This window comes from Aythya marila, assembly GCF_965140915.1.
Source record: "Aythya marila genome assembly, chromosome: 18".
Classification (NCBI taxonomy): domain Eukaryota; kingdom Metazoa; phylum Chordata; class Aves; order Anseriformes; family Anatidae; genus Aythya; species Aythya marila.
In genome coordinates this window covers 9,976,682-10,120,860 of record NC_139059.1, presented here as the reverse complement: position 1 = coordinate 10,120,860, position 144,179 = coordinate 9,976,682, and the positions used below count along the sequence as shown (strand labels likewise).

The window sequence follows — 144,179 nt, the reverse complement described above, 5'->3', positions numbered from 1 at the left end:
TTCCCAGTCACACCACACCTGGAGAAGGGCAAAATGGGCCCGGGCAGAGCGCTGCAGCTCCGGCACAACGCGCACACTGCAGGCAGTGCTGGGAGTAGGAGCAGGAGCAGGCTCCAGCCCACAACGTGTCTGCTCCTGAGGCTGCCAGACACCAGGGGCAGCGCCAAAGGGAGGGGAACACGGAGCTGTAAGGGCTGGAGGAGCTGCAGCCACGGAGAGAGGGGCAGGATCAGCAAGATCCCAGCACGGTGCAGGACCCCCAGGGCAGCTCCTGAGCGCTGCGGGGCCCCTGCTTTCCACCCTGCTTTCCACGGAGGTTTCACAGACACGTCACAGACTCGGCGGCTTCGTGGTGCAAAGCAGGGGTGCCGAGACGCAGCCGCTGTCTGTATGGGAGAGGAAAGGGAGGCGAGGAGGGAGTCGGGCTGTGGGAAGCGGCCACCTGAGCGCAGACAAAGCTGCGGCACCAGCCGGGACGGCGCTGGATGGAGACGAGCTGCAGCAGATAGCAGGGTGGAAAATGAAGGCGGCATGAGAAGCTTGGCACGCCGTCCCTCCTGCCTTGTTATCCTCCTGCCTTCTGGCAATCTGGGATTCAAAAACCTCTGGAGCCAGCGCGTGCACCCGAATCATCCTGTTTCATATTGACTGGGAACTGTCTGAGCCTTTTAAGCCCTTTCAGCCTTGAGAACATCCCAGAGCAGAGAGTCCCAGAGCCCTGCCTTTGAACCCTCTCCCTGCGTCCCCGCTTGGGAAGGGACGAGCTGCTGCTCTGTGGGCACAGGAGAGGAATGCCAGGGTGCCAGGCACCAAACCCCCACACCCCTGAGCACCACACACAGCACCCGAGGTCCCAGGGAAGGACGGAGAGGCGGGGGGATCACGGCCATGAACTCCCCCCAGGCAGGGAGCAGAGCCCCTCACTCCGAACACACGGAGACACAGAGGAAAAGCTTTTCCCCTAATGAGTATCTCCCCCGCGAAGCCTGCACCCTTCGTAGGCGCAGTGATAGGCTTAGCCTAAAGATGGATTGGCCTACTTTACCTATTAACCACTTAGGGTAACCCAATAAAGGCTCTCCCCATTCATACACCCCTAATCCCCAGCCCTGCGCAGCTCTGAAGCCCGCAGTAGGACGGGATGCTAAAATAAACCTGCTGGCTCGGAGGGGCTCGGGGCGGGGGGGTAGGATTTGTAATTTTTTAAGTGCAAACTTCTCTAATGTGAAAACCGGACCCAGAGCAAGCTGAATTTACAGCGTGGGGATGACAGGTGGCCCCGGGGTAATCCAATCCTGCAGCCTAATGCCCTCGGTGGCAGCTTTGGTCTGCACAGAGGGGCTGCGGGCTAATCTGCGGCCGCCTCGCCGCCGGCGGCAGGTAGGACAGACGGGCAGGAAGGACAGACGGACGTACGGGACAGACCGCAGCCTCCCGGGGAGGGGAGCAGCACCCCAGGGGATGCACTGGAGCCCAGCAGGACCGGCAGCATCACCCAACTGGGAATCCCACCGCGGGGAGGGATGGCCGCTCCCCTACACCCGCCCGCATGGCAGTGAGCCACCTCCGCTACCTGTGGGCATGGCTATGGCTGCTTGTGCCCCCAGGGATGTCTGCCACCTCCTGCCACCCAAAAAAAAACGCTGTGGGGGCTGTTGGAGCCCCAGGCCCCAAGGTGTGGCTGTGCTGGCCCAGCCTGGGGGCAGAGGTGGCGCCCCAGCCACCTGCCCATATGGAGGTCACCGTCAGGCCGCCCAGCAGGGACCCGGTGAGCCCAGGTGCTCCTGCCCCCAGCCACAAGTCCCGGAGCCAAGCGGATTATGATTTCTCCTCCCTGGGGAGGGCTTGGGGCTGAGTCTGTCCTTTGTGCTACCCAGGAACCGGAGGTGCCCTCGCAGCATCGCTCTGGGAGCCGTGTGGATGCTGTGCTTGGCGAGGAAGCAAGCGCTGCCCCAAACCTCCCCGGCACAGGAGCCACCCTCCCCCAAAACAGTGCTCACAGCACCCCAGCGAAACAAAGCAGGGGGCAGAAGGGAGGTGCAAGGCTCCCTGTGCACCGGTGGGGTTCAAATGGGGGTGCCCCAAGCTGCAGTGAAGGCTCGCTCTGGTCTCAAACCACCCCCAGACCCCTGAGCTGCCTCAGTTTCCCTCTGCAAGGACAACAAAACCTCACTCCAGAGGGCGAGGGCTAGCTGTGCGCAGGGAATTCTAAACCCACAAGAAGCATCGTAAAATTTAGGACAGATCACCAACATTTCGGGATGCCAAAAAGCTCCCTGCAGGCTCCAGGGCAGATCAGGCAGCCTCTGCACAAGCCCTGTGGCAGATACAGCGGGAACAGCTTTTTGTGCAGGATTTTTAGGCTTTCCCCCACAACTGTGCCTTAGAAGCAAGGAAAATAGAGGAAAGGTGGGGAAGAGAAGTCAAGCTATTTTGGACACCAGCCACGTTTACACCGAGCTCAGCCCTGTAATCCAGGAGCGTTTGCTTGGCCGCACAGCGGTGCGCAGGCAGAGCAGCCAGCCTATTTCTGGCCACGCTCTACCCAAATTCCTGACTGGTGTTTCGAGAAAAGAAAAAGTCATTTCTTCCCAGAAAACCAAAATTTGGAAAGCTGACAGTTTCTGGGGAAAGTGCCCCCAGATCCTCGCAACAGGCAGTCTGAAAAACCACACGGATTAGTCCGAAAGCGTATGGCAAGAAAGGTGAGCAGAAATGGAAAAAGCGAGCACAAAAACTCTTCTCTCAGCCTGGAGGGAGATTTTTAGCCCCCAGGTGAGGTGAGCAGCCGAGGCAGCCCAGCACACACGGAGGGACAATTTGGAGCAACTGATGAACCTGGCGTGGCTTTTGTCGCTTTTCTAACTTGTGGGTTGCCTGGGACGCTGAAAGCAAATGAGCCTGATGGTACCAGATCAGAAAATCTTTACAGAAACGAATACAGAAGATGAGGCAGGACAAAGCCTCCCACGCTGATGCTCTGCAGCCCATGCACGCTGTCCCATCCCATCCCCATTCCTCAGGGCTGTTCGGGTCCCTGGCCCTGCTCAGCTCGGGGTCCCCCGAAGCCCCATCCCGTCTGTCCCATCCCATCCTGCTGCCTTGAATCAAACACGCTTTTGAGAAGGGTTTCATTGCCATTCCCCTTGCAATTCCTATTTTCTATCCCCCTGCTTCTCCGCTCCCTATAAATAAATTTAGGCCAAGTGAGATCGGTCAGAGCTGCAGACGGGCAGGAAGGGACGGGCTGGCAGCGAGCAGCTCTGCCTGCCACCGCTTTGCCAGGGCGACACTCACTTGGTGCACGTCTCTGAGGCAGCACGAGGCTGTCGGACAGCAGGACAAACACAAAAAAACATGAGCGGGGCAAGGATTGCACTAACACTGCCGGCTTCATTCCCTGTCAGCACCCGATAGCAAGCGAAGGTCTGGGAAGCAAAAAGCCAGAGCATCACCAGCATCTGGTCCCAGGATCACCACACTGGACCTGTCCCGGTCCCATTCTGCCCCTCTCAGCAGCAGCAGAACCGCTCCCGTCCCAGTCCCATGGGGATGTAGCACGGGAGGGCTCCGAAGGCTCCGTCCCCAGCTCCCTCCGTGGGTACCGCAGCACCCAGACACCATCGGCTGGTATTTACCCCCGGCTTTCAACCGGCTTTGTGGAGCTTAAACTATGCGCCGCTATCTTCGTTATCGCTGGACAGCAAACCCCCTCGTACTGGTTACGAGAAAGCAAACGCCGAAAGGAGCAGGATTATCGTGAGGCTCCTTAAAGCCCAGGCTGAGCTTTGCAGCAGATAGGAACAGCGCCGAGATAAGAGCCCAGTCCCGAGCACACCGGGGCGAACAGCAGGGCTGAGCCTCCCCACAAGTCTGAGCCTTTATGGCTGCTTCTCCCTAAAGCTGGACCATAAAACCATCAAGCCCCAGAAATACTGCTCTAAAGCAAGGACCTGACAAGCCCGGGGAAAGAACGGAGGAGTAATAAAGCCTTTTAATGGCATCACGGAGCCTGCCACCGGCAGCGAGGCGCGCTGGCTTCGACACCCGGCTTGCTGGTGCCAGCAGATCCATCCGGGAAAGGAGGAAGATGATGGGGAGGAAGAAACCAAGAGAGGTTGAACAGCAAATGCCTGTTCAAGGCCAGGAGCACTTGCTGCTTTCTTATTTGACACATCTGATTCTTCTTAGCCCGATTTCCCCATCTCGGGCTGCCCTCTCCTCCCACCAAGCACCAGTACGGTAGCACGCGGCCTCTCCTCTTTTTATTAGCAGCAGTGAGAGCAACATGTGCACCTTTGTCTCGAGCGGGGAGCCCGATGTTTGGGTTGGCAAATTATACAACAATAAAAGGGAACGGCTGTGGAGCAGCCCCGGCCTTTTTGAAAGGGGTGTAACTCTATCCAGCTCCCTCAAACAGTCGCCACGACGCTTACACAAACCAGATGATGGGAATTAATGAACTTCGGGGGTGAGGAAGGGGGAGATGAAGGAGAAGGGAAAGGGGAAAATAATACGTGGGCATGAAAGCTGTGGTTTTTCTCACCCTCCTCGCTCCCTGCCCCCAGATCTCTCAGGTCCCCGTCACCTGTTGCAGACTTTGGGCAGTAGGGGAGCAGAGGAAGGCAGCAGCACGTGAAGGCTCCCCAGCGAGGAGCTCCTTCCATGGGCTCTGACGGGATGGAAAGGTGGCATCCTCACGTCCTGGTGTCCACCACCACCTGGGAACAGACTCCAGCCACGGAGTCTGACCTCAATTCCTTCGATGAGGATGAAAAACCCCATCAAATGCTGGGGAGAAGGGGGAAGAGGGGCACCAGCAGCTGGTCCTTCCCACTGCGTGCAGGCAGAGCCCCAAGGAGGGGACAGGGCAACGCGGCCACACCGTACAGCTGAAGACTACAGGGGAAGGAATAACCTACAGCAGCACTGCTCCTGGGCTGGGCAAAGCCACCGTTGGCTCTAACCATGGCCACGGGAGGGCTCGGGCAGCCCCCAAGCAGTGCTCCTGCCTCCACCAAGTTCAGCTCAGGACCCTCCTGGCCCTGGAGCGGTTTGTCTGTGCTTTGGCAGCTCCCTCACCCCTCTCACAGACTTGCAGGGAGCACAGCCCGCCCCAGCTCCTTGCTCACTCGTGGTGCACCAGCACCTGGCCTCGTGCCCCAGCCCTGCATCCCGGTGACAAACGCTCCCCAAGAACTTTCCCTCCGCCTTTGCTGGAGCCAGGCGAGATATTCATCAAGTCCACCAGTTCATTATACAGGTTCTGCTCTTTATGTAAACAGCAAAGCCTCTTTCTGTCCCCCCCATCGTACTTAAAAGCTCTGGACTTCCACTAAATAATGATCTTCGCTGAGGGGAGAGGGGCAGCGCTTTACATATCAAAGGGCTGCTTTGGAGGGATTTACAATAATTTAAGATGAAGTGGTAAATATTCCATTCACTTCACTTTATCTCCAGTAATAATTATAATCCTATTAGCCAAGTCCCAAGAAAGTGATTGCATTATCAGCTAGCGAGCATCTATGTGGGTTTCTTGGAGGGGGAAGGCCATAGGCAGGGAGAGGAGTAAAAGCAACAAAAGATGCGATTGCCAGCACCTCCCTCCCCCCAGCAGGATTTGGTCTCCATTGTCCCGATGCTTCAATGGTGCTTTGCTCTGAAAATAAGAGCTTTTGAGTGCAGAAAGGGGGTGGGGCTGCAATGAGCATCTTACTCCTCCCGGTCAAGCCCGGTCCCTTTCAGGGCCACCAGGTCCCCCCGCTGCCGCCCCGGGCACAAAGGGCTCTGGTTCCTCTTCCTGGCGGGCACGGCGCCCCCATTAAAAGCTAATTGCTGTTTCTGGGTGAGTTCTTCAGAATATCGCACAGCAGCACCGGACTTCGCTGCCCACTGCTCGAGTCATGTGAGATTAGAGTAATCTGTCTCCATTTCAAAAAAAAAAAGAAAAAGAAAACCACTGTTTTTGTTTAAAAGAAGAGCAGGGAGGGGGCAGCTCTGTGAAACATGTGATTTAAGGGGGGAAAACAACCCCAAACCCAGCAGGAAACACGACTGAGCTAACTGGCAAACTGGGACTGGGGCTTTATTCGCGCAGAATATTCCAGCTGCCCCCAGCCAAGCATTTTACTCCTGCGTGACGTTCCCTCCAGGTACACCCCACCGAAAGGTTTAACTGCGATTTATCCCAGCTCAAGTACTCCAGCTGCACCCCCGCAGCCTCCTTCCCTCTCCTCGGGCACCACGAGGCCTCCCTGCCTCCACCAGCAGCTCCTGCACCCAGCGCACGGGGGGCTCAGGTCCGCAGCCCAACAGAGCCGTGCAGGCACAGGTCTGGAACAAGCCAAGGTTACTTTCATGGTGTCCAGGAGCCCAGGGCAAAGCAGCAGTTACATTTCCTTCTATAAATTAGGCAAAAAGGGAGGAAAAGGAGGCAGGGTTTGAGGCATCTGCAGAGTTTCAGCACTCCCAATGCGCTCCCTGGGTAAGGTAAATTCTCCCAGCTGCCTGGCTTCTGGCTCTTACACTGCGTGAACCTAGAGGACCAGCCATTTCCCTTCCCTCAGAGATTCACAGCCCTGAGTTGCGTTATGTTTACTGAGCTTATGCGACCTAAAGGTTCAGTAGATCCACTCATATATTCACAGCAACACAGCGATGCTCCTGGAGCACCTCGCAGGGACCGCTGGTTTAGCACAGCCTGGTGCCACGACGCTGCCGTGAGCTCAACATTTGGGCAGCATAGACTCCCCCCGTCCGTGGGACACCCTCTCCTCATTCCTGGAGAAGCACGTCCCTGCAGCAAAGGGATCAACCTCCATAGGGTTAAGCCCCATGCACATGAGGATTTTGGGGAACACGGTTTGTTGGCTTTCAGCTGGTGTCCCTGAAACCCCAGGTCTTTCAAGAATTTGATGTTCAACCCAAGCAGCACGGTGGCTAACAGCAGCTGAACATCCCAGAACCAGCAGCAGAGTAGAGCATCCTCCTGGACGCCCCAAAGGGACACGCTGAAGGGCCAGATCCCGAGACTTGCCCCCAGCATGGGGCCTCCCATCCCCTGCTAGGACACCTGGAGGAATTTCCTATCCCCACCACATCCCTGTAACCCCGTAAGCCCATGGGAGGTCATCCACCAGCCTCATCCCTAAAGGCTTTCTCCAGGGGCCTGTCATGCTGGTGGTGGGGAGCCCAGCGAGCAGAGCACGTCTTGTTTTGGACCCAAGAGGTGCGGTTTGTGTATTTAATGCAGGAGAAAAGGGTCACATGTAAACTCCCATCACTTGTAGGGCCGCTACACACCATGGCAGCATTTCTGCAGGCACACTGCAACAGGGAGAGCTCCCCCAGAACAGAAGAGCTCAGTTCAAGGGAAGCAACGCCTGCGTGGGTCCATCTTAGGGCGGCACTCTGTAGGGTTTATGTGGAGATGGATTTTTATGCTTGTAAATCCACAGGGGAAGCTAACACTTCTGCACCCCTTCCCTCTCCCTGGAACAGCCAGGGCACCACGTTTCACCTGCTCTGATTTCGCTACGGAGAGGAAAAAAACTAAAGGCCACAAAGCGCAGAGCCACCCCCTAACTAAACGCAGCACAAGTCAACAGCCCCCAACAAAACCAACTCAGCGAGATATGGGCAGGACCCGCGCTCCCCTCTTGCCACGTTCATAAATCACAGCCCCGCTGAGAGGTCTTTTGTGTTTCTCCCCCAAGACCTAAATTAATGCCCTAATGTGCGTGCCTGCACAGGCAGGTAACAAGTCACACCGATAATGCTGCCTTTTGTTCGGCGCCCGTGCGAGCGGCCTCCCATTTGCACAGGGAGGGCTCTCCTCGCCTCCTCCACACACACGGCCCCCGTGAAGCCCAGCCCTCCTGTGATTAGGAGCAAAGCCCCCGATAAAGCCCCTTGCTGCCCGGGAGGCACCCTCAGTGATCCGTCCCTCTGTGGGGTGGGCAAAAAGCCCCGAAAGGGACGGGTGATGGTGGCAGCTGTGTGAGCTCTGCTCCTCTTCCTCACCATGGGGGCAGCAGAGCAGAGAAAGGAGAGGAGAAACTGCTCTGTTCATCCAGAGCTCTCCTCCAGGCACAGGGAGTCCTTGGAGCATCCTCCACGGAGCAGCTCGGCCCCTGTGCAGCCTGCAGGAGTGTAGCTCTTGGGGTGGCAAGGCCAGGACAGGCTTCAGAGCAGCCTGAGGACAGATATACATCTGCCTAAAGGGCTGCAGGTCTTTAAAAAGCCACACGACATCTCCAGGAATCCACCTTCTGTGCCTAATGGGATACTGTGGGCAAAAAGTAAGTGAGCAGCACTTGGAAACAACAGCTCACAAAGCAGCCAACTTTCCATTTGCACCATCAACCCTTGAAAGAGTTATTTTTTCTGTCCTTTTTGCTATGAGCCATGTACGTATGCATGCTCATAACATGATCCGAGTGATGCTGGGAAGCTGCTGCCAGCCCCCAGCTGTGTGCCTCTGATGGTTCTTCAGCAGCACCTGAACCACATGCGGGTGGCACTGGGGATCACCCACAATTGCTTCAAGGGAACGGGACTGCTTCAAAGGTAACAGGACCCCCTGTGACCGTCAGAGGACAGGTTACCATCCCCGTGGTACTGCAGCGATGAACAAACTCAGACAAAGAGCAGTTACACAGGACGGTGCCAACCAACCAAGCACACCCCACACTCACAGGGCCCAGCTCTCCTGCTCCCTGCTGTCCAGCAGCAGCTCACATTTCTAACACGTTTTGACATCCTCACAGGATGGCTTAGACCTGCTCCAAACCATTTCTACCTTACAGCAGATGGGGACAGGGCAGTGCGGGCCCCCCAGCTCCAGCTGGCCCTGTCGAGTCCTTCAAGAACCCTAAATTGGTTTAGGCTTACTCCACACCGAGCCACCCGAGCCATTTCCCGGGGTCTCCAGCCTCCATCCCAGCCCGAGCAGCTGTTCTGTTCCTCACTAAAGGAGGTGAGGCTTGCAGCGGGCACAGGGCAGGTGGCACCGACGTGACCGCAGCCGGCGGCCATCTGGCCACGGGCCTGGTCTGTGCAGCCCGCCTTGGGGCAAGCTGTGTGTGCCACCCGCCGAACAGCAGGCCTGGATCACACCGGTGATCCTCTCAGCACTGATCCCTAAACGCATCTGAACACAAATGGGATTGCCACCTCACCTCGTTCCTTAATGGATTTGCCATGACAGCCATTAAGGTGTAGCCGGGGCCTGGGAGATGAAGCAGTTGTAAACAGAGCAGGCTGTGAGGGACAACACGTGTCCAAAATGGGATCCTCCTCCCACAGTGTCTCCAGTCAGGCCAGTGCGGCCCTCCTCAGTGCCTCCCCACCCCTCTCACCCCTCACAGCAAACACCGGAGACAGACAATGAAATTAAATTCCAGGCTGAAAGAGGAACGTGCCCACGGAGGCAATGGAGGCGGCGGTGCCGCCGTGCCACGAGGTGGGTCCCGGCGGCGCTGCGGAGCCCAGGGCAGAGCAGAAGGAAACACAAACAGCCCTGGGAAGGAGCGAGATTCCCAGCGGAGCAGGGAGACAGGCTCCAATTAGGGGAACAAGAAGGAGCAGGTCTGGCTGCAGCCGCCCCTCCTGCCCCAGTCATTACGTGGGATGGAGATTGGTCACCAGCAGGCAGCCAAGCGCAGTCGAGGGCTCCTTAAAGAGCAGACTCAGCTGGTGGAGATGCTCTGCTGCAAGTACAGCAGATGCAAAGCACTACTTCTAATTAAAAAGGTATTCCCATAATTAGAGACTGTGCGTTGCCATACCGATAATTTGATCTCGTCCAACACACTCGCTCGGGCTGGGTTTGGGAGGGTTCTCCCTGCTGAGAGCTTGGTCCTTGCCTCATAACCCTGCCCGCTTCACACCCTGCTGGCTCCGAGGGCAGGTTTGCAGCTACGGTGGCAACCAGAGAGGACCTCGTGGGGCAGAATCACCACGCCAAAACCCAACATCTGCCTCCAGCATTCCTGAAAGGAGCAGGTCCACCCCAGCAGCAAGGTCCTGGAGAAATGCATGCACAAACCAACCCTGCTATGAGCTGCTACAAGCCCATCTCCTTCCAAAGCCGGCTGCAGGGCCGAATTATCCCCTGGTCCGCCAGCCCCTCGGCACAAAGAGCCCAGTGGGCTGGTATGCTGAGGCCTTGGAGCACAACCCAAGTGAAATGACTTTTCCCTGAACACCGAGGAGTCTGAATGAGCGCCATTGTCATTCAGATGAAACCGAGTGTCAGATTAACAAATCAATGGGCATAAGAGATATAAAATGGGTTACCATTGAAGTCTTTCAAATACCCAAACATATGGATGAACCAAATGTGAATTGTAATTGACTCACCCGCACCTTTGATCTCTACACCCTTGGGTTCCCAAAGAGACAGCCGGGCCCCTCGGACCAGGACTGAAGTAATTCGGGACTCCATTGTGAGCCCTCACAAAGCCCCTTCTCGCTGCCTCCAGCTCCTGGAGGTAGACACAGCCCGGTGCCTGCAAACGGAGACAAGCCACTTCTGGCCCAGAGAGCCACGGAGCTGGGGAAGGGCAACCTCAGCACCCAAATGCAACCTCTCACGTGGAGCCCGTCACCTCGGGCACCTCTTCCCACCAGCCCTGGTGGTGGCCACCAGCACAGGGGTCCACGTAGTCGTGCACTAGTAGGTGCCGTGGTGCAGCAGCAGAAGGGAAGCAAGGTGTGCAGTGATGCTGCTGCCCCACTCCTGGAGCCGGCTGTGGGGCCTGGTGGGGTTTTTTGAGGATTCCCCTATACAAAGCCAAGGATCAGACTCGGTGGACGTGTGTGGTGTACTCATGTTCTTCAAAACCCAGCCTGATCTGCACGTGCTGAAAGCTGCTCTGCCCTTCTCCAACTGTCTCGGCACCTGACAGCACAGACGGCCTCAGCCTGATGAAGAGATACAGCTTTTAGTTTTCCTGGGATGTTTCTGCAGCTCCATCAAAAGTAACCCGCGGTATGAACTCAGCCTTACCCCTAAATGTTTACTTTTGGGGTATTCGATGAGTTTTGCCCCTTTTTGGATAGATGTAAGGGTTTACAAATAAAAAGAACATCGGTTTTGATACTGTCCGAATTTCAGCCCTGCTGGAGTCACCCAGCAAGCACTTGTTTGGCTCCAATCTCATGCCTCGTTACAAACTTCAGGTTGCTGTAGCTTTTCCAGGAAACCCAGCCTGGCTCACACCTCCACACTCCAAACCCCACGGAAACCAGCTTTCCACGGAGCACTTCTCCCATCACCACAGGGAGAAATAAAAACTTATGCAAGTGGGTTATTGCTGCACTGAGCCTCGCAGCAACAGGAGTCCTGCAATGCCTGTTGCTGAAGGCGAATCCCCAAATCCCTGCATCCTTCCCAGTACAGGCATGGATGGGGAAGGCAGAGATGCCGCACACATCCCTTCCTCCAGCACCACAAGAAGACAGGGATCGATGGGGGAACTGGGCGAGGCGGGGAGCCCAGGAGCAGGCAGGCTTGGCTCTGCCCCCATGGTTTTTCGGCTCAGCCCCAGGCCTGCAGCTGCTCACCACAACTGGTGACCCGTGCTGGGACGGCCGAGCGTGACAACTGCAGGGCTCGCCGCGGAGAAACCAAGCGAGGCAACAGCCATGGCGAGGAAGGCGGGCGAGAGGAAACTCCCGCGCTCCTAATCTGCTTTAGGACCGCGTGAGCTCGCTGTTTATATATAGCTTAATTAATTATTACACTGCATTTAGCAGCCTGACCTTGAAACCGTCTCTGGGGGGAGCCACGGTGCAGCGAGGGCGGGTGGCCGAGGCGTCGGGGTGCGCCGAGACACCGGGCCGGGCCGCTCCTCCCCGCGCCGAGCTGGCCGGGCAGCGCCGCGCCAGCCTGTAATTAAGAGGCTTCGGAGCAGACAGCAGCTCCCGGCCCCTCTCGGCTCGCAGCAAACCCAGCGTGAAACACTAACCTGCTATTCCACTTCTGCTTTGGCACGGCCCGTATCTTCTCCCGAGGTTTCGCTCGCTGCTCAGCACCCCCTGGCAGCTACTCCCTCCGCTTTACAGAACCCCATGCAGACAGCCCAGGGCTTGTTAGATAGCAGAGCTGCTGAGGAGGGAATTTAAAGAACAGGAACAACTCCACGCTTTGCATTAAGCTGCAGCAAGCTTGTGCATGGCCCTGGGGAAGGTGGCAGGAGGTGGGATCTGCTGATTCCCCTCCCATCCTCATCCATCTCCTCGAGCAGGGGTGATGCTCCGGCTGCTTGGTTGTTGTGTGGCTCAGCTCGCAGTGATGCCACCCAGAGCCACGACGATGCCAGGGCAAACGCTCGGGGATGTTCAGATGCTCACAAACCCATTTGGGCTCCAATCTGTGGGCACTCAGGGGTTGGAGCCCAGAGGCACTGTGTTGAGCATCCTTTGCACAAGGACTCGGGGCAGGGGGAGCTGCTGGGGCCCCTGCAGCTCCTCCAGCCTCATGAACGAGCCAGCTCAGGACACCGCTGGCACTGACGGGCTGTGACACACCTGCTGTTTACTCCAACACCTCCCGTGCTCCTTCCAAGCCTAATACATCTTTAAAATATAAGCTGTGTGAGTGCCAGAGCTGCAGGCAGTGCCAGTTTTTAAACAAACATTTAATAGCCCGATGAAGAGGCAGGGAACTTGATGAACACAGTGCCGGGGTTTTGTCCTCCCCCTAGTGACGGGAAGGTCTCGGCAGCGCCGGGCTCAGCCCCCTGCACACCAACACGAGGAACCCCAAATCCTGCTGCGATCCCAACCTCAGTGCCGTGCCAACACGCTCTGCTTTTCCTGCCTTCAGCCGTCCTCCCACCACCTCTCAGCACTTCTCCAATGACTTCCTCCGCCTCCACCAGCGCGCCGCCGGCTGTCCCGTTTTCCAACACGTTTGGGTTCGGTGCCTCGGAGGGGCTGGAACACAGAGCTGCTTTCTGGGGGCTTTAGCAACGTTAATCACTGGGATGGATTTTGCCCAAGAGGACGTGCGTGCTGCTGGAGAAACGTTTTCTGAATTCACCATCGCATGGATGCACGCCGGGGGCCTGATCCTGTTTGGACAGCATCGAACACAGGGAAATTTCAAAGCCCAGCTCCTGCAGAGCAGCAGCTCCTGCCCAGGCCAGCAGCACGGGGCTGAGGTCCCATCCCCTCCCCAGAGTCAGATCCAGGCAGGAGAAGCACACTTTGTACCAGGATCAGCATTCCCACACCAGCTGTACTCGGTGCCACAGGACCACTGCTGCAGCAGCGCAGGATTTGCCCTCACATTCACACTCAGCAAGGGATGTATAAAATATGTACGTCCTCCTACAACGCTGTGCACAGGCACAGAAAATAAAATCCCATGCACGATCCTTGCTCTCTGCTCACACAGGCAGGAACAGCCTGCCAGCCCCCAGGAGAGGCTCCTGTGCACCACAGGGCACTGCGGTGGGTTTTCAGAAGCCCCCGCAGCACCCCCCGAGCTGGCTGGGTTACAGCCCTGACCTTGCGAATTTTAGCAGCAAGGTGGCTGCAGGGTGGCCCCAGGCTGGCCTTACGAGTGGGAACCACTGCCCCAAGCTGTAGGAAGTCACCTGGAGAACAGGGGTAACCATCTGGCACAAAATCATTTTGGGGTCAGATGCCCCACTGCCGTGATGCCCTTAAAGGCAGTGCTCAGTGTCCCTCAGCAGGGACGTTCCCATCTCCATCCCTTTTCTGTAGGAGAGGAGAAAACCAAACAGAGTCTGAACAAGACTGGTTCCAGGGCACTTCTGAGGAGGATTTAGCAGAACACATCATTTTTCTCTAAGTCACGTTCTCCCCTTCCCTGCTGCCCACCACGTGACGGGGCACCACCACGCTCACGTACAACAGCAGAAATACCAAGTGCAACATTCAGTTACTTGAAGTCAGCGTGAGGTCTTCTTGCCAGCACTTTCACATCTATTTTCCTCAAACTCTCCGACCAGCAGCACCAAAATCCCCTGCCACCCAAACCTCCGAGCCTCTCCACACAACTCCTGAAGGAGCCCGGGCGCCGGCAGGGCCAGGACACCAGATTTGGGACGCCAGCCATCGAGGAGGCCGGTTCACAGCGCCCCGCATAAGCACAGCGCACACAACCCCGCAGCACCCCACGTTCTCCTCCTTGGTCCTCAGCTGTTACAAAGCACAGAAGCCACCCCGGGGAACGTTTGAAGCCAACGTGGCACCAGCAGCCGTCGTCTCCCTCCTGTGACCTTTTCGGACCGAGCTCCACAGCACATCGCACCCCGCAGGCAGGAGGAGCTCAGAGGGACCCTTTGGTGCCCCACGGCAGCAACCCCAACGGCGACCAGCATCACCCCCAGCCCCACACCGACCCCACGGATGAAATTCCCCACCGGAGCCCTCCTCCCCTTCATGTTAGCCCGGACGAGGGCCGCATTGACTCAGCCGCCTCCCGGCCGCCGCTGGTGACAGCCGCCGGGCCGCGCTCCTCTCCACCACGCTCGGCGTTGCTCACGAGCTAATTAAGAAACTCCCCACCAGCTGCTGAAAGCCCTGAAATTGCACCGGCGTGGGCAAGCCCGGCACACTCATCGGCAGCAAGCCCCAACCCGGCGCGGCACTTAGTCACTCGCAGCCGAGGCAGAGGCGTCCCCTCCGGTCACTGCCCACGTGGTGACAACAGGTAGCACCGATAGCCCCTGACCCCCTAATTACAGCGCTGCACTAACGAGCCCTGCTGTTTGTTGTTGGAGCCCACGTGTGAAGTGTCCCCGCACCGCCCCGGCCCATTCATTATCCCCGTGACCCATTGATCACCCACGGTCACACCGGCAGAAGAGGTGAACGCTGGCGCTGAAAGATCACTTAATTAGGCTTCTTGCCACTCGGGATGGATTAATAGCACCGAATCCAGGCTCGGGCAGACGGAGCAGTTTAGCAAGCAAGGCCTGACGGGGAGACAAGTTCAGGACCTGGGCAGGTCTGAGATGCAGCTCGGAAGAACAGCAGTTTAGGTTGAGTTTTTACAGCCACCACATCTGGGGCTTGCTGGATGCTTTTAAAAGCACAGCCTCGACTGGAAGCGCCCAGAGGTATCCAAAGCACAGCACGTTACAGAGATCTGCCCACTTGAACGAGAAAAAAAATAACCTAAAACTCCCCAAGCCGGAGCCCAGCCCGCGGGTTTTTCTTCCCACCATTCTCATGCCAAGAAGGAGCCGAGCGCTCCCCGGCACGGCGCTGCGCTAACACGATTAGCCAAGCAGATCCACCAGCCAAATAAGTCGCCCCCAACGCATGGCCAACGTTGAAAAGTTCAGCAGCTCAACAGGTGAGGCCATGAAACCCGATCGCGGCAGACAATGTCGTCCCCCCCAGCGTCGTGCTGGGAAGAACTTGTCACGTGCGTCATATCGGGCAACATGCTTGAAACGGAGCGGCGCGCTGAAACCCCAGCAACACGAATAATCTTTGCCATCTGTTTGAACAACTCAACCCTCCTCAGATCTGGAGGAATGAGCCCGTGCAAACACAAGGGCCTCGCTGACTGATTATAGCAGCCCAGCCCTTCTTTTTTGGGGCCGTTTGCTTCCAAACTTGGCCCAGGGACCAAAGGCGACGGCGGTGGGAGCGGCCGAGGGGGCACAGCCAGCCCCGCTCCTGAGCACGAGGCAAGGGGGACCACGAAAAGTCAGCAGGGCACAACGCACGGCCAACAGTTGTTTTTTTTCTATGATATATTTTTACCTCAAGTAGATAAAATCTCAACGGGACGCTGCTTGGCAAAGCCACCCTGGAGAACACGACTGTCCCTTGGGACGCGCTGGTTCCAACCCCGTGTGGCTCCTGGGAGTGTGCTGGAGGAACCGCTCCTCGCTCAGCCACGGGGGCTTTACGTGGAGCTCCCCCGGGAGAAGCGGGCCCGTTCCCGAGCTTCCTGGGGCCAAGGAGCTGCGGGACACCCCGCAGAAACAACGCGGGGAGCTTACAAATACCGGGCTGTGGTGGGACAGCGGGGTGGCTGCAAAGCGTGGTGGCAAGCAGGATGCGGGTGTTTGACTTGCTGCCACTGTAAATTTGGGATTTTTACAGCCAAACACAGGGGGTAAAATTCTGCCTCGCTCAAGATTTACCCTCAGTTTAGCAGAGCTTTCACCCCTTCGAGCCATCCGCTGCCTTATCCTTGCTCCGCTCCCAGCAACACCCTGCTCAGCCCCACCCTGGGGCTAAAAGGAGGCTCCTGGGGGGAAAAAACAAATACAAAAACAAATACAAAAACAAAACCCCCAAAATACAACAAATAAGGACATTTTCCCTTTCTTCAACAATTGCCACGAAGCAGCAATTTGCACTTTAAGGTCCCCTCTGCTTATTTAGCTGGTTGGGGAGTGTAAGAAACGCACGCCTGAAGCTGCTCACTGCTCGCAGCCGGGCCTGATCCTGCTGACCCTACCCAGCTGGGCGTTTCGGCACAGAGGAAGAAGGAAAAAAAAAGGAAAAAGAAAAAAAAAAAAAAAAAGAGAAAGCAGCCTGTGCCCTGCAGCCGGCGTGCCCGGGGGTCCTGGCGGAGGGCGCAGACTGGTCGATAAATCAGCGAGGGGGAGCGGGGCTGGGAACGCTCAGCCGCGGCAGGACCGGGTGCCACAGCCCACCGGGCCCGAAGTGAGAAATAAAGGAGAAAAAAAAAGCCTAAACACGTAACCCTAATGACACCGTGGCTTTTTTTTTCCGTACATTAATTACAGGACAAAAGGCTTTCATGTCCCGACTGTATTAAAAGCGCATCGTTATTGCGCGAAACGGGAGGAGATGCAAAGGAAAGCCAAACGAGCGACTTCCCAGGCTGGGGAGAAGCAAATCCCCCCCCCAGCCCCTCCAGCAGCTTCCAGGGGCTGTCGGGAGCCGCTCGCCCGCCCGGACGGGCACACACACGGCTGAGCTGCCGCAGCCCCGCTGCTGCGCAGGGAAACTTCGTGAGTGCCCCAGATCCCGGGCGCTACTTACAATTAGTTTGCAGTAGGGGCTGGATCCCTTTCTCCTCTGTCATGGTAAATATTTTCCCTGCAAGCAGTTAACATGCTGCATTCATTACCGGGGGGCAACCCCGCAACGTGCGGACCGAAGTTGTTTCCATTGGATTCGCAGCTAACTCGCTATCGAAAATCTATTTCATTTTTACTTCTTCTCCCTCTGCTTTTTAGGAACAGCGGTCAGCACCCCCTGATACCGTTTTACCTTCCAAACAAATGGGAAAAAAACAAATTCTGCTTTAAACTCCTCCACTTAACGGCAAATGGAGCAAGGAAAAAAAGTTTGCAGTCCCTCATTTGAAAGTTACTGTACGTGAAAGCTTTAGCACGGCACAGCACTTACAGCGCTGTGGGTAGTCACAAATACTCCCGAAAACAAGTTTTCATCAAGCCCCACGAGCAAATTTGAGATGATTCTGTCTCTCATAAATCTGCAGAAACTTTCCTTTGGGATACTTCGTTGCAGGGCAGCAACAACTTTTTAAAGAGAAAAAAAAAATGGAAAAAAAAAAAAAAAAAAAAAAAAAAAAACAAGAAAACTGCCCAGCAAATCTGACCAGATTTAACTAAATGCCTGTGGAATAAAATCTCCTTTCCATAAGGTGTGGGTCAAAACTTGCATCTTCATCTTTTCAAAGCCAGGCAATGGGGTTAAACTGCAACAACCGGGCACTCACACTGCCCCAGGTCCAAAGTTCAGCCCAGCCAATTTGTGCAAAAGCATCTGAAAAACGGGGACAAGGCTCGCCCAACGCGGTGCACGGCTACTGGCACGGCAGATATTTTACAGCATTTTTTTTTATCGAATTTTATTGGGCCATTAACAAGCAAACACAAACGCTTCTCCTTATTGCCATTAAGATAATAAATAAAAGCCTCACTGGGGCTCGTGGAAATCGGCGTGCTCTCGAGGAGCGCGGAGGAGCCGATTCACTGGAGGCAGGAGGAGTTTGGGGCTGGGCAGCGCCCGATTTCTAACGCTGAAATTCAGAGAAATAAACTCCTGTGCTTAATTCAAAGCAAAGCTAGAAATAACGCGAGCACTCGTCCGTTGATTTGAGCCAATTCCTCTCCCCGTGTGTCGGGCACCGAGACATTTATTGAGCCTCCCTCGCTCCCCGACCCCGGTGCCGGCTGAGCGCCGGGGGCTCGGACCCGAGGAGCGGCCAGGTTTTGGGGTGAGCAGCCCTCCACACAGCCTCTGCTCAGCCCTGGGGCTGGGGAAATTGGGCCCGTGCTGCTCCAGTCGGGGCAGCTGAGCCCGAGAAGGGGTTTAGGAAGTTAAGGGCAACTTCGATGGCAGCTCCTCCGAATGTAAGCGCGAGGGGTGCCCTCCGCACGGGGACTGGCGGCCGCTGCGCCTGGGCCAACAGATTGGTGCCATCGTGAGCGTTATTCCCTCCTTCTCCCCTTCCACCTCCTTCTTGTAAAAGATTAATCAACCATTTTACGGTCTAATTTAGGTGCCTAATTAAAAACAGAGTTCAACACCTACAACACCATTTCGCTAATAAACCCTGACAGCTCCTCAGCTCTGCAGCACACAAGCCCTCCTTTCAAAACCATTTTTGCAGGGAAATATTTTTTTCCCAAACGCACCGAGATTTTCCCTGCGGCTGGTCCGGGACGACCCGCCGCATCCTCCACCCAAATCCTCCAATTTCCTAAAACGAAAGCGCTCCCAGGAACGCCTCCTGCCCGGCCAGACCCCAACCCGCACCCCCTGACCACCAGCCGAGGGCTGGCACCGTCCGAAACCCGCAGCGATCCCCGGAGGGTGGCAGCTCCTGGGGCTCAGCACCGCTCGGCTGCCACCCGGCCACAAGATTTGGGTCGCTGCTCCCTGCACGCAGCCAGCGGAGACCGAATTAAAGCTGAATTAAAGCCGAATTAAAGCCGAATTAAAACACGGAGGCGCCGGGGGGGGACGCGAAGGCGCTGCCGTCGGGGCTGCGCATCCCCCCCGCACCCTGCGGGCTCCCGCACGGGGGCATCTGCGGGAAGCGGTGCCGCGATTTTTGAGCTTTTTAAAAAAGCTTTTTTATGCTTTTTAATGCTTTCAATACCGCTTTTAACGCCTCGCCCGCCGCCGGCCGCTTCCCCGGCCCCTTCTCCCGTCCCCTCTATGAAATTCCCCCCCCCGGGGGTCCCGCCCCGGCCGCGCTCCGAGGGTGCGGGAAACGGAGGCGCCGGCAAATATATAATAAAGATAATTAAAATAATAAAAAATAAAGCCCCGGGAGCGCAGCGAGACGAGCGGCAGGGAAGGAAAAAAAAAAATAATAATTAAAAAAAGCGTTTCTGTGTGATTCCAGGACTGAGCGCGCTGCCAGCGCGAACCGCGCACCGAGGGTAACGGGGCCAGCGGGCTCAGGGCTTTTTTGGGGGGGATTTTGGGGTTTTTCCTGGAGGCGGGGGAGCGATCCCGTGCCGTGCCGTGCCCTACCTGTACCAGGCGAGGCCCCGCTCGTAGTTGCGGTCGAAGAAATGGGGCTCGGCGCCGACGGCGCGCACGTCGGGGTGCACCCGCAGGAACTCCAGCAGCGCCCGCGTCCCCCCCTTCTTCACGCCGATGATGACGGCCTGCGGCAGCCGCTTGCTGCCGGTGCCGTCGGTGAGGCTGGAGATGGGGCGGGCGGCCTCGGGCAGCCCCGGGGGAGGAGGAGGAGGGGGGGGGGGGGCCGGGCCGCCCCCCGACGGACCCCTCGGCTCCGGGGAGCCCCCGGGGGCCGCCAGCCCGGCGCAGGAGCCGCCGCAGGAGTAGAAGAGGCAGAGCCAGAGGCCGAGCATGGCGCCCAGCAGCAGCAGCCGCCGCCGCAGCACCGAGGGCACCGCGCCGGGCACGTCGAGGCGCCGCTTCAGGGGCTGCCCCATGTGCCCGCGGCCGCGCGCGGCTGCATGGCTGGGGCGGCTCGGCTCGGCTCGGGGCCGCCCGGCTCGGCTCGGATCTGCCCGGCCCGGCCCGGCCTCAGCGCGGCCCCGCGGCCGCCGCCCGCCCGCCCCCTCGGCGCCCCCCGCCCGGCCCCGGCCCCGGCCCCGCTCTCGGCGGCGCCGCCGCGGGCAGCGCGGAGCCAAGGCGGAGGGGCGGGGGACGGGGTAGGGGAGGCGGGTGACGGGCAGAGGGAGCGGCCAATGGGAGCCGCGCTCCGCCGCTTGTCCGGCCCGGCCGCTGGGAGGGAGCGACCAATGAGAGGGGAGGGGCGGGGAGAGGGGAGGGAGAGGGGGGGAGGACAGGCGCTGATTGGCTGCGGCGCGCTGAGGGGAGCCGCGCCCGGGGCTGCCTCAGGAGCGGCCGCGGTACGGAGCGGGCGGCAGGGCGGTAGGCGACACGGCCACGCGCTGTCGCGACAGGCGACGCCCCGCCGGCCCACGCCCGTGCTGCTCGGGTGCTGCCCCCAGCTCCCAAGTCCCCAAACCACCCCCCCTTTGGGTGCTGGGGTCTGCGCCGTGCCTCCGCCCCATCTCCAGCCCTGCAGCCGGGGGTCCTCCGCCTGCTGAGCGCTGTTCCCCCCGCTGTGACCCCGCAGACCCCAAATTTCGGAGCCCCCCGAGCCCTGCTGTGGGGTGGGGAAACGGCACCCGCCCTGCCCCGGGCTGCTGGCACCCAGCCCTGAAACAGCACCGCGGGCGGGTTCCTCAGGGGCTGTGTGCAAGGAGCTGGGGTCTGCGCCTCGCCTCGTGCTGTAAAACTACAAAAAATGGGAGATTTAAGGAGATTTCAGGCCCGACCCCACAGCTGGGCTCCCAGGGCGTGGGACTTCTCCCCGTCCCGGTGCGCCCCCGACCCCTGTGGGGAGCAGCCTGGCCCCAGCAGCCTGGCCGAGACACCCCCAGCCTGGGCTGCCCCCCGGGGCCTTCACACAAGAATGTTAACCAGCCGCCTTTATCCCTGAACAAGATTTAATGACAAAATAGTAAGTTGAATTGCTAGACTAAAGACACGGGTTCAGAGGTCTCTCTACTGTACAGACACAAAGGAGAGCCGTAAGACAGGATGATGCAGTTTGGGATTATGCCTGTCAATCCGCACTGCCCTCGGTTCGGCGCGGCCCCGAGCGCTCGCAGCTGCACAGCTCCGGCTGCTGCGGCCCTCCTGGGGCTCTGCTTCTCCTGCAGGCCCTCGGCCAGGCTGGGATTCACAGGGACCCAGGGCCATCCAGGCTGGGAAAGACCTTCAGGATCACGTCCAACCACCTACCGAGTCCCTCACTAATCACGTCCCCATGTCCCTCACTCCCCTGCGCTCACTGCTGCAGGGACTTCCCAGCTGGGGCTTGGGCACTGATGGCACAGGGTGACACTGGGGACAACTCTGCCATCGCCTCCTCCTCCTCCTCCCCAAAGCATTCGGATGTGTGAGAAACAAAGTGGTGTTTCTGCAGAAGGATGTGTTTTTGCAGTGATCATTTCCCACAGATATGTCTCTTCTGTGGCTTTTTGATGAGCCACCCTTCCGTGGCTCTGTGTTTGACGAAGTCCCTGCCTCTCCACAACCCCCCTGTGAGATTGCTCACCGCCCGTGTGCCGGGAGCAGCAGAGGCCAGGCAGCAGCCTGCAAAAGCAGAATTTGTGCATCTGGCAGAGCTGACTGCGGCAGCACTGGGAGCCTCCACTCCAGGACCAGGTCACACCGGTGTTTTCCAAAAAGCCTGCAGGAGCTTTGCACACACCACGGATGTGCCCAGTGTGACGCTCATCCAACACACACGCAGCCTGGCAGCTTCAGTGCATGTTCAGTGCAGCTTTTTCTACCACTGAAGACGCACAAAATACTGTACTGAATGAGCCTGATTTCAGAGCTCTGTTGTTTTGAGGGAACAGCGAAGCTTTGCTGAAACCTCTGCCTTTTTTAATGTTTGGCACCAAACTGTTGCAGAACAACAGGCAAATCTTTTACCCACCACAGGCCTTGATCTTGTGTGACAGTGTTATGCCGATTCCTTCATGTATCAGCTTTACTCCTTCATGTTTCAGCTTTCCACCAGCTCATGATAAGCCCCGTGCAAGAGCTGGTGGTTCTGATCACACTGGGTGTTGTGCTATATCATCTAGTAAAATCACCCCCGCTACAAAGAGATACGGACTAATTAAACCAGACAGATCGAAGAGGGGAAATAAGGCCCTGAGAAGTGTGTGACTTCTCCAGGAGCTACCCAGAGGGCTACCAGCAGAGCTAGGAGTGCTCGGGCCACCCAAAGCCCACCAGGAGCAGTGCCGGGGAACCGTCCTGCCCAGGACCAGGTGTGTGCGAAGCAGGCGTTGGGAGCACACGGGGAGATCTGTGCTGCAGCTCCGGAGCCAAACTGTGAGGCATCTCAAAGCACTCCTCTGCTCTGAGCTAAAATAGACGGTGTTGCTGGGCTGGCTGGGGTATGGAGGGTGCCGTGAAGCAAGCAGTGATGAGAGGCAGGCGCAGGAGGAATTGTTTTCTAGTTCCTCTGCATGCTGGCAAAGCTCTGCCAGCCGGGTAATTGGGAACAGAATTAAACAGGAGATGTCCAGGGCTGAGCCCCAGCTGCGGACAGCAATGTGCCGGCAGGTGGCACAGGCTGGCTCTGCTGGACCCGGCCGCTCTCCTCTCTGCCCAGTGCTTCCCACAGACCCAGAGCCTGCTGCTTCCACGCACAGGTTGCTCCCTACAGCCAAGGGAAAGAGGAAAACCCTTCGGATGGAGCAATTCTTCCTGTTCCTTACGTCTACCAGCACCAGCCAGGCTAACATCAACAAATGTCACAGAAAGTTTGGTTTAAGCTCTTAATATATGTCAGCTGTAGGTTGTAAAAGCTGGATTGGCTTTTTAAGCAAAATAGCCCCAAGATAGGTTTTACTGTAATTGTATCTTCTACAGTTGGCCTTCAGTTTTCTTCCTAGGACTGCCAAACAGGTAAGGTATCAGAAAGAGCAGCCGAGCTGAGGCTGCTGGGCTGCCCATGGAGCAGGGGCAGGCGGGGAACCAGTGGGGGCTCTGGCCAGACCCACCCGGAGCTGGGCTCCAGCAGGACTCCAGTGCCTGCCCCTGGCTCCTGCAGTTTGTCAGTGTGCCACCTGCAGCAGCTGGGCTGGAGCACAGGGCGTTGGGAAGGAATGGGCACAAGGAGAAATGCCAGGCTGGGTTTGCTCCGTGCTGCTGCCCTTGGATCACGGCAGTAGCAGATCACTGCTCAGCCCCTAATGCCGAGCTTCTTCTTGCTTTGCCTTTCCCCAGATAGAAAATCTGTGCGTCCTTTTGGCAAGAGATACTTTCCTGCCACTGAAAAGGCCAGTCCTGCAATGCTAAGTGTCCTCTTTCTTTTTTTCTGAAGTAGGAAGACTTTTATGTTCACGGCAGGGCGCGCACAGCCCTTCAAAGCTCTGCAGGAGCAGCTGGTCCTGCTGGGGGAGAGAAATGGGAGCAGGGACCCAAAATCAAGGCAGGGTGCTCCTGGTCCCACTCCAGACAGGGCGCAGCTTTCCTGATGTGGTCTGAAGCACCTCTCTGTTTCGTCTGAGAACAGTCATTGCCATTTGGTGACAGTAATCAGGTGCGTGTTCGTGGGGAAGTGAGTATTTGGAGCAAGCAACCCAGGATTGCTGTGACATGCAGTGACCTGGCCAGAGAGGAGGTGGCCAGCCCAAAGCACCTCCTTCTGGGGACTGTACAGAAATAGGAGAGGTAGGGCTTTGGTCTGCAGCTTCTGCTCGCTACCACTGCCCTTTTACATTCACACGTATCCGTCTATGATGGTTTTTCTTTGATGGCCTTTCACAGCACGCTGAGATGTCCCTAAGACACCAGGCCATTTCCCCAGCCCTTGCCCCTCTGCGGGGTCCCAGGGAAGAGAGCTCCTGCAGGCATTTACCCCATTTCTTCCTCGCTGAGCACCCCTCGGTGCTGTCCTCTCTTCCTCCCTGCCACGTGTGCCCTCTGCAGGGTGTGCTGTGGTCTGGTGCACCGCCGTGATTTTGGGGCCAGAGGAGGGAAACTGGGACACCCGGCGTGTGTCCTCTGTACCCCGGCAGCTCCCTCACTGCCCACATCTGCTGCGCTCATTCTGATGTCACAGCAGTGAGGTGACAGCCAGGGGAGAGAGCTGAGGGCATTTTTCTCCTGAAAAACACGTGCTTTAGTACCAACCCAGGGGGCACAGCTTGCCCTGAGCACTACCTGGGCCAGGACTGCTGGCAGAGCAGCCAGTGCCCACCCCAGGGGGGTGCCAGGGCTTTTACCCCAGTGCCACAGGCTGCCTCCGAGCTCCCAGATGTGGCTTCAGAGCCATGTCAGTGCCCGGGGACACCCCGAGGACGTCGCCGCCTCTCGCAGCAGCTCGTCACAGAGGCCCGGGCGTGCTCCAGCCGGGCAGCGGGCAGCACCACTGTACAGATGTAAGAGGAGATCTTGTTTCTCTCAACCTGAAACCATTTCCTTTCCCCCGCTGCCCTCCCTCCCCTCCCTCCCTAATTTGTCCCCGAGGGTTTAATATCTATTTCTCCAAGTGCCATGGGCCAAATTTACTGCTCGCATAACTCCACCGACTTCAATGGAGAAGAGCGTTTAGGGTGCTCCAAGGAGGCGTAAGTAGGAGTGATGTGATGGAATTGAGTAAAGGAAAATATAGCCTGATTGTCAAGAAGAGTTTCCTACCAGCGAAATCTATAGACTGTGTAAGTTTCCCATGGGAACAGGCAGAAACCAAGTTGCTGAAGTCATTTTAAAACAGCACAAGAGAATAGGAAATCAGCCCAGCGACCGGCCAAAAGGAAAGGCGAGATGACATAATGCTACTTCTCCTCCTCTCGTTTCTGCGGCTGCACTGCTTTGTCCGTGCAATTATTTTCATGCAACTGGATTTCTCCTTGTTTCTGAGCGATGTGACAGCCCTTGCTGCTCCTGCAGATGTTTGGATTCCTGTGCTAAATTCTGTCCTGGCTTACAGAAACACCCGCTGCAGCCCCCGCTGCTCCTCCTGTTTGCCCTGCTGAGCGCAGACCTCCTCTGGGCTCTCTCCAGGTTTCTTCCCTGCCTTACCTAACTCTTGGGCTCCTGTATTTATGAGGCTGTACCAAATCAGTCAGCCTAATTTGGGAATAATGGCAGGGCTCCTTCAGGTTGACACAGGCTACGGATGCTACTGATGCGTATCTGCAACCTACTGGCAAGCAGAGGAGAGACCAGGGCTGGAAATCTTCCTATCTGCATGGGTCCTTCAGGCAGATTCCTGGTAGATCATCTGCTGGAAAATCATAAAGGCAATTAGCACATCAGGAACACTCCTTTCCCTGGTGACTATTGGGTCCGGCAGCTACCGCCTGCCTATTTCAGGCTGGGTATAGGAAACCAGGTCTGCACACGCTGTGGGCATGCCCAGCTACGACCCGGTGGCTTTTGCAATCTCTTGCACATGGCACTTTCTGATGTATTTATTAATGACTTAACATTCGCTCATCGTCTCAACATTAGCAACTTAAAGCTTTGCTGCTCGCAGCCTCCTACCTCGCACAGATAATTACAGATTAGAACCGGCTAATTTTTATTTTTGTAAAGCTGTCAGAGATCTATGTTTGTTATTATTGTCTCCTAGGTTGCCAGTTGCATAAATACATATGTAAAAACCCCTTTGATCTCTAAGTATAATGACACAGATTTATCAAATGTTTGCCTTTTTCTGTCTCTTTGAAAAGGCTGATTTATGGAGTGCAGTCCCTACCTCCCTTCCTCTCTTGAAATATGAAGTGTTTGTGAGCAGCCAAGGTAATATTTAATATCCTGCCAAGAATCCTTTGCACTTCCTAACAAATGAACTACAACCTAACCAAATGGTTCACATCTGTTTAGCCTCTTCTCCTTTTTAACTAAACAAATTAGCATTAGAATACCTGGGAGGCACACAAAGTCCCTTTCTAGATGACAGAACACAGACAATTATTAGCAAGGGGAGTAACTGTACTGAAAGGAGCAGGCATGGACCCAGCAGATGTTTTCACATCTCCTGTAGTGTCCATGAATGACCCGCACCGCGGCTGACATGCCGCCGTGGCCTTTTGAAGGGGGTGAGGAGTCCATTCACTGCCCCCTCTGAATGCAATTAACGGCAGCGGCCCCTGCTAGTGAAATCACGCTGCATTTCATCGCAGCAAAGGTAAAATTTGGTGGTTTTTTTCCCCCGAATGGCTGAAAAAAAGAGCATCGCCCCGTTCCTGCCACCTTGCAGCCAGCTGTCCTGCTCAGAGGGAGAGCATTCCCCGTGCTTCAGACAGGGAACGGGCAATTCTGGGGTTATTTCTGGTTTTGCTCATGGCTTCTCATCCCAGGTGCCTCAGACCAGCCAGCTTCATTGCCAGTCCCCGCTGGGAAAGAAGGAATCAGGAGAACGGCAAGGTGCAACTGCACATCTGCAAGGTAAGGTTGGGATTAGCACGGGCTTCTCCTGCTGGCACACTGGCACAAATCCACACTCCTCCAGCCATGTGGGGCCTGTCAAGCACCCCTGTTCCTGCCGGAGTCTCCAACACCTTTTAATCGGGCATTTATGGCTGGATTTTGGGGCTGCGGCAGGACAGGATGCAGTGGGATGAACTCTGCCGAGCGCTCACTTAATTGGACTCTTCGCTGACGAAGGGAGCCAAGTGAAACACACGTTTTATTAGGGCTAACGCTCAGCTTTTGTTGTAAATGTTTTGAAAAAGAAAACACTTTAAAGCCTCGCAGAGATACTGCTATTAATATATCATCCAAATAACAAGTGATTAAAACCAACAACAGCTACTACGAAAATGTGGCTTTGTAGCGCCGGACCGCATGGGATGCAGCAGGGAAAATCATTATGAGCACACCAGCAGGGTGCAATTATAAATAAACCCAGCTCTGTGCAGGCTACAAAAGCAGCAATAATCGGTCCAGTCTGTGGTTTAGTAAGGGCTAAAGCCATTAACCGACGGCGCTATTTATTACCAGAGACAGGGACACGACTGGATTGCGGGGTGCAACTTCAGGATAAGTCAACAGAGGGAGTTCAGTGCCACTGCGGCCAGGCAAGGCGCAGCCTGTGCATCCCAGCGAGCCGCTGATCATTGCCTGTCCCTCTGCCTGTCTGTCCATCTGTCCATCTGTCCATCCGTCCAGCGTGGCCTTTGTGCAGCCCCCGTTACAGCACGTGAAGGGCTGCTGGCGTTGGAGCAGCCTCCTTGGCTCGGGGCTGTGGGCTCGGCTGGAGTCCCTTTGGTGCCGCACTAAGGACAGACCCAGCAAGGCTGAGCTCTGCCGGGCTTTGGCAGGGGTTTAGCAGCGGGGTGAGCCGGGCTTTCCCCAGTGGGTGCCTCCCCAGCTCACCCAGCAGTCTGCAAGCGGCCTCATGGAGCAGCCCATGCAGCAAGCACAGCCAGGCGGCTCCCGTGGCACAAATGACCCTGCAGATGCTCGGTGGCTGCTGAGGACCAGACCTAGCGGGCAGCACGCAGCCAGAGCCCTTCCCATCCCCAGACAGAAGCATTTCCTGCAAGCACTTCTACCTGCAAGCACTTCTCTTCCCACCGCTCGTTTTTAAAGCCAGGAGGGCTGATCACGATCAATCCCAATGTGCAAACCAAGTGCACGCAGCAAGCTGCAGACAGGGGAGAAGACATCTCAGTTCCTCCCCCTGCCACATGGTGACCGTGTGGCCATGGGCAGCTCGCCACCCCCAGCTTGCCTCAGTTTCCCCCTGCGCTGGCTGGGAGTCGCTGCTGACGGGCGGCGCGTCCACCAGCGAGCCCTTGGCTGCTCCGGTAGGCACCTCGGAGTGAAGCTGATAAACTCAGCCTGTTCCTTCCCCCGTCTGGATGCCGTCCAGCAGCTCCCCTGGAAGCACAGCGGAAATGCCTTAATCACCTCGTTTGCATCTCCGTTTCAAGTTTAATTTGATACAGCGCCTTCTCTCCGCAGCCAAAAAAATCCCAACCATCTCCCAGCCTTTGTTAGCACCGCAAATCTTGATCTTTTTCACTGCTCGGAAAACAAAAGCCGAGTCCCCGTGCCAGCCACGTCTTGCTGAATGAGCTCTCACTGCCGTGTGCTGGGCTCCGTCCCGGCAGCCAAGTTCCCCCCTGGCAGAGGACAACCCATGGCAGAGCCCCCCCTGCCCAGCTCCTGCAGGGTCCAACCCCACCAGGCACCACGCTCTGGTCTCTATCTCTTCCCTGACCCAGGGGCTCCCATTTTCCCCATTCCCTTTTTGGAGGAGGACGATGGGCAGCTCAGTAGGGTCCCAGTTCAGGCAGGCTGGAAGAGGCTTTGTTTTCAGCCTCTCAGGGCAATTCCCTCAGGTCTGTGTTTGTGTTTAAAGAAAAGACCGTCTGGCTACAGCTGCAGTTTGTACTGGTACGAACGGTGTGTTTTGTAGTACATAATTCATGAAAAATAGATATCCAAGGAGAGCCAGTTACAGCAGAAGGTGGTGAAGAGGTGAGTGGTGCCCAGGACAGACCTTGCCATGCGCCTTGGGCAGCACCGCGTGAAGGGCAGCAAAACCAGGGGGACAAAACGATTCCCCGGGCTGCCCTGGTGCTCTCCGGGGCTGCACGCTCCTGAGACCCACCGAGACACCCCCTGGGTGTTGCACTGCCTCACTTAATCATGGGATCATGGAAAGGTTTGGGCTGGAAGAGATTGCCAGGGATGGGGCACCCCCAGCTCCTCGGGCAGCCTGTGCCAGGGTCTCACCGCCCTCTGAGCACAGAATTTCCTTTGAACATCTGATCTAAATCTCCCCTTTTTTTACTTTTAAACCACCCCCCCATGTCCTATTGCTATCTGCCTGCTGCTCTCCAGCTTTTCTATAAGCTCAAGTACTGAAAAGCTGCTACAAGGTCTCCCCGGTGCCTTCTCTTCTCCCTCTCTGGGCACCCCTTTTTAGCCCCTGGGCTTCATAAAGCAGAGGGACTGTGGCAGCAGGTCCCCACCAGCTCCCCGGCCGGTTCCATGCCTGACACGCTCTGAGCACCAGCTGCATCCCTTTGGAGCCATCAGCAGCAGTGCTCAAACAAGCGTTTGCAAACAAAATCCTCGCAGAGGCTCTGGGAACACGCAGGATCGTCACAGAGAGGTCGGACGCACCGACCTGAGCCCGCAGAGCCCGCTGCCAAGGCATCAGTTCTTGTTCCAAGGCCTGGAGGTGCCCGAGCTGGGTAGGAGCAGAAGGAAAAACATCTCCGCATTGTGGGAAACCAGCTCCTTTTGCCAGCCCCATCCTGTGAAACAGTCAGATTTTGCCTTTTGAAACACTGGAAACTCAAAACCAGCCCAAGGCACTGACCTCGGCTGGAAAATCTGCAGCACAGTTAATGCTGGCGGCAGAACACCAGAGGTGGTGGAAAGCGAACGAGGCAAAGCCGAGGGGAGATGCCCCAGCCAGCCCCGGTACACACACACACGTCTGAGGGCAACCTACGTGGTCTGGGGCGCTGCACACACCGAGCTCCCACCACCTCCTGCTGTTCGGGCCGGGGCAAGCCCGACCAAAGCGAGCCCCAGCAGGGCACAGCGATCGTCTCGCTTCCAAAAAATCCTTCCCATCGGGCTGACAAGGTTTGGAGGGCAGCTCCCGAGCTTGCTGAACTGTCACAGCCCTAAAAGCCGTTCTCTTTGGCACGATGGGGATGCAGCTGTGGGGCAGCAGCCCTGCCCTGCAGACGGACGCTCCCCACAGGCAGTGACCAGAAGGGGAAGCAGCTCCGCGAGGCTGAGCCACGGCCACGCGGGCAGCACGGGTGACACACCGAGCCCTGAGCCCCCGCCGGGGCTGGCTCTTCCCATGGTTAAGAAATACCAGGACCAGAAACGCCTGCCACGGGGCTGCTAGTGTTACCACCACCAACCGGGCTGCCTGGTAGGAAAACAGCGCTGCTATTTCTGTTCTAAAAGCAAAGCCTCCCGTAGACAGCATTTCTAAGGGGGGATATCTAACCACCTCTGGAGAGCAACCTGGATAACATGCTTTCTATCTGTAACCATAATGATTTCTAATAGTATCCCTCTGTTTCCATCCCATCCTCACGGGACCGCCGGAGCTGAAAAGACCGTGTGTGTTTTGTGTAAGCCCTGAAACGCCGCGGCCGGGCCGAGCGAGAAACGCTGCTGGAGCCAGGGGAGTGTGAATGTGCTGCTCTGCTGGGGCAGATTATATCAGAGACTGATACAGGAAGCGAGAGAAAAACGTGGGGAGAGCAGAAGGGAGGGAGCTGTGTGCACAGGGGTTGGGTTTCCTCCCTCGCGCTGGAACAAAGCGGGGACCCCCACCGACCGCTCGCTTTCGGGGCCGCCTGTCACACCAAGGTGCCGCAGGCGCTGCCTGGATTCCTGCAGCAGCCCTGGCTCCTGGCGAGCGCTGGAGCTCGGGGCAGTCTGAGATCACAGAGCTGGGTTTCCCAAGTCCTCCTGCCTGGCGAGCATTGTACCGAGGTTAAGCGATCTGCTGAAGGTCAGAGCAAGGAGCAGGAGCGCAGGGGGACGCACGAGGCAGCTCTCCGCAGTGCCGCTCAGATGCCAGCACTCTCCTCCAAGGCCCGTGAAGAACAATGGGCAAGGGGCTGACAAAACTTGGGCTATCGAGCTGTTCCCTTGTCCAGCCAGGCTAAATATTATCATCCCTACTCTACAGATGGACTGCATTTCCTCGGCAGAAATCTGGAAAGAATGAAGATCCCCGGAGCCTTAGGGCTACTGTTTTATCCACAAAACCAGACTTGGAGGCACACAAAAGGTTTAAAGTTCACATGGACTAAAACAAGCTTCGTCTTCTCCACTCACTGGCCCAGATTCCTCCGTCAGCCTCAGCACAGGCTTCAGGAGTTGCAATGCTGCCAGCGAAGGATTTCCTTTGCAGAACGCCGTAACAGCAAGCCCTAGAAGGGACCACCTCGGCACCAGCAGAGCCCGGGGCTGGAGGGAAATGGCACAGGGCTGCTGCTTTCTTCCTTCCACACAAAGCAGTCTGCCCCAGGAGGGCCAAACCACACGGAGACCCCGAGTAACCAGGATAACGGGATGCCAAAGAACCCATACTCAAGCCCCCTACACAGGATAACAAAACAGCATTGCAGTTCTGTTAGAAACCATCGCTTTGGACCTGTGGAGCTGTGCAAAGCAACCCAGTGCTTGCAGGGTCCGGGACAGAGATGCAGGAAGCCCAACTTTAACCCCCGGCACTTACAATCACAGCAAGTCACCAGCATGCCCCTCACCTGCTCTTTCCTTGCAGCATTTAGGCACTAACATCAGCAGTGCTGGAGCAGGGAGAGCTGTGTTAATCCTGGATGCAGGGTCACAGCGATCACAAACACCTTGGGATGTGGGCAGGCAGTTTCAGAACCTGTATCATTCACACAGCGGCACCCCGAATGCTGAAATGGATACCTCACACACCTACCACGCTGTCTGTACGTACCCGAGGTTTCCATTTGGCAGTTTTCATTTTCACAGTACGAACAACAGCAAAAATTCCTGTAGGTGGTTAAATGTCTTCATCCATACCTGATACGTGGCCATTTTACGGCATGGCACAGAACACCTCCTGGCTGAAAAAAAGACAGTTTTTTTCTCCTACCAATAAATAAGTAAATAAATGGTATTTCTTACCTGTAAATTCCGGATCCACGCATCCCAGAAAGATGCTCTCCCTTCAGGCCAGACTGACCAGGCGCAGAGGTGGTGGTGCAATTTCGTGACCTGCATTTTGCAGACACCCAGCAATGATTACAAAGCTCCCGTCTAGCCTGAAAACCCGTGAATGTTACACATTCTGGCCCAAGAAATGAAGATGTCCACTCTTCAAAACTGAACCACAGGCATGTCCTCAGGTCCTTTAATCAAAATTGACTGTCAGGACAGCACTCCGTACTTGCAGGCCATCCTGAGGCTGAGCTCAATCATGACTTAGGAGAAAACCACAACCCTCCTGTTTCAGCACTGCTTTCTGCCTCTGGAAGCCAATCCTGCGGTTTTTGTGAGCCATCTGCTATTTTCAGGTTCCTCTCCCAGCTAAAGGTTCACCAAATTCTTTGGTTTTGCTCAAACTCTTTCCATTCACATGCAACCTATTGCAGTGTGCTTTTTGCACAATAACCCAGTATTTTGCAAGCCATCCTCGCTCTTGCAAAGATCAAGAAGAATACTGGTGCTGGGAGAAATGCCACAAAACTATCATCAAATAACTTCGCAATTAACCGAACAGTACCAGAGTTTCAATTATACATCAGTTGTTTAAAAACAGCTTCCGAGCACTCCCCTCTTTTTGTACAGTATGCACTTTATTGCCAAGAAGACTGAATGCACTTTTAAAACAAATTAAGAAGTTGTACAGTTGTACAGTTTCCAGATACTTGCACGAAGCGTTCCCCCCGGTAACTTGAGAATGATGGAGATGCCCAGAAACTGGGAACTCAATCCTGTCATCTGCAATCACTTGAGAGAGCCGGGAAATCTTGCAACCGATTATTTAAGAGCCATGTAAAACAGGTGGCTCTGCTCCTGCGGAGCACCTCCGCCAGCAGCACAGAGGTTACCGGTGTCACTCCTGATTTACACCGGCGTAACTGAGACCAGAAGTTGGGCTTGGAGCATTAAAGCCGCCAGGGAAGATTTTATGGCAGCTTGATACACACAGGGTGGCAGATTTGTGACGTCTCTTGAAGGGCTTTCTTCGGGATCGGGTTAGGGAACTGTCTCCCGTTTCAGATATTGCTGCATCTCTGGGTCGATGTACAACTGTGCTGCCCAGTTCTCCCCACATGGGAAAGAAATCTTGGCATGGAAACGCATCAAGTCATAACAGGCATTAACTACCACAATAAACTGGAGCACGGCCTTTGTCTACACGGGATGCCGGCGTGTTTGGAAGCATCCCAGCTGCTCGCAGCCAGCCCCAGGTATGCTGAGGGTGAGCCACAGCCCCGGACTGGCATCACAGCCACGTTGCACCGTGCCTAGGGACACATTCCATCGCATCATTTAACAAAGACAATGCATCTTCCTAACAGGACTATCCCCAACCGTTCCTTTGAGAGACACTGGCTGCATCAGCAATTTGAACGGTACAATATTAGAAAAAAATCCTAAACATTTTTTTTTCCTATAAAATGTGTTTCCTTACTGATGACAAACCCCAAGTGAGACCTTCTCTCTGAGCCACAGTCGTAGGCCACCAGATACCGTTCAAATTCTTGATGCAAGTCCAGAGCTCTTTCAAGGACACTGGGACCGAACGGGCTGGCACAGGACACATCAGCACAGAAACGTCTTACAGCTACCAGACTGAGATCTGCTCCCCTCCTCCTACACCTTTTCAAAGCTTGCAATGGCAGTTTTTACCAGCCAAAGATCTGGCACACAGGGCTCAAACCTTAATGATGTAAAACCACATGGGAGCTGGAAATTCACTGTGATGGATGTAGTAGGAAAATGGCTAAGAGTGTGTTCAAGTATATGCTACGGAATAGCTGCTCATCTGGAGGTTGTTTAAATGCTGATGTGTAGTGTGCTGAAAGACAGTTTTCTTAACTCGTTTAGCATTGTGAAAGCATTGTGAAAGCTAGGTGAAAGCTACAAATATCCTAGGGTGCATGGAAAATCTTGGGAGAAGTAACTGATAGGAAAAAGGCTCAGAAACGGAAGGTTTCTGTGTAATAACAGAGCAGGGACGGCATAGACCGAGACAATACAAGCTCACCCAGCCCATCATGAGCCTTAAAGCTTAATTTGGAAAGGATGCTTGGGGCAGGGGTGATAAATCATTCATTTGTCGCTTCCTGACTTCTTCGCCAAGGCTGCCAGTGCTGGCGGTCAGTGAGTGTGCGCTTGTGACTTGCTAAGCGAAGACCCATCCACGAGGTGAGAGATCAAGACTCACAAAGGCCGTGGAAGGGCATCCGGAAGTGTGTGCTTCTGACACAGGCAAAATTTTAATCTGTGGTGAGTGAATGAATGGGCCTGCGGCCCGTGAATGCTCAAAGCTCTCCTGTCTATTCCCTTTGAGAAGAAAATAGAAAATCATCGCATGAAGTGGTCACCAGGCACAAATGATTCTTCTTCAAACAAATCCCACAGGTTTCCCCCTTGTAACTACTAAAATACACTACCTGATGTGTCATGAGGATGACAAATCATTGACATTTAAGGCAATCTCATTTCCATAGCCCTCCCGTGACTTCCACCGTGCAGATCGCCTTTTTCTTCCTTCTCCAGCAAAGACTTCTTGCAGGAGAACATGACGAGCAGCAGCATTGGCAAATGCCACAGACTGCAGAAGAAGAGCTTCCTGGAGCTGCTGCGGTCTGCATCCCTGTAGAACCGAAAGCCGAGGTAGGAGATGTAGAGGTTAATGGGGAGTGAAATGATGGGGAAAGTCCACGTGGTGATGTCGAGGACGGGAGCCACCGTGGAGAGTCCGATTAAGGCCACGCAGTGCCGCAGAGCCACCCGCCTGCACAGCCCCGGGTGGGTCACGGACATCATACAGTAACCTCCTCGGGAGTAATCTTCCCGCAGCCCCCAGCTCAGGGCGTTGAAATGAGGGAACTGCCAGGAGTAGAGGATTCCTCCCAGCAGTAACGCACCTGCAGTGGGACAGAGAGAAGGAAAACGGGCGTTAGAAGGCCCAGCTGGGCCACCACAAGTGCTTCAGGAAGACCTCAGCAGATACAGGGCTTGTTTTTGCAAGAAGTCAGTGCTACAAACCTGCTCCATGCTCCCTGCAGAACGAGGCATGCTCTGCTTTTAACAGCACTTACACAGAGTCAAGCTTGGTGGTTCTTCTGCTTTTGCCACTCTTAATTTGCAGATCAGTTCAACAAGCTGCTTCTTCCCAATGCACCACTGCTGCATCTCTCCCACTCATGTCCCCAAGTTGGTGCATCCAGAGGAAGCCCAGGGGCCGAGCGCTGCCTCATGGCTGTGCTGCTGCCCAGAAACGGGGGCCCTGCTCGGTGGGAGCAGAGGAGGAGAAGCTCATCTCCTCCAGAGAGCTGGGCCAGCACCCTCAGAGCCTGTTTGTCTGCTGCACAACAGGAGGAGAGTGCACACAGCAGGGCCGTGCTTCGACCACGGACCCCAGGGGCAGCAGAACTGGCACAAGTGGCTAACGAGGTGACAGCAGGTGGAGGACCGGGCTCCAGAGCAGCTCTGGTAACATGCAAATAACCTCAGCGAGTAGCAGCTCATACCGACCAGCCACTTTTACGTTGCAAAAGCAGCTATGAGCACACAGCATTTTCAGCACTGTTCCAGCTATCCCCAGGACACGATACAGGTCTTATCAAGGCAGAAGGAGCTTATGCTGATTTCAGTGAGCTTCAAGGAGGCCCTCAGACTAAACTCTGATCACAAGTTTTGACTGAAGACACCAAAATCCCCCAAGGCTGTTGCACATTATGAGCATTCCTGGATTTTCCTCCCATTTCCCCAGCTCCCAAGCACTCCGCTCCAGCATTAACACTTTCTTTGCATCTTCCTGCTTCCACAAGTTCATCCTCTATGGAAACTACTTCTCACTTGGAGCTGCAAATCTATCATTTGCTTAATGAGTCGACAGAAATGGCACTGCTCTGAGGTTTGTCCTCTCTCTGACTGTTTTGGCTGCATGTTCCTTGGGGCTGGGCACATCCAGCTCCTGTCTTACGCAGCATGCTGTGCAGTGGTGTTGCCGTGCAAATAATGATTAGAGTAATTTGATTTGGAAGTTTTGTTTTTGTTTTGTTTGTTTTTTTGCCCTACTTTATCAACAAGTGAAGGAATGGAATCCTAGAATCAGTAAGGTCGGAAAAGACCTTCAAGATCACCCGGTCCAACCATCACCCAATTACCAACATCACCGTTAGACCTCGTGCAGGTTTCCAGTTGCCTACAAGACACAGCAGTGGTGTAGAAGACCTGGCTCATCCCTTTTTAAACTGAGTAACCAACACCTCCGCTAGGTTAGTGCAAGCCTCTAAAAGTTGATTACCTTAAGCACGGAGATAGAGATGTAGTGAGCATGCAGCTTTCAGAACAATGCTGCCTGATACGAATTCAGGTGATTTCCTGGCCTATGGCCAAAAACATTTGCAGATCCTGCCATCTGACCCTCCCAAAACCTTACTCCCAGGGGACAAATGCTTAGTGCCTCCTCTAAATCAGAACTTCATAAGATGGTTCAAATGGTGCACCCCAAAGTCACCATTAATTTCATGGCCAGTGCCAGCAACAGCGATGTTGACCCTAACAAGACAGGATTTGGTTCAGTTCTGCTGAAACCGAACAGAGTAGGCTTCACTCAAATAAATTGAAATAAAACTTCCTCAAGGAGCTCCTCAGTTTCACCCTACTCCAGGAGAAATCACGGGGAAAACATTCCTGCAATATATCATTCTTTAGCTTTTTCCTGCTCTTGTAAAACATATCACCAGAGGCAAGATCCTGAACGTGATAAAACTGGGATGGGAATACCCGTCAAGTCTCGCATCCGAGGTGCTTCGGGGACATCAGGCTGTCGGTTTGTGCAGTGCTGGGAACGGCAAGCTGCAGTTCCCCACCGGCAGAGGAAACGTGCGGGGCTGGAGCCAGGGCCAGGATTCGCACAGAGGCTGCCCCCGCTTCCCACGGACCCGGCACGGGCTGCAAGGCCGCCTTCCCTGCTCGGTTCTTCAAACGCCGTCTGCAGCCAAGCTCCAAACACGCCCTAAACCTCAAGCACACAGAACGCTTTTACGGTTCTCAAACTGTAACACCATTAAAAAAATAGTCATCTGGAGAAACTCTGAAACACAAACAGGGCAACCCGACTACTTGGGGCTGGGCTCCCATTTACAAAGCTCTGGTTTTTACATGCAAGCCTTTGGAATTTAATTGCTTTGATTACATTACAACCATTGAGATAATTGATATTTTACAGAGAAGCTGAACAGTAAAACAATTTAATAGCCCATTATGAAGATTTTAACTGGCCCAGTCTTTTTGTTAGTTTCCCATGTGCCCTGGACATCCTGCAATTTCCTTTGGAGATTGCCAGGCTGTTGGAGATTTCCAAGTGTCACACAAGACCGACGACTTGCAAAGCACAGCACACGGTGAAGGACGATTCAGCAACAAATAAGCCCCAAGCAGGAGTCCTGTCAAGCCCAGAGCAGACACAGTAATACTCAGTAATTACTAGATGCATGTTAACTGTGTCATAATTAGGTCAGTCCTGTTTTTAAGCAATACTGTAGTGAGACTGACTGGAGAATTACCTGGTTCAAAACCCTGCAGTCTGCTGTTTCTTCCGAGTAGTTCCCAACAATTTGGGAACTCGGTTTAATCAAAGCAAATCTCCTTTTTCTCCACAGAGCTTATAATTAAGTGAAGACCAGGCAAGGTTGTTCACAGCAGATACATGTGGAGCTCTGGATTTTTATCCAGACTTTCCATCCCCAAGCTCCCCTGGCTCCTCTGTGGCATATGAAAGTCCTGAGCACACACCAGCCAGCACGAAACACCCCTAAGATCTCTAGCTCTCCCTAAGTGGTTATGCATGGCAAGACCTCAGGGATATCCCAAACTCTTTTGCCTCTTTGGCCGAATTTTGAATAACTGCAAGTTGAGCCCGTTTATCACCACCTCCAAACTCTTTGCTTCCCCAGTGTGAGAGCTGCAAGCAGCCCCGTATAAACCCCATAACTTGGCAGAGGAGTCCTGTTTGATCTCCGAAACCAAATGGAGTCTGTTTAGGGAGACAGGACCCAGTATTCTTTCACTGTTAGGTGCAAAATAGCCATAAAGTGTTTTCACTTCAGTTCCCATTGTTTAATTGGCTTGTATTAGCTTAAATCATCTGGAAAGCCAGCCTTGCAAAGGACCAGGTATGTCCCTATAGCATGCGCAGAGTTAAAGAACAGATTTTACCACTCATCATGAATTTTAAGGTTAAGCTATTATTTTTTTTTCTTAAATTCTTTTAAAAGTACTTAAATAGTAATAATAGATCTTCTTTTTAATAAACAAGAACAAGCTGAGATTTTTATTTTATTTTAATATCTAAGATAAAGCCAAAATGTCAACGGGAGCTGAAGAAGGTGGAAAATGGTTATTTCTTTCTGTAAATATATTTTTATCTAGTAAAATACTGAAGCTCTATAAATTGCACCTTTCCTAAAACAAACAAGAGACTAAATTCCACAGACATTGGGAAACTGCTTGGCAAGACATTTTAAGGTTCAACAAATTTGAGTAAGAGTTGGAAATAACAGTGAGGTGACTTCCAAGAGCAACTAGTGATGCCGGGCTTTCAAGCTGCAGTAGCTGACAGTCTAATTCTCAAAATACAAGAACAAGAAGCGTCCACCTCTGAAGTTTTGCTCTTCGTGGTGTCAAGAAGGCCTTGCGGTACCTCAAAATGTTGATTAAAATTTCGTGCTTTATTCCTTTTAAAGTGGTTTATGGTGACACCTCATCTGCAGGACATCCCAAAACCCAAGCTAGGGAGCGCCTAAGCCTGCTCTGTCCCTGACTCTCTGCTAAGAGAAATAAATAGGAGATGGCTCCTGGGGTGTGAGCCCTGGCCAAGAGATGGTTCTTGGGGTGTGAGCCCTGGCCACCGGCTGACACAGGGACAGAAGAGCAAGCACACAGCAACAGCTTCTTGTCCTGCCTGCCCTGGCATTGCCAGGGATGTTCCGGTCCCTAGTGCAGTCCCCCAAATCCCTAGCAGAGTCCCCCAAGCTCCTCACGCCCTGTGAAGGACCCAGAGTCTGTTCCAACCCAAATATCTCTTGCTGAAGAAACAGTGGGCACATTCCCTGCTGAGCAACAGTGCCAAGAGAAATCTTGCTGGAAGCATTGATCTGAACAGTTTCCTTCATATAAACTAACCCGAGGACTGCAAACCTCTCAATCCCTGCAGGGCAGAAGTAACCTCTGGCTCCTGCTGACCCCCCCACCGAGGACGCTGCTCTCTGAAGCCCTCGTCTGAGCAGGGCTCCTGCTGGCAGGCGATGCCTCCCACCATCACAGTGCTGTCTGCAGCGTACAGCCGGCACGTGGAGCAGCGCGATGATTTCACCCACAGCTGAATTCGTTCAGTTTCCCACTTTATAACAAGGCACAAGACTCTGGGACGATGTGATCGAAATTCGCTGCAAACTTTCTGTGGGCGAGTTGTTCCAGGGCAGAACAGGAGCGGAGCAAGAGAGGGCAGAGGCTGGAGCCCCAGGCACGAGCTCGGTGCCTCGGGCTGGAGTCCTGCCAGCGCGGCGCTGCCTGCGCACGCTGGGGCAAACATGCCCAAGGTTATCTGCAGGGCCGCTGCTGTGTTGACACCGTGTTCCTGAAAACACCCAGATGAGCAGCTTATTCTGTCCTCTTGTCCTTCCCGCTGCTCTTTAGGGCACGCACGGTGCCTTCTGTTCTCACCCAGGGACCTGCAAACCTCTGCTATCGCTTGCAAGCTCTGGGCAGGACAAACAGCCAGATACTTAACCAGGACAATAAACCAACAAAAAAAGAAACAGAAAGAAGGGGGAGCTGATGTGTAGCATCAATTCAGGAATGGACTCGCTCCTTCTGTCGTTTCTTTGGTGCTGTGTATGTATGACTGGGAACTGGCCAACCAGGCATTAAAATAAACACAGAATGGTTAAAATATCAGCTCCAAAACAGATGTTGAAATCTTATTGCATTTCCCAAAGCTGGTGTTTACTGCCTTGGCAACCTAAGAATGCTGTTTTGCTTAAAGCACAATTTTAGTAATTCTTCTGCCTTGAATAATGCGAAGGAATTTTCAAATTATTTCCAGACCTCGGTAGCTCCCCGCCTTATTAGAGGGAAGCACCGGCCTTTTGTCTCTAGGAAACTGCTCTGAGGTTGGCTCCTGTCAGGAGGGGAAGGCTTTGGTAGCCTAAGCTTCGCCTCTTAATGGACTGTAGTCAGGAAACAACCACACACCGTTTTACTTGATAGCACACAACTGGCTCTCCTCAGCTAAGAGATGTTGAACAAATTGCTCCTCTTTAAGCCAGACAAGGTAGATTAGAGCTCCGAGCCTTGAACTGCTCCAGCTGTATCCACCTGCTTGGAGCAACCATGCTGTCTCTGACTGCATTTTTCACCTTTTCTACAAGAAATCTGACATAACCGGTCCAAAAGGTTTCACCATGGTTCTGCGGGCTCTTTACAGGCTGTCACCCTGGCAGGAAACGTACTCGGTACACCCCCAGAGCTTTTGTTTTCTGGCTTCCGAGTGTGTTCACAACAGGTCTAACCCAGGAGATTCCCTGGAGATTTCTAACTACACAGCAATTACAGGTGTAAAGGCAGATTGTGAAATCTCATCGTAAGCGTGCTGCCCACTGCAGGTACAGTGACACACCAAATATCCCCAGGGTTATCTGGAGGAGCTGGGGCAAACACTTGGCACCCATAGCACCGCTGTCCTGTAGGAACTGCTTCACAAAGCTGCCGGCAGCATCTTCTGTTTGTGCAGCAGTCGGGGCACACACTAATTGGGATCTTTCCTTCAGCTTGTTTCAGTGATGGAAAATAACTATTAGGGTAAATCAACTGGCCTCAGATTACACGTGTTCAAGATACTGCCCTGATAAAATCTCCCCGAGGAAACATTTTACCTACTATTTAATTTTTACCATTGTCTTCAGGAGCAGAAATGGGATTAGCTCTACAAAATTTACATCTTAATTCGTGATTACGAAGCATTCTCAGCCACAAAGGCATTTAGGAATTATCTGCTCACAAACCTTAACCAAACCGAGACAAATTCCCCCGTACTTTACCACTGCGGCGTTTCCTACATTAGCAGCAGAGCAAGACAACAACCGGCACTTCTGCCTCCACGGGGAAACAAAAGCACATGCTATTGCTTGCGCCAGATGACACGCGAGCGGCTAAGCAGCCTTGAGGAAAAAAAAAAGGAAAGGTGTCGCTTCCAAAGCCTCGCACAAGGTCCCTCGCCGTGGACAATGGGGCGGGCTGCGGTGCTCGGCTGTCTTTGTGAGCCTCAAGGCTGTGCGGGGGAGAGCGTGGCAAAGCTACAAAGCTTCACGGTCATGGGTTTCTATAGGTGGCTCTTTTGAGGGGTGGCACAAAAGGCTTGCGGAGCAGGACCGTCTCAGGGCTGCAGGAGATTTCTCTGTGGGAGCAGGTAAAGGGGAGGGGTGCTGGGGTGTGCGCGCTCTGTTGGCAGAACAAGAGGAGCACCCTCGGTGTCCACCACGAGTAGGAAATGAAGTTGGCAGTGGGGTTTCTCACCTCCAGGGAACGTTGCTGGCCGCTGGTTTTAGCAGAAGGAAGCCAGATGTCCTCAGGTGTGCTCGCCATGGGGAGAAAGATAGCTGCCGTGTGCAGATACTGCGTACAGGTGAAGATATCACATACAGAGACACGCAGGCACGCACAGTTTCGTGCAACACACAACCGGTTATTGCTGCTGACAGCCCCACAGGGAAACACCTTTCATTGTACAGCCACGGTTGCGTAAAACAATGCCCTACATAACTCGTCTCAGCTACCCCAGCAACATACACCACAAAAAATGCAAGCCTGGTGGTTACGATGGAATTACCAGAGCATTCATTTGTGCAAATACGTCCAGGAAGCATTTGCCAAAGTTTGCCGAAGGACCGGGTTCAGCAGAGGACGGCAAAACTGTAGAGCCACGCGGGGGCTCCCCATCGACAGCCTCTTCCAGGCTCCAAAGTGGGAGCCCCTCCTGTAGCCCCCGGCTGGTGCCTTCTCCTGAGGGTGCTGTGCACCATCCTGAGCACCTCCTGGGGGTGCTGTGCGCCGCTGCACGGGGCAGGGATGTGGGTACTGGGGTGCAGCCTCTGAATTCCTGGGGACAGTCCCTCCAGGTGCCCCACTGCTGGAGCTGCTGCTTGTCTCTTTTGAAGATGGAAAGAATAAAAAAAGCTCACCAGCTTTTGTCCTAAATTCAGACCAGCTGCTTACTAGTCCTGTCCCTCCACCCTGTTTTTTACAGTTCCTACCCACACAAAGCACACTCCTGGCCCCCAGCTTCCAATTCTCAGATGTCGATAACATGAACATCCCTGCTCCCTTTGTAACAGACCACAGATTTCGTTGTCTTTCGTCTGAGAAGTGAAACCCTGCACAGCTGATGTTGCTGGAGGGAGCTCGTGGCTGAAGCCCCCACCCGCAGGGCAGCTCCCACCTTGAGGGGCTCAGAAAGCTCAGTGCTCAGCTAGAAAGGCTGGGACACTGAGATGTCCACGCTTATTTTGCAAGCAATTAAGCTGTTGCTTTGCTCTCCCTCCTCCTGGCAGCCAAATGCTACATCAGGGAAGGTATCAGAGACCTCAGGCACTGACAGGTTGGGCCACAGCCCCCCCCCCCGTGCCCTGTTTTCTTTTTTTTGTTCCTGAAACTATCCATCTGCCAAATGTCACTAGCTGATAAGAACTGCCCGTTATTAAATCCCCATTTGTAAATAGATGTTGGCTGACATAATTAATGTCTACCATACAACATAATTTGAATTACAAAGTAAAGGCAATTTAAAAATCAGCCTCCAAATGATTACAATTGATATGCAGTCTATAAATTCCATAGCCCCCAGGAATTATTTAAATTTCTGAAAATGAATGAAAATCAGTACAAGATGTCTTTCAGGAAAACGAGACCAGAAGTGGAGCATCTGAGATAAACTAAATAGTCTCTTGAGATAAACACTCTTTGGTGCAGTAATACCTATGGCTCCAGGCCACCGTGGGTCTGTAATGTCTGCTGTTGTGTCAGGGCCGTTATCTGCTGTGCCACTGCCACCTACTCAGAATAAATCCCCTTAACTGATAAGCACATTATGTTGAGGACCCCTGCCTGTCACTTCCATCCAACTGGGTGGTTCACACCAACGCCGTGGCGCTGAACTGCTCCGCTCCGAGGCAGCGACACCGCAGGCTGGGACTGAGCCGCCTGTGTAGGAGCGCAGGGAGGGGAGAGGAAGAAGTGCGAAACGTGTAGAAGCAAACACGGGCTGTGGCGCTCGGAAATGCTCACCGCAGATTTATTCGTCTGCTAACTAAAAATAACAAGTTAAGATGGGCAACAAACACTGTTAACAAGCAAGCAGCAGCGTTAGGCTGGGGAGGCAGAACAGCAATGCAAGGGTAATTTAAAGCACGCATACGTATGCCCCTCGCATGCCAAGATAAATAGCTCTGGTACTTCCTCCAGACATCTGCACGATGGCATCGCACAGGCTCAACAGCAGCACGGCACCCACAGGAGCACTGCAGAACCCGGACCTTGCACGTGGCAGGGCTCTGCTGAGCTTTGCCTCTTCCTCCTGTCTTTATGCGATCACTTAGGGCTTTAAGTGTGTTTCATTATTTTCCTGCTAGTCCTTCCTTCAAAAAATCAGCAGAAATAATTTGAGGGAGTCTAGATTTACTAGAAAAACAAATATCTTCATAAATAAATAGTACCACAAAGGAGCAATGAAGTCTGCTTTCAAGGAAGCAAACATGCTGCTGCAAATCACAGGCTGGCAGTTAAGTTCTGCATAAATACACCAGATATGTGGTAGTGATATCTATGTGATAAATTACATTTATCACGCACCTTTGACCATCTCACCTGCACTCGGATCACCCAGCGAGGAAATGTTAACATTCCCAATCTTTCATCAGTTTCAAACAGCTGCCATTAAAAAAAAACACACACAGAAAAGCCCCAAACCCACAACAAAGAATTCCACATCTTCCCAGAGATAACCTTATCTTTCTCTTTTGAAATGTGAGGTTTTCCCTAAATTGCATTGGCACAAAATCCAGGGTTGGGGGCAGGATGCTCAATCAGGCTTAAGAGCATATAATTAAAGACCTATCAGGGACAGAAAAGGAAGCAAGCATCACTGGGAACCACCAGATCTGCAGCAGATACGTAGGGTAAGAAATATAAGTACTTATTTGCATCACTGGAGATAGAAGGTCTCAGATTTTTATCTGCAAAAATGCAGTATTTGTTTCTTCTGCAAGAATCTGTCGAGGAATTACCTTTGAAATAAGAGAGTTACAAATAAAATGAGGACAAATGAAAGCCAGGCTGCTCAAATCTGAGACATTTTCTTATTATCTCTGGAATCAGAAACTAGGAATCGCCTTCAGCTCAGATGGCAAGATCACCTCGCAGCGATGCCACCGAGCCCTGGACATCGAGAAGGGTGCAGGAGGGGCTGTGCTAGGGCACGAACTGGTGTGGTGTAACACTTGGCTATCCCCTCAAACAGTAATGAAAGGTCTACACTTAAATACTGTTTCCTCTACAACCAGCAACGTGTACAACAACGTGGCTGCTGTGAGAAGATTACAAGGAGAGAAAATCCATAATGAAATGTAAACTCAAAAAAGGCCAGTTAAGCCGGGAGCACCTTCCTTCTCATTAGCTTTCTAACTCCCTTCCTTCACATTCCTCTTCCTTATTCAGTGGAATAATCAATCTTTTTTTTTTTTCTTTCTTTCTTTCATTTTTTTTTCTTTTTAAACGAGGTGCAAATGCATTTTCACACCTCTGCTTAAAACTAGGTTAAGTCTCCAAGCTAATTACACATTATTAATGAGCTCAACAACTGTGGGTAGGCTGGTTAGAGAAGGGATGCAGGTCTGCACGTCACAAGTGTGTGCATGGGGATGCACATTTGTGCTCCAGGTGGGATGGAGTCTTCCAGGTGCTGAGCTCTTTTATTTTGTAGTAGCAGAATGCAAAAGACTGAAAACTGTACTTAACAATGCAGATTTTTTTTTTTTTTTTTTTACTACTTTTCTAATTATTATTATTATTAATACCGAAATGCATTAAAATACTACATTCAGGCCACCATTTTCAAGTGTCTCCTCAAACACGCTTCATTACAAGACTACTGGGGTATCAGCCCAATAGCATTTCTTTCATTAACCAAGCTGTTTGGCCCTGCTGACATGGACAGAGATGACTGCAGAAAGTTTTAGCTAACCAGAAAAACCAGTACAACAGCAGGTTACACACCAGCACAGATCATTGTGTTCTGGCAAAATCTTCTTGGGTGATTTAAAAGTTGTCATCTTCCACAGACTGCAGCAGTGCCAGAGATTATCCCCTCCGCAGCACAGCACGTGCACACCGTTAGTTGCCAACAGATAGGAAAAGCTTGTATGGGACACGGATCGTGCTCTCTGCTGATTGCTGCACAGGTACAAAGTAGCTCTTTGAGAAATAGGTCTTGAAAAGCAAGTTATATCATGATGATAAAAGACAATTAAAGATAGCAAACACCACTGCCAGTTCCCTTTAACGCAGTGGGCTCTAACAGCAGTGGTTTAGCTCTACAGCAATGCCTCCCGGGAAGCCGCAGCTCCTCGCTCCTGGCTGGACTTTGCAGGGGAAGCATGGGCACAAGAGAAACATCTTACAGGATCAGCTCTGCAATGAGATGCCAAAACCAACACAGGAATTCCTAAACATCCTCAGATCCAGGGTCTACACCACAGCAGTCAGAATGATATAGTTCTTAAAAATATGCATTCATTTTGCTTTTAATTCATTCTCTTTTGAGAAATACAGAGCTTCTAATGATGTCTGTTATGCACTCCTTAACGTGAGACACTACACATGCACATACATATCATTTATATGTCTAAATATATATAAAAAAAAAGACGATTTTCAGAGACATAAATGTTTGTACAGAAGTAGTACGCACAACTATCAAAACAAACAACCCCTTCATCCTAGCTCTGGATTAGATCTGTATCGGAACATGTGTACACACAGCCAGCACAGCCTGACGTTTATAGCAAGCATGCACCATAAATGAAGAATGGTGTGCTATGGATCTTGCACAGATTCTGATAATTTCTGGTTAAAAGCCTTCTTGTTGAAAGTATTATTCAAACCTTAAATATGCCACACTGTGGGATGAGTGTGTGCTAAAAAATTCTTAACAGACCTGCTAATTGAACTTCATGCGTTTCTTCAGAATACAACTATGCAGAATATAACTATAACCACTTTGATTCTTTAGTTTCTAGCTGGCAGGAAAAACAAGCCCTAATTGTGTCAGAGTTTAGCTGCTGAAGAGATCAGTGTTTTATGAGGGATGTAAAAATGGTTCACAGTTACTAAAATAGAATTTTTTGTTTGCTTTTCAAGGAGAGGGGAAAGGAACATTTATAACTTAAGAGTCTAAAAGTGGGCAATTAAAAAATACACCAATAAATTAGTCTTCCTAGGATATTTTCTGGCCTGGGGAAAGACAGTAGTAAACACATCTGGGAATTTTCCTGCTGAAAGCTCCTGACTTGTAAGTCAGATCTAAGTGGGTATGGTTTTAATCCCAAAATTACATGTTTTCTTCCATGCAAACCCCATTTGCTAATACTCTACTTTCCTTCTAGATTTTCTTTTCAATGTGACCTAAATGCACATTTTATAGGAGAGATTCTTTTATCAGCTCCTGCTTACCCCTAAAATGCCCCCATAAGGAGAATGATGCCATCATGCCTGCTTCTTCAGTCCTCCTGGTACTGTGCTGCACGAGTTTATATTCCACCACAAACAGCGGAACAGATCTACTTTTGCAGCAGAGTCAGGTCAACAAGCATCAAGAATGGTGCTTAAGAAAAATCATTACTTACTGCCTTTCTAGTAGGTACGCTTAGGTATCCCAAAGACAATACTGACAGCGGCTTCCCCCCGACACGAACGTGGATTTTGCACTTACCAGCATCAAGACTACCAGTAGCTGCAGTCCAGCCCATGACGGGGGGAATGGCACCGACGACAGCTCCCACCCATGTGTTGGCAATGCTCATCCTCTTCATGGGTGTGTAGCAGCACGTGTACAGGAAGATGTTGAAGGCTCCCAGGGCGCCGGTGAGAGGGTTGACTCCCAGCGTCAGCAGGGCGATCCCCGGCACCCCGCAGGAGGCGGCGAAGCACACAGCGAGCAGAGGGCTGCGGGAGGAGAGCCGGGGCACACGCTTAGCACAGGAGCTTGTCTTAAAGAGTTACTAGTGCCCCCCTCCCCTCACCCTTCCTCCCACTCCTCCAGAAAGCTAAGATCAGATTTGGGTTGTTTTTAGGGATTTTTTATTACTCTTCCAACTCCAATTTTCACATCTCCCCCCCATCCCAAGGCAAGCCTTTCTAAACAGTCAAGGCAATTTTGCCACAGGTTTGCAATGATTTTATCCTCGTGACCAAATTTAAGCTATGCAGGCCAATAGGCCCCCCGTAGAATTTGTGCTTCCAGCAGGTCATTTTCTTTTATCCTAATAGTAGTACATTTTGACCTCTGGAAAAGGCACTCTGTGTTCAGAGTGAACGAGCATGGTTGCAGCCTGCCAGATTTTTAACTGATTGCAATTTTCCAAGGGATCTTTTGGAAGAAATACAACAGGGTTAGACATAAAATTAGGAAGCATTTAAGAGGAAAATAGTACATTCAATCACTTTGAAATTATGCTAACAGAAATAAAGTATTTTTTGGCTTTTCAAAAAGCGGCTGAATTCTCCATGTCCCCATTTAGCTTGCACGCTCTGCTAAGCAAGGGTAGCACACCAAAGCAATTCCGGTAACAAAACCAAAATTAAAACTCATCTTCTAAGTGTAACTGAAATTAACTGAAGATATTTTAGGTTTGCCTGAAAGAACCAAACAATAAAGATGCTAATCACTTCTGCTGATTTCTACTGCAAAAGAGCTAAGAGCCGAGGGAAGGCTGGAAATTCCTGTTAAAATCTGTAAGAAAGTGGCTGAAGCTGTGTAAACTTCTGCTAATAAGTTCCACAATAAACACCCAAATATGATGAACAAGGATTTTTTGTTCAGCTACCAAACCCACACTTCACGGGCAGCAAGCACCATGATGTAACCCGAAGGAAGCCTTATTTGTGTTCCCTTACCCCGATCAACATGTTTGCTGCTGTGGAAATCTCTTCACCTGTGCTTGTTCAAGGACATTTGGTGAAACGGGAAGAGAACCAAATGCCACTAAGAGGAATAATGTGGTGTGAGAGACCTGAGGAAAATGCCATTAACTGTGTTGCATTAAATAACCCATGCAGCTAAATACACACTTTTAGTCCTACATATAACAGCAAAAAACACATGTGCTTGCAGCAATGTCTCTGCGTAAACTTCAGCTTTACACGTTTTGTCTAATTTCAGACTATGCAGCCTTTGTATTCTACCATTACCCTACCCTCTGGCTGAATCCTTAACCTTAAATACGTGTTGCAAGCACTGCTCCAACCCTTGTAAGGAAAATTTGCTGGTGGGGATGGATTTTATGTGAGTTTTATCAGCAAAAAAATCCTCCTGTTCCCATTTTTATTTTTAAAACCTTCATCAGACCAATACTGCATGGAAATACTAAACAACCACAAGGACTAAAACGAGCATATCTCACACCAAAGATCTGCCTTCAATTTAAATTAAATTGCCTGAGTCGACACATCCCAACATTTTATCCAGCTTTTCAAATCCATCGCTGGATTTCAGGTTACAGAGCACATTCACACTCCGTGGGCAGCTTTGGGGTTACGAAGGCAGCGCGGATCCAGGCCGGGCCCCGCTGTGCCACCCAATGACAAAGCCATGTTCCCAATGCGAGAACGTTTCCATGAGGGTCCTGTGAAAGGATTCAGACGGAGCTGTGCCCTTTGGGTTTGCAGCTAGCGGTGCTCTTTTTGGGAAAGGCAGCAAAACGCATCCTGCACAGTAAGCTGCCTCAGCGCTGCCTACCAGTGCTGTACTTTCCAGGTGTTGCCCCTCTACAGCGAAAGCCTGACTGGGTTTGGTTAAACAAATCTGTCTTGACTGATTCCTGACTAAAATACTGTCAGACACACAGATGAACACCAGGCTGGCACAGTATGTGCTCCAGAGGCGACAAAAGACCAGCCCGACGCTGCGAGGCCGAGTGCCCATGTCCGCTCCCATGGGGCACACAGCCCTCAGTGAGGACACGGCGTGACCTAAGGCAGCGAGAACTTTTCTCACTAATTGAGTGAAGACCCCTCTGCATCTCTCTGAATCAAAGGGGCACCAGGCACCACGAGCCACTGATGAAGCAGCAGACACCAGCACTTCAGCTCTCCTTGGGAGACGGAAGGAGGAGGCCAGGCCCTCCATGGTGGATCCAGTCACCGCAGCCTTTCCTGCAGGGCCAGCCCTGGCACCACTGCTGTCAGAGCTGACCAATGGATCAGAAAAACCCCACTACAAAATGCATCTTTATAGAAAGGGAAAGGTGAAGTTACGTGACTGAGACCTCCAGAAAAGGTGTTCTGTTCCTGGTGGATGAAAACATGTTTTTGTTTCTTGGTTTCTTCATTTTTGCTTCTTTAAAAGGAAGCTCCTGAAAGCGGTTTGATCGTGTCTGTATGTGTCTGTACACAGTCCCACAGATCTCAGGGGAGGGTATTATGTCAGTGATGGCTGTTCTTCACAAGCAGTCAAACTGTTTTACCCTTAGACATCTAGAAAGTATCTCATTTTCTACCCCTCTCCAGTGTTTCCTTCAAAAACAAGTTACTGTAAAATTCTTCTAGAAGAGTAGTTGTATGACTGACAAGGGCCTGCATCAGAAACTCCAGCTGAGGTCTGAAACTCCGACTGTGAGCTGATGAGTCCGCTTTGTTATTTCTGCCCCATAAAACTCTTTCACATTACAAAGACACTGCACTCAGAAATTAGGACCTGCTTTCTTGGTGAGACATGAGGCAGAGGATAATTCAACTCACTCTCCCAGAAATATGTCATCTTTATAAGGTCTAGGAGAAGTATAAGCAACTCCTCATTGGGAAAGAGACAGTATTTGAGGAAGAGGTACAGAGCTTTAAATTACTGGTGCAGTTTTTACTGCTTCAGTGACTTGGAGGATTTTAAGCTGGAAAGACTTATCCCAGGTTTCAATCTCAGCAGTGTCAGGGTATTCTGATTTCTAATAGCTTATGGTCTCTTAGGGACCGTGATGTACCTCCATGCCTACCTAAGTTCTGTGAAGTCTCATGGATGTTGTGTGGTGCTCATCGATTTGAGGATTCAAATGGATTTGAGGATTCAAGTGGATTTGAGCATGAGAAGGGATAGGCTCCCTTCTGTGCCTGTGCCTCACAGGGGATCAGGAGCAGGAGAAAGGCCGTGATGCTGAGCTGTCACCACATCTGCCCACTGCCTACAGTCCACAGAGTGCCCCCCACTACAGCTTTGAGCCATCACGCAGCGCAGTGCACACTGCAGGAGCACAGGTAGCAGGGAGCCCGGCACCAGGGAATTCTCACATGGTGGTCAAAAGTGGCTGCGGGGTCTCTGCTGGTTTCCTTCATCCCAAAACCATCCATACAGTAAGTGCAGGCTGATGACAGACGCTGGTGCATAAGCCTCATTTCACTTGGGCGTTCACTTATGCTGAGGGAATCACTCCCATGGGAAAAAAAAAGGGCAATCTTCCATTGGAAAATTGGCCAAGGAGCTAGCTGAGAAAGCAAACATATTGAGTAAGAAACTGGGTTTTATGATGGATTCCTGGGAGGAGTTGGTTTCAGTTATTTGGCTGATTAAAATCAGGCTCTGGAAAAATACTACAAGTGCCAAATGAGTTCTCTTCAAATTTCAATGCTAAAATACCCAAGTATGTCACCACATAGGACACCTCCTACAGGAAAACCAAAAACTGGTAGTTCTGCCTCATCCCTCTCCTCTCCTTTATTGAGAATGCGTATGTCAAAGTCTGCCCAAGGAAACCTCTAAAAGACTTGCACATTCAGCTAAAAGCTCGGGAGAGAACTTCAGCTTGAACAGTGAACAATCAAACCCTTACAGATCCAAAGAAAATCTGATGAGATTTCACTCCTCTACAGTTTGAGGAGGAGGAGGGGCAGGGGAGCATGGCTGAAGGACAGCCTGAAGCTGCTGCAGGCAGGAGGAACCCCTCACACACACCACCCCGAGGGACACACGTGAACCCTCACTCATTGTACTGCTGACGGTGACTTCGAGACAGAGCAGCCTGCTTTAATTCATGTGCTACGGCATCTTTGAATCTAGGTGCCACTTACAGATGAGCTGGTTATACATATATAATGATCTTGCACATGTGTGCATGAAGCATATTTATTTAATAGGCTCCAGAGCCATGGGTAATAGCACCTATTGACTCACAGCGTTACTTGGAAAAATTGAAACAGGAAAACAAATTAAAGCATTTGCCCATCTATAAAATTAATGTAGTATTTTACCTATTTCACAGCAGCATTAGCAAGCTTAATGTCTATAAAGATCAATAGCCTCACTACTATGTATGCTCTTCTACACTATCCTTGGCATTTTGTAAAGATCGCTATCAAAGTACAGACAGAGCTACAACTGAAAAAAACAACAGTATAAAAAAGGTGATAAGGAGTTTAAAAGCAAATTGTATTTGGAAAAAGATATCTAGAAACTACACAAAATTTCCCCTTAAAACATATCAACATTCAGAAATATGAAAAATTCCAGTATCAGCATCTAACACTTTGACCTAGCTCTGTGAATATATTGACACTCATATACACATAGAGACACAAAGCCCCTATGAATTCTGAATAGGTGCATTCAAGCAATCAGCAGTTGTATGCAATTCATGTTCAGATGTTATGTAAATACATAAGAAACTTAATTTGTGACCTTGTGTTAATGGGAAATTGGGCACGCAAAACATATTTGCATAAAAGCTTAAGCTTGAATCTAAGTGTCCATTTAAGATTGCCTGCATATTTCTCAGGTGAAGCGTAAGTGCTTATATTTGAAAATTAGATTCAAAGCCCAATACAGAAGGTAATAAAACAAATTCTCTCTTCTCCCTGTCTGTCAAAAACCTTTTATGGAAACATCACCACTTCTAAAAAGGCAAACTGAAAAAAAACCACCCAAACAACAACACAACAGCGCCCTTTTTTTCTGCTGCAGCATGCCCAGAGTACCTTAATGGACTGAAACATTTAAATTCCTGGTTGGTATTTTGTATTAGATCTTACTATTACTGACAACAGTTCCTTGAGCCACAAGGCCAGGGATCCGTTCTGCCAAATGCAGGGTGCAGAACTAAAAGCTACGGGATGGGGACGGTGAAGAACAAAGTGTGGGGGCAAAGGCTGGGCTTTGGTGGGGCAAGGGCAGGGGCAGCACGTCTGCTCCCCAGCCACCCCCAGCCGCGTTTTGCCTCCTGAAGGCGATCACATCCTTTGCATCCCAGGATGGGCTTCCCATTTCCTCCAAGATGCAGCCTCAGCAACATCACTGTGCTTCTCCCCTCACTTCTTTGCTGCAGCTGCCTCCAGAAACAGGGCTGCCTGAGTACTGGCTTCAGCATCTCCCCTCATGACAGGTGAATGAGATGATCAAGGTGAGACTGATGCCTCAGACTGATCTCAATATTGCTACTATGGACGTAAATTTCATCTCCATATAGTGTCAAAACAATTTGTTGTAATAAGAAGAGGAACAGCCTGCACCAGCCTAGCACGCAGATGGGTTGAAACTACTGGGAGCTCTGCAGTTCTTTGGCAGCACAAGAACACAAGAGTGATTTGCATCTCTGCAACTCCATTTCGCCATCATGGTCTGAGATACGAGTCCAGTGCATGAACACTGTTCCAAAGCCATAATTAAAATCAGATTTTGGGGATAATCATCATAAATTGCTTATTATTACTGGAATCTGTAGATACTAAAAAAGTCCCCCGACTACCCGCCTGAACGAGGCTGCCAGAGGAAGCCCCCTCTTTCTAACTTTTTCCAGGTCAGCAAGAAGTTATTAAGGCTTCCGAAGCCAATTCCAAGCTCAAACAAGAGCTGCAGACTGAGGTTTTTGCATTTTTCCAGCAGCGACGAGAGGTGACACAAACCAAAGCAGAATTTGTTTCTCTTCAATTCTTTCTGCAGCCAGGAAAGCTTGTTTCATGAGCGGAGGATGTCCACAGAAATCTCCAGTACAAGCCATCACCCTCCGCAGCTGCTGATTTAGTTTTGCTCATGTCTTGGCATCTTCTTGGCTCCTTTGGCCAGACAACACCAAGAGTTGCCAAAAGCCAGTCCCGGGGTGGGAGCTGAGCTTGGATCACCACGACTGTCAGGCGGTACTGAGCTATGGCTCGGCCACCTCCCGCAGCTGGAGGAGCACCAGCAGGGGATTTTCTTTTTCTTTTTAAAGGATCAGCACCCAAAAACTGCTGAGCCCTCCTTGGAAACTTTGAGATCCAGCAGGAAAACTGAGGAAGGCCATTGGGCCCGGCAGCTGCCCTGGCAATCCCATACAGCGTGGAAGGGCAGCGAGGAGCTGAGGATGTTACACACTGCAACAACATATGACTGTATGAAGCCTTCCTGCTCCTAGGACTTAGGTAATGGGGAAGAAAGACCATCTCCTTCCAGCACACATCTGGACTGTGTTTGCATAATTCCCAGCTCTGCTTCCCCAGATGGACAGACGCCTGAAACCGGCAGCGGGGTTGTCTTCTGGCACAAGTGCCGCAGTCAGCTGACAGCAAAAAATGAGCCAGAAAGCTGTAAAAGGCACATTTTGCCCTGAATAGCAACGGTAGCTTCCCTGAAACGATTTTGATGGGAGGCTAAAAAAAACACTCCAACAGCTTCTAAGCTCAAAGTAAGGAACAGATCATTCAAACCCAATCAGTAATCATGGCAGACAACTGAATGATGGCAATCTACCAACAGTGAAATTGAATTTTAACTTTCCACACAAATCCTTTCAGGCTGCATATTTATATATTTAGTAATAAAAACCATATTCATGACCATTGTCAGCTGTAAAAGTTATATAGTAATAACAACAATGCTAATGGAAACTGAAACTGGAACAACATTGTCTGGATCAGTAGCTTCATCACTGATGATTTTTCTAAAATGATTCTAATTTTTTGCAAAAGATATTAAACCCCAGAAGAGCCCTCCAGATAGACTGGGCTGCAGCGGTAGAAAAAACATTCACACTCTGGGCTGAGATTTTAAGTCAGAGTGGTTACACGGGGATGCAGGATGGCCCCTAGTCAGCACAGCCTTGAGACAGCACATCTTTTTTACATACAGCGCTTATAGCATGACTAGCAAAATGTTTTTATATTCAACTACAGCTTTCAATTACAGATTTGATTAGTTTCAAGGAATAGTATTTCTTTCCAACTAAAAGGAAAAATAGCTTTAGCCCTGGCAGAATGCATGTGTTGCCAGACCCCTTTCTTCTTTCATACAGATCCGACTCGGCATCAGGCAGCTTTATTGCACACAAGCAACTCTCCCTCGTGGTATCATCTTCTCCAGGTACATTGTGGCTGAACATCATGAAAGGCCCCCAAGCCTGCTGATTAAGGGTATCTTGCAAAGTACCAAAATGACATTAAACTGAACAAAATCTATCACAGAGCTAAACTGGAACTTTCTTAAGAGAAAAGTGTAGAGAAAGCTGTTAATACGCATCCATTTATTCTCTCAGTCATGCAAGAGAGTCCATGGCTCATGACAAGGGCTGGAGGATGATTGATTTTAAAACTAAAATACGAAACTTTTAATTGGGAAGTCAATTTTTCCCCATTAGCTCCAAGCACCAGAATATGGGCTTGTCTGTCGTTTATTACCAAAGACTGACAAGATGTCCTTTGGGAGGCAGAAACAAGTGGGAATCTCGTAAGTCTTTTTTTTTTTTTTGTGGTTTCCTTAACGAATTACAGAATGTTATCTTCACAGTTACAGAGCAGAATCTTCATTCTGCTGGTGTTCAGGCTCCGGTCTGAGCTGTGAGCAAACTGTGGCCTGGTGTCCCATCCCAGAGGATGTGCTCCGACGGCAAATCAGGTTCTGCAAGCACTACAAGAACTGGATATCAAATTCCCTTTACCTGGGTATAGCACTACCCCAGATTTTAAGATAACATAGCAGACTTGTTGTAACTCTGCCTGCTGATTTGTTTTTGTTGGTTTTGTATTTGTTTTTGTAACCAGATTTTTGTAATTCAGTTTCTGGTAATAACTCTGACAAAGATGTTGATAACCTGAAATTGGGCTGTACTTTTCCCCCAAATGTAACAATAAAATATGGGAAAATAATGGGAAAAATATATATATATGAAAAGTTCTAAAAGTGCTTTGTAACACAAAATCTGAGCTGGCAAGGAATGATGTCTCAAGGGGCGGTAGGAAACTTGCAGAGTGCTCCCAAGGAGCTGGGCTAGCGGGCAGCATTTAGGCACTCTGAGATGAGGAGCTCAGCCTGCCCTTACAGCACTGCCTCTCCTGATGAAGTTTACAGCCCTGAATTTCCAATGCAAATTTAAAATGCAAATCCCTTTGAAAGGAGCTGCCCCTTCTGGAGGCACTAGGACACGTCCTTTGTCCCGGGGTCAGGCCAGGCCCATCAGCACCAAGCTGGTGGTGTTCTGAGGGCATCAGGACCGAGAGCAGGGCAACCAGGCAGGATTCAACCCTGAGCGATCCCTAAGGAAGGGATCCCCAAGGAAAGCAACAAAGCAAGAACTTGGCATCCACAGGGCTCAGTGCTGGGTAAACTCATAGAGCTGGCTGGATGCTGTCAGGGAGCTGCTTTCTGGAGCTCTGGCACTAAATTGCCGACCACGCTCTGGCTTTGCTATCCAATATACTCGTTCAGAAGTCTACTTAGCGTAAATAAATACAAACTAGGATAAAATATCCCGTGTCTGTGTCAATTCATTTCTCTCCCAATGAAGAAACAACCCATGCATGGAGCCCAAGCCTCCCTGTCAGGGCTGTGCATCGCTATTGTTTAAAGGAGTAATTGACACTGTATTTTAACCAAATTGGAGGCAATTAGCTTCCCTCGCTCCTCAAGAATCTGAGCTGCAGATGTTCTGTCTCCCTTGCCAGAGCCAGGGACTTTAAAACTATCATAAACAAACAGGGCTAATTTAAAAGAATCATTTCATCTTGAAAGGGACACATCTCTCTTTTTTACACTTGCATAAATCAAAATTGGCTCAATTGATTTTGCTGGAAGTTTCCACAACGATGCTACGTTTATGCTGAGATGAGGTAAAAGAGATTTCAACTCAATTGCAAAAAGAGAAACTGGAGTCCCACGCCTGGTATGGGGCTTTTTCCTAAGCACATCCTGCTCTCACTTTACCACCATAGCTCCATGCCAATGATGCCAGGATCTGTTTTTTTGCTGCTCACAGATTCAAGTGTCTGCAGGAGGACTTGGACCAAGGCAAACACAGCCTGGGATGAGACAGCCTAGGAAACCTGGGGACACTTGCAGTTTGTTAACACCATGTTAGCTAATGTTCAATGTTTGCTAACAGTCAAAGTGAAATAAAACTTTTTATGCTGCCTGTTGTTACTAAGCAGAAACTTCAACTGGGCCCCATCATTTCACTTGAGGTAAAAAAAAAAATTAAAAACGAAGAGGACCCGTACTTACAAAATGTTTATGCTCCCATTACATTCGCTATACACACCAGAATGCTAATCATAACAACCCTGAGCAACCCTGCCGAGCGTTAGCGCGCTCCTTGTTGTATGTCTTTGTTAGGTAGGAGTGAAAGGGTGACTAATAATATTCACAGCTTCCCCGCAGTCATGAAAATGTAAATATTTTTTTAAAGTGCTTACAAGACAAACCTACAGTAAATTTGAAAAATGTGCCCCATAATATTTAAACTAAATCCTCCTCTTTAACCTAACAAACCTAACCTTACAACATGGCAGTTAAGTGATCCATTCATTTTATTTCAAAATCTCAATTCTCTCTTCATTTAAGAACCGGAGGCCAGCTGACAAACAGAACGGATAATATGTTCTCTCCAGAAACATTTTTCTGTGATTTAGAGTGATTAAACCTAACACATGCTTCTGCTGAGCCTTCAGCCAACACTCGGAAAGCAGCAAGTAAAGAAGTCTCAGGCCAGTTCTCAATCTCGTTAAGACAGGGAAAACTGAAGTTTTAGAGGATTTATCAAACTAGTGTTCAAAAAAAAATGTGAAAAGTTAGCCCAGCCATTCTTGATTGCGAAGTACAGGATCACAGACTCTAAATACATTCCTGGGAGCAATGAAAGTGAAGGAAATAAGTTATCCACTGCATCCAGAGACAGCAGGAGAAGAAGCAACGGTCTGCAGCACAACGAGGACCCCGGCTGTAGACACCATTATTTGGAAGAGCACCTGAGCAGATGAGCCTGTCCAAGTGCAAGGTAGGTGAGATCCTGCCTGTCTGTCTGCAGTTCCCTCTCCAACACTGTGAGCACGTATTCAATGTTCATCGATCATTTTAAGACACTACAGCACGCTCTAAAGTACTTGCCGTGTATCACCTGAGAAACGAGCACTACACTTCCTGGTCGCCGCTGCTACCATGGAGAACTTCTTCTAAGTCAGTAATTCCTTCATTCAAAAACAAAGCCTGTTTACCCTTCCAAGCTACCCTTTTGTTGCTAGTTATAACCTAGGTATGGTTATACTCTGACAACTGCCAGAAGTTGTCACTGACAACTGCTGAAGTTGTCACCGTCCCACTTTTAACCTATACCAGTTAGGATCAACAGCTCTCAGTTCTGCTAAGATCAACGGTACCGAGAACGTAAAAGACAGTAACACAAAATACCTTCGTGGTCCCTCATAAAAGACACAAGTACCTCACTGTGAGAGTACTGAAACCAGGGCTTCCATCGCTGTTTGCCAGGAGCCCAGGAAAAGGACCACAAGCCAACCCTCCAAGAATGCAGGGGCACTGGGCACGAATTACGGACGGGCAGCGTGGCTCAGTTCCAGGACTGGCCGCCAAGAACCAAACCCTCGGATCCTTCCTTTCTCCTCTTTCCTACAGCAAAATTGAACACGTAATGCTTTTGGGAAAATGAATTAAAACCAGAATCTCATCTCTAAAAGCCAACTGACCCTAGAGCAGGGCAGCCCACAGACACCATCTCGGCGATGAGCGCTGCCACGCCTGGCATGCAGCAGGCACCATGGCAAAGCTGCTGCTTTCCCAGACTAGAGGAGGATGAGGACGGTTGTGTTTTGGGATTCCTGCTTTATTATTTTGGTGTGTTGTCTACTACGGCTAGCATCTGGAGTTATATTTTACAAATATTCAGAAGAATAAACAAAAAAACCTCATATACCCTCAAAGTGCACGAATATAACAGAATACTGTCACATGCCGGCAGCAATATGAATCACTGTGGCTCACGCTCCTTCACAGCATGATTTATAATATAATATTCCTGTGATTCTAGGACCCTAGCAGAAAAAATCAAACAAAACATATCAAAGAGGCTCCCTGGACATCTTAACCTCAGGAATGCTGCTTTTCTAGACAGAAAGACTAAAGAGCAAGCGCCCGTGTTAGCACGAAGCTAATTAAAGTATAAGAAAAACCTTTCTTATATCTGCCTTGCCAAGTTGATAGCATGTAAATTATAACTTGCATAAGACATGATAAACTCTGTCCTTCACAGAAAGAAATGCACTTCTAACATGACTTTCTGTAAACAGATCTCAGGGCATAGCAGCTTCTAATCAGAGGCAGCTCCGTAATGGACTTGTTGAGCAGTGACATTTCCTACAACACTTGGCACGCGGTGAATAATGACGCTGTTGTGGTTAAACCAGATAAGGTTCAATACTAATACAGGGAACAAAGTGGGGGATTTTGACTGCATTAAGCCAAAATTTACAAACATGAACCTGAAATGTTTGACAGCCACGAGGCGAAAACTGTGCGGGACTTGGAGATAGGATCCTGGGTTTGAAACTACATTTTGGCTTGCTTGTGCAACATAAGAGAAAAAACTCTCTTTAACATCACCTTTAAAGAAAACTACTCACCACAAGTCAGTTAAAGGAATAAAAATCAAGAGCTAAAGCCAACGTCCAAAAGGCCCATCCACAGCAGGCACAACACTGAAGGATTAGTACACAATGGTTCGGCTGCCTCCAGCTAACGGGGCTCTACCCCCCGGCGAGGAGCTGACATGAGAGGATAAGACAACTCCATTAGGAGCCCGTATCACTTCTCTGCAGTGTTCCCCACGAGCAGATGGAGCAGCTATTTAGCCAAATGCACCGTGACTCCTGGTTTATACATGAGCATCTGGGATGTTTCCTAACGTGAGGCAATGCACAATGTACGCCGATTTATCAACTGTCCCATGTGCAATTAAGGATTCTGATAAATAATTTGGCGGTAAAGGCCCCTCAGCTGAACTGAAAAGCAGCAAGGCGTGAGGGGTCAAGTGTTTCCGCAGGATTTATATCCACCAAACAGAGCTGCCTACAAAGGAATGTCTCCATTGAGCGGCTGCAGAATTGCGGAGGGGCAGGAGGAGTCTGCTGAAGGCGCGAGCGATGCCTCCGCTTCAACTGAAATGAATCTGAATGTAATGTTAGTTCTTAGAACAGCCCTTTTTAGTGCCTTAAGAAACAAAATATAGATGTAGTTAGAGCTATGTAATTTTCTGCTAATACACATTTTGATCTAAGGATAATGTGCAGTATCACCACTTTGCTGTGAATTCTACAAAAAGACCCTAATACCTTAGAACCATTTAATCAGCATCCTATGCAGGCAGTGAATAGATAATTGAAATATAAGTACTGTCATCCATATCCCCTTTGGGAAAGTGACACAATAAGCATTATATCATTCCATTAGTCCATCCTTTGATGTGGGTTTTATTCTCATTAAACTATGTTTTAGCCTCAAGGTTTCTCCCCCCACTTCTCCATGACGTGGCCATGCCAGAAAAAAAAACACACACACAACCTTGCTGCTCAAAACACGGCAACTACATTTTTACAAGTACTTGTACATGTCAAAAATATAAAGCTGCCTTTCTAATTTCTTGTTTACCAAATACAGTCAATGACAGCTTCTAGAAAACAGGGTGAAAAAAAAAAAGGCAGCCAGGAGGGTGGTGGTGGGGCTGGAATGCATTTACTTGTTTTCAAATAATAAAGGTTGAATACAAGCAGGATAAAAAATGCTTGAAAAGGCTGCTCTGGTGGTGTCTGCTTTGAATTGTGCCCTGTTTAAACAAGAGGAAAGCCTCCCACTGAAAAAAGAAACATTTTTATCATTCAGAAAGATCTCAGGGCAGCCCCTTTAAAATGAGGTATTTTCTAAACAAAATATTGGAATGTTTCCCTGCAGGGAACTAGCATCTGATCTCTTAAAAATGATTATTCTTGAACTGTAGATTTATGGAGTTTTTGTTTTATTTGTTTTAACTTAAATACAATGAAACCTGTCTGAAATGACCACCCAAGGGAGCAGACCAATCAGCTAAGTAGAGGCTGATCTTTAAATGGAACCAAAGTTGTACTGAAACCCTTGGGGAGATTTTAAACTGCTGGCTTAAAACCCAGGGCTGGCTAAATGCTTAATGCGGGTCTCAGCCCTAAGCCGAGGACATGGATTTCCTCTCACTTACATCAGTGTAACTCCACCAACTTCAGGAGAAACGTTCCTGATTTACATTAGTGTTAGCAAGCAAAGAATCAAGCTAATTACGCTGAGTTATCAACAGTGATTACAGGAGATTTTTTCTTTTTTAATGCACGTGCACTTCCTCAGCACAGCAGCAGCAGGTCTGCTATAAGCAACTGAGTAGAAAACTCCACTTTACACTGCAAGAAAGAACCAGATCTGAGTCTCAATGAATTTTTGAGTAAATAAGGGAAGTCTGACATGCTGCAATTTCCTATCAGAGAGTGAATCTTCAAGTTACGTACTTGCAGCTGGGACTACAGCTCATCAACACAAGCCATCAGTCAGAAATATTCCTGCCTTCGGAGCTCTTTTTGGGCTGATTCTTCAAGAGTTTGTCTTAGAGTTTAAACTGACCAAAGTCAACACTGCACTCAGAAATGTCAACAAGTAGGAAAAGTATTAACGTCTCCATTAATTACGGCAATAATTAAGAGTGGCCATAAGAACCAGGAAGCTCATACACAACACCGAGGAGGTTAATGGGATTCCAGGAAAAAAGATATTTACCAAACAAAATGAAGACTTATTTCTTTTGAAGCGTCCAAGGCATTATCTGTGTTGTGCCAAGTGAGCAGACTTAAAACTTCTTAATTGCACACGGAAAAGGAGAGCGAAAATATTTTGCATAAGGAGAGCACTGTTAAATTCCACAGCGTGTTAGTCACATCTTGAAGGTTTTTCAGATGAGACTGGATAAAACCTGGAGTAACCTGGTGTGACCTCCCAGCTGACCCTGCTGGGAGCAGGAGATGGGACCACAGCTCTGTGCGGTCCCCTCCAGCCCGAGCCACCCTCCGATGCTGCCCGCTACGACCAAGGGCTGTAGGACTGGGTCCCCAGAAATCACTGCGAGCTGCAAAACACTGCAGGGGCAGGACTGAAGGGGGTCTACACGGTCGTGAATTAGTCAGCTATTTAGAGCATGCTGTTTGATGACTGATGCGGCAATTTCCCACTTTTTGTTTTTCTGTTTTTAAGACGAAAACTGTTTTGTACAACTATTAAGTTTTTATGAGTGCTTAGCACAGCAGATCCAGCAGCACTGTAAGTTCATAAAACCAGACGCTTTTTAACAAGTGGGTATGCGGCTCCACGTGGAAGGGCAATCAAAACTGCCACTTGTACAACATAATGGAGCAGGACACTTGTCACACGAGAGGCTAAGCTCACTCAGCTACTGCAGCTAATACTGGAGATTTATTTAAATTAATCTCCAGGAAAATTAAATCCATTACTTTAAGAAGCGAGGGAATAAATCATACCCAACAGGAAACTAGGAAAAGCTACTGCCATTTCAGTCAAATCTCGGGAAGCATGAGCACACCAAATTTTTTCTCGTCAATGACATAAAAACAACTCATAGCAGGAAAAATAATATCAGCTGTTGTTGTAATGCAAAACACAAATAGCCTTGATGAGTTTAACACTGCAACCGAAGTATGAAGAACATCTTAAGCTGTTTGTATTTCCAAACAAGACTCGAGGGGTCAGAGGAGGGAGGAGGACGTGTGGGCAGGCTGGAATGATGGATGGTGTTTAGTGGCATGCTGTGTTTGGGTCTACTCTTGTTATTTTTGCAACAGGATGTCTCTGATTACTCTCTGAAGAGAGAATAAGGATGGTTACATCTCATTGCTCAAAGGGGAATTTTTTCAGAGCCTTACAAATTAAATAGGACGTCGGGAAGCAAGCGGTCAATGAACCATCAGGTGCTGTTTGTCACAAATCTAGCAAGAGCATCAGAAGGTTCCCTGGGGGCATGAGCAGTGGGTTTGGGGCAGGCAAAAAGCTATACGTACTCTTTTCCTATGTACAGGAGACCCCAGCTCTGCAGAGTCCTTCGGTGTCATTGCCTGTATGGTTTGCCTGGCGTCAGAGCCAGAAGATTTTACAGCAGGGGCATACTGAGCCTCTCGGTAACTCTTTCAGCCATGAAGTTGATGATACAACATGTGGAGGACGTCACAAAGGATGGAAAACAATTACTGTCCCAAATTGCATCCTGCCAGAGATCTTTGCAGAACCAGCTCCTGGCTCACAGGGCGCTGCTGCCTGGTGTGATGGTCGGGCTAAAGCTGCCTTGTGTAAATACCTTTTAAGAGTGAACAGACACTCTGTGTCCTCACTTGAACCTCAGAGGCTCTGGTGACACAGACACCTCACAGCACAGCCCTGTTTCCTTGAAAGCTCCTCAGGCGCACTGATGCCAAAGCAAGTTGCAGCGATTTGAACAAAAGGCTCAGTCATGGGGACCTCAAACCCTGTGAACATGAATGCAGGCAACATGAACACGCAAAAGCTTTGCCTAGACAGTTTTGGTTTGCTTTCTCAAAGCAAAGGCTTCAGACAGAAAGGACAGAAACATACAGGTTGTAAACAATTCCAGGGATGGGGCATCCACAGCACCTAAATGCCTCACCCTCTGAGTGAAGAATTTATTCCTTATATCTAATCTTAATCTCCCCTCTTTTAAATTGATAAATGGGGGATGGGGAGAAACTTTACAAGTCGGGTCAGTTACATGGACAGCTTTTCTTAAACCTAAATAACCTATCTAAACTTTGCTGAAGCTGCAAATGGAGGCCACAAAGCGAAACACATGAGAGTAATTTCCCTACTAGAGCCTAACATTTCTGATGAGCCAACCCCATAAATTGGCTTATTGGCAAGAAAGACGCGCGCTCACCCAGGGCCTGGATGACTCAGGGACACACAGGACCTCTCGCTGGGGTGTACCAGTGGGATTCTGGCCCAGGTCCCAAGCATCTAAGAACTGTCACCAACTGTGACATGAGTTGCTGCCATTGTGATGCAACAGCCTCTATGAAGGAGTCCCTGGTCTCTGCAGCTCCTTGGTGGGCAGAAGTTCGCGTCGAAGCCACCACTGAAAGCCCTTCCAAGGAGGTGCACTGTGAGTAACTCCCCTCTCTTCAGAAGGGGTCTCAAGCTCAACTGGACCATACAAAAACTGGTATCATGCTGCTACCCGTACTGTCCTGACTTATGCAGACTAACTAGGGTGAATAAATCAAAGGGAAAGGAAGAATGGAAAATTAAGGAAATCATGTTTATGAGCAGTGACGAAGAAGGTGGATTGTAAAACGATGCACTGGGTATCACAGACGTTATAACACAACATAGTTTAAAAAGCACCCAACATCTCAGGATATGAAGCAGCTAAAGCGAAGAAAATGTCAAAACTCAACCGTCAGATACATTTTTTGGACAAGAACTCAGCATAGACCCCAAGCTCTCTGGATTCTTTCCCAGAGCTGCGATACCAGTTTACCTACAATTTATGCATCTCTGTCCAGTCTGTTTTTGACTTATTTTAGCATAAACAGTTAAGGGTTTTATTTAATCAGCCAGAACAAACGAGTTCAAAGAACACCAGGGAATATGTGGCAAAAAACAGCAAGGTTAGATCACTTGCACTGGATTATTCTCCTCTGGCACACCGCAGCAGAAATAACCCCAGTCATGGTCTGTGTGTTCAAAAGTCTACAGGGAATTAGGTCAGCATTATTCAAGGTAAGTGACACTTTAAAGAACTTTAAATTAGCTGTTGACAGTCAGGTAGATAGATTGATGAGTGATTACATGAAGTCCCCAACATTGCCATTTTGTGGTGAAAGCAAGTATGAAAAGGGGGAAAAGAGTAAGAAAATATGGTGAGATGGGTTTGCCGATCTGGGATGCAGTTGGTTCATTTAAGGACGCTGGGAACTTCTACAACTAATTGTTTCCTCTAAATCAAAAGCTGTCAGAAAGTTTCCTAGCAGAATCACTGCAAGCAGTGCAAGTCAACTATGTAAGAAAGAAAGAGGGAAAGAGGAAGAGAGCTTTCCTTATCATTTTTCTTCCTAGCTGGCTGGAAGGGAGCAAGCCAGTGCTTCTGTTGCTGAAGGTCCACGTACAAGGAGAGCAGAAGCGCAGAGCCCCTGAGCTGCACAACTCAGGCGGGCTTATTGCATGTGCAACAGATGTCCTTACTGCAGTGGTCCCTAAAATACATTTTTAAATAAAATTAACTCAACTCAGGAATCTGTAATTAGCACCATCTTTGAGAACAAATCAGAACAAGTTTATTGAAGCGCTCTAACTATTTACAATGAGAGCAAATTTACCCTCAAGGTTCACTTTACTATTTTGTCTCAATTTTCTTGTAATTTCATCCATCACATTTTTTTCAGTCCTCCAAAGGTGATGGATAAAACACAGAAATAAATAGGACCAACTGTTCGCAGAAGCCTAAGGGAAAACAGAATTTTGTTATAAATAATCCTTGGCACAAATCATGGAAATGCAATACTAAAATTGTTTGTTGAATCATTTATGAATTGGGCCTTCAGTTTTAGTTTGCAAATAAGTTACAGTTTTTGTTGATGTTCTTTTTCACTGTGCTTTTTTAGCTGGAAAACGGCCTTTGAGAAACTGAACTGGTACATAATCCAGAAATCAGAGTGACTGATGGATTTTTTTAAGGGAATCCCTGTGCTAATACAGGACTCTTGTTGTATTTCAAGATAGATGATGAGAACCTAAAGGACGACCAACTTTTACAAAACTTTCTTAAGATGCCGCCATTTGGGGTTTTCATTTCAGCTTTATGCTAAACACATACAAAAGGCAAAAACAACATGGTGCCTTACAAAACCACTAAAACAAAAAGATTTTCCACGTAGGTAATTTTTAGCAGCACCTCTATAGGACAGTTTCTAGAATCGTTCAGGAAATGATTTCCAAATACCTCTCCCAGGAGATTCAAATGAATGCATGTGATCCAACAGATAAATGGGAATGTTAAAAATAAGACACAATCTTGTGTTCGTTCCAAGATGGGGGATTTTGAAGATTTGTTGTTACAAACTAATGCAAACCTTGAAGGGAACATAATGGTGTGCTGCCACGCTGTGCATGTAGTCCTGTCACACGTACAGAAATCCACAAAGGCATGGAAATTTTGCTTTCTTGAGGATTTCGGTATTTTAGAGGACAGCTGATTACCCAAACTCCTCACATGAAAGTTATAAACATGAAAAAATATCAAAGAACAGAGAGATGCATTTCTTTCTTAGACTTTTGTCTGTAAATTGCTATTTTTCCTCATCTGAAGAAAGAGAGACGCTTGGAGACAGATAAAAGCAACGTAAGACCATTTCTCATTAGCTGGAGCAGGTGTGCTCAGCCTTACCTGATCTGTCCTCGCACCAGTGGTCTGTTTTTTGTCCTGTTCATATTCGAGTCAAACGGAACCTCAAAGAACTGTAAGAGAAAAAAAAAAGGAAGAACCGAAATGAAAGGATGCCGGAAATCATGCCATGCATGGAATGTGCCGGCTGCATCTGCAGGTGCTTTCATCTCTAGTTTTGAAGGTTCAGAAATACAACTGAAATGGCAATCTCCTTTTACTGAACTTTGATAAGTCTGCATTAATACTTTTGGCATCCCCTTAGAAAGAAAATCACCCGGAGGACAAAAACAGTTTGCACAAGTCCCCAAAAGTTAATCATTTGAAGTAGAGCCCGATTCCAAGCTCTGTTCTTGACAGCTTTGACGCAGCTTTTATACACAACAATTATATATAGACATACATGCACATATACCTCTGCCCCCAGTTTTATATTAATACAAACAGCCCTTACAAATGTTGTGCTTCTGGTATTTTAAAGACAAATGCCATAAATTTTTTTCAAGATCTTCTAACTTCTGAGAACCTATAACCCACCCAAAAATCAATCAACTCTTGTAAAATGCTACTGAAACTGCGCTGAGCATCTAGTTCTAGCAGCAGGGAATGAACACACCATATGGTGTTATTTAATGTCACAACCCAATTTGACTTTAAACACTGCCTATGGGAAAATTCAGGCGGCACTATCATCACGCTACAAATTCCTGCAGGCTTTTGTACGAGCCGCTTTTTAAAGAATGTTACTGGAAAAGCTGAGTGCAGTTTTCCATGCAGCGAGCGTAAAGCTGTTTCACTCTACATGCACAAACCAATAGTAAAAATGAAAAAACAAAAACAAACAGAAAAAAAACAACCACCATAGTTAGAGATTCACCAAAACTTATTTAGAGGCAGAGTAATATGTACTTATAGAAAGAATATCTTCTACTGACATTATGTCTGAGGTTTTGGGGTAGGATCTCAATTATAGCGAATACATAGGACAAGTAGCATAACAAATCGTAATTTCAAATAATCAGACTGACAATATGTTGAGTAGTCAAACTGCAGACAGATTTAAGATGACTACATGATAAGATCTATTTCATCAAGCTGATGCATCCTTCTACACAATAGAAGACAAAATTAGCAAATATCCTCATTCTGACATATCCACATTGCTCGCACTTAATCGGGATGCACTCCCCAGTGTAGAGTGGAAATGATTATTGAAATCTATGCAAAAAAAAAAAAAAAAAAAAAAAAAAATCCAAGGATTTTTAAAATTTGTACATTGCAAAATTCAACAGATGTCACGCATTTATCCACACAGCCTCTTCCACGCACCGACAACTCCGAGAGGGCTGCAGGGAGCAGAGCAGAGCCTACTGGGGGAACTTCCCACACAGGCATGCCGAGAGGACAGCACCCACCTCTACCACTGATTGCTTTCAAGTAATTAGTGCATAACAATTTGGGAACCTCTGCTGTTGCTCCTAAGTACTGCAAGCACAGCGGGGAGCAGACACCCTTGGATCACCCCACCCAATGCCCGCAGCATTCTCCCCTTGAGGTGAAGGCCCAGGAGGAATCACCTTCCTGGCAGTTTTGGCCATCCCCAAGATTGAGGTTGGAAGAAATCCTTTCTGCCTGGGTATGAGTGAGAGAGCACAGACGTGCTTGAGCCCACGTGCTACGTTTTTTTCTGTTTAAATAAGGCTTGCCAACAATACGCTCTAAAAACAGAAAGTTTGGCAGTGGGCATCACCTCCACATTCTGTGATGCTGATGAAAGTGCCCAAATTTGGGAAAGAATGAGGCTGAGGGAAGAAGAGACAAGGGCTGGGCAGCAGCGGGGCACCCCCGGACCTCTCTCTGCCAGCCTGCGGTGCCAGACCCCTGGAAAAGCAGTGGCCTCGTCCCCCTCTGGCAGCTGGCCATGGTGTATTAGTGACTGCTGCTGAAGGCTCTGCTGCACGCTCACGTTCAGCGTGTCCGTGATGGTCTGAAAGCTGCCGGGGCCAGCACAGGAGGAATCCTGCACTTGCTGGCACCTTTACAACGCGGCCTCCCCAGACAGGGGCTGCCCACCCAGAGGAGGACAGGACTTCACAGAGGGCTGTTTTCTAAGCCTTGTCCTCTGTGATGAGGCTGGAGATGCTGCTCCAGGAGCACCGAGAGGTCCCGAGGGTGTGCACCACACACCACTGGGTGCAGACGGACTGGGTGCTGGTGCGAGGACAGGGTGGCAGCGCCGGGTGTCACACAAAGAGCCTCTGTACGCAGCGGCAACAAGTTCGTTCCGGGAAGAGAAAGCACTCTGCTTGGATGTGAGGCCTGTGATTGCTTCTGACAGCTCAGCATTTTGCTAATGGGTTGTTTCACTGTTACATTTCAGAGACAATTATGTTAAATGAAGAAAAAATGTCATTTGACATCCGACTGGTAGAGCAATGCAACGGGAAATTCTATAGAGCTGAATTCTTCTCTTTCTCTTCTCCTGGAAATATTTTGGGCTATGTGCAGTTTGGGTTTGTCTTAAAGGCCCGGTCTTCCCTTTACCGGTATTTGCAAAGCCTGACTTCCCAGCTTTCGTCCAGTTTGAACTTGTGCTCCTGAGGAGATTCTGGCTCTTAAATACTCTCGGCTAAAGGTACTCAGTGTGCGATGGATAAAATCAAAATAGTGTGTACTTTTTAAACTCCATGCTTCTCAAACGTAACAGGGCTGAAATGAAGAACAGTTGGATGCTCAGCACCACTGAGAGAATTGGAATTAGGCAATCAGTATAACCTGACAAAAACATAATCAGCGTATGAAGTATTTGAAATATATATTTGACATAGCAGTTAACCCCGAACATAACTTATTTTGAACAAGAAACTTCTCTGGTAAGTTAAGTAGTCCAAAAATGCCAGTCTCTGCTGTACTGTGTGACGTGGCTGCTCCTGAAATTAAGGTTACTGCCTGGTTTAGGTCTTCTTTGCTTTTTTACATCTAAGTGATAATCTGCATAATCTATTACTGTCAACTGCATGCAAGAAATTACATATCTGATTGAACTAGAGTTAGGAAAAATCCTTTTATTTGCAATACCCCAGATTCCTTCACCGAGGAAGTTGTGATTACATGTCAGCAAGATGCCATTTGTCAAACTTTTTACATTTTGTTCCCAGATGTTCAACAAAATTCTCCTTCCACTTGAAATTATTTCCCCCTGATATTCTAGAAAAAATGAAAAAAACGTGCTTCTCAAATATCATCCCATAGGAATGAAAGGGTGAACTCAAACATCCTATCTGAGGCCAGGCCAACACCGTCCTGCCTGCTTTAGCAAACAGTAAATTCAGGGAGATGAATCCTGGCTAAATAAATATTTCAGAAGCTCTCATGAGACTATTTCTCCAGGAATGCATCAGTCCAGCCAGATGAGGCAGAATATTTTCTCCCCCAGGTATTTGGGAGGCTAGCCACCAAAAGGACAGACAGAGGGTTAAACCTACAGCATCTAAAATCCCTGAGTGACAAAACTTGGCAATGGCTTCCAAGACCCTAACCTAAATTTTAATCAGTACGCACGAACATTTAAAACACGATGTCAGAAAAAAATAAATCAGGCCAGCTAGTACTTTGTGGTTTATTTCTCTGGCAGACTCATCAGACTCTTTGTGTAGATCTCATCTAGTTAATACGCAGTAATTATATCTTAAACATGTAACAAATCTCAGATTAGCTGTCACATTACTGCTTACAGTTATTTACAGTCGTGTTTTCGCTTTCCTGAGCTGCTTCATATTGGTTTCCTCTTTGTTTCTAAGAGAAACGTTACGGATTGCTTCGTTCCTTCCAGCCACCTCCTGGCCCAGCAGCCAAGCGCTGACTGAGGGCTGTGCATTAACGCCAGTGTCCGGGCGAAGCCAGAATCACAGAACTGAAGGGGTTGGAAGGGACCTTGAAAGATCATCGGGTCCAAGCCCCAGGCCTCACACAATGTCGCCATAATGTGGCATTATGCTCCGCTGGCACTGGCAGGGTGGCACTTACCCACTTACCCTCTACCTGCATGGGATGCCCACTCACTCTTTCCGTATCCCCACCGAGGAGCTGATTTGTAGTTCCAGACAGTACCCACTGAGCTCTCAGACAGAGCGGCCTGACTGCTGGTGGTTAATCAGGCTCCCGTGAGAGGATGGAAAGCCCTGAGCACGAGCCGTTTGCCTCCGCGGTCGTCCCTGTGGGAACGATTTTAGCTGCTGAATTATGACAATTCAATACCTCGATTCCTGTTAACACGCAAACGTAAATAGAGCACGTTAAGAGGAACAACATGTCACACAGTTTCTCAAACGTGGAGGCTAGGGAACCTTGCTCATACACCTCGCCGGATTTAGAGCGCAGCCAGGCCCAGCCTGGCCCCAGTCCAGGGCCTGCTCTAATCTGGGACACGTGGTGGAAAGAGCAGCCGCTGAGGTGGGCACAGCTCTGCCGTGTATTGACATAACATTTTGCTCTAATGCTAAACACATATTTACATCAGAACTGATAATCCCACAGGTCCAAAGACGCAGCATATCCCTGCTATTAAAAGACAATTTAATTGGAGGCGACCCGGAGACTTTCCTGCTGTGAAACCAACCCCGTGCCCGAGCCGGTTCCAGAAAGCTCCTGGGCAGCAGCCCCACTGCTGAGGTGTCACCCCGGCCTCCAACCCCAGTCCCCTCGCTCACCAGGACACCCTCAGATAAGCTCCTATGTAAGGCTCTGTGCTCAGAAGAAGCACAAAAACTTCAGCCTGATCCTAAGGAGTCAAAATGACATGCTGTTCCCAGCGCCTCGCCCCAGACCTACAGCGTTAACCAAGCGCAAGCAACTTCCAGATAAATTGCAATTAAAACACAGCAGATCAAGTTTCAGTGCGAGCAGGTGGGCTTCGAGTCATCCTGCTTAATGTTGGAGCCTTAGCTAAGGTGCCAAGGCAAGGCGTGTTCTGCCCTTGGCTCCCTGTGCATGTAACACGGAGGAATTAAAGCTGAGCAGCCCGTGGGCATGAGGAGCAGCGCTGCCCTCGGGGGGGATTTTGTTCTCTCCCAAGCCTACAAGAGGAGCCAAGGGCAGTTCATGGGACTTGGTGGCACAGATGAGGGCCGGACAATGTGGGGTTATTGCCAAGGGACCTGCACCTCCAGCTCCACATTGCTGCAGTCCCCAAATCTCCCCCACTCTGCACTGCACTGCAGGGTGAGACCGAGCCATGAGGCTGAGTGGCAGCAAAGCCTCTCCTCGGCTGACGTCTCTTGCTCCAGACCCAAGCCAACATTTTAACACAAAGCAAATAACAAGTACAAGGAGACTCCCTGTGTCACCAAATGTCTGGGCTGCACGTCCTGTGCGCACTCGTCTTGCTGCATGGGAGGCTTCTGGCATCCTGTGACTTCTCTGGGCTAGAGGAAGCTCGGTCCTCTTTGGGGTTGCTTGGTATCACCAAGGAGCAAATAGATAACCAGAAATGCACAATGGAAACTAAAAAGGCACAGGGATCGGGGAAGCATGGATGGAGCAGAACCAGGTGGAGCGTGTGGTAGCAGAGCCGAGGCCAGGCACCCAGACAGCACCCGGAGCTCTCCTGAGAAGGGGACGTCGAGGGAGCTGATCCTCCGCCAGCCACACCGCCTCCGAATTCAGCAGGTTGAGCACCAGCCCTTTCCTGTAAGGTCTGCAGCATTTCGCACGTGCTCGGGGAACAGTTGCTACAATGAGCGCTGGGAAGGCATCGGACTCCCAAGGTTCAAGCCCCTCCTTTGAGGTCTCTTCCCCTCCATGGTATCTGGTTATTTTTACTCCGCAGGTTTTCAGTGATTTATCTTATATTGTGATAAAGTAACATATAATTACACAAAAGGGAAAGAAAAACCTAACATATAATTTATGGTAAATAAGATCAAAGTCAAGATTATTACCATAGGTTTTCTTCTGGTTTCCTTTCAATCACTTTTATATGAAAACAACAAAGAATAATTAAAGTATATTACAAAGGTCTTTTTATTCAATTGTACACAGATGTGTTTAAAAAAAAAAAAGCGAAGGGAAGGATTTTCAAAAGCACTCATGTACTGATCTAACACTATTCTCACTGAAGTCAGTGGCAGTTTGACTTCAATGAGAGCACAGACAGACCAATACTGAGTGATTCTGAAAATCCCACCCTAATTGTACAAACAAGGGAAGGCTTTAGAGATTGCTGGCTTGGAGATTGTATATTTGAGAATCATAAAGGGCACACAGCACCTGTTTGTCTTCAAGATATGAAAATAAAGCAAGGCAAATATTTTAAGGATTAGAAATGGCTTTTTTTTTTCTCTCTCTTTTTTTAAAGCAGTATCTGAAAACCCTCTGGCTCTGCAGTTTCCAGTCTAGCTATAGATCTGCTTTAATATTTTCCATTTCAAAGAGGATTCTAATTAAAAATGAGATTGATGCAAGCCTGAACAATGTTACCAGCACTCAGAGAAGGGCAGCTAACCCCCAAACTGTCATTTCCCAGCAAACCCAAGAAAGGCTGCTAGGTAAAGCAGCTGCCACAGTTTGATTTTTTTTAAAAGACACATTCCTCATGCTAGCCAGTGTTTAGAAGCCCATTGCTGAGTACAGGGAAGAGGACAGGAGGTAACCGCAAAGAAAATGTTGAGATCTGTCACCTCAGAAAAATATCTTCAGGACTGAGGATGCAAAGACCTACATACTTCAATTAGCACTTATTTGTCCCGTAAAATTAATAACATCCCATAAGATTAATAACAGGCTGGCCTTTTAGGTGCTCAAGAGAGGACACGCTGCTATCTCCCTGGCCACTTCCAGGTGCATGACTTCATAAGGATGCTCAGACATCCACTGCCCCCCAGCCCGGGACACCTTTTAGGTTGTGTTAAACACCAGGTACCCTTACTGGGAAGTGTCTCCAGGCCCCATGGCATGCCAGGGACTTGTTTTGCTGCCCCCAAGGTGCCTTCTGATGCAGTGACATCCTCCTGCTCCCACCACCCCTTGCACTCTGCTCCCCAGCACACCCAAAGTGCTTCCAGAAGAGAGACAGTGAGTACTCGGGCAGCCAAAACCTCCGAAACCTCCGTGCCGTTCTTCACCTGGCTTCTTGAAGCAAGGCAGCTCCAGCAGGGAGGTGTGCCTGCTCTGTTTGTTGTCAGCTCATCCAAACCCCATTAGTGGGTCTGACCAACAACACAAGCACTCATTAGAGTCTTGCAGCTTGCCGGCCTCTTCATCAACGCTTTTGCCAAACAATTTCCTCTGGTGATACCACAAGCACTGCTACAAGGAGCTTGAAAAGCACACCACTGTGATAACACCCAGGAGGGATAAAAGGACATGGTCCAAACACCAGCATGCCTCATTCCTGCTGCTCTACCTGCAGGTCCCATGGTGATGACAGACACATCCTAAAGCACGAAGCCCGTGGCTGCTGAAGTGTGGCTCAAGGAGCTACTGCCACTGCAGGTGGAATGCGCGTGGGGCTCCACCTGGGCTAAGGGAACAAGGATGGAGCACAAGGCTCTGCGTATGCATAAGCAGAAGATAACTGGGACTACACGTGGTCTTCAGTTGTATGAATAACTTGTCATGGGGCGTTTGCACCAAATGTCATTTATCTACTCCATCTTCGAATCAAATTTGCTAGCATCAATGCATAAAAAAATGAAGCTTGTTCCATCTCATTGTTCTCAATGCACAAGAAGTTCAGGACTTGAGAATGGGATTTAAAAAAAAAGAACCTCCTGTTTTGGTGCTCCTGGGGGACCACTGAGGAGGCCAGCTCTTCCCACTAAAATCATATTTCGCTCAGAAGATTTTCTAACAACAACAACAAAAAAGTAACAAAAGTAAAACCAGGCCCTTATTTTAAAAGCTGCTCAATCCTGAGAACTGCTGACAGCACGGGCCACTGAAACAGCGTGTTCACGAGGTCAGCCACAGCCTCGGGGGCAAGGCGAGCTGGGTACCGCAGCCAGACGCTCACCTGCTGCGATCCACCCAGGAGAAATAACTTTCCTGGGAAGAAAGACTGGCTTCTGGCCCGCTGCCAAAGGCTTCTAATAATATTAAATATTTACCACCAACAAGTTCTTTTTATTTAGCACACAATGAACATGTCCGCAAACAAACGTTCCCTGCTTCAAGCCTCGCCCCGGCCCCGCTTGTAGGAGGGGGCTGCACGGTCCCTTGCCCATCGCCATCCTTGGCTTCCTGGAACCGAGAGGAGCAATTTCCCAGCCCAGCACACGCTGCTTTCCCATCCCTTCCTTCCTTCTGGGCATGGACTTGGTCACCACTGTGCTCTTCCTTTTCACCTTGCAAAGGAAACTGCTATAAACATGTTTCACAGGTCTGAGCTCCCCGGTGAGATGAACACCTCACGCTCTTCCCTTGTGACAACCCACCAAATAACTTCACCTGGCCAAAAGGAACAAATTTCCCATTTTTTTTTCCCTGGAACATTTTTTGATCTATTTCACTGTATCGGGTCACCCTGGATGAGAACACAGGAGAGGCAGGGGGTGAAGCTGTGACTCGGCTCCATCAGGGACCCCCACGAGCGGGAACCTGCGCAGAAGCAGCCACACAGCAGCAGCTCTCACCTCCAGGGGCTGAACTGTTCTCTCTGTGCAGACTCTTGGGATAAGGCAATAAAGCAACGTTCAACTCCATCTGTTGTGTTTCCCTGGAATAATAAGGGAAAACGTACCCTACACATACAAAATTCAACAACTGGACTGCGGTCACCCACCACCAGCTACCTATTCACACAGGATTTGTGTAAGTTTGTAAATGATGAATTAGAAGTGGATGCCTGATACAGGAGCACATACTTTCCATTCTTTAAGGAATATTTAATTCCTATACATCTCAGGAACAATTATGAGAGCTGAAGAAAAGCACCATCTTTGTGCCTACCAAAATGCATTCAATCACTTTGCAGCGCCATGCTCCCGAAGAGATTCCTTTGCATTAAATCATATTTGTCACGATGCCAACATGCCATAAGTGCAACGTATAATTTAAAAAACAAACAAAACTTCAAATAACAATCTCTTCGCTGAAGATAGGAATTGCACAAGGTCGGTATCTGGTTTAAGTTACTATATGTCCTAAAATACATGAGGCCAGGTCCTCTGGACACAGTGCAGCTGCTTTGAGCAATACTGCAGATAAAATCCGATACTGAAGATGGCTTAGGCAAATTCCTGTGGTGGAATAAAAGTTGTTACTCAGGAACTCTTGGGGAAGTATTTCTGCTCCCCAGTGCAACTGTTAAGTCAAGCAGGAGCCCTGGAGTCAACTGGGAGGCACAAGTCTCCTCCAGATGACAATTGAGAGCAAACAGAGGCAGCAGCTTGCCTAACGCCTGACCGAGACGCAAAGCCCTTCTTTCTCTTTAGTAACCAACTACACAGGGATCCTGAGCTCCCAGCTTTGGCCAGGGCAGTTGTAAAAGGGGCAGGTAACTAGACAGCCCTCCACAATATCAGTATCAGCTGCTTTCAGTCCCTCGTGGCTACTATAGAGAGCTATAAAATAAAGCAGCCTTGCTGCTGCTCTGTTCTTGCCCAGGAGATTAGAGCAAGGAAGTGTAAAGGTGAGATTTAAATCACTTCCACACATCCCCTGGCTCCTACCCATGTGTCCAGGATCCAGGTCATTTTAATCAGCTTTTTATAATTTGTCACTCCGATGGTAAGAATACTAATCCACCACAATGTGCTTCCTGCCAGGCACCCGAATATTAATCCATAAACTGCTCTCTTATATCATATGTAAATGTGTTCATTTTAACTGCTTGTGTCTGGCACGGCCTGTTAGCATTGCTTTTTTTTCTTACAATACAGACAAAAGTAGCACTGCAGCAGATTTGCCTACTTTTGGCCATAGCGAGGTTATGCATTTATTTACATGCACATAGTTTACTTACTCAAAACACCTTTTAGTTTTGGAAATTTAAAAGTAACTTTTTCTTACTTGAAGTCACTAGCACATGAGAAAAAATAATTTGCTTTGGTTTGTCTGTAGTTGGCAAAAGAAGAGTCTTCAGCTGCTTTAGGAAAAAATACCTCGAAAGCTCGCCAACAGTAAAAAAATAAAATTAAATTAAATTAAAATCCCACACCAAAAAACAAGGAACAAAATCTGGGAACAAGATTTTAAGTGTGAACAAGGGTGTAAAATGGCATTAACATTTACTAACATGCCTCAGAAAAACAGCATGATAACTTTGCCCAACTGTTGCAAAACTGATCTGCTGGACTTAGAGCAGCTCAGACTTCTTAATATTAATAAAATCATTCCTCAAGATTTATTGCTTTAAAGTACTGAGGAGTTGATAGCAGGAAGAGTTTTAAATCACATTCTTACATATGGCATATTTGGGGAATCTACTGAGTCTATTGGAGATAATTTCAAGTACATCCTTCAACCAAAAATAAATAAATAAGTAAAACAACTTTTTCTGTTGTTCAGATGTCTGAAAAAAAAAAAAAAAAAAAGATCAAGAAATATCTGCAGGGGATTTTGTGAGTTACATTTAACTGGCAAGAGAACTTGCTTCCAAAAGGCATCTACTTTCTTCTGTTCTGCAGAGCTGTAAATGTTGAAAGACAGCATCAAAGGCACCTTGATGAGTGCAACACCAACTTCATTTGTATGATGTTGGTTTTATTTTTTAAAATAGCTTGGCAATAAGGAAAATTACCAAAAAAAAACAAACCACCCTCTCTCCCACGTGAACAGAAATTAACTGAGAGCTCTCAATAGCCTCATAATACATATTTTTTTCTTACTGATTTGACAGACCACAAAGGAAAGCCGTATCTCTGCTGAAGAACTCAGTAAAATGCAAAACTTCCAAAAAGCCTACAGATAAAGATAGATGAAATACTTTCATGAACAGCAGGATTCAGCCAAGGGTCATCAGCCTGCATGGAAGGGGTCTGTGAAAGCCTACCCAGAAAGGCAAGGTGCACACGCAACGTGGCCGGCTACACGCGAGGCAGTTTAAAGCATTCTCTGCTTTGTGAAGCCAGCACAGCTCTGCTGATCAAAAGACACAGAGGAGTTGCTCACCAAACTACATGAAAAATTTCTGTTCAAGCCTAAGGATCTTTCCCATAGTAAATAAGTTTTGGTAAGGACTCTATCTTCAAAATATCATGTAGAGCATGTAGACCTGCCAAATACAGTAAGTAAGTACAATAAAATAACACATATACAACATACATTTAACCAATTAGCTCCAGCTTTGCAGGTAAAACCTAGTACTTTTTTTTTTTCTTTTTATAAAGCATCCCAAACAAACTGGGACCTTTAAATGAGGGTGGCCGTCATTATGCTCTTCTGTTAAGGGCTGGATGACAAACCTCTACACCAAGAATTCAAGTTACAGAGACATCCTGGACTAATAAACAGGTCTCACCTTTTCTTCCCCTTCATTAAGAAGAAAGTGAAGCACCAGTCTTCCAAGGACCCATCAGAAAGCACAAACACCCAAACCTGTTGCAGGGGCATCACATCATCCATCTTGCTAAAGCTGTCATGAAATGTTTGTCATTCCAGTACTGCTTGCATCTCCCCAACGCTAAGATAACACGCCCATCAATCTCGGCTAGAGTTAAAAGAGGAGTTGAAAAATAAATAGTTCTGAGTCATGTTACTAAGAGGGATTCCACACACTATTAATTTAAGCTTGGAAACCAATTAAGACACCAAATTAGCATTACTTCCCCCCATTTTGAAGGTAGAATGACCTATTCGCTTTCCGAAATTTATTTATTTTACGACAGCGATCCTTTCAAATGCTTAAGGAGCTTAAACAACAATAGTTTTAGTCCTGGCTTCTGGCAACAGGAGAATTTTGGAAAAAGGGGGTCACAGAAACGGCTGAGATAGTGGGATTCTCTCTACTAGTAGGCGACACTTAATACGAGAGAACAATAATGAGTGTAATGGCATCAATAGTGGGGAATAAACCAGTTTCTATGCAAAACCTGGGACGTTCTTTGTCCCTTTTGACCTGAGCATGGCTCCTTGCTGCTGGTGAGGCCTTGGCTGTCCCCTGGGGCTGCACAAGCTGCACAGTGCTCCCAAAAATGCCTGCCAGAGGGGAGCTGTGGCCTGCCCGAGTGACAGAAGGCCTCAGCCAGACTCCTTCAGCTCACACCGTGGATATCTACTCAAACCAGCCCTGAACTTGCAGCGCCTTTTTAATATTGACGTGCAAACGCACCTCTTGGCAGATCCGTCTGCCGGGTGCCTCAAATGTCACGTGTGTTTGCTAAGTGTTAGTCCGATATGATGCTTCCTGAGCGCCTATGGACAGAGGAGAGCAGCCCTGCCCCTCGGTGGCCCCGCTTTCCCTGGGTGCCGGCACCCAGGGGTGGGGACCCTCTGAGGCCTGTGCAGGCCCGCGGGATGGGAAACCTGCACCGAGCTGAGCCATGTGCGAGGCAAGGTGCCAGCGCCCCAGGGCCTCACTAAAGCAGACCCGGTGTTTTATTAAGCCACAACAAGGAAAAAAAAAGTCACCAGGATTCAACAAGGGGGCTGGCTGACTGGGGGTCTCCATACGAGGGGTTAAAGCCGGGCTCTGCTCTGTGGACACATCTGGCACTGGTTTTATTTTCCGTGGAACTAAACCCAGAAACTTGAGGTGTCTTTCTGTGGCAATGAAGTGCATCACAGTGTCCGATGGCAGACCCAAACCTGGATGTCTTTATTCAGAAAAGTAGGAATACGTGTGGGAGAAGACAAATGGTCACAAGTCCAGTATCAAGGTTTTGCTGATCCGAGCAGGCTTCCACTGCTGGCAAGCAACAGATAAACCAACGAATTTAATTTGCTTGTCTTGAAGCCCAGGGTAGTTTATGATGCCATCCACCCCACAGTACCTGTGTGCAAGCATAAAAATTAAAAAATAGAAATTTATCAGGTCTTTTCAAGACAGGACTGTAAAATCAAAATAGTCCCTCATGGAAACTCTCAGAATTTAAAATACAATAAAATAAAATCACTACAAACTGGAATGAAAATGGACACTGTAGTATTTCTATGACAAAAAAAAATATCTGTTGAAACATCTACTTTTGGACCAGGTTCAAAATTCTTCAGTGAAGAAAGTAAATGTATTTGTGAAACACCACCTTAGCCATGCAAAAACAAGTTTACAACAAAAAAGTTCTTATTCCAAAATAAAAGTAACCATAAAAAAAACATTCCCGAGGAAAAAAAATGCTTTAAAATTCACATCCTACTAAAATTCAAATGAATTTCCCTAGGTAGGCAAGTCCTTAAATGTATACCTCGATTTAATTACACGGCAGTTCCTGTGTAGACAAGTCCCAAGATGCACTTACATGATAATCATTAAATATGAAGTGGTGAAATGAATTGCAACATTTAGTAATGCTTCTTATGAACTAAGATTTATAGAGGAAGCATGAAATAAAACTGAGAAAGCACATGGTTACAATGTCTGCATGTTGTGCTGAACACAAAAGGGCAGATATCGACACAGCCACTGAGAATCCTGAAGGGCCGGGCACGGGCATCTTCCCAAGAGCTGTGCTGTAGAAGCTTATGCTCAGCCCACCTACTTATTTAATCCATGTAATAGGGGTATTAAAATTCGAATGCAATCTAATTACATTTTACAAGTCATTTAAACACGTCGTGAAAATAATCTGCAGAATTGTGCTATTTGGTAAATACCATTTTTTGCTTAGATCTGCACTTTAGCACTTGTTAAAATTGAGCGGTGGAAAGTTCAGGTATAGCTCTCAGTTTCACTATATAAAAATCAGAAAAAAATCCGGTTTTGTAAAGCAATCATCTGTTCACGGCTGAGAAATGACATAAGCGCAAAATATATCAAATTGTGCTTCCAGCAAGAAGAAAAAAAAAAAAAAGAACAAAATAACAGCAATCAGATAAAAGAAACTCTGAACGCAAGTGTCTTGTTGCAGGGAAACACAGCTGGGCATCAAACTCCTTTATGCACCTTGGCAATTTCTGTCTAAACATCCACCCGTACAAATAAAGGTTTAAGATCTATTTTCTCCACTAAAACATACACAAAACAGGTTTGGAGGATTGCTCATATGGCTTACAAGCACTTCATTTCCACACAAGCATATGCATTCACTATATAAATATTTATAGTTTGGCAGTTCATTCTCCAAATCTGCACGGGTTTTCTCTGTTGGGTTTAACCAGTGATATTTCCTCTGAATTTCCACATTTCCAGATGCTTTGCTCATGCAGCCTTGATGGAGAACAGTTGTGCCTATTAGCAGACAAGCTGCTGACAACTAAGCCCAGCTTCTAAAAGCTGGCAGAGAGATAATCTGGCACCGAGATCTGATAAGCTAAAAGAGAAGAGGCACGATGGCCTGCAAACAGTGGGAAGTCAGAGGAAACCTGGTCAAGCCACGAGCCTTTCCTTAGGGCGCTTCTCATCTCAGTCCAGAGCCCTGCAGTCAAAGCGAGGAAAAAACCTTGTCCTAGTGAGGAAAAATCTTGTCCTGGTCGAGCAGTCTGCTGGCCAGCACCGCTCCTTTCTCAGCAACCACAGCCTCTTGCACAAAGGAAAGAGATCATTGCTTCCCCAAATGTAAAGGAATTTACTACAGACATATTTAAAAGAGCTGTTTCTCCTCCTTAGTAGTGTAAAATACGATGAAGGTGGGAAAAAAAACTCTGTTTTATGTTGCTATAAATCCTCTTGTCTTGCCTTTCTGGAAAAAAAAATAAATATATATATAAACTGCAGTTTAGAAAAGACATCATTTTGGGGGAAGAAAAAAGGAAAATGCATCTGGGAGGCTGGTGATGTTTACTACGAGTATTCTCGCCTTTTGTGAAACTACCTGAACACTGACACTGCTGTCCCCACTGAGCACTGGTACCGAAGGGCAGTAGCAGATGAAGTCCAAGCAGCTATGACAGCAGAGCAGCCGTGCCCTTCCCTCTCAGCTGCTCACTTCCCAAACTCCTTTCTTGCACAGTTTTGAGCAGCCCGTCAGCCACCACGCATGGCAAGAGCTGCAGAAACACCCCAGTCAGGGCTCCTCTTTGCATCCTTGCACTTCGCCCCCTCCGTTTCCATTTTCTTAATCCCCTGGCTGCCTGTCTGAGAGGTGGCTGTGGGTATCACGGGGGACCTCGGACTCAGCCTGCCAGGGCGAGCGCGGGGCCAGAGCTCAGCAGCTTGGCCCCAGCAAGGACAAGTTGCCGCGAGGCTGCTCCGTCCACCCGAGCAGCAGGTCATCCCCGCTTCCCAACGGGAGATCCGCACCAGCACATCCCAGCACCATGCCAGACGGGACGGTGACTGTGTTTAGGCAGTACTGGAGTCTTTCCAGGGCAGATAAAATCTGTTTGCTTCTTTTTTTTTTTTTTTCCATGCAAAGAACAAAAAACTCATCAAAATCCAAGACCTCATTTAGACTCTTATACTCCTCCTCAGGCATTCGGTTTTGGCCACTGTTGAGAGACAGGATTTCTTTGTTTTGTCCCAGAATGACTTTCCCAAAGCATCTTCCAGGTGAAGGGAATTCCCTCCCCCTCCCTACTGCCGCCCTCCCACCCGCTCCTTAATTAAAGTCGGTACCAGCAGAAACCCTGTTACAGACTACAAGAGCACAAAAAATACATATGGGGATAGGTCTGAGAAAACAGACCGCTAGCAATTATTTCAGCATTTGTTTATAATCTTTGAACTGTTTCAAAATAGATAACGAGGATTATTGCAATTTAACAATAAAGAGGAGGAGAAAAGCAGAAGGAAATGTGCTCCTCACTTCTGAACTTATGCCAGGGAACAGGGATCTCTTTAAGAATGCAACTAATTAAAATATATCTTTTCCAAAGTAATAGGGCAAATGGAAGCGGTGCTTAACCCGAACTATCGGAGTTCAAAGCACCGAGAGAAGCCTCACCAGCTCCGTGTTTTGGCTGGGAGCACACGGGGGCTTGCCGCCCTCGCAGACATCAAGGCCTTCGCAGAGAGCCAAGCTGCCTCCACGGTCAGGTTCATCCAAATACCTTTTCCATGAACTAATCAAGCAGGCATTTATCAGCCGAAAGAGGAATACGCAAACCAAAGGGGTTTATGTAGGAGTTTTTCCCTTCATAAAGAGTCCCGAAACTTCTAGTCCAGAAGGTCTTAGATTATCACGGCACAGCCAGACCCACACAAAGCATCCCTGATGTCTAGACCAAATGAAAAGATTAGTGGGTCTGCTCCCGTGCTGATTACACCAGGCTCATACTGTTTTTCCAGTGGATGCTTTCATAATTAAATATCAAGTAACAGGAGGCACTAACATTTATGTCACCCTCACCTACGAAAACAATAAAAAAAAAAGTTTTTGCATTGAGAAATCTAAAGTATTAAAATCAGCCCGTAGCTGTAACAGCGACCTGTCAAGCTGCAAAGAGAAATCTCGATCCGGCGAAGAGCGTCCCTGGGGAAGCGCCCAGCAGCAGCGCGTACTGGCACAGCAGAATACCAATCACATTATGCCGGTAACTAATATGAACAAAGTGGAATGAGTAATAAAAGCCAACAAAAAACAACTTTTACTCTGATTAGTGATCGCAGACTAATAGGCTTCAATTGCAATTTAAAATTAGGTGGCACCATCAATCACGTGGAGCACTCCGAGCTGTAACCGCTGCGCCTGCGAAAGGAGGCGAGGGGCCACCTTCGAGCAGGATTTCCACTCTCACGGCTGCCACAGACCGAGGTTCCTCGAATTTAGCAATTGAGTTAATTTGGAAGAGCAGCACAGCCTGTAACAGGAGCCCGAGCACAAGAATGGGCCTCAGGGGCGGATTCTCCAAGCTCTCCGTTTATTATTTTTTTGTAAAGGCACCAGACTCAGTCCAGACACAGCCATCGACTCCTTGCGATGAAGAGAGGTGACAGATTTTTGATGGTTTGAGAAGCTGTTGTTCTGCACCATGGAAATATATCACATTGTCAATTCAGACAGGGCCTTCACCAGGAGAGAGAAAAAAAGGTTTAAAAAAAAAAAAAAAGATTTCCAAATGGAATGAGCATTTACTAGGGAAATAAACAGCCAGAGAGAAATCTGTTAAACAATGTTCATACTTTCTCAGTATTTTCATCAAAACACAAGAAGACAGGCCGGGCTTTGTAGGGGTGCTTTGTTTTAAGCAGCTGGGTGCATGTCCTGAACAAGTCACTCAGCCCCTTGCCAAAGCCGCCTCGCTGCATGAAGCTGCTGGGGCCAAGTCGTCTCTGACGTGGAGGCATCCGTAACGTATGAAAGGGATTCCTGTTTTATTAATTGCTAGAGGTTTACGATGGTTGGAAACCTCCATCTAATTTTTGCCCATTTGTTTTTTTTGCCTGCACGGTTCTCCAGTTTGACCACGTCCTTTCCTCCCTGGCATCCCCCGGTGTATGTGCAGAGCCATCGCCTCCCCATCGGCGCTGTTCTGCCCGGCCACACAGCCCAGCTCCTCAGACCCACACCCCAGTGGGGCCTTTTCAGCACCCAGTCCCCTTCAAATTATTTTTTCTAGCACACAGGAGAGCAGCCCGGTACACGGTTTTCCAGATGCCTGCCTGCTAATGGCATTCCTAGTTCCTTATCTCCGGGGAAATGCAGGATCGCCTTTGCCTTTTTCACACTACTGCACAGTCATGCTCTGATTAAGCAAATTAGTTGTTTTGTTTTTTTCTTTTCCTTTTTCAGTTCTCTCTGCTTGAGAAGCCTTCAGGCTTGATCCCAGAGCAGATAATATTCTGAATGAGAAAGCAAAAAACCTGGCTATTAACCTAGGTCAGGTATTAACAGCCCGCAGAGCGATCCTGAAGTCACTCACTGTTTCCACATTCCCCTTTTCATTCCCACACTTGCCTATTTAAACCCGTAACTCATTTAGGACAGGAATCACCTCGTAATCTAAATTCAGTGCCTCTCAAGGATCCTGCTCAAGGCTGGAAAAATCCTCATGTCTCCCAGGTCGGAAAGTCTCACGGAGCAGTCAAGTTCTCAAGGTTTTGTCACCGGCTTGTCATCGGTCAGAGGGACCCCAGTGTAAACGCACACCCCCCCCGTAGGTGTAGGATGTGGCTGGGTGTGTGAACAGGAGAGCTGCTGACAGCACTCAATCACGGCGAAGTCTCAAGGCATTTCCAGGAACCTGCAACTTTGCCGGGCCTTTTGTGACTGCTCCCAGAAACGTCCACTGCTGAGCAACCTTCGGGGAGGCTGCGACGGGTGTGAAATGGACTGAACATGAGAAGAGAAGGGGGATTCAGGGAGACATAAATTCTCCTGGCAATTTGCAATGTATGCCGTAAAACCGGCCCTGGTGGGGCCAGCGTGGGTTAGAATTACTCTGGTCCCACAGCCTGTCCCCATAAACACGGAATGGGGGACAGAAGATGTATCTTCTTGGGTATTTTTCAGGAGTTCCCATAAACTAGAGAAATGGACCGTCAGCACTAACAGTCCTCGTAAAGAAATCTGTAAAAACTGAAATAATCATCAGTGCTACGAGACAACTCCTCTCTAAGGCTGTGCTGGGCAGAGGAAACCAATTCTTTCAGACGTGTCATGGGGAAAGGAGCCCCAAGCCCTGTTATTGATACAGCACCACGGTTATCAGAGACCAGCCTCACACCCCAAACGGCACCCAGACAGGAACTGGGTGTCTCCTAGCCACCGCTTCTGCAGGTTTCAGCTTACGCACACATTAAAAAAAGCCAAAATCCAGCCAACTGCACACCAAACGAGAACCCCACCAAACGCAGCCACAAACACTTCTAATTAAACGTGTAAGGGTGTAAGATGCGTCACTATTTAACAGAATCACTTCTGATTTTAGGATCAAAGTGCTAATAACTGTGGGTTTTTATTTTCCCCAATCAATTAATAACCAGGCTGGTGCAGCAGCCAGCAGGGAGCTGGGGCGCTGCCCAGACCTTGCTAACACGTGGCCAGGGAAAGGCCTCCTGCGTGCAGCGGGACACGGGGTGAGGCGGGAGGGATCCCAAACAGCACCCTGGCCATGGAGTGAACGGGGAAATAGCTTTTACCTTGTTATCGCATCAAAAGCACATCCCACGTGATGCTCACTGAATGTTGAATGGCTCGGGGTGTAGGTTCAGACCCCCTCATGGGCTCGGCTTGGACACAGGCGGGTGGGAGCGGAGGAAGGTGGCAGCACTGGGAGGACTCCAGCTAATGGGGGCACGTCCCGCACCCAGTCGGACCCTTTGTGGCAGCCAAGCAAAGCTCCTGGCCAGCTGGAAGGCTTTGAGAGAAGCTCACAAGGAGATTTTGGTGCAAAGAGTCTCTCTCCAAACCCCACACTGCAGTCACGCCGTTACGCTGCCCCGGCGCTGTGCCCTCGTGGAAGGCCTGCTTTGTTACAGGCACCCCTCTGGCCCTGAGAGCTCTGCCTCCAGAACCCAAATGCTTGAAATATTTATTTAAAAATAAACCAAAAGAGGTTATCCCCACTTCTTGTCTTTGTGGCTCATCTCGTCCCGAGCACTTGGAAGCAAACCAGGCACGCATCACAGCTGGCAGCGAAGGGCCACGCGGGAGGAAAGCTTGGTGGGAAACCAACACTGATCTGTGGAAATAACCACAGGGGGAGCCAGCAGAGCCCTGTAGGTGCACCCCACAGGACAGCCCAACCCAGGTGAAGCAGCTGAAAGCTTAGAAACCTACCGGAGGTGAAATATTAAGAATTAATCACGCTGGAGAACCGGTGATGGTTCAAGCATCAGCTGCCAACCCTGCTGGCTTCCTGGGGCACCCACAGCCGAGCAGCAGCAGGGTGGCTGCCTGTGGGGCTTTGGGGAGCCAGGCAGAGATAAAAGCTTCCCAGGGGCTGCCAGGAGGCCGCTGGCAGACCAAGACCCAACCGGCCACCCCGAGCGCATCCATAAGGCCAGCACAGGGCTCTGCTTCCCATGGGTAAAACACACGTGTGCTGGTGCTTTGGGTATCACAGATTTTCATGGCAAAACTCAGCTGGGTGCCTCTCCCTGTTCTTTCCATGACCTGAAGACAAACACGTGGTGCTGAGCCCTCTGTCCGGCTGCGGGACCGCCGCCTGCGTGAGCTGCTCCTCCCAGCCCCGGCCTTCTTCTCAAGGCGCACGCAGGCACAGCCACCATGAAGCTTTCCATCCTGAGCACTAGCAACACTTCAAGGAAATTATTTTTATCCCTCATTACAGAGAAGATTACCTGAGAGGTTGCTGTTATTATTACTATTAACTGCAATTAGCACGGCACAGCAATTCCTGTTTTCCAGACCCAGATACCAACATTAGCAGTGTCTGCCGGCAGAAAGCCGTGTTGTCCCCATTGCGTGGGAAACAGAATTACAAAATTCAAGCGATTTGCGTCTTTACAATTGAGTTGGGAAGCTCGTACAAGACTTATCATGCAAACGGTGCATCAGGGATAGTTTCAGGAGACTACAAATTATTCTGAGACTCTCTGAGTCACTCACGAGCTAAATGCTCTTCTTCTGAACTCTCTTACAGGCAGACTTCACTACAAAGCGAGAAAAGCTTAAGAAACCACTCAGAAGAAAACACTAATAAAACGCTATAAAGAAAAATCACTTGTAAAACCATCATTATTAAGAATTATATTTGGACTCCAGGCTGAGAACTCAGCTGATGTAAATCTATCCTAATGCCATTTAATTGAGTTATATAGATGCAAACCGCAAAAGAATCCGCTCCCAAGCCTACCAGGAAAACAATCTCTGCTCGCATTCTTTGCAAATGTTGGTCACTATAAATACATCCTGAACATGCGAGGATGAGCCACACGCCCGCAGGCTTCAGATAAAGGAATATTATGTACTCTTAAAGAGCTTTAAAGGCATATATAACGCCCAGGGCAATGGAGGCATCTCCGCATCACAGGAGATCAGACTTGCTGGGGAGCCCCGTTCCTGACCTCTCGGCGTGGTCAGGAGCTTTCAGGAACTGTTGGGAGTGGAAAAAAAACAGGGATCCCCCAGGGGCTGGGCACAACGCCGGGCTGGCAGCAGTGGCAGACCCCAGCACCCCACCCAACGCGTCCTCAGGTGCTGCTTCTGCCACAGCAGAAAGTCACAGACCATCGGGGAGGTGGGAAAAGGGGGTATTTTAACGCTGATCTTTCACAGCGCTTCCAGTAAGTGGCAGCTCAACCAAGACTTTTCAGACAGAAGCAAAACATCTGACGTTTTGTCTCCTCGAATCACTACCCAAAGGCTGAATTTTGGAGGAGAGAAGAGTTACGAACCTCACAACTGAAGAATAAGGGGAACAAAACCCCACGTACCAAGGGATTTCTCAGCAAAAGAATGATATACTAGACAGAAATAAAAGGATATACCATATGTCAAGTAATAAAATTGGCAAACCCAGTCAGGTTCAAATACTGCTATTCCACACATCTGGGCAAAACGGGAAAAAAATCATTAAGCAATCTGAGAACCCCCAAACAAAGAAACTGTAAAATTCTGAACTGTAAAGCAAAGGAAACACACTTAATCCCCCGGGAGTTGAAGTATGTATTTCAACTGGGCTATCCCAGCCCTCGCACGGCCACGGAGGCGCACCGAAAGGCACAGACACAATATAGGCACTGTGAGCCTGCGGGCAGGCAGCCAGCTGCCCGCCGGACCCAGCGCCCGGGCACCTGTTGGGTTCATCATCCGCAAATGCGTTACCTCTGCGGGGCACGCAGGCAAGAAAAACACTCTCTGAAGTGTCCGGCTGCTGGCAAAAGCGCACGGTCGCGCACTGGGAATGTTTTAAATTGGGATTTCCATCCGCAAAACGAGCCCCCTTCGAAGCTGACGGAGCGGGGACTTGAGTGCATGCGGAGGCGGCGTGCGGGAACACGAGCAGGCAGCACAAAACCTAACCCTGCCCTCGTGAAACTCCATCTCATCCCCAACCACAGACAGAACCTCCTCCCCAGCCTCCCCGGAGGCTGATTTACTTATGAACGTTCCCATTAAAAATAGGACCACGCATAGGAACCTCCTTTCCAGCGGGCAGGTTCGGTGCACAAACGCCTCGTGGCAATGCTGGCACTCCTTGCAGCAGAACACCTCCAAGCAGAGCACGGTGCCCCCAGGCTGAGCACGCCGCTGTCTCCACCGGCCTCTCGGGCTGCCCCAGCACCGACACCAGACCCCTTGTGCTTTGGGTGGGTTTGTTTTTCCAAAGGTAATTCAAAGCTCTGCGGACGCACCGTAAATTTGGAAGGAAATTGCACAGAAGCAAGCTGCTACTATTACTTCTGATTGCAGCATTAAAAATACTTTTATATAAATATATATATATTACACACTTATTTTTTTACTATAACCTAATACAACAATAATACAAATTGCTTTTTTTTTTTTTCTTTGATTGTTTCTCTTTAGTTTTTGACACAGTTCTCAAGATTCGTGGCAATGAAAGGTTTGCTATTACCCCTGCCTTGCGTGTTACGAAAAGGGAGGACAGGGCTTTGCCCCAGCAGGGTGCCAGTGGGTATGGACGGCCCCAGGATCCACGGGCAGTGCTGGGGGAGTTTTTATGGCTCACTTGAAATCGTATTCTGATAAAAGGGTTTTGGGGGCATCAGGCTGGGAGAAGGGGAAAGAGAGGGAGTGTGGCTGGCTGCAGGACTGGGAAACTTTCTGGAACACGGGATGATGTGATGAAAAAAAAAAAAAAAAAAGACAAAAAAAGGAAAATGCGAGAGCAAGAGAAACGTGAAGAAGGCTTGGAATAATAGCAGGGCACGAGGGGAGGAAATGAAACCGAGATGCCTTTGAATGCTGAGTGCACAGAAAGGAAAATCTCTGCCATGCTTTCATCCCCAACACCGCTGACTTCTGATCGGGGCTTCTGGAAAAGCACGTGGTGGATTTGGAAAAGTCTCCAGCCATGGCGAACGACCACGATGGAAGATCTTCATGCAGGGGATGGCCGGGCGAGAGCCTGACAGCTTTCAGCAGCTGTCCTCCAAGTCCCCGCCGCCCGCGGCCGCTCCGCCGGCGGCTGCGATCGCCCTCGCTCCCTGCCTGTCATTCCCAGCCCATATCAAATGAAAGAGAGATGGGGCAGCCCTGGCAGCCTGCGTGACGGACGGGCAGGAGTGGGACCACAGGAGGAGCTGCTGAAAGGTCTGAACTCGCTGATGTGTCCCGCAGCATGAAGGACACTTGCCATGCATAATGGATAGGATGCTGACTATTTTCCCAGTATCCCGGTTGGCCTGCGGACCGCTTGCTGCCTGCTTCTCAGAAAGGAGGAGGGGGAAAAAAAAGAAAAGAAAATGAAAAACCAACCCTGTGAAATGCTCTGATGTGGTTATCACAGAACAGTTTCTAGGTTTTGAAAGACTTGTTTGTACACTGCCACTTTGCAGAAGCAACAAAGCAAAATATAGAATAATAATTAAAAAAAAAAAGACCCCCAAAAATTGCCAACAGAGCAGAAGACAGTTCACTGCTTGAAAACCAACATCCAAAACAAGTTTAACAGTCCAAGACGCTGGATGCCCCCTGCGCCCTGGACTTTACCATTCATTCAGGATCTCAGCCATTCGGTGCACTGACCCAAAGCTTTTCTGGTACCCACAGTGGATTGGAAAGGAAAAACTTTAAAAAAAATAACAAAAAACTGAGTTCAGCTTTTGGGGTGCGCGGGTGTTGCACTCGCATTTGGCTTTTACTTAAACCCACCCCGGCAGCCTCAAGCGGGCTGCCACAGCCCTCTGCCTGCCATTCCCAAGGTAAAACACGCAGAGCTGAGAAATTAAGGCACCTTTCTTTTTTTACATCCAAGATCCCAGCTATTTCCTTCAAACCATATTTCAAGTCGTGCTGGTACAGAACTGCAGCGCTGCTCCCACCGGGGCGCAGTCTCTGGTTGCAGGCTGCTGCACGGGGACGGCCTGCGCCCGCTGCACCCCGGGCAAGGCTGCACAAACTGCGAAAAATCGATTTCACTCACCTCCCCCAAGTGTGGAAACGGGTTTTTTTTAAACCAAATTAACTCCCAAATGTAATTAAATCCATAAAAGCTATGAGGAAATTGAGTTTGTGCTAACGCTTACATAAACAGCATGAAAAAAAAATGCAGAGGAACAAACACATCAAGGTCCACGCGCTCGTGTAGCAACGTGAGGAAATTCTGTACTGTTACGCTTGTTATGGCGTCCTACCACCAAAAGCAACATTTTGTGTTCCAGTTTTACAAATCTGTATTGGTGTAAGCTGTATTCACCAAAAAGGCTGCCAGAGCGGGGATTTGGCTGGAGCAGTGTCAGAGCAGGAGCCGGAGCTGCTCCTGGAGATGCAGGAGCGTGGGCAGAATTTGGGGGATGTTAAAATAATAAAAATAAATAGTGATTACGTATACTGCTGCTCACAAGACTGAAAACTTAAGCAGAAAGAATAGTAAAATAGCATCAAATATGTGTGACTCTGGACAATGTTTTTTTTGGTTTGTTTTTATGATCTATAAAGAAAAACCTGACGGAATACACACTTGTGGCAGCTCCTTCCTTCATTAAAACTCATCCGAAATGACTGATTTCTTTAGTTAGCAGTAGTACATACAAAAGATATCCTGTATTCTGAAACAAAGTGCTACACATCCTCTTAAACACACTAGGGTGCACACAAAGTGAAAACAGTTTAAGGGTAATGTATTCTTGTATTTAAACATTTATATTTAAAGATATTTTAAGGACAGCCCAATGGATTGTTCCGTTGAAACGAGGATTTCTTTTGCACACATTTTCCTAAAATGCTTCATCTACGATATTCAAGTCTGGGTAGTGTTATTGGTCTCAAAAGGTTTTCAAAAGTTGACACTTTGCTCCCAGAGGTAACCTCGAAGTTGAACATCAAAGTTCACATTACTCTTCTGCATACATTTTTTTTTCCATTTTCTTTGTTTTTTACTCTGTATCATTTTGGAAGACTTTATAAAATGCAAAGAGTGCATGATCTCAAGCAACAACTGTCAAAGGATTGCTAAAATACTTGATGATTATGACCAGAAGCTAAATAACAGAATTCTGCTGCAGAAAACACTTCTGGAATATTACCTCTAGAACTCTACGTAGGGAAAAGCTCGATTATTTGATCCAAATGGGGCCGATCACTTAATGCGAAGCGCTGTATGTGTTTGGAGACAATAATAAAATACAGCTATTAATGTGCTCACCAGACTCCCACTTTTCAATTGCAATGAAGAAAACTTCATAGATTTCCAATATCGCGTGCAGCATAATCAGAAATCTCATTTATAAGGACTATTTCCTAGCCATTTCTTTTTATTTGAGAAAGATTTTCAGGATACCACAAGCCAGCTCTCTCCTACGTGTATTTTTTCCAAAAGCACAAGGCACAGGAAACAAAGATTTTCGGATAAAGAGGGAGCACGCTGTCTAACCCAAATCCCCGCCGGCATTCCCCAGAACAAGAAGCATGTGAAAGCTGAGAGAGAAGCGGGTCAGTTGAGAAGCCGGAGCTGCGAGAGCACAGCAGAACAAACACGCGGTTATCTGATGGCTTCAGGAAAAGGAAAGTGTAGGAGGAGGAAATATCAGGGTCACCCCGCGCGTACCTTTCGCAATCGGAGCAGGAGAGGCTGTGAAAGGAAATATCGCAGCTCCACGGGCCCCCACAGGATTATAAATCTTTTGGCTCTTGGGAGCAGGTAAAAAAAAAAAAAAAAAAAAAAAGCATTTCAATCATTAAATAATAAAGAACAGCGCTGAAACCGTAGCGGTGATAGCACGTGCAATCAGGTGCTGGCCAGACGGGCTGAAAGTGATTTACAGCAATGGCTGCAGTGGGGAAAGAGATTGGGCTTTGTAAATACAGAAAGATGGATCTAATTTACTCGTATTAAAAATCAACATGTAGATTTGGATAAATTCTCTAATCTCACAATGAATTTTATCATGTGGGAGTTCTTGGCCAACTCTTTGTGGTTTCTTAAATAGTTTTATGAGCCGAGGGAAAAGGATGAATGAAATTTTTCATTTATAGGAACCTTATTAATTTTAAACCTCGGTTTCCAACTAAAAAGCAATTAGGTTACACGTGGAACACCCCAAAGACAGGCCCGAACACTGCAATAAATATCTGAATACAACAGCGGCTTCCTCCTTAAACTCTTTCCTTGAACAAACTGGGAAACAGGCACGGATCACCAATGGAAAACGTGGAACAAAACACGAGTAGTGTTTTTGTCTTCTGTAACATCCTTCAGAGTTAACAGGAGGCAAGTAAAAGATCACTACGGACTCCTCTGGGTTGGGATTTACGCACTACAATGCCATTAAAAACCCAGAAAACACCCCCCCAACCCCACCTTCCCAGCACAGTCCCCTCCATACAATCACTACGGTGAAATAAAAATATACAGATATAATAAATAATTTATAACACAGCACAACATGTGAAACGCTAAGTGGCAGTTGTTAACAAGAACAGTAGATTTTCACATATTTTTTTGAAAAATGCTGCGAGTTGCTGACAGAGAAGATACAGAACAAAATTATCCCGTTAGCTAATTGAATTCCCAGGGCTCTTTCTAAACAGGAAGGGTTTGGTTTACTTAAAACATCTCCAGCATTTTACAAGTAGGCTTAATTTTTCTTTTTCATATATGCATATACTTTAATGCACTGATAATGAATTATAATTTAGATCAAATTATTTACAATTCTAATTAAATTACACTGCACTATAGGATTGCAGATATTGATTTAACTAATCTGGAGCTACATGATAGACGACTCAGCTGCAGGAAACAAAAACTCTAACGCTGATCTAAAGAGGCTTTATAAATTATAGGGACCCAAATCTTACAATTAAACTTTGCTCCCAGTTTTTAATCACTGTCTAAAAGAGACAGTCGGGGCAATTTTCCTCCCAACAAAGAAGTGTGCTTGCAGTTTGGCAATATTTCTGGGTTGAATTGAGTTTATTTTTTTCAAGATATGTTAGCACAAGACCATACTACAAGTTTTAAAACTACCCGTGATGGAGGCAAACACACGGGCACTTTATATCTGTGATGTAAGCGGCAAGTGGATGTAATCCACGCTTTCCCCCAGAAATTCATAAGCCCTGCCTTGATAGAGAGGGGTGCACTAGAAAAAGAGACAAAGGGAAGAGCAGTTTTGTTCTGAGATCTGTAAACTGTAACTCAAAAATATTCTCATAGAGAAAACTGAGACTATTCCCCACGGGCCAGACCAGGCCATTGGATTAAGCCGTGTTTTTATTATCTAGTTTCTTATACAAGTTTTGGGTATCAAACCGAGGTTTCTAGGTGTTTATAAAATGTCAGAATAAACAGCGGGTCATAAAACCCCACTTGCAGAAACGGGCTCTGCATTAGGGAGACCTAAAACCCGCTGGCCTCTTTAGATCCCACCACAGGGTACAGCTGCTCCGGCAGCCCTGCCCCGTGCCCGCCGACCCGTTTATCGCTGTGCTCGTTGGCGGCCACTGAATGAAAGCAATCAGAAACCTCTGCCTGCCCCCACCATCCTACAACACCCCTCTGCCCACCTCAGGCAGCGTGCCCCTGCTGGGGAGGCTTTTCCATCCAGCATTTCCTAGAGGAGATGTCACAGAGATCCATGTGCGTGCGTTTGGGCCAGCAGGCACGGGGCATTCGACATGCAGCCGTAACATGCCGAGCATCAACCCAAATAATTAAAGAACCAAATTATTTCTATGAAATTGCTTACTTTCCATAAAGCCTCCGGTTGGATTTACTTAGCTTTAAATCCAGCTCGCTTGCAAAATGGTAACGCAGCCCGGGCTGCATCAATTAGTGCTGTTACAGAGGGGTGACCCCTCACCCTTCCAGGCAGTGATTAAGGTCCAGAAACGTTATTGATTTGGCTGTTCACTCCATTTCCTTCATCTCGGAGTCCAGAAAACACTTTGTGCCACTTACTCTGCTCGCTGCCAGAAGAACTTCACCGTGTCCCCTACCAGTGACTGCTTACACAACGCAAAGCTGCTCTGACATCAGCTACCCACGGAAATTCGGGAATTAATGGATGCCAATCATCTAGCAGCAATTTTTGGTAAAGATGTATTAGTAAGAAGGGCACCATCCCCGCTGATGTGAAGGATGCTACATGGCGATCTCTCCCCAAAATGCAGGACATTTGCCACCCTCCCCAGTGCCATTACAGCCTCACCGTGTAAAGGATTTGCGAGTCCCACTGATGCAGCACTCAAACCACAGCACGCATTTAGTAAATAACAACTAATGCCCCATCCCCAAAATTTTCAGGGTACAAACAATGTGCTGCTAAGGTGTTTTTTGTTCCCCTGGTGTCTCTTAATGGAGAACAATTCTTCCCTGAGCCACGCGGTGGATTGAACTGGGAGCGCGGAGGTTTCACCTCCCCGCCGGAGTCACAGCCGCAGCTGCAGGGGAGCGGTGCTGGCACGGCCCCCGCCTGCTTCCCAAAAACCTGCACCCACAGCAGCAAAGACGGACAAAAGGAACTTTAAAAGTAACCGTGCTGTTTGGCCTAACGAGGACAGCCTTCGAGAAAAGCAGAGGGGGAAGTGTACTAGCGAGGAAAGTTAGCAAACTAACTCAACCAATGCCAATAACCGGAGCTGCTATTTTTTTTAAACCATTCCTATTACATATGTTTTCCCAAAGAAAAGCTAGGGAAAGCAAAGAAAGAGAAAGAAAAGCAAACAAAGCCAGAAGTTGAAAAATATGAGCAGTTGTGCCAGCAAGATTAACTAAAGTTTTAAGCAAAATGTAGAAATTTGACAACTGAGGGAAAACTTTCCCTTACGCTAATTCATTTATTTAAAAAATATTAAAAGCGCCGTGCATCACCAAATGCACTTACTGAAGCTCCACTCACAAGGATGCATTTCTCTTCTGTCAAGCTTCATTTTTCCTACTGAATCTAGATCTTGAATAATCCAAATATTTTTTTCCCCAAGTTCTCTCTCGCTCGCCTACATAAATACATTACTATGTGGAAAGACCCCTAATGTTCTTATGGGGGCAAAGATGCTGCATAAACACCAGCTTGGTTTTTATTTATATTAATGTTTCAAATAGCTTTTAAAACATTCTAGGAAAGATGATTTTTATTTATAGCTTAGATTTTTGTGTGTCACATTTTTAAACAAAGGAGAGAGGGGAGCGAACCTCTGCTGTACCCAGGAGATGTCAGGCAGACATCAGAAAGGTGTACAGTCTCGGAATCAGAGACCAAACCATAAAAATAACATCATATTTGCTTACATTACTGACTTCTCCTCTCCCTGCTATTAAAGCTGAAATCCTGTGTTGCAGAGCAGGATTTGGGGAGGAATACACAACGCTGCTGAGAAATCTGCCTGAAACCTTCGCGGCATCGCTGCAGTTCCGAGAATAAGGAATTAGAAAATGTGACATTTGACAGGCAGCGGATAACAAGGTGCAAAAACTGCAAAGTTGCTGTAGGTAGAAAGAAAGCAAAGCAATGTAGTGGAAGAAAAAATTCCTGACAGCTCTGACACATGGGACCTATTTTTCTCCTCGATGCACATGTAGTTCTCCTGCGAGAATAATGAGTTGTGCGCATATGGGGAAGAGAAAAAATCGCTCCACACAGCAAACCCCCCAGCCAGCCCCCTTTAAAAATATTATGTCAAAGAAAATATAAAGATGTTTGGGGAACTTTTGAGGCAACTAACCTGTTTGCAAAGGCTTTAGGTCACTTCAAAGTAGGAGGAGGAAAAGGCAAATGTTTATAAGGGCTCACCGAATGTCTAATGCCTCAAATCAATCACTTGTCTACTCCGAAGATAAGTCCTCAGATTCCAGTCCCAAAGTAACAGCTACATCAATCCAGCAGAAAGCAAGGATAAGAGGATTGATGGCAAAAAGGGAGATCTCAGTGATTAAAAAATATTGTTGAACAGCTGAATTACTCAAATGCCTCCATTTAATGTTATCGATGAATTCCTCCAGCAAGGGCGATGATAGGAAACCCTTGTTACCGCCGAGAGACAACGCCAGCCCCAAAGGAGAGCACCTGGAGGACAGCAGCAGATCGGCTGCGATTAAAATCCTCCTATCTGGAATTGCACGGAGGTTCAAGGTGCATTACACCGAGGCGCATTATGTGGACATGAAGGGAATATTTTGGATGGCAAACTGTGACGCCGTGATCCAAATTCTCTGCGCTGTCCAGGCAGCCCTCAGAGCGAGCTCTCACCCAAACAGACGTCCCACTGCTTCACACTGAGGGCCATGATTTTCAGTGCTGCTCTTTGCTGTGTCCAGGCTGTGGGGCTTAGAAGCCACCCGGCAGCCACACACGTGCCACAAACCTGGGGTGAGGGTCGGGGGTGTGCGTGGAACAAACCCGGGCTTCCTGCAGCGCTGTGCTCCAAACGTCGATCTGGAGGAGTTGGCTTTTTGCCTCCATCAGCAGACAGCCCTAAAAACCACTTCTGTACCTCTCCCATATTGTAAAAGCTCAGCTTGGGCGCTGCCACGCACACACTGCTCAGGGAGATGCCGTGCAGGCGAGCTGCAGCCCGTCAGGCGGAGGCACCGAGGCCGGGTGCCCCAGTTCAGGGCAGGAGCTGAAAGCCGGACTCCGACTGCATCATCTGGACAGAAGAAACAAGAACAAGATCTGCAGATCTTCACCGCAGCAGGACTGCAATAGCTCCTTCCAAAACAGCACCCTTTAGGTTTATTAATTAATTCTTAATAACTTTAGCATGAGACTGCAGAGCAGGCTGCACCTCCTAGCCAACGGCTACTGAAGAACAAAATCCATCATCTGAACGCAAGCTTACACAGAATACAGGAGAGGCTGATTAAATGAGATTTCTGCTTATTTTAAAGATGTCAAAACCTGAAGTCTTAACACAGCTTTATAAGTTCCAGGATGCACCTTTTACATTTATTAAAAATGTAACCGTGTCATCCTCTTTAAAGAAGTAACAGTTATTCCCCACTTCTTTTTTATTTTTTTAATTCTTAGGAACATTTGTCAGCTCAAATGAAGTTCCATCCTTAATAAATAATGCTTTCCAAATGAGAGGAGAACATTAATCATCAAGGGAAAAGAAAACCCCATGATGAGCAATCGTCTTGCCAGCTTGCCAAGAAAGTGTGAGCTTAGTCTTCAAAGTTTTTAAAATTTGAAGCAAGCTCATTCTTAAAACAAGCTAACTGAACATTAACTTCAGTGTTCCCTGTCCAGCCTCTTGGCACCATTTTCCCTGAAACAGCCTCATTTTCTCACGAGGAATCACACCGAGGCAGACAAAGAGGTTCCTGCACCACAGCCCTGGCAGGCAGGCAGGAGCACACAGCATCCGCGTGGCTCTCTGCAGGATTCGTCTCTTCCCTGTGTGCTTTCAGACTCCACAAACTGTTTTAGGAATCCTCCTGCCACCAAACTGTGCATTAGCTGGCCAGAGGGCTCAGCCCAGAGTCAGCAAGCCAAGGTGTGAAAGCAGAGAAAACAGGGGGAAGAAACCAAACCATAGCACTAGCTGCGTGGGGCTGCAGAGCACTCAGCAGGACTTGTTTCAAGAGCACCCTTAGGCACTCCGGATCTGTGCTGAACCACACTCACGAAACCTCAGGGCTGTCTGGAAACATGTGAGAGAGCAGTAAGGCCGTTCAGCATCCCCAAATTGTGAACCAGCTAGGCAGGGCCCATGTGGGCACCTCGTGGTGGAGTCAGGACCAGCCGATGGGGCAGGGATCCATTCCCCTGCCTGGTCCCACAAAGCCCTCAGCCCCAGACTCGGTCTCACGCATCCCACATCCAGGCTTTGAACCCCAAATACGCCAGCACACACACACACACACTTAAAATCCCCTTTAAAACATTTGCAGAGTTCCTCCTCTCCTCGCCTGTGATTAAATGACTGAAAACCTAAATATTTGTAAATTAAAACTCATAAGGATTTAATAAAATGGACAGATATGAGAAAAGAGCTTAATAAGGATATAAACAAGGCAGCCTTTAATCCTACACCACAGTTGTTGCAAAGAAACGTGAATGGGAAGCCTAGCTGCCATCTAAAATGAAGCACGATCCCAGTGAGCAGCCAGCAGAAGCAAAACAGCAGCCTACGTGATAAATATTTAGGTGCATCTTTTACGCATTAAAATCCTACCTCTGTCCAAAGAGAGTCAACTTTATAAAAGAGGCAGAGCACGGATCTTTCTCCTGAAACTGATAATCGATGTTGTTAATTCACTCTGTAAGCAGCTACCTATTTTTTAAGGTTTTGCAGCTTTTGTCCCTCCCAGCAGACTCAAAACCACATGCTAAGATTGTTCAAAGCTAACCATTCAAAGCACAGCCAAAGTCAGTGCAGAAAGCCTACCGAAATAGCTGGCTCTTATGAAAAGTACAGACTAGTACGTAATACATAATATCCTGTTTAATATAACAGTCAAAACTTAGGAAAATGAGAAAATGTTACCATATGTGAGGATGGGCACTTCTATAAATTAAAAGCAGAAAAAATAATTTCAAACACAAAAAAAATCGCCAGCACGGTCTAAAATATAACTCCGGAGGCGTCCCGCAGTAACCCCGTTATCCTGACCCAAAAGCTGACCCCCAGCACCAGCGGAGGGACTGGGTGCCACCCTCCTGGCCCCAGGCTCCTGCATCCACCGGGGCCATCGCATCGTGCCCAGAGTGTCTGAAGGCTCAAGGCAAGGTGGGCACCTGCAGGGCGAAGTAGTGAAAGGGAATTTTGTGCTTAAAGACCTTCAGATGAGCCGGCTGCATCCGTGTTACGCGCCAGGTTGCTCTGCTCAGGCAGCTCCTGCTTCTCCTTGCTGGACACTGAGGGCGGCTGCTTGGTCTGGTACCTGGAGAGCTGCCAGCTGCATGGGACAATGCTTAAGCAATAAAAAAGTAGGCTTGCCCTAAAGCAGTAATTGCTAATTGCAAAAAAAGCACTATTTAAATGTATCATTCACTTTAAAAATGTATTTTTGGGGAAGAAAAATTCAGAGCAGACAGTTCCGAGCAGCGAGAAGGGTGGGTTTGGTGTTTGTTTAGCTCTAAGAGGGACCCCATGGCCATAAATGCTGCCTTCTGCCGCATGGGGCTTTGCTCTGGTGCAGCTCTTGGGGTAGGAAACCAGCAGGGCTGGGGCTGCTGAGCACCTGGAGTCCAGCAAGCGAGCGCAAAGGGCAGAGCAAGGCAAAGCCCAGCCTCCTGCGCCGTGTTTAGTCGAGGTTCCCCAACGACTCGAGACATCACCTCTCACTCCGCCACACTCCACGCCCGAGATTTTGATCCTGAGTTCTTCTGACAGGATCCTTTTAAAGTTCTCCACAGCAGAACGGAGGGAAGCCAGGCAGATTTACATGCAGGAACTGCAAAAGCCGGGCTGTGGGCTTTTTGTCTTTGCGGTTTGCTGCCATAATTTAAAAACCACACACGGCGCTGAAGTCTTAGACCACTATTAGAAACGCAACTTTGGAATAAATTAAGAACACTCGTGGGAAGGAGAAGCGAACTTTCATGTGGCTTCCTGGAGGCTGTTTTGGCACTGCAGGAAAATCAGACACTACACAGTAGTGGCTGGGTAATAAACCAACCTGCGCCGGGCCTTCCAGCGGCTGTCAGGCGCTCAGCGACGCGGACAGAAAGCATCTGCGGGCTGGAGCCCTGCTCCCGTTGCACGCCGGCATGCAGCAGGAATTCTTCAGCGGGTGCATAAATACACACCCAGACACACAGACAGACAGACGTCCACGCTGCCGGGAAGGACGGACGGGAGGGTTTTCCGAGCGGGTTTCTCATTTGCATCTTTCTGACTACTATCAGTCATTCATTGCGTTAAGGAAAGCTGCTTACACTACAGGCCCCCGTGTACTCAGAAATAAATGTGTCATTATTTGGATAATAAAGAGTTTATGCATAAAACAAATAGGAAACTGGTGAGATAAAGCAGGGCTGGTGAGGTCTTCAAAACAAGAAAGAGCTTCAGCTTTGCTAAGCATAAAGATACACGCAAACTACTTTTTTGCGATTAAAAGTTCTGTTTCTGGCAATTACCACACCGCTTCCTCAAGTTTTCCATCTTCTTGGGCAGGCAGTGATTTAATTCATGTTTTAATTATGTTACAGAGATTATTACTCCGTAACAGATAAATAGCATGAGGTCAGTTAGAAGTTATTTCAGACATTATAAAGTTACCGGGACTCCCTGCGGCGCGGCTCCCTTCTCCTCCAGCACCGCTCCGTCCCCTGCGAGCGGCAGAGACCTCCACCACCGAACAGAAAGCAGGGCTACGTGCCTCCCAAGGGGAAACCAACATTGGCCACGCACCAAGCACACCAGTAGTCACAGATTAAAAAAAAATAAATAAATCAAATTAAGTTGACCGTCTCCCAGCACTCCTGATTACTCCAATAATGAAATGAAAGCCACCCCACGTTAGCAATGATGGCAGCGGGGGGATGCATTAAATATGCTTTTCCTAGGAGATGTCTTCTGCTGAGGTTCGCTGCCCTCCTATTTTCCGCTAGTCCATAACAATATTCCTATTTAGCTCTGTAGGATAAATCCCGTTCCTGTTAAAGACGGTGGAAAATCTGCCCCCGATTTCTGTCTGAGCAGACTTTGGCTGAAGAAAAAGCAACAATGAACTAACACCGTCCCATGCGGTTAAACCTTAAGCATCAAGAAATTAATCATTTTCTAAGAACCCTTACATGAAATAATTAAATCTACAGTTTAACTTTTTTTTTTTTTTACTAAAACCTTTATTTTTGCTAATCAAAGCAGTTTTTTGTTCCCCCCCCCCCCTCCAAATCACTCATAAGAGCGTAAAAGCCACTCTGCTGTTCAAAACACCGAACAGCCGATGCTAGAATTTACCTTTTCAGGCAAATTTATATGAGAGCATTTGAGGAACAATGTTGATTTGCTGGCAGAAAGCGGTGGGACAATTAAAACTCAACTGTTCAAGGCATGGAGGCAATTAGCTGGGATAGCACACTTCAGAAAAGGACGGAGAATCCCCCGAGATCCCCAGGAAAAAATGCGAGCGCTGGGGGCACGCTGCACCCCCAACAACCAAACACAGATGTACGATTAAAAGGGCAATTAAAGGCACATTAACCTTTAGCCAAAAATATAACAGTAGTTTAAATTAGTCAAGAAAGTCAGAGCAGAATGTTATTTCAAACTCCTTTTCCTACGCAGGCTTCTTTAAAACGTTATCCATTCATTTCTGTTTTATGAGGGCAACACTGCCCATAAAACTAACATTTTTGAGGTTAACACATGGCTAACTTGGAGAAACAATGTTTTTGCAGGAACGTAAAAAAAATATCAAAATGCCAGACTGCAGCGCACATCTCCAGCGAGCACTCTGCACACTGAAAGCTGCGGTGCTGACGTGGGATAAAGCCAGGATTCACTTTTGGTTGGATCCGATCTGTCACTAAAGTAGGTATAAACTTAGCGATGCATCACAAACCACGCTTATATAGGAGGGAATTTTAATATAAACTAATTCTGAAGACAAACAGAATTTCCAAAGAGGCTGAAATTCAGGCGTTACACCGAGTTTTGGTTTTTTTTAAAACTGAAGCAAGCAGCGTTCACCCATTTACCACGCTACGTGACCAGAAGACGCATCGGCACAAAATAAACTTTGGAACAAGGTTGAAAGCAGAAACGAGCTAGCCAAATGCATCCACATGAAGTTGCTTAAAACAACACACAATGCATCCAGAGACGCACAGAGCAGGAGGAGCAGCGAGCCCGGCGGTGCGGCAATGAAGCACCAATTCTGCATTCGCCTGCGGTGCAGAGCCCGCGCTCCTGCGTGCCCAGCTTCAGGGCAGCCAGGCGCCGAGCGGCTGTCTGCTGCCACCCAGAACATCCCATCTGAAGGCTTCTCAGAGGGAAGAGAATAGAGGTGAAACCCTTTCACAAGTGGCATTAAAGAAATGCCAGTCCCGCTGTGCATGCCTTCTACTCGCACAGCCCTGTGTTGTTTTGTTTTGTTTTGGCTTTACTATTACCAGCAACAAAATTTTCCTGTAATGCAATTTTTATCAAAAATATTTTATGGTTAAGGGTCTGTTCCATTTTGTTTAGCTCTTAAGTTTCTCTAATATATTTTTTCTTAACTCCCCAAGTTAGATCTCTTAAAAATATTTTAATAACAGTAGTCAATATTTGTTTTTCGTACGATATTAGTAGGAAAAAAAAAGAGTAAGCCATTCAGTGAATGACTTGAAAATATTTACTTTAAGTAACAGGTTAAAAAAATACACAAAATTTGCCTTGAAAATTACTTTGACGGTATTTTGGGATTTAATGGTATACTTGCTACCATGGCTATATTAAGTATCTGTCAAAGGGGCATTTTGTTTGCCTACATTTACTTGCAATTGATTGCTGAAAAGACTCCGAAGACGAAGCTAGATGTTAATTAAGGTTAGCTTTCAAAAAACAAATCCTACCAATGTCTCCAGAGTAAATTTATCACCTGATTTTTGAAGCTGTGATCCGCGGAAATGTAGGCCACTAGCACAGCCGATGAACTTGAAATTAAACTTCAAAGGGAAAACCTGACGTTCGGAATTGGTTTAATACAACGCAAGAACGAGACAGCTCCCAAAGTTAGTTTTATTAATTGTAGACAGGATCCTTACAAGGGTGCTCGGCTGGCACACCGAGATAAGTCTGCAGCCCCGCGCTGACAAGATGCGCTGCGTGCATGGTGCTTGCGGCGGCGCGAGGACCACCCAGCAAGAAACCCCACAAAACAGCTCTCCCCCCGCAGCACCAGCTAGCAGGGCACGCATACACTGAACGCAGTGTCTGAAGAACGACAAGCGTGCCAGCAAGCTACAGTAGAAATCCACGAACTGCACGAAGTCGAGCAGAAAATACTCACTGCTCAGCTGGCGACAGTAGGGCTGCTCCATCCCGCAATGCCTGTGCTACTCCAGTCCCTCAGCAGATCTGTCCCAGTGCTCTCTGGTAGAATTAATATTCCAGAACAAGAAAGGAACTTGCGTTTTATATGAATAAAAACATTTTCATGGCTTGGACAGCAGAGAAGTTGCTTTCAAGCAGCTATACATGTCCAAATACTTTTGGATCAGCCAAAGCAGGAAAGCACCGCACAGTGTGCATTGCCATTTCTCCGTGATATTTATGCTTTGTTTTCACTGCATCTGTCCTAAAATATCACAGAAGACGCGGTGCTGAAAGCTACCAACCAGCCGAGCACCCTGTTGTCTCCACACTCAAGCCTCGGTTGTGTTTCTAACCCAGGCTGATGCTGAAGCATCATTAAGGGCTCCTGAGTCCCATAGAAGTGCTTTCTGTGTATGTTTGGGGCTGGGAGGCAATCACACAACCCTGCAGTATCGCAAACTGACCCAAGCACTAAGCAAAAAAGCAGAAACGGGCCATCAGGCACTTACACTACCTGCAGCTGTTACTTTGGAGCAGGAAGATTAAAATTCAGCAACTGGGCATTTTCCACATCCCGCTGCTGGGTGCTGCGGGAGCCTGATCCACAAAGGCACCGAAAGCGGCTGACGGGATCGCATGAGAAAAGTAGCCGTGGACCCATATGGTTTGACTTAATATTAACTGATTAAAGGTATTTTGACTAGTTCTGCAGTTAAATTACATGCACCTGTTACACACATTAGTAGCACCTACATCCCGCTGCAAACACAGGGATGCTGGCCCGGCGATGTAGGGCTCAAGAAGATTACATTTCACGTGCTTAGCACTGGAACAGAGTAGATTTATTCATCAATTTCACAGTTCCCTTGAAATAAACCATTTACATTAAAATAATTCCACCTAATATGCCATAAAAATAACATTCAAACACTCTAATTTATACCTTCTTATACAAATTGTACTCTTAGTTTTATGATCTGTGCAAAAATAATTTATCAGCATCTAGTTTGCATTATGTATTTTCAGGTTTTCCAGGGCCAAACATTATGAATCATGGGAGAAAACGTTCCAGCCCTGCTAATAGCTTTAATTTCAGTAAATAACCATAACAAATAAAGCCAGTCTATCTGACCTGTATAAACTTTTTAATGCATTAATTATTTTTGCTCTGACAGCCTTCAGCTGGTCACCACCGTGTATGTGTTTTCTCCCCCAGAAACACGCTGCTCGTTTGGTTCACAGCAGTAGCCTGGTACTGGGGAGATTCGGCTTCAGTTTTGGGTCTGTTTTGGGTCCATTTTGGTAAAACAGAGAGACAAAGGGGGATTGTGAATATAAAGCAGCTAAACTATGCCTTGTGGGTACATCTCTACAGAAGAAAGTAGCTGTGCTGCATTTCTAAAACTTTATTTTCCTTTTGGTTAGCAGAACAGCGGACAAGACTAGCTGGGAGACAGAACACATTTTATTGGAGCAAATGATATAGTTTGGGGGGGAAAAAAAAAAAGATAAGCTTTTGAGCACAGCAGTGAGCCTCCAGATCTGAAACAGATGCAGCCGCTGGGCTGAGCTGGGCAGGGAGGAGTTACTTTCTCTTCTGAGGCTAATGAGAAAAGCAAGCTTGCTGGCGAGAGAGACGGCACGGTACAGAAATACTTGGAGCCAGCCTATATGAGGGTCCTCCACCAAAATAATCAACACACCAGACGGGGACTAATGAGAAAGGAAAACAGTATGATGACTTGGGATGCAGTCTGATCTCAGCAGCAGAAAGCATCTTCCTGTTCAGATATGCCAAGCCCGTTTTGAAAGGACTCCAAAGGCAATGACTGCCTGAGCCCTTACTGGTGGGTTAACACTGAGATCCCCACTCTGAAGACTTCAGAGCCTCATTCTGTCCACATTCATCTTATGTTCAAAAACTACATTCCCAACTGTGCGTCCAAACAAACACTTCAGAGATTTGAACAGCAAAAGCTTGGAGCAACTCTTGTTAGGGTACGGCTGCACAAAGCCATCAGGAGACCTGGGCTCACACCTCTCATCAGCCAGGCGTAAGCCCAGCACACACTGCACGTGCAATCCCTGCAAATCAGACCTCTTCTGATGTTCCTGCACCAAGAATGTAGGGGAGCTATGTGCTTAACTCCTACCTAACTTTAAAATACACAACACAGCAAACCGGTCCTGGATGACACATCTGTGGTGTCCCTTTCAAAAGATGTCACTTTTTCGTAGCATGAAAAGGAGGCAGTGGTGGCTGCAGTGAGCTCCGAGCTGTTTGCCCTGCGAAATGACCCCCTGGGCAGTAGGAGACAGGTCTATGAAAGCCAGCCACTACACAGAAATTATTTTCAAGAGAAAAGAAAACAAAAGCTGGAGACACTGCACCAGAGATAGTTGATTGCTGTGATTGATTACTGTCCCAAGAGCTCTCATCTCATTCTAATTACATTAAGGAGTTGATTAATCAAATTTGCTGTTCTCAGTTCTACCCACCACCAGAATGTGTGTGCATGTGCACGTGCACCTGCCTGTTGATGCTGCCCTACACTTACACTGCCACTGTGGAAATCCCTGCCTATACTCTCATCAGACAATGCAGTCTGGGCCATCTTTCTCAAGGAGAAGCTCACAAACCTGGCAAAAAAGCACAAAGGCAGTCAAAGGCACAGAGCAGCTTCCACACAGGGGTACCAAGACAAGGAAAGGAGAATATGAGAGGTGCCTGTGGAATGCTAAGTGGAATGGAAAAGCAACAGGAAAATGTCCAGTCCTGTCTCTTCCAGTGCTAAAAACGGAGATTAGCAAATGAAATGCTCAGATTCAAAACAAATAAAAGGAAGGGGTTTGTCTTGCAGCATTTAAATATATGCCTTTGCCATAGCATGCTGCTGAGTTTTTCACAGTTTCAACTGGAATTCAACAAAAAGAGACGATACAGCAGGCCAAGGAGTGCTGAAGGGACAATGAAAAGGAGAAGGCAAATCTCAAAAACACAAGACCAGGAGGAGCTGGGAGCAGGGACCAGCATCTCCTCCTGGAGATCCCACAGCACCTGCGAGTACTGCAGACCTTGTGGGGCTGCCCAGCGCTGCCCCACAGGGCAGGAGCATCCCATGCCAGGATCCCTCCTCCCCATTACCTACAGGGCCAGGAAAAGATGAACGAGGAGGTACTGTACTCGAGCTGCACCTTCCAATTTTTTCCTTTGGGAACATGGAGCAAAGCAGCCCCATGGCATCCCACTGCCCACCTGGGACGATGACAGATCCTCAGCTCCAGGGACGTGCTGCAGACCCCGGAGTTAATGCTGGTGACATCTCAAGCCATAAAAACAGCCTTATGGAAATACAGCGGCGCGCTCTGCCCCTGCCGTCCCAACCCGCTCCGAACAGCTCAGCTGTCTGGGATCTGTGTGCTGCAAGATTTCGTCTGCCCTCAAACGTAGAAACGGATTCATAAATAAGTCAGAACCCATCACAATTAAGCTACTCTCAGTATTCAAGATCATAATCAAAATCAAAGAGATGATTTACTCTGAAGATTTCAGATGACATCTGCTGAAATAAAAATATAGTTTGGAAAAAGATTGTAAAAAGATGACTACGTTATTACCAATAACTTTTACATCTGTCATTAATTTTCACTTGGTTTTATCTGCTCTCCTAGTCTGCATCCAATTTCACATTGAGTTGTGTTTTATTACAATCCCAATGCGGATCCCATCAACTGAAAAGACTAATAATTGCCTATGAAATGCCTATGAAATGCTGCAAATAGTAAGGATATTGTTTCCCTGTCCGTAGCAAACCGTATGGTCTTCAGGTCACTTGCAAAAAGGAGCATCGAGAGCCTTTAAACTCTGCCTTTCCCCAACATACAAGAGGATATGAATACACGTGTATAAACCAGCATTTTTCCCCTGAAACCTGGAAAGGGTTAATTTAAGTTACACTTCTTGAACTGGTTAGTGAATGACGTTGAAATGGCACAGAAACGTTTTCTGGCACGGCGTACCCGAGACAAACTTCCCCCAGTGACCATAATTTAAGGCTACTTTTTAAAGGGCCTTTCAAAGCTCAGCCTTACAGGGGACTGCCGAGGCCTGTAACAGTATCTCCCTTGCCTTCCTTCCCTGAAAATACACCCAACTCAAAAGTATACATTTAACACCCAAGGGTCTTACCTGTCTTTAAGGAATTTTTATAAAGTAGATGGTTACCTCGGGCTATTTAAGTACTTTGTAGTAAGACATCAATGGCATGTACAGAGATATTCCTTTGATCATTACACCACTGGGGAAAAAAATCAAAACCCAACCCCTAACTCCTCACCGTATAAATTTACACTTGGAACTCGGCTACGTAAGCATCATCACGCTACAAAACCACAAGCAGCGTTCAGTTTATTCTCTGTGTTCTTGCTAATATGATAGCCTTTGATATTCTGCAGGATGAAAAATGAATACATTTTACTACAAAGATGCTTTCTGAACAAAGCCCTTTTTAATTTCAGTTTTCCACTGAAGAACAAAAAGAAAATAAAAGTTTAAGGGTGAAATCAATAGCTAGGCCAATTATTAAACCCAACCAACAGTAAATGAATGAAATTGAGATTTTCTCTTTTGTAATTTCTAGCAACATGTTTTTCGCTGGTTTGTTTTTCAGTTCAGGATATGAGGCAGAATTCAAAGGGTTTGCATTTACAGTGCCTGCACTGGAGATACGCTACTGTCTTCCTGTAGCTGTATAATGAAAAGCTCAAGCAAAAAACCCCAACAAGTTACAGAAGTTTTATTTTAAGGACGACTCTTGAAGAGCAGGAGGATGTGAACATCTGTGAAAAACAAGTGCAGAAAGAAAACTAAGATATGTAGATAAATCATTAGTTATATTAAGATATGAAACAGACACCCAAAGAATGGCATAAAATGTAAATGAACTTTGGGATCTGGTCTCTTAATTTGACAGCTGTTTGACAACTGCAAAATGGAAAACTGACCTCAGACAACTGTGTATAAATGAGACTATTAAGCAGAAGAATTTCACATGGAATGATACAATATACACTGCAGTAACTCCTCACAGGGGAATAGATAAATGCAGTCTGGAATTTTTATTGTCTTTGAAGGTGGTGATGTTAAAAAGACTTGAATTTCACAAAGAAGAGCTGTACGCTACATTATCACAATTAGTGGCACTCTCTGAAATTCGACGACTCGCACACAGAAGTACAGCCACACACAACCCGTGGGCATTTATACAGATGTATGTGATGAAGCTGCTCAGGAAACACAGAAGAAAATGTATCTTCTGCTTTGGAGATGCAAATCTGAAGCCAGCAGAAGTATGCAGTGACTAGGTCGTGGGTAACTGATTAGAGGGTTTGTTTGAAAGTTACAGGCAGTGAAAAGCACAGGTGGCAATGCCCACCTCCAGAGAGCACCGGGACAAGCAGACTCCGACCGGTGCAGAGAATGGCTCGGGGAAATATTCTGCAATTGTAGCCCCAATGGGGGAGCCTTCTTGAAATTTAAATCTGATACTCTCATCAGTAACAGAAAATTAAACAGAGAAGAGGGAGAAAACCTACTTTTAGATGTATCCAACCATTTCTACTCATTGTTCTGCTCCAGATCCCAGTGAAACAGGGCAGATCTTGCAGGAGCATCCCCCAAGCACTACTTCTTCACGTTCCCTAGCAGTGCAAAGAGCTATTTGTGATAAATACGTTTCATTCCAAAGCAGTTAAGAACACTGCTGTTTCCTTTATCCTTTCTTTGGGACAAATACTTAAAATCAACCTTCCTTACCTTTGCTTTTTAACCACAAAGGCGGCAGACGTACAACCTGTACCACAAGAGGCAAAAAACCACCCAAGCACTTGCAATGAAATCCAGACTTAAAGCAAAAGATTACATCTCCAAGCACAAAAGGTTAGCAATAACAGCAGCAGAAGCAAAGAAGCTTTTCGAGGTCAACTGAAACCAAAGAGTGGGGTTTGGGGTAAGAAAGCAATTCACTGTGCAGCTTCTTTAAGTTTCAGTGGAAGCTTTGTTTAAAACCTCATGCCCAGTTGTATGTCTCAATATTGCTCAATTTGTAACGAAAATGAAGCTAGAAAATAAACACAGCAAATCCCAAAGATGCAAAAGAAATGAGCACCAGCACCAAAGCCTTCACCATCTGAACCTCCTGCAGCAGAGTCCTGCAGTTCAACTGCACGCTGGGTGAAGGACAGCCTCCTCTTGTCCTTTTAAACCTGTTTTTTTGCTAAAAGATGACATTCTTTCAAGACACAGTAACAGTTTCCTAATCACCTCCTCCCTGCCCCTTGTGCTTTTACACACCTTCACCACTCTGCCTCACTGCCGCCTACTTGATCCTATTCGGAAATCAATTATGGCACTGTATCAATACCATTGATTTATTCTTACACAATGCTGGCACAAAGACAGCTCTCAGAGTCCACGCTGACTAGTTCCTAGTTAGCACCAGTGCTACAGAACTACAGCTGCAGGATGACTTGAGGAAAGTTTGTGTTTTATAGCTTATCCTTTTTATCCTTTCTCTCTAACTCCAGCAGTACTTCTAATAAAATATTTTAACTCTTCCTACAAAAGCTGCCCTGCTCATAAGCATCTGCATCACCTCTTGGCCCCACTTCAAAAGAAACCTTAGAAACACCCGAATCAGGAGGGGGTTAAAGACAACCATCGTCTTACAGAGGAGGCACGAATGATTTCCACCAGGAGTGGTCCTCACTCTGCAGACTTTAATCAAGGATGAAGAACGTGAGCCCAGCGCACAGGCCGAGTTTAAAATTCCCCCATTCTGGCTGAAGCTCCGCCAGATGATATTCTGCATTTGTTCCTTCCAGACACCACTCTGCCACTTATCCACAAGCTAGCAGGAACATTCCTCGCAGTGAGAAAAACTCCACCGACCCTGAGCGGAGACAGGCAGGATTAGGCAGGCTGTCCTCCGCTTCCAACGCCGGGAAGCTGCCGAAGACGATGGCAGAAACGCATCAGGAATCGAGCTATTAAGAGGCACGAGCAGCAAGTTAACCAGGGCAGAGACCTTAACTTCATCCCAGCTTCATTTCCTATTACCAGTTCGGCTGCCTCTCTGTCTAAGACATTTTCAGACAAACATTTTTCTAAAGGATGCCCTTCAAAGATAATATTTTGGTTTTATTGCTCTTTAATAAACACAAGACATGCAAAGCCTTAATGCATCCTGTAAAAGATTATTATTTTAAAAAGCATCTAATTTCAGAACATAAAAATGAGTTTGAAGCTGAATCTACTCAGCTTGCTTTCAAATGCCATCACCTTTACGATGCTCTCTGAAGTTAAAACGGATTGTCATGTCTCCGTTACGAGCATCAACATAAATCTTGACCGTAATAAGAAACAAGTCTTAAAAGGAGGATTACAGGGACAGATTTTCATCTTCTAGAAGTCTGTTTTACTTCAAAAATTTACATAATCTATACAGATCCAGACAGAGTTAGCCTTTACAGTGACCTGAGAATACCAAAGCTCAGAGATTTGCAAACGTGTTTGATTTAAAGTCAAAGCTTGTATTATTAAGCTGCTACAACTTTTATATTTCCATGCACGTGTCCCATTTGATTTCTTGTCCAAGTTTAATGATACTTTCAACATGCCTCGTGCTTTTTAATCTGAATGATGCACCTCATGATTTTGGTATTGAAAACTAACCTCTCCTTCGGTTTCCATGCAGATGTCATAAAACCCAGAAGAAATGGATTACTGCCCAGGGCTGTGGTTTACTCCTTCGTTAAACAGCTTACGCTTCGAATCCTCTTAAAAAGTCACTTAGTGGTAAATGGCTATTCGACACTACAAATAAAAATGTTTTAAAGAATTTACTACAGCTTTCTATTCATACCAACGTTATAATCCCACTGGGGTACTGCTGGCGTTTGTGGTGCAATGGGGCTGGCCATTTCCCCATGGAGTCGCAGGCACCAGGGAGCAATCCGGATGTGGCACCTTCCCAAGAAGCGTGTCAGACACCCACCTGCTTAAAGCACAACAAATTTCAAGAGGAAAAAAAATAAAAATCCAACCATCAGCAATTGTGTACGGAAAAGATCTTTCAGGATAACTGACGAATGCCCCAGGAGCTGGCAGCATCGCTATGGCACATGCCACGTTTGCTCATCCCACCATAAATCAGGCGGATGACAGACTGGAAACCTCCTGAACACAGCAGGCACGCTTCCAAGAACCAGGCAGCGTACCTTGCGAGTGCCTAGAGCGATATCCAATCCAAACTGTGAGCGGAAATATTAGGAAAAAACAAGAAAGCATTTTAGGAGTAAGAATTTTAATCAGCATAAATCAACTCTCAACGACTCTCCTGTTTCTTTTAGGATGTGACACGCGTTGGTTTTTGGTAAACTCAGGGTTGACACTAGTGAACAGCCTGCTTGACAAACATGAGCCCTGACAAATCTCAATGCTTCCTTCACCCCTTCCAAGGTCCAGCGAAGTAACGTGCAGAAAGAAGATGGATGCACCTTGAGTTCGGACATGCTGAATTCAGCTAGTTTCCATTCAAGATTACAACTCCTACGACGCCAGTGTCTTCCTTGATTCCTACCGACTTCCCTTCAGCCTTCCCTCCATGCTCCCCTGAAAAGCTGAAGGAGGTGACTCAGAGAAGTGGGTTTGGCTTCGTAAAGGCACGCACGCAGGCTTTCCTGCTCTGTAGCTTCCCAGGCTGCAAACTGCAGGACACGCAGCCTTATCTTAACCTCCAACACCACTGAACTCTCAAGACACTGTTGCAATTAAAAAATAAATACATACAATTCTGTGCTAACACCAAGAAATTGCAAAGTAAAGATATGAAGGTAGGGATCCTCTGCAAGTTGCATCCACCATGACCCGCTGACTCTGCTTCGGTGCCTTCAGAACTGGAAATGCCGGAGTAGTGACACCCCAGCAGATGACTGCTATTACACATGACGGGGAGTTTTCAAAAATGGAACCAAATCCATCTATCGGTGCCTCACTTATGTCAGAGAGAGCTTGATCAGGTTCTCAGTGACCTGCTACCCTGCCAATCCCAGAAGTGCTTTTCCAACGAAGTACTGACGGAGTGTGAAGGAAAAATCAAAAGAATTATGTCACTGCGGTACCCGTGCCAAACTACCAGGACAGTTAAATTCCCATAAATGCAACAAAAAAGGGATCAATGTGACCAAGGAAAGAAGAGGGGAAATACTTAAACCCTTCATGCAACTTTATCATCAGTCTTTCTACTACTAGTACTACTACAACTACTACTAGTTATTGCATTGGTTACAGAGGCATTCATCCAAGCATGCACTGCACACACGTGCGTTTATATCAGACCACTACTGAGACTGAAACAGTTGCTCTGAGCTTCCCCGTGTCCCCATGAAAAGAAGATTCCCTGGGACACCCACCTGCCCCCAAACCAGCTTTGGAAAGGCTTCACTGCAAAATCTCACAGCTTTGGGGAAAAAAATGAGTCAAAAGCAATGTAAGGTAAGGTAACATCTTGCCACCCACCTAAACAAGAACATTCCAAGTGCTTGCTCCAGCCCTCCGTGCCTTTGCCAACGCTACCAGGCAGCACTCTGCTAGTAGGCTTTGGGAAGCGCCTGGTGTAACGTGGACAAAGCAGAGCAAGTCTTGGTACAAACAGCAGCAGCAGTCATGCAGAATTAAAGAGAGGGGACTTTTAGTGGTTTACTGCACATAAATCAAATCCAACGCTATGAAGACACAGAATAATCTGAATTCCTGGCATTTACATAATATTTCTCAACAATAGAGACTGAAAGGGAAAACCTGAGGATCATTCAATCGGAAAGGGACTGTTAGAATGCTCTGGGTTTGTGTTTCAATGAGCTATTCCCTAAAGAAATGGTACTGGGAGGCTGCATCAGGGAACCAGGAAACACTTTTCCTTAACCCTTGCGAGTCAAACTTCACGGTGCACTCGGAGTTTTTCGTGGAGCACAGGACTGGATTCCCACCACTGTCAGCAGCCTGACTCAAGGCAAGAAGAAAAGAACACAGTTTACATCACAAAAAGATGATGACACTTCAGTAATTATCTGATTGGGTTAGAATTTTATATTTGCATTACTGAAGAAACTCTTGTCGATTTGGAAAATGTCAAAACTTCTTTAAATACTGACAAATAATATTGACTAGTTATTTCCACTTTTCTGTTTCTAAGCTTAGAAAGGCAATAATACCACTATGGATCAAAAAGCCAGATAAATCTTATTAAGTACTACGTTTCCCTTTTGTCTGCTTCTCTCTCCACATTCCATCATTTCGGTCCTTTGAAATTCCTTTGTTCTGCCTGTGATCAGGGTTTCCAGGGGAAATCTGGCATTGGATCTAAAGGGAACCCCACACCACTGAAGTACTCCTGACAATTAATCATTTGGTAAATTATTTCTTTCCCCCTACCTCCCTTGCCTCTAGGATTTTCAGGGAACATTTCAGTACGGCGCTAACGAGACAAAACCTCCCGAAGCACCAAGATGAGGGCTACCTCGAGGGTTCATTCATGCGCCGGAGTTAAGCAGTGCCTGCAGAAACCACCCAAACGTTCCCGTCTGTCAGGCTGGTGTCTCAGAATAAGGACGGGATTTGTCTTTAGAGCCACCCTCAGACTGCACGTATCACCAAAAAGTATCCGTACGAAAGAGCTGCATCAGCTAGGGAGAAGGAAAACAAAAAGGGCAGGGTGGCTTCCCCATCTGTGTCCTGGTGGCATGGAAGAAGCTGATGTCCCCTCAACCACATCTTAATTCATTCAGCTGCCTGCTGCCCCGTGCTTGTCTAGGGCATGAGCAGCTCACCAGTATTCACAAGCAAGCAGGGAAAGAAGGTAAGCACCCAGCACTTACATGTTAACGAAATTACAAGCAATGGGACGAACTTATTTTACACTCCTACTTATTCTGCACTCTCTTTATCAAATCCGGAAGCACACCAATCTGGAAAAAAGGGACATGGCATTAAAAACAGCTTCATACCCACTCCTTAGGCTTTGTTTGTTTTTTCTCTTTTTTTTTTTTTTCATATATATATATATGAAATGTAACACAGGGAAAAGAACCCAAATAAAACATTCTCATCTAAACGTTGCTAAAATCTGAAGCTTTATGCTAATGCACGAATACCACAGAGGGAGGCAAAGTAGTAAAAAACGATGTTGTTTTATTTATTTGCATTGCCTTTGTTGAAAATTATACTTTGCTACAGGGGTCTAAGTGTCCCCGCTTGCCAGGGCCATGGGAAGCCATCCAGGGTCTTCCAAAGCCTCTTCATGCGCAATAGTCACGCAATATGCATAGGAGGAGAGAGAATTTCTTCCAACAACGGTACGCATTAATTTATAACATTTATCCAAGATCCTTTATCAAGTTTCAGTTGTAGGTCAAATAATTTATGCTTCGGAAAGATAATCTCTGCATTTAAAATTTATCGTTCCTTCAGAGGTTGGTTCTCATTAGCGCTCATCATTTTCCCTGCTCATGAAATACATCTCCACGAGCCGAGCCGTTCCCACTCGATATCACGGATTCCTGCGCGCTAACTCGATCTAACTGCTGCAATTACCGATCATCTGACGGAGCCGTAAGTTATGATCCTCGATGACCGCTAATGAAGGCTGCCCAGCAGTTAAAATATCCGAGCAGCATATATCAGCATGCTTCGGAGCGCAAGATAGACTTCCAGTGTTGCACTCCTCGTGTATTTATCGTACGCTGTAAATTACATCGCGGGCTGCCTCCGACACGGCCCGTCCCGCGCTGCAGCCAGACACCAGGTTTTAATAACCACTCCTGACAATCTTTTGATCGCTGGGGGGGGCAGATGAAAGGCAAGGCCGCCTGCTGCAGGCAATCTGCTCAGTCAAAACAAAGGAAACTTCAGAGGGAGACAGAGATGCATCAGGTGTTAATCTCCACTGAGCGCGGTGCGGGCTGACTGACTCGCTCCCCACTCCGAGCCGGGACCGGGGAGCTCCTGCAAGCGGGCGCACTCAGGATGCGGCAGGAAAGGAGAGGTGCTAACAGCTGGCTGTGAAACGCTTTGATTTGGGAACTCAAAGCCTCAGAAAGTCATTTTAGGGTCCTTCTAAATTACTTTAAACTGGTCACTCGACTATCTGATGTTTCAGACGTGCCGTATGGAACAAATCCTTCTTTTTTTTTTTCCGTTGAGAACAAGTTCTCTTATTCAAAAAATGACAGCATAATAATCTGCTAGAGGAAGAAGCAAGATATAAATATTCAGGGCACTTAAAAAAGTGGAAAAAAAACAGAATATTGGAGAGATGACTTGGGAAAAACCTCCTGCATGGAGCAGAGGTGGGCTCAGTGATCTGGTAGAGGTCATCTCCACCAAGTTGGGTCTGAATGAGAGCATAATGAGTGAGTAATGCTGGTGGCGTCATAAATCAAAGTTCTCACTACCTGCCCTCAGACACGTATTTGGTATGAAAAGTTTAGGCGTGAGGAGACAACACCAAAAAAACAGCCTTGGTTCGGGACTATGAAAGGAATGACTGCTGCTCTCTCTTTAGCATTCAATTTCTTTGTGGGGAAATAAAGAGAAAGGTCTGGGGGACTGCGGGACTTCTGCAATTTCTCTTTGCTTCAGTAATCCAAGCGTCTCTCACTATCATTTTATGTGCATTACTTTAACCCTTGCTCTATTTTTTTCCTATCGCTTCAGTCCTTTTAAGAGATTTCTCTGTGGAGCTGTTCAGAAACCACAACAGCTCTGAAAGGAATACAACAACTAACGTCACATCACTTGAAATCATTCCTTCCAGGCACTGAAAGCAAATAGTTTACTCAATGTCTAGTCCAAAGTGAAACATTTTAACTTCAACGGTCAAAAATCTTGCAATAAACATCTCTCAGATGGGGAAACTTTGAAGCAAGAAGTTTTGCAGAGCATCTCATCACAGTATACCTAGAGTATTTACAAAGCTTTCATAAACAAATGAAGATGCAAGTGAAAAAGCCCAGTGCCGGCGAGACACATCCAAACCTCCCAGGTGCCTGCTCACTCACAAAAGCTGTTTCATGTGCTGGGGGAAGAAGGGCCGAGTTAATACTTAGGAAAAAAAAAAAAAATCGGACACTGTGTCTAATTCACATAAAGTTATGGCTGTTACCACTTGACAGCCCTGAAACAAAATGTGAAGCTGGTGAGCAGAAGACTCCTCTCTGTCCTGGAAGCTGGCAGCACATCTCCCACCGCCTTCCTCCTCCCCACGGCGCACGTGTTTGGGATAACTGATTCCTCATGGGCTTTTTTCTTGGTTTTAAAAATGAATTACATTTTTAACTGGCCAAGCAAGCTAAAACAGTTACAGCCCATAGATCTTCAGAGAGGAGCAAGGTGTTGGACTCCACGCGTTCCCTCATAACATTTTCTTCAAAATTAAAAAAAAAAAAGCCACCCTCCTACTTACTTTTTCCTACTCCTTTCATCCAATTATGAGATGTTAAACAAAAAACTACATACACCAGGCATCTAGTCACCATCTGAGCACTGGACTACGAGCCCATCAGTGCAGCTCCCACTGATTATGTTCTTGTTTGGCCATCCTGGTACAAACTGTTCACCTGGTTTTGCCTGTTTTCTTTCCTGGGCTCCAAGTACCGCTCATTAACCCATTTTTGCAAAAAGCAATTTTAAGAATATTGACTTCGGACCATCACTCCAGCAAACAATGGCATCATCTGCAGGCAATGGAGACACGAGCAAGGCTTCAAACCTCTTCTGGACTTGTGAGCCTCCCAGAACGACTGCACTGTAAGTACCTGAACACCTTAATCACTGGTACTCCAGCAGGCTAGCAGCACTTCCTGCTCATATTCCCTCACAAAACTTGAGAGATTTACAAAAAGTCTATGAAGCAAGACAAAACCAGAGTATTTCCAGCACTGGTGGTATTGTCTTAACCAGTACAACAAGCACCTGTAATAAAAAATACTGAATCTGCTCACTGCAGTTGACATCCTCTAGAAGATGGTGCAGTAGTCACTTATCTAAGTAGGCTAATTAATTTTTTAGCATTTGTTCGGCTGCTTTTTGAATACCGGTCAATCAAGTCATTACAGAATAGCAAAATATCATCAGAAGTGAAGTCCACAACTCTCCCTCTGACAGCACAGAGGCAGGAGTGGATTACAAATGGCAGGAAAGGCTGCTCTGCTCTGATTTTGGTCTGGGGCCCATCGCTGTGGTATCCCAGTGACTGTCACGGTTTGCATTAATACAGAAGATCACACGCAGGGTCCACAAGCTGGCAACTGAACTCAGATCCTGCATTTGACTCACCTATTTTAACACTGAGCCCATCCTTCCTGCCCATTAAAGCTGCACTTCTAAGGGATCGCTGCTGTCAGGGGAGGCTGTTGTTAAAAGCGAACGCAGCCATCAGATCAGACCCCGAAGGGACAGGGATGTGAGCTGTCCTCGGATCTGTTCCCTCATCCTGATTAACACACTTACCACAGTTCTCATTTCTGGCTCTCCAACCTTCGCTACGACACTCAGTCCAGTCTGCTTCCTTTTCAAGGTGCTATCAGTCAAACCCAACCACATCGTTTTGGCTCTCAGTTACTAAATTCAAACCATTTTAAACATCCTGCTTTCATCTTTATAGCTCTCTCCCACTTTTTAACCGTGCTGCAGTTACAGAAGAATGTACTTGACATATAAAACGTGCACATGATTCTTTTAACATTTTAATGCCATGTATTGTGTTGTAAACATCTCTTCATGTTTTATCTCCTTCCCCATAAATCAGAGGCTAGTATCTTAGAAGTCTCAGAAATGACATGTTTTCTCCATAATATAAATGTAAGGCTCTACTCCTTGAAACCTGAGTCAGCTTTCAAAAACCATCAAAAAACAGAACTAGGAAACAGCAGCAGATTATCAGCTAAGTTAAAATTATTTTTTTCCCACTCTATTAGCACGACAGCATGATCATAATATGCAAACAGATATGTTAGGAGATAGGTCTTCACCAGGCTATCAGAAAGCCAATGTTTTGATTATTCTTTGTTGTCACTTCTGCAGAACACCGCTGACGTGAAATACCTTCCTTTGTACCCAGACCAGTGAAGGATGCTGGAAGAGTCAGGAAAATAGACATTTAAAAAATAAGTGATATGCTAGGAATAATTATTTGGTTAATTCACAATTAACATGAAGTGTTTACTAGATTAAACCCCAAAACAGATTTCCATTTTCCTTACTGTAGCTGCAATTAGTAAGACTGATCTCTCATAATGAGATTTTCTGGTGCATTTGGCTGACTTAGCAGTGCTACAGTGAAAATGTGTCTCAATCTATTCCTTGGTAAATACATTAGTAATTTATTTTATTTTTTAAAATTAAAACCACTGTAAAATACTTATTCTTTTGAAAAGAAAGAACCCCAATCGAAAACACCTGTCCAAAATAATTTTAAGTTACTTCAATGCTGGAAAAAGAAAAAAGAAGAAAAAAGGAAAGCAGTTTTAGCAGGTGGGACTGAGAAGTGGTGACATGTTGTAGTACAATACTGAAGGGCTGGAGGATGTAACGCAGTGTTGCGTGATGTGGAAGAGAACGAGGGACCACTGGATTAGCACGCCACTAAAATGCTAGATGAGGTGAGAAGTACAACTCTGAAGTATTGTGATATAAAGGAGTGAGGCAGAGGCAGAACTGCTGGTAGAGGACAAGAGAAACAAAACACGATCTTTTCTTGGCACCTTCCAGCAGGAATTAACTCTCGCACAGGCCACAGCACGACGCTCGATTCTCAACACCCAAGATTCATTCTACGGAAAAACTCAAGGATTCTCCAATATTTATACGCATCACCAGAATTCATACATTTTTCTACAGGCCTGTTTCTACCAAAATGCTGCCTAAACACGAATTACTCTTGCAATTTGGACACGAACATTTCTAGAATGACATCACAGTAGAACACGCACCACGTTACCTGCTAATGCAAGCCCAAATCAGGTAATTTTTCTCTGTATTTTTCAGGATATTTTCAAACGACATTTTCACTATCATTTATCAAAAATAAATATATAAATAAAAATAGTTTCTTAAAAATCATTACCCAGTTTCAGAGAATTGTCATAAAAATATATTATTCCTACTTGCCACCAGAAAGCACAGCTAGAATTTATGCCTGTGAAGGGAACATGTCTGTAAATACATGCCTTTGGTTGATAAATATCCAAACTGCACTTCTATAAACAATGGAAAAACACGGTGCTGCTAACTCCCATCCTTTTTTTATTATTGCTTAAGGACAGTGAAGGTGGAGTGAGAAGCTGCACTCCGGTAAATTGTTGTACCATGCTAGCTCTTGTGGTTAGGAGAAAAAGAAGTTTCAAGTATCACAGCAATCTGAAATCAATAGGGCAAGTGATAACTAAAAAATTATTTCAGACCAATTTCCTAAAGCAACAAAGTATGGCTTCGTGGTCCCTCTGCCTGACTCCATGCAGCAGTTTGGAGCAAGCCAGCCGACTTCACCCCACGTTGACAGCGCTGACCCGGCCCCAGCTCCCTCCGGATCGTTGTGATGTGGTCGAGAGACAGAAAAAACAAAAAGAAGCCACAGAATTTGAACGTTTAGAAGTTTGTAACCACACTTCTCGAATATTGCAGAATCTCTATTACGTTTTCACAGGATCAAGTTCTTCACATCCTGTCCTAAATCACGGGGAGGAATCTGACACGATCAACGCCTTACCTTCCCACGGTATATTTGAGGGCTGTAAATTGCAAACGCAGATTTGTCAGGGAAATGAGGGGTGGGAAAGACGAGTTGCCCTTAAAGATGCACAGATTTATAGCAATATGGGAAGCGGAAAGACGGTTATCATATAAAAAGGTCCTTGAGGACCAGCAAGGAGCACCAAGGGAAACATGAGTCATGAGCTGCCAGGGAAGAGGATGTGCGCTGGGAGCAATGGACAGAGCAAAGTAGCAATAAAAGGAAGTTCCAAGTCAAATGTGCTCCTTCCCAAAGGTCAAGACAGATACCCGAGCTTACAGTATTTATTGAAAATTAAATTCCCAGCCAATTCAGACACAAACAGCACCAACAGCAACATCAGAAAATGGATAATCATCGACTGAAAGGGTCTATTGATAAACAAGGTCATAAACCACAGCTGTTTTCTTTTGCTTTGTTACCAACTCTGCTTTATTTTCCTTAATAAAGCCTTGAAGGTCTGCCTATACAGGCGAGTAACAAACTAAAGAAGAATGAGAGTGCAAATTTAAAGCACTCAGCCCTGCTTGTGCAAAAGAGTTTTACACTTCAAGAGGCTGCAGTAAGCCTCTCTTTAAGGGCACAGTAACAGCTGTTCCTATGGGGAGATAGCAGCGAATAAATCATGAACTATGAACCCACACACAAGGTTACTGCACTCTTAACTTTCCTTTCCCACCCCAGCAAGCCTCGAAAGCGCCAAACTCCAAATTATGGTGCAGGATTCCTGGTAATCCCAAGTGTCTCAAGAGTTTAAAAAACACCAGTTTAAAAAGCAGCTCCCCAGAGGTTAAAAACCACATGCTTTTGAGACAAAACACAACATCAGGCAACGCATAGAAGCTGAAGACAAAGAAAACCAGTTATTTGTGCATGAATATCACCTCGAGGAAGATATATCAGAATCTCAAGACAGACACGTTACACAAGAGTCTCTGAACAAGAAATAATTAATTCTCTTTTGAGCCTAGTAGTATCCATGTCAAAAGGGAAAGCAAATATGACAGTAAATACTTAAAAGCATTGACAGGTCATGAAACAAATTCTTAAATATTAAAAAAACAGCAGATAGAGAGGAAAAGCATCTCTCTGAAATTATATCAAAGCCAAGAAAGCTCCACCTCAGTTAGAACAGTTTCTTTACCCAGACCTCCTTTTGTGGAAAAATACGTGCAAATGTATACTTCTTTTCAAGGCTCAGTGTTGTCACCTAAATATTTCTATGGAATTCACAAAAATGCAGCATTCTTTCTATTTTACAAAGAAAACAGACCTATAGTTATCTGCTGAGCCCAAGTCCAAGCTCAATGAAAACAAACACCATCACCTGTGCTCACTTGAGCCTGAACAAGAGGTGTTCCTATGGCTGTGATCCCAAAGAGCACATCAGTGCCAGCAACTGAGCTGTTAAGAGGCTTCAGCACAGCCTGCCCCAATCAGGGTGTCTCCGGGAGGCAGATCACAGCAAATCTCCATGACTTGCTCCACCAGCAGTGTCCCAGGACTCAGGCCCCCACTGCCCAGGTGACTGCGACACCACAAAGGGCTATCAAAGGCACTGCCACTTTTTTCAGCTCGTATTTACAGCTTAAAGTGACCGTGGCTACCAATGCTTTGTAACTCCCTTCCACCCTGTGTGTTACCTGCTCAGCAGTTTGTCTCTCCTTTAGGACTAAAGAAGAGCCTAAGTGCAACTTTGCTTCACAGCTGGATCGATTGCAGGAGAGCTGAGAGCTCAGCATCAAGCCCCACACGAACTCTCACACATGCAGGGAAGCTCAAGTTCAGGCACCTACAATGTTTGCAGCATGAGACACAGCTACCCCACAGCTGAGATTCCCAGTGTTTAACAAATGCACAGGAGATATCCCAATTCCAGACACACTAACCCCCCCGGTGCCCCACTCAGAGCACTGCTCCGAGCCTCCCCTCAGACAGACCCGACAAGGTCACGCAATAAAGCCCCCGAAGAGCCAGGCCCGTAAGGCTGGAGCCCTGCTGGCTCTGCTGGTACTCCAATTACACAGCTCTTCCTGTGTCATTTTCAGTGATCCATGCTCGGTATTATCAAGACAAACATTATTATTGGGAGGCTTAAAACCTCATCAGCTCAATTCTGAACAAACACGCTGTGCCCAGCGACTCTAATTCACCGACACGGCACTTCCGTGGTGTCGGTTTTAGCGGCCCGGAGCTGGCTCTGTGGCTGCAGGCAGCGCACGCGATGCCGCCCGCTCGCTCCTGGCAGCGTTTCCAAAGGCAGCACAGCAGCAGCAGGGCAGCACTGACCTGATTGATGGAGTTGGCAGCGCAGGAAGCCAGTCCGGTTCCCAGCGAGGCGAGCAGGAAACAAGTCAGGTCAAAAGGGACCGGGGCCATGGCAAACCCAGCGGACGCTGTGCACACAACCAGAGCTGCAACACAAGAGCACAGGTCAGGGAATCAGCAAGAAACCATCTGCTTTATACGTACCACTAGAGTCAAGGTTTTAAAACCCTGGAAGAACTACAACACAGATTAACTTCTTACTAGTTTTTGGATCAAAGTAGCCCCAAGAACAGAGTACAGGGAGTGGTAACACTGCATAATGAAGGCAAAGACGGAAAGAAAAACTGCCAGGCATGAGACACCCAGCAGCAACAGAACTTAGACAGAAGAGGGGAGAATAAAACTTACGCCACTGTATTCTCCATTTTGTGGATTGCTAAAGGATTAAACTGCCTCATACAACATGGACATGAGATACTTTTCCAGCAGCCCACATGCCATTGCAAAGTCTAACATGGAGGAGAAGAAACAGTAAGGAAAATCCTGAACCGAGAGAGAGAAATTCTATCGAATTATAGAAGAAACTTCAGCAGGGAAGAAAAACAAAAACAACAAAAGAGGAAAATAAGGCTACGCAGATATACCTGGTGAAGCCAATAACTTCACTGTAAAAGCATCCGCTGTATCCATTTGATATGCCCACTTCAGGCAGAAGGTACAATCACACCACCACATGGACCTCACAACACCTAATCCACTCAAATTTGGAAGTCTTTAACAAAAATCCACTTCAGTTTTGTCATCCAAAATTATAACTTTAGTATAGTGCTGCTAATCACATCTTTAAAAAGAAAGTTACCCTAATCTCAATCCTAATACTGCAATTACCCAAATAATAGGTTACATGAAACTCACATTTGGCAAGAAATGCTATAAAATAAAAATTTCTTATACTATAAAAGTCAAGCCTTACTGAGTTTCTTGCTCATGACCTTGAAACTGACAATTGAAAATTAATAGTTATTAAATAATTTTAAAATGTCTTGTGTGTAATTACATGTTCCAGACCTCAAATTAAAAGTATGCATCAAAGAATCAAAATGTTCTCATCTTCCTGATTCCTGCAAAGCCTCCTATGTGTCTAAAGTTATGTGACAAATAAATAACCTTTGCTGACTGAAAATATCTGGATTATCTGCTGGGTAGTGTTACTGGAGATGGAAGAACTAAATGTCACGGCACAGACCTGTCACAAGGATGTACATGCAAAGCACTCATTTCAAGAGCTGCGCCTACATAAGGACCTTAGCATTTAATCATAAAAAGACAGTGAAGATGACATGCTGCTCAGCAAAACTTTCCGCTAAGTATTAGAATGTGTTGGCAGATGAATATTATTATAATAATGTATTTCACATTGTCATAAACGTAACTTATTTAGCCTGGTTATGGATTCTCAGGGTGCTGCACGGACGGCTGTGACACAAGTCTCCAAGAGCACAAGGTTTATTCCACGCTAAGCCCGCGGCTTCACCTCCCGTGACAGCACCTGGATCTCACCGTGGCTCCTTCAGCTGCTTCCAAAACACCTCAAACCTGCACGGAGCCTTACCATTACCTGCTGACATGCAAACGATGATCATTGCCAAAAGGCTGGACCCCAGCTATTCAGAACTCAGGGACACAGCATCCTGGTTTCAAACTTTGACCCTTCTTCATTGAGAATAATCAAGAAATAATTTCAAGATTATAATTCCAAGGAAACATGAAATTCCTTGGTTTACAGCTGATAGAGTTAAAGAATACACTCAAAGAGGATGGTGAAACAGTGGCGTTTGCATTTCTAAGAATGATTACATTCATCTTTTGGCATAATAAATCACCCTTCCACTTCTAGACAAGAGTTTAATTAAAACTTATCTTAGGGAGCACTTTATGCCAATTTATTATGGGAAAACACCAACTCATTTACTGAAGAAGAAAGGTGGAGCAGATTGGCAAACAGTCTATGTAACCTTACCATCACAGTGACCTCAAAGAAATCCTAATACAGCATAGCTACAGCACTAATTAAAGTCCCCATTGATTTCTCTGGATTAATTTCAGCCCGTCATTTCAGAGTGACTTAGCAGGATCTCGTTAAGAAAGGCCAGAGTACATCCTCTTACTTATCCAATTGAAACAGGTATTTTGGGTTGCTTGGCAGTGCTCTCAACACAAGGTTTTCCCTGCTTGTCTCATCACCCTGCAATTCAAATGCAACATGTTAAGAGTAAGTAGGAAAACGTTCCCTTTGGATTGGGAAGTTTATTTGCTTTTGCTGGGGAAGCAATAATTTACTCTTCTACTTTTTTCATGGAGGAAAAGTGTATTTAATTGAAATCACATCAAGGGAATGAGCTCATAGATTGTTTGTTTTTTAATCCCTGTTAGTTTAGTGCTTTTGGGGTCAAATTCACTTCACCTTATTATAGAAAAATGGAATTGATCCTTTCAAGATTTGTTGATGAGAGCTGGCATTATCTTCAAAAAGAAGCCAGGATTTAAACTTATGATCTCAACCTAAACCTAATTTTATGTCTTTTAAACATCTTTAGCTTTAACAGAAATTAAGAAGGGGCATTTGTCTACAATTTCAATGTCAATGAAAAAGAAAATGCTAATGCACTGGGGTGGGGGAGGGGGAGTGAATAATGGTATTTCCAGCATAAGAATACATTTGAAAGGACCACAGTGCATAGTATGCTTTGCATTTCTGTTCGGCTTCATTGTAATCTGCCTTTATAAATCTTTATTTGTACCGTGCGAATCACCACACTGTATTTTGGTTACCTCCTATTAGAAAGTAGCCAAGCCGAAGTCGATGGGAAGAAACCCAAAGCAAACCACTTCAGCTTTAGATTTCCTTTCTGTTCCCGTACTGATGATGTATCAGTACATACGGAAGAACAAAAGCAATTGTATTCCTATTTTAATTTAAGAAGCAATTTTAGCTTTTTATTCCAAGTGTTTTTGTACTCCTGTAAAGGAAACTGGTTTTCCAAGAGCTGATAGAACTTCTCTTCCTGAGTTTCCACTCTGCTTTCTGGAATGCGAAATACAGCCTCAGCATTGGTGCTGTGGGTCTGACAAAGGTTTTCTTTGTAAACTTGGGTTTGTCTGGGGTAGGTGCATCTCGGTTTTGTTGCAGATTCTAACCTGCACACTGAAGACAGCCGAACTCCTGAAGCAAATTTAAATTTGGGACAGTAATTGGAAGCAAGTCTTCACATAATCTCATATAAAATTCAAGTGCAGTAACACAAACACAGCAAACAGCAATAATCTCTTCTACTGATGAAGAATTTTAAAATGCTTTGCAAAAAAATAAACTGTAATAATAGTTTGTTTTTCTTTCATTAGTTTTCTTTGTAGCATGGAAAACAAATTGCTAGAAAACGATCACTGTGAAGCTTTGTCTCTTTGATAGGATAATAGTTACTGATTTAATAACCACAAAATGAGAACTACTTTGACAGACCTATAAAATATGTTTAGGACTGGAGAATGCATGTAGACTAGTAACAATCTATACAAGGAACGCTGATAAATCTTTGTCAAAGTTTCTGGCTATATTAAAGCCACAATTTAAAAGAATAAATTGTGCTCTCAGCTGAAGTGGAAATGTACTGGAACTCCAAGCAAATGGAATTTTTTTTCACTAGAGCAGCTGTTAGCAGATTTTTGCCCATGCACACACAAGCACCTTATTTAGTGATTGATGCCACATTACTTAGCAGTTCAGCAACACTCAGAGTCATTATGCAAAGCTGGATAACCATCATCTTCATTTCCCAAACACGCAATGGACGCAGGGATGAGGCAGGGTGTTAATGATCACACTGCAAGCCAGTAGCAAATGTCTCACGCTTCTCATTTCCACTTCAATATGTTTGTGCTAGATGATCACCAGCACACAGACAAATTCAGACATAAGCAATACAGCTGATGAACTTGGGTTGTTTTCTGGTAAAGAAAATAGGATTATTCTCTTAAAAGTGTGCATAAGAAAAATACCCTAATTTTAGTCTCCAACCCTGAAAATGCTCACAAATAATGTTTGTCCATTTTTCAAAATTTAAATATAGCTCAGTACATCCATGATGTAGAAGCTATAGATATTTTTGCAGCACGCAGTCTCTGCTCCTAGGACGCTGTCTGACATTGTCTAGCCACATCAGAGAGCGGTTCCGACTGGACAGGATTTCAGGCGATCGCCAAGTCCAACCTCGTGCAGAAATGAGGATCAGTGCTGAATTTAGGCCGGGTCCCTCAGGACTTTTTCATCTCCAGGGACAGAAATTTCACATCATCTCTGGACAACCTGCTCCGAAGTTTGACTGTCGTCATTGCAAAACCGCTTTTCCCTTAGGTTAAGTCAGAACCTCCCCGATACAATTTAAGAAACATTTTTCTCTATGCCAAGATTCACAGCAAAGAAAAAAATGAGGACAATCCTCTTTTCTTCCAATCCTCTTTTTAAAAGAATTTTGGCATCTGACTGGAGAATGTCCAAATCCTTCTTCCTGTGGAAGAAGCTACTAACGATCAGATAGCAGCAGAACCACACACAAATTTTTACCTTGAAAACAAAGGTCAAATAAATTCGTGGGCCTCCTCAGAGAACTGATTCCACCAGTCCTGGGATTCAGCCTGTAAACTACACAACACTTTGGCAAGGAAAAAGCTTTAAAAAAAAAAAAAAAAAAAAAAGGTTTGATTCTGATCTGACCATGGTAAATCCTGGAATGACTCTATTAAAGATGACAAATGACTCCAGATTTACTGAGGTATAAACACCCCAGGCTGGCCTATTTTAGCTCTCTCCTAAGGCTGATCATGACAAGAGCAGAGAGAATTTACTCCCAACTATTCTTGCATAACACTAACAGGATTCTGGGCTGAAACCTCGGAGAGCTAGATATAACCAAACAACGTTTCACATCCTCAGTGAGAGATACACAGAAAAACAAACTTTGGAGAAAGTTTCCAGATTTCATAGTGCTTAGAGAAACAGCAATACACTTCAATTGAAGCTAAGGGGGGGGTTGTTATATACACCACGAAGCTTTTCAGCAGAGGACACTAACACACTGCAGCAGGTCGCACAGGGAAGCTGTATATTTTTTGCCTTGGATGGTTTTTAGAACAAACAGAACACCACGAAGTCAGGGATGATATGCCTAAGGTTGGTCCTGCCTTGTGGAAAAATACATTAAACGACCTCCTAAGTGTCACCTTGAGGTCCCTGTGATTCTGTGGATACTGCACGTGTGGAACCAAAGCAAGCCACCCAGCACAGAGGTCTCTCCAATGAGATCTGAAACAAGGCTTCAGTAGTCAGAACAGAAAAGAATATTCATCATGCTTTAGCAGATTAACTGTTGAACTGTATTTTCGAAAAATACTACCAAAACTCTAAAGTGGCTTCAAAGGTTTGGAAGTTACAAGTGCTTTGCAATGAGGTGATGTAAAAGAATATAAAGATTTTGGGTGAAAGACTGCAACTTTGCATAGGATCTCTGGATAAACAGCAACCAGTTAATTAACAACTGTGTATAAACAAGAATCATTAGATGCAAATTAATACATTTATGAAGACATCTGAAAATGTTCAGTGTAGTATATTAAAATACAGGACAAGGAAAGACAGGGAAATGCCCACAACATGTGGACATTAATGTGCCTTTCTTCAAGAAACTCAAGGTTTGTGTTACAGTAGCCAGAAGGAGAAACGAGAGTTGGAATTCAGCTCTTACAGGCACAGCAGAGAGAGAAAAGCTAAAGACACAGTCCCTTCCTCAGCAAGCTTGCAATTTAGATGAGGAAAACTACAGCAGTTCAGAAATTAGCAATTAAGTTTACACCTTACTCATGTTTACACATCCACTTCCCAGACGTGTGCTACATAATGTGCTGTGCCTCTGGCTGGTCATTGTCACCGCAAGTCCAATGCCCAGGGCATCCTTCAGTGCAGGAGCAACAACGACAGGATGGTCACAAACCGTAGCAAAGCAGCCAGAGAGAACACCCAGCACTCTGCACATCGTGCCTTCGCTGCGCTTCCCCCAGACCAAACCCTGGCATTTCTTTCCTGGGTTTTTCCACACAGCTCATGTTAGTATTTATCTGTGATCACTGCAAAAGCATGAAGTTTAAGAAGATGAGACCGCCTGATATTCTTAACGATGTGTATGCGTTACAAATTACTAGGATTTCCTCCTATCACCATACCTCACAACTCCTTTTCCTATTTTCAACTACACATGAACTTTGGGATAAAGTTGAAGACAATAACATTTATAATTCTGAAGACTTATTAGGCAGATGCATTAGATTTCCAAGCGCCAGGATGGCAAGATGCAGCTGTTCAGGCAGCAGCCGACAGAGAAAGCAAAGGATGGAAATCAAACCTGAAAAGGTGGATTATGCAAAAAGTAATTAAAAAAATCCCTAATCATTTTTTATAGCAAAAGAATATAAACAGTTTTTTTTTTTCTCTCTTCTGTTGGAAAGTCATAAGAGCTATAGTTTACATGAAGCAGGAGGGTACGGTAATAGCTAAACTCATTTCCTTTCAAAGGTGAAATGCAGTTCAGAATACAAACAAACATCTCTTTGCTTCAGCAGCGGGAAGAGAAGAGGGCATGAGGAAGTCTCATTTTAGCATAATGCACAGTTTGTTTTTTTGTTATTTTATACCCTAAAAAGTATAAATAAAGAGCCTGCCAAAATAAACACATAGGATATGAGATCTATCAGAACTTCATGGGTGGAAGGAATTGAGTTGCGTGTCATTTGTAGAATAAAAGTGACCTCAGAGAATCTATTTTTTCTTTAGTAAAATAAATAAATAAATCAAAGAACGACACCACCATGCTCTTTACAGAATTTGTATTTTTCCACATGATCGCACAGCTTGGAAAAAGAGCTCAGTCTACTTCCTTGCTCTGCACACTGCACCGAGTATTTTTCCTGCTCGCCTCCTACACTGTCCTACGACCAAAAAGACCAACAGAGCTCCCTCCTGCAAACCCCTCTTCATCCAAAATCCAACTCACACTTTTACACTTTCTAATTTCAATACAATCTCCCTGCCCAATACATACAGATTGCACCAAGAAGAGGGATTCACTTTTTTCTGTATCTCTAGACCTTCCCAACAGAAGCAGAGTTTATCACCTTGGCTCAAGAACAGCACATCTGAGAACACACTTGTACAAAACAGGCAGTCTTGAACCAAATGAAATTCCGTAACCTTTGCCTTCTACAGCTTTCTGGTAACGCTATGCCTTAAAAACAGAGTGGTGCTTTCTTGCCTGCAATGTTGTTTTTTCCACTTCAACAAGAGCTACTAGAAGCCGTTCAGAATTTTGGCACCAACAGTGAGGCCACACGAAGAAAGTAACACATAAAATCATTTTCCCCAGAAAAAGATACTCATCCATCTTGGTGAAGTTCTTCAAACTCCTGTTTTGAGAAGCAACAATAATGGTCAGATGTGGTACTGAGCTTACCCATAAGGACTATCAGCAAATTTAACACATTTAAAGCTTTTAAAACAAGAGCTGATTCTCTCCCTTTCTCCACCTTTCTCTTTCTCCTCACCCCATTTAAACGGATCACTTAATCACAGAACTTTAACTTTTTATTTCTGGATCTATTGAGTTTTCTTAATTTAATTCTATTTCAATAACCAGCATAGGCTTCAAGCTCACATAAAAGAGGCACTTAAATAAAATCACCTAGTTGAAAATATGCCAAAAGAGTTAATTGTTCATACAGCACTTAGACATTATCTGTGGTGAGCACTACAGAAACAAAATGCTGCTAAAAACTTAACAGCATAAGGAGGGAAACCAGGTCAGCTCCACACAAAGAGAAGAGGCAATAATTTTGGTTGTACGCATCACAAAGCTGTTGCAAACTTGGGAGTGCAGTAATTCTGATAACTGATAAATGTGCCAGTAAGAGTTTTATATGCCTAAATTTGAAATTATCAAGGCTAATAAATAAAAGGGAATCATTAAAGTATCAAAAAAATATATTTTTTTCATACATCAAGTCTACTAACTCAGCTCTTCACCAGCACAAAATAAATACATCTTGATTTTTTTTAAATAACAAGGAGGAACATTTGGACATACAGACAAGATTGGTTTTGCAAGTCCAAAACATGAGATGTCTCACCAACACTAAGAACTAGAAGGCTTGTTTATTTAAGAAAAAATTAAATGACCATTGTACACTGCATGAGGCCAGTACAATTTTTCCAGGGAAAACAAAGAGGGAAAACATATACACTGCAAGACAAAAGTTTCAGAAAGCAAACTGAATTCAGGATTTTTATTATAAAAGGTTGTTAAAGCAAAGAATAACAGTTTTATTACTGATTTTTTTTTTTAACTAGAAAAATTCACCCACTGGAGAGAGCACCACAGCAGGGACTTCAAATAGTTGTACTTCTGTTCTTGGCCCTGATACTGACAAAATCTAAGTCTTCGGTCAGGTCATTACAGCTTCCTTAGACATAAAGCATACTTAACACTACTGCTTGGCAAAGAAACAATTTCTAGATGTTATGTATTACTATTAGAATAAAGGGAATGTAGTTAGGCTGCAAAGCAATTGCTTAAACTGCTGGTTGGAAGGTACAACTCTGTTAACAGCTACAGAATTATACTTTCAGAAACTAATTGGTCATACCTGAAACTTCTCCTTCATAAACTTTGAAATTATTACGCTTATCTTTTGTTGGTTCTCCAAATATGAATTTGAAAAGAAGCAGTGTTAAAATGAAAGGTAATTAAGACAGAATGTTGGTAAACTTAAGCAAAAAGGTTTTAACTTAATGCGAGGTTTATAAAATCTCTTCCTGCTCCAGTTTTACCTCAAAGTATTTTTTTTTTGTACAAGCTCTTGATTATGATCCCCCAAAAGCTAACTGACAATATAGTGCAAGCAATGATGATTCTAAACAATTTAATAGGCAAAGAAATAACTTTTATAAAACTCTTTTTTTTTCCAACACACATTTGATGGAATTGACCCAGGTACTTTGTGTCACCGAAGCAGGAATTATCACGCAAAAACACACCTGTACCATTAGCACGTTAGACAAGTCTTAATATCAGAATACACAGAAGTGAAAAAACAACCAGTAGTACCTGTAAGCTTAATTTTGGACAAACGTGCCAAAATTCCTGGCAAATCATCCAGCCGTAGCTTCATTTCTTTCCACTGTCTTTCTTCTTTGGATTCTGCTCTTAGTGGTGTGGCTGAGCCTTCAATTTCTGCAGCTAACTTCATTTCTTTCAGCTCATTTATGTTTGATGTCTTAGACAAAGGTTGATGAACAGGAGAAATTGGTATAATCTTGTGTATAACTTTCTTTTCTTGATCCAATTGTTGACTCTCACGAAAAGGAGATGCAACTGAATCTGACTTAGGTTTTGCTCGTTGGCTGAGGTCTTTGTTGTACTGTGTTACATACTAAATAGAACAATAAATTTTAAGATGATTAGCTAAGAAGATGTTTTCATCCATTTTATGTTGTTATTAATACCAAAACTATTGCTACATTAGTCTTCTTATCAGGTTTACTTTACTATAACAGGTTTACTATAGTGATATGACTGAGTTAGCCTTCCTTCAAACATTTATTTCATGCACAGAAAGTTTCTGAAGTTGGACAACATACAACAAAGGCAGTTTTCCATTTCACAACTGCCTCAATGGCATTTACATAACCTTGAAGAATTGTTTTTGGACAAAATGTAACTTCCCTTGTAGTTTTGACAGCAAACTTTACTTAATTCATCTTCAAAACTACCAGGCAATATCACTTGATTTATAAGTGATTTATTAAACTGTAAACAAACAGGTATGCATAGGTCCGTAACAACTGCAATCTCCAAAAACAGGAACTCAACTTTTTGCATTTTTATAAGATTTAAGTGATTTTCGTACTAGCACTTTAATGAATAATAAAAGTAATTTAATTTCACGTTTCCCAGCAGGACATGAGCACTCTACTTCAAAGGCACAGAAGGCTCCGTGAGGAAGAGGACACGCCGAGCACAAGGCATTACCTGTGCTGCAGCAGCCTTCCTCCAACCTCAGCTGTTTCAGATCCCATGTGCTTAACTCTGATGCAACGCACAAAAGGAGATGCTTGGACTTGCCTGAGCTTGCCAGATAGGAAATTTGTTTTTTCAACCAATCTCCAGTTTGACTTGCCACAAGAGACAAAGTTAATTAAGGAATGAGAAACATGGGATAAGCACACTCCTTGACTTACCATTCGTTTGAGAAAGTTAAAGTATTGAAACGTGATCAATCTGTCATTGGCTACTCGGCACAGATGCACAAACTGGCATGGTACTTGCCGTATTCCTGTTTTCTTCAAGTGCCAAATAAATAAACCTATTTAAAGGAAAAAGCAGAACATTAGGTTCCGGCTCTGCCCCTGGATTTGCTTGTAATTCAGCCTCCAGCACCTGTTGTCTGCTGGGACATGACACCACCGCAAATGGGAACCTGGACAGGGGGAGCCACATTTGTGGAGTCCTACTGAAGAAACCGAAAGTGCAGGTTGCTCTAATGATTTGCAGTTTTTCTTCCTAATTTCCCAGCTCCCCACAGACATGCTTTTTTAAGCTTCTCTTCCTCCTCCACGACCCCACAGCTCTCTCAAGTGCGTGCATCTCGACCACACAGCATGAGCAGCGCTTAAAGGAAGCAGCTGCCACAGGGCTGCAAGATCACACCAAGGCCACCCGTGCCTGATATGACACCCATGCTCCTTTATTTTATTTTAAGAAAACACCGCTACAAACCAACCACCCCACGACACCACCCGACCCCGAAGGGCACCCTCAGCCCCAGCTCGCCCCGCGGGGACACCCCTCATGGGAGCCGGCCATGCCCGGGGACACCCGGCGTGCGCTCCCCACCCTTCTCCCTGCCAAAACCGGCCGGCCCCGCTGCCCCCAGAGCCACCCCAGCACCGGTCCTGCCCGCGGTACCTGCCAGCGCCCGGGGCGGGCTGCAGCGGCGGGCGGCGCTCATGGCGCTGCGCTGCTCCCGCCGCCCTCTCCCCTCAGCTCCTGGGCGCCGCCATCTTGCGCGCCCCGACCCCGGGACGCCATCCGGGTCGGCGCTTCCGCCGGCGGCTGAGGGGAGCCCGGCCCCGGGGACGGGAGGGGAGCGGGGAGCGAGCATTGCTGACCCCCGGCTGCCAAAAAACAGCCCAGATCCCTTCCGGGGTACACAATCGTTTTGTTTCTGGCGCTGGTTATTAAAATATATATATTTTTTTTTTTTTCCTGCATCACAGCGTTTTTATTAAAATTTGCGGGCTTAGCGCGCTGGCAGTGACAGGAGGAGGGTGCCGGGGGAGGGGGGAGGTCACAAAATACTTGTGAAACAACCGAGTAAGGGTTAATTTAAAAGGTAAATGTGGCAGACAGGTCGGTGAGGACACGGAGTCTCATTCCCCAAACTACCCAGGTATTAAAGCTCCCACGGCTTGGTTAAAAACAAACAACAAAAACACTTGTATTCATCTGCCAAGGCCACTTGGAAATTGGGATTAGTTTTCTAACCCGCTTGGTTTCAGTTACATGCTGTAGGAGGTTGGATTTAGAAGACGGATCCTTCCCAGAGGGTCCTCACTGAAGGCTCATCCTCCCTTGTACCAGGGCTCATCCTCCCTTGTACCAGTGCTGGTGCTCCCTGGATCCTTCTCCAAGCAGATTCAACTTGCTAACCTGAAAGGGAAAAAAAAAAAAAAAAAAAAAAAAAAGTACTTATTTTGCTGGGTTAACTGTTTGGACCCACACTGTGCAGGGGCAGATAGGCTGAAAGCTGGTACAAGGCACGAGGAGGGGACCTCTGCTGTGCTCTGACCAGAAAGGCAGGGGAATGGTTGGGGCTGCTCAAGCTGTAAAGCGTAATTGCACCCCCAGGCACCTTTAAAATGTTTTCTCTTAAGAGTTTAAGTTCAGGAGATGTAGGCTATAAGTCACTTAAATGCTTTAGAAAATCATTCTCAATATTTTAACATGGAAATCTGCCTCAGACCCATCTTCCTCCCGGGCTTTCATTTCTTTATAGTGCTTAAATTCATGCAAAAGTCATCTTAAATCATTATTAGGAAGATAAAATGAAAACACTCACTTTAATTCACCAAGAATATCCTACTTTGAAGCATTTATTTCCACTCTGCTTCTATTTGGGGAGCTGGGGAGAAATTAGGACCTCACATTTCTTACAATTAATAACCTGTTTTACTCTGAGTTCTCATCACTCAGCATATATCACTTGGCAGTTCCTGTTTGCATCTCCAGTTTTTGTAACTACCACAGGTTTGGTCTCAAGTTAAATTTACACCTGCAAAAACAAAATAAACATCACATAGCAAACACACAATGGCTACACAGAGGGCTGGAACGGCTGGTTGGTTTTAGGGCACTTGGGGTCACAGAGAAAAAGGGTGAGGTAGCCAAAGGTTCCGTGTCAGGGCTGAGATTTAAGGTTTGGTAATTTTCATTGCCTTTCACTTGGGCAATAAATTGCACCCCTGTAGAGAGGGGGTAAAACACTACTTTTCTAATTAAGGAGAATGTTATTCATGGGCCTCCGGGCAGAGAAATGCCTCCTTATGAAACGATAATGATGATTTAAGGAACACAGAATGTCACGTATCCGTTTGGGTTTAACCACTAAAGATACTCCTTAGAAAAAAAAAAAAAAAAAAAAAGGATTTTTAGCGAACACAAGTATCCAAGCGTCAGAGTTACATTTCAGCCTAAGATGGCTGCACAGGCTTTGGGTCTTGTTAGCAAGGCTTTGGGTCTGCAGAGTGCCGATTCTGCACAATCTGCCTCCACGAAGTAGTGAACGCTCCAGCAAGCGCCAGGCACCGTAACAAATCATTAAAAAGGGCACGTGGCACTTCCAGGGAGCTCTCAGCACCTTGCTCGCTCGGGTCCCCCCGCCTCGCCCCCAGGCAGCATCGCAGCAGGACTACCTGCAGGCTGCAGGAGCAGCACCCTGCCTGTCTCAGGGCTCCAAGGCCAAGCACCGCTGGGGTGCAGCGATTCCCGAGTTCTCTCTGCTAATTGCCGAGATGGGCAATTGCTCCGTACCTATTGCTACTTCTCCACGGTTATAAAATAAACACCGCACCTAGAGGTCCGTTTTCAGGGTGATGCAAGGGGTGTTTAACCACGCGACTCCCATTAATGTTAATTACAGAGCACATATTAACAGCGTTATACGATCCTTTTTCCTATTAGCACTATCATAAATCTGATTGGTGGGGCTTAATTAGATCTGAGCAGCATAATGCAATAGTTTGATACACGAAAGGGCAAATTCATGGAGACAGCATACTATTATTGTACTTTAATCTCAAAATCTCTCCTTCTCTTACTCATAACACCAACAAGGCTTCTTGTAAGATTGATTTGTTGTCAGAAAATGATTTAAAGACCGACTGTAAAAATATTATATTTTCCTTGCTTCATAGAATGCGGCATTGATGTTAGAGCTCCACAGAGACTCGATGTACTTTCAGATAGGGAACTTTAAAAGCCAAGTGCAAAATAAATAAGATGGCATCCTGCTGTTATTGTGGTAACCTTTACAGATCATTTCAGAGCTATGACTGTTGCAGAGTTCAGTAATACACCGTGTGGGAAGCTGTAGCTTTGTGGACTTCTACCCCCTTTAGCTTAAGCCCCGCTGTATTTGCTTTGTTGGGACCCAGCTGTGGTATGTAGCAGAAGGAATGGTGTCCAAAGCGAAGGGCACAGGATTTTATAACTATATTCTCCCTGCTGAGATCTCCTTGAGTCAGAGCTGGTCCCAAACTCAGTGGCTGAGAAACTCCCCGTGACGCTGATGACCATTTAAGTAGTTCATTGTGTCACCCATAATGGGATAGATTTGTGATTTTCCACAAATGAGCATTTGTGGTGCACAAGCATTACATTGATGCACAGATGTGTTTTGGGCTTGAATGAAGAAACCTCTCAATCAGAAGCAAAATGTACTGGTTCCAGCCGAGAGCCTGAAACATGCCAGTTCATTGCTGTTAAAGCCTTGTGCTCAGCAAATAACTCTAAGTGGTGTGTAGCGGGTTAAAAAATATAATAAATAAATCAAAACCCCTAACCCCTCCCTCCACCCCAGTCCCAGTGCTCTGGAGTAGCTGAAGCTTCCAAGAGCAAATGAAACAGTAGTCCTGGTAGATCAGGGCTCAGTAGCCTTTCCGAAGGGGTGTGCCAGACTGGTTTCTTTCCCCAGGCAGAGTTCAAATATACCGTAGGAAATCAGCAGAAGCTCAAAACTGCTGCCTCTTCCCAGCTGCCAAAGGTGGCCTCGTGCTGACCCTGTGGTATGCCGTTTTTGGCAAGCCTGTATGGCTTGCTCACCACCTGCAGTGGACTCTGAGCTGTAATTGCTTCCTTCGGTTAAAGGACTTGCAGCCTTTCCATGGTAGAGCTTCGCTGGGTGTCTGGTGTAAGCTCGGCTCTGATCCAGTTCGGAGTTGCTGTCAAGCCTGGTGCAAACCTGCAGGCAGTGGGAAGTAAGCAGGGACGAAGTGAGCAGAGATGAACCGTGCCGAGGGAATCAGCCCTAAAACATGGTGAGACCTAGGGAACATAGAATAGTTCGGCTGGAAAGGACTTTTAAATATCAAGTCCCACTGCCTGGCCATTTCAGGACTAACCAAAGGTTAAAGCCTGGTACTGAGGGCAGCATCCAAACGTCTCCTGAATGCTGACAGGCACGGGGCATCAACAGCCTCTCTAGGAGTCCTGTCCCACTGTCTGACCACCATTGCAGTAAGCAAATTTTTCCTAATACCTATTCTGAACCTCTCCTGGCACAGCTTTGTGCCTTTCCCTCATGTTCTGTCACTGGTTACCTGCACTCTGGCGGCAGAAACAAGTTCACAAAGGAGCTACACAGCCCCTCACAACCTCCCATCCACCATCCCTTCCTAACTCACTGAGATATTGCTGTTCCTGACAGGCAGCGATGCCCCTTAAAGTTCTCAGCCAGCATCAACAATAGATTTTTCCAGCAGCCCTTTGCCCAGAAAATAACCCTCTGAAGAAAAGAACCTGTGTCCTGTGCTTTTTCAGCTGAGAATTGCTGCCTGAATATCTGCAGACCCTGCTTCTTTTTTTTTTTTTTTTTTTTTTCTTTCATACCTCCTTCCAGAGGTCTTTCTTTTCCTGGAAAATCTATGTGAAATTCCCAAGCTGCCTAGGACTCAAAAGATCTAATAAAAACAAGATTTATTAAGAGCAGAGGGAGGAAATCAGATTAAAACTGAAGAAACAGCTTGCATAACTGATCTCTTATACTCAGCAAATGCTCAGGAAGTGCTCGGTGCACACATTAACCGTTTTGTGGAAGCCCTCTCCACCCCGGCAGCCAGGCGAGGCGGGCGGTGGGCTGCAGTGTGTGTCTGCTCCGCAGCCATGGCCATTAGCTGCACAAAGCCCAGCAGAGCACGCCCGAAGCTTCTCAGCACCAGATGCAAAGCTGGGTTTTGCTGACCTGCAATTAACCCCTTCTGCCTCCCTGACCCCAGGCGATGCCATCGCTCACTGGTGCAGGCTGAGACCTTCAGGATTCCTGCCTCTCCTGCCTTTGCCCATCGCTCTTTTCTTCTCTCCCCAGGTCATGCTTTGCTACCCTATCAGCCCACTGCCCTACTCAGGTCCAGCTTTGGCTTGGCTTAAACCCCTGCACTTTGCAGGACTCCTCTTCTGGCTTGTTTTTCTCCCTGGGCAGCATTTTACCCAGGTAGGCAGTGCTCCCCCCACAGCATTTACCTTCAGGGACAGGACGGCAGCACCCACCTGTGAGTGCCTGCCTCCCATCCCTCTGTGGGGGCTACCTGAGCGTGATGATGCCCCACGAGCCAAGCTCCAGGAAATGGAGCTTCATCTTCCTCCTCGTTCCAAACGGTGCTTAAACAGTCCTCAGATCAAACAATGTGGACTCCAGCAGGCAATTTTTATGCTCTACTACCCTCACTTGGATGCTTTTGCATCCTTGAATGAAGATTCTGGACTAGTTGGCCCCACCAGCCCTGTTAACCAGGCATCTCCCTGCTTACCCATTGCTGAACCCAAGCAGGACTCGTCTCTCTCTCTTCTGCTTCCACTGATACAGCTTCTATACCTACAGTTTCTTCTGCTTCATGGAAGACCTCTCACCTTGCCTAGCTTGACGGGCTGCTACTTCATAAAATCTTCATAGCTTCTTCTGGCAATTTTTCCTATTCTTTCTCCAAAATAAAACAAAGAGGGAGCACACAGATTTTGTCTGACATCTCAGTGCACACCCTACGTGGTGGATGCAGTTTTGCTCCATGTTTGTTGCCACCCCAGCCAGGTGGGCAGGGATGCTTGTGCTTGGAGGGTCGGGCGTGGAGATGGCCACCATGAGACAAGCACTGAGAAACGTTCTGCGACATGCCAGTGGCTGTGAGCCCTGGCCCTACATGTGCAGGAGCCTGCGTGGCCGGCTCCTGGTTGTCCTCAGGAACCTCGTCCTCTGAACCCACAGGTGTAGGTCCTGCAGGCATCTGCCATTCCCTGGTCAGGGATGAACAATTTGCACTGCCTCAGCTACTGCCTGACCCAGTGAGTGAGAAGGCAGCAAAACCACACCGGGATATTTACAAATTATGTTTTATAATTATATGTCAATGTGGATTCTGGACTTTCAAATAATTCATCTCTAACTTTGAACCGCTTGATCCACACATCTGCATGCTTCATCTTGAAACTTAAGCCCCAAACTGGCTGTTCCTGAAATCAGTCGATACCTGCCACCGCTGCCTTACACGGGATCTGAATCAGACCCAGTGCTCATGCATCCCTGATGAAGTGTCACCACACCATCAGGGTGAGCAGGGATTCCTCGGTGGGAACGAAGCCCCACTGGGCTCCTCCCTGCCCACAGGGGGTTCGGTGGGTGCGTGGGACACATTCTGTCCTGCAGGACCCACAGCTCAACTCCCTGTAACAGCAGCACAGCCGGCTCAGCAGCTCGCCTCCTTCGTCTCACAGCCTTCACAGCTTCCCAGCGAATTTCCCGTTCTGCGTGACTTCCCTCTGCCCTGCACTATTTCCAGCCTTTATGTAAGAGGCATCTCAAGCCACTTAACGCTAGTTTGTTTGGACAGTTGCTCTACAGCAGAGTTTGTTGGATTCAGCAGAAATGCCTTCTGCTGTCATAGCAGCACCAAACACGTATGTGCGGATGACTGACTCGCAAGGGTAACGGCACTCCGGAGCCCTGCAATTATGCACAGCACTGCTATTATATAATTGATCTGGGGATTTCATAAATTATTCTTTTTATAGTTTCTGAGAACACCCAAAGTCAGGTTAGGGAGAGCTTTAATGCCCACTTTCCTTGCCAAAAGCACATTGCTTTATCTCATGACCTGGTGGCTCCAGGAGCAGCCTTGCTCCTGCTGAAAGCTGCCTGCTAGCTGGGGTGTCTGACCGGCAGCGCTTCTGCCTGCTTTTCTGCCCACCTCATCCTTGCCTCAAAGGACTGCATGTGCAGTGACAGCAGATCCTGGTAGAAATAACATAATCCTGGCTACAGGTGCCATTTATTTTTTAAAAGGGCGTGAGACGGAGCTGCCAGCTGGAGGGTGCACAGCAGGCAAGGGCTCGGTCCCCTCTTTGTCACCGCTGCTCGCCCTGCCTTGCGTGGCACACAGCCAGGCTCGTGGTGCCATCTTCTCACATGGGAGCAGTCAAGCGAAGTTCAGCCTTGTTATTGCGTGGATTGAGCCCTCAGGATAACCCGTGGTGCTGTGAGAAGCACCCTGGTTGCTACCCAGTGTTGCTGGGTTTCTGTCTGGGTCAAGGCTGCATCAGTGGACCCGGCGCAGTCCAGGCATGCCGTGGCAGCCAGCGCCGCCCTCCAGCTGTGGGACATCAGCGAGCCATAACCCTCATGGGCTCTTCTCCCCTGGCACTGCCAGACAAACCACGGCCTCAGAGCAGGGGCAATTCCTCACAGGCAGGAGGTCGCCTGCCTTCCCTCCCTCTCCTGGGTGAGAAGCCAGACAAGTCCCTCCTAGGAGGAAGATGAGAAGCTCCAGCATTTCCCTCACTGTGAAGGAATCACTGGTTCATGCTTTTCTTCATCAGTGTGTGGATCAATTTAGTTTCTGAGCCCCCAGTAAGAACTAGGGAAGGGAGGGGTGGGAGAGACCCCTCAGCCCTGCTGCCCCCAGCAGTGACCTGCTGCCTCCCCCAGCACCTGGCAGCCTGGGACGCTAGATGGCCAAAAGAAACGATAACCTCGCTTGTGTTTCCAGTTAATCTTTACATCACAAAATGAACCTAAAACACAGCAAAACTCTTTTGCAGAGAAATACTGTGGGTGTCCTATTGATTGCAAACTCCACCGGCTCCACAAGACAAGGGGCCAGAGCAGCCTCCTGAACTTGATGAAACAAAGGAGATGAGAGCAAGACGATGTCTTGATTACAGAAGAGCAGAACGCACAGCCTCCTTATTTATGGGCAAGACGTTCAGGGAGTCAGAGCTGTTATAAATCATGCAGCCAAGCAGTCATTTTTTGTGAAGCTCTCACATCCCAGACCAACTAACCATGCTCATATTAGCCTCAGCAGTTGACAACCATAGCAAAGAACTCGCAGAAAGGATAACATTTATGAACATATCAAAATGATTCATAATGGGCTATTAAAAATAGCAAGAGATGAAAGAGGCAGCCCACAGATAAGCCATTCTGAGATCCCCAGTAATTCAGAGCACTGTTTTAAGAAGTCAAGTTTTAGCTATCACAGACCTGTCCCTGCTGCTCTGCAGATAACAAGGTGGGCTGTTCCCAGCAGGGTGAGGGCTCTCCTCCACCCAAGGCTCTTTATTTCACTCTGGCAGCTATCACACAGCTATTGAAAAAAGCTGTGCATAACTCACACCCACCTTCTGTCTCCACTCTGCCAAGTGACAAGGCTGAGCACACGTCGCGCTCAGCCTTATTTTCCGTAGGCTGGCTCCACGCAGCGCTCGCATATTCCAAGGGTTAATTTTGGCAGCCCAGGGTAGCTGGTCAAGTACAGCGCGCGCACCCCCTGGGCAGTTTTCGTAGTCTGTCAGGCACTTGTTAACACACTAACCCATTCATTTTTATTTTTTTATTTTTGGATGAATTTGTGGCATGTTGGACAAGAGCCAGAGGCTGAGCCGGGAACAATATTTATTTATATCTACACACAATAATTCATGTCTGCCCAAATCACGGACTTTCCCTAATCCGCTGTATTTCAAAACATTTGCAGTTCTCTCAGCCGATTAGCAGTGGCTTTGCTTGGCCCGATCGAGTGGAAAGAAATGTAAGACAGCGAGTGCAGCTGAATGCTTTGATTCACTGATAGAGGTTGAATGTTCGGCCCAGGCTGCTCCACCAGTCCCTAAACTAAAGATCCTTCTAGGTGTAAACAGCCGTGTTTTGTGCCATGACAAGGCACGCCAAGCATCCAGTCCTTGTTGCAGTCCTTTGCTCTGCTGTAGCAAACACAAAACACGGTGTTTGGGATGAGGAGGGCAGCAGGGCACGGAGTTACTCAAGGTACAAAATGTCCCGGATACATGTAAAAGGAAAAAGGGATTAAGAAAGGGAGGAAACAAAAGAGGATTCAGAGGTTTGTTAGGCAGGTTTGGAAATTATTTGGGGAAAATGCAGCTTGGATGCAAACAGGTTTAGTGTCAAGTGTAACTGGGATGAGAAAAGCCTGCTGAAACCAACCCCACATTTGGGTATGACCGCAACAGGATGCTGTGCCTGGACGGAGAGACTGCTGACTGTGTAATAGGAAGAGCCACTTATCAGCCCGGGCCTTTCACGGCCTTTGGAAGATCAGTGGCATCAACACCGGCTGCAGGGAGGGGAATGAAGCACAGAGAGGGGACAGGATTGCTTCGATTCACCCGAAATACCATGAAGAGACCTCTGTGCCCTGTCCGCCAGACCATTTGCCCATATGTAAATGCCTGGGCTTAGGGACAAGGGATCAGAGACAGATCAGGAATCAGGGGAATCAGAGGAATCAGAGGAACCAGAGGAACCAGAGGGTTGCCCTGACGGAGCTCAGAGAGGGGCCAGACCCCCTCGCAGGGTGCCATCACCCAGGGGGGAGCTGGAGCAACCCCGCAGGGTTTCACAGAGGAAGAGCTGTACTTTTCTCTTGCTGATAGCAAATGTGGGGACTGAGTTAAATCGGCCTGGCTGGTCTCACTTCTTAACCAGCCTTACATTGGTTTGTCAAGGCAGTGTTTGTTTTCAAAACAGACAACATGACTTATTTATATGTGGTGGTAGCCCGGGTCCTTTTGGTCACATATTCACCTTCAGGAGACCTTTGTAATTTTCCAGGCAGTCCAAACAGTCCGTCTTCGGTATTCCCAAACTGATTCTTTCTTATTGCTGTAAAAAATGAGTGGAGTTTAAGCCTGATTTTTTTTTATATATTTATATTTTTACATGGGGAAACTTGAAGGGGTTGCATCATTAACAGCAACTTTATCTGACCTGAATTTGGCTACTGCATAGTTTAAATCCCTCAGGGGACCTTCATTACTCCAGCATTAAGGAAGCTTTCGGAGTTTTAAAAATCCTCGTAAATGTTCTTCTCAGAACCACACTATAAATTCAGCTTTTTATCACAAACTTTTCCCCTCCCTAAATAATAATAATAAAAAAAACAACTCTCAACTTATTTCACTCTATTTCATGACAGTGTTTTAAAATAGAATTTAATACTCATGAAGTGCTCTGCAAATCCAAGTTTCGTGTATGCGGGCTAGACCAAGGGGGGATGTTCTGAATTTGGCCAGGGCTTTTTTTTCTTTTTCTTTTTTTCCTATTCTCACTCCATATTATTTGAATTAAACTCCACATGTATGCCAGCAGATATCAAGATCGGCTGGCACTAGGTGCTATGGAAATGCAGGATAAGGCACAGCCCAGCCCATAGATAACTAAAATCGAGGAGATAAAGCCAAGGGAGGGAGGGAAGTGCTCCTGTCACCACTGTGCACACCTGGAGCAAGGGCACGAAGGAAGGACCACCCACATCAGTTATCTCCAGCACTGGTGCAGGAACCTGGGTGCGGGTGCAGGTCCCTCCTGGCAGTGGGTGCTCCCAGGGGAGCGTGCATCCAGAGCCTGAAGAGGGGGACATGGGACAAGACCCTGGTGATGGAAGGAAGCTGCCCCAACCTCCTGACCCCTCCAGGTGGGTAATTGGCCTGGTGTTGGGCTCGGTGGAGAGCTGCAATAAGCAGCAGTTTGTTTCACTAAGGCACCGGTGCCAGCTACGTGGGCTGGCGTTGGGATGGAGAGGGGGCGTGAGGTGAGTGTGAGATGTGCTGCTTGCACTAACGTGCCCGTGAGCCCCAGAGAGATGGGGTTTGTTGAGAGAAGGGCTGTTAATTACAGGTATTCATAGATGACATCCAGTCTGAGATATCTGTATCCCCAAGAAACTGAAATGATGTGCATCCCAATTAGAAGCATGGCAGCTCATCGCCTCTGAAATGAGGGCTTTGGGGGGACAGAGGAGAGATTTGGGCCCCCAAAGGTCTCCAAGGAGAAGCAAAGTGCAAGAGCAAACCACTCCATCTCTCTGCTGGAGAGGGCAGACACAGCTTTGCCCTGGTGCACAAGCCTGGTGCAAGGTGTGCACACGAGGGCACCAGGAAAGGACCCCGCGTCAGCTGGGGGACGTGCAGAGACCTCTCTGATTTTTACTCTAAGGAGTTAAGATTCAGCTTTCTTTTCATTTCTTCACCCCCGTCCTTTACATACACTTGTAATTGTTTCTCTATTCTAGACACTATGAATAAAAGCCAGTCAACCAGGCATGCAGAGTTTGGTTCCACATTAAATAACTGTAATAGGAACTGATTATTTCCCCATGCAGTAGCGCCAAAGGTCACCTCTGTTTACATTTTTCTCCTCTGCAAAGTCCATGGGTGTAAGCTCGCTCAGTTACAAGCTCCCTTCATGCACACTGTGCTGCTGTCCTGGCACCCATCGCCCTGTCCCCTGGGCTCCCCCAGGCTCGGCCGTGGCTGCTGCGTGCCACATGGGGTCCGTGTGTGACAACCCCAACCCCTCCACCAGTGGCTCCAGGCGGGCACAGAGTGGACAAAACCTGGTGACCCAACCCCACGGGTCTCTGG

At 47.4% G+C, this 144,179-nt stretch overlaps 2 protein-coding genes across 2 annotated transcripts in view; both read right to left on the bottom strand.

The window, feature by feature from the left end:
• LOC309885365 (heparan sulfate glucosamine 3-O-sulfotransferase 3B1-like) overlaps positions 1-20,065 on the bottom strand; it is a 23,980-nt gene extending 3,915 nt beyond the window's left edge. The window contains exon 1 of the mRNA XM_082775230.1: positions 19,483-20,065. Coding sequence (XP_082631356.1) covers positions 19,483-19,910 — 428 coding nt within the window. The 5' untranslated portion in view covers positions 19,911-20,065. The remainder of the gene's footprint in view (positions 1-19,482) is intronic.
• A 12,210-nt stretch (positions 20,066-32,275) lies between these two features.
• COX10 (cytochrome c oxidase assembly factor heme A:farnesyltransferase COX10) lies at positions 32,276-133,040 on the bottom strand. Its single transcript, XM_082775227.1, has 7 exons — positions 132,939-133,040; positions 132,212-132,336; positions 131,079-131,403; positions 121,894-122,018; positions 65,724-65,794; positions 46,724-46,956; positions 32,276-34,598 (listed from the first exon to the last, which is right to left on the bottom strand). The coding sequence occupies exons 1-7, from the start codon at positions 132,979-132,981 to the stop codon at positions 34,156-34,158; spliced, it is 1,365 nt and encodes a 454-aa protein (XP_082631353.1). The 5' UTR covers positions 132,982-133,040; the 3' UTR covers positions 32,276-34,155.
• Between the last annotated feature and the right edge of the window lie 11,139 nt (positions 133,041-144,179).

Excerpts from the sequence above, each read along its gene's own strand:
- COX10 (XM_082775227.1), bottom strand. The coding sequence starts at position 132,981 with ATGAGCGCCGCCCGCCGCTGCAGCCCGCCCCGGGCGCTGGCAG. Across the intron at positions 131,404-132,211 it reads TTAACTTTCTCAAACGAATG|TATGTAACACAGTACAACAA; the intron begins GTAAGTCAAGGA and ends TGTTCTATTTAG. Across the intron at positions 34,599-46,723 it reads TACTGGTAGTCTTGATGCTG|GTGCGTTACTGCTGGGAGGA; the intron begins GTAAGTGCAAAA and ends GTCCCACTGCAG.